Source organism: Heterocephalus glaber, unplaced genomic scaffold (assembly GCF_053883595.1).
Source record: "Heterocephalus glaber isolate CG9 unplaced genomic scaffold, H.glaber_assembly_v1.0 deba00001538, whole genome shotgun sequence".
Lineage (NCBI taxonomy): Eukaryota > Metazoa > Chordata > Mammalia > Rodentia > Bathyergidae > Heterocephalus > Heterocephalus glaber.
In genome coordinates this window covers 16,155,538-16,299,716 of record NW_028258333.1, presented here as the reverse complement: position 1 = coordinate 16,299,716, position 144,179 = coordinate 16,155,538, and the positions used below count along the sequence as shown (strand labels likewise).

Here is a 144,179-nt window from a genome sequence, read left to right as displayed (position 1 = left end):
GGGGTGTTGAAGTCCCCCACTACAATTGTATTAGTGCATATATGACTTTTCATGTCTGTTAGTATTTGTTTTATATAGTTGGGTGCACTAGTGTTTGGTGCCTAGATATTTATGATTGTCATCTCTTCCTCTTGGATTCTTCCCTTTACAAGGATGTAGTGCCCTCCTTCGTCTCTCTTCATCAGTGTTGGTTTGAAATCTACTTGACCTGCCAAGAGCATAGCTACTCCTGCTTTTCTTTCGGGTTCCTGTCACATGGAGTATTGTTTTCCACCCTTTAACTTTCAGTTTATGAGTTTCCTTTTGAATTAAGTGTGTTTCTTATATGCAGCATATTGTTGGATTTTGCTTCTTGATCCATTCTGCCAGTCTATTTCTTTTGATTGATGAATTGAGACCATTAACATTGATGGTAATAACTGAAAAGTATTGACTTGTCATTGACATGACTTTTTCTTTTTGTTGGGTTCTCCCCCTTTACATTTAATTTCTTCTCATGCCAGATTGGTTCATTATGCTTTGCTTCCTGGAGTTGTGATGCTCAATGTCTGTTCCTAGTATATCGTGTAAAATTCTTTGGAGTGCTGGTTTGGTATTCATGAAGTTCCTAAGGTGCTCTTTGTCATGAAAGTATCTTATTTCTCCATCCATTTTGAAAGATAATTTTGCAGGGTACATCAATCTGGGTTGGAGGCTGTTGTCTTTTAGGGCTTGGAATATGTCACTCCAAGCTCTTCTTACCTTGATGGTTTGTGTTGAGAAGTCTGCTGTGATTCTTATGGGCTTTCCTTTGTATGTGATTTGTTTCTTTTCTCTCACTGCTTGTAGATCTTTGTTCTTCTCTTGTGTTTCTGGAATCTTAACAGTTATATGCCTAGTGTAGATTTTTTTTGATCAAGGCTATTTGGAGTCCTATATGCCTCACTTATCTGTATGTCAAGCTCTTTTCCCCTGCTTGGGAAGTTTTCTGCCATTACTTCTGTGAAGAGAATTTTTTATGTCATCTCCACTCTCTCCTGTTTCTTCATTGAGCCCAATCAGTCTTATGTTATTCTTCTTTGCATCATCTACCAGCTCCTGGATTGATTTCTTATGTTCCCTTATAATTTTGAAGCAATTTTTCTTTTCCTGGTCATAAATTGCAATCTTATCTTCTATATCTGAAATTCTGTCCTCACATTGGCTCATTCTGCTGTATAGACTTTCAGTGGAGTTTTTCATGTCCTGGAAATCTATTTGCATCTGTTTTATGGATTCCATTTGTTTCTTATGTTGGGATTCCATCATGTTCCTGAGATCCTCTGTAGATTTATTAATCATGTCTTGCACTAGGGACACAATTTCTCCTGTTATCTGAGAAATTATTTCTGATTTCATTTTTTCCAGATCCCCTTTTGTTGCCAGTTCAGTGGGTCCAGGTGATTATCAGAGTGTTCCATCTCATTTCCCTTTGGGGTTCCTGTAGGTGATGTGGAAGTTTGGTTTTGAGACTTATTTATGTGTTTTCTCATTTCAACTGGGGTGGGGGGCTGTTAGTACCTGCACGGATTACCTCCTCTGAGCTGGGAGAGGTGGGACAGGGGCCCGGGCAGTGGTAGGGATGGTGACCCAAAAGCCCTTTCCTGTGGGCTGGGAGCAGTAGGAGGGATGGTGGCCTGGAAGCCCCTTCCTCTGGACCAGAAGCAGTTGGATAGTGGCTCAGAAGCCCCTACCTCTGGGTGGGGAGTGGTGGGAGGGATGGTGGCCCGGAAGCCCCTTCCTCTGGGCCAGGAGCAGCAGAACAGAAGGTGGCCCAAAAGCCCTTTCCTCTGGGCTGGGAGTAGCAGGAGGGATGGTGACCGGGAAGCCCCTTCCTCTGAACCAGGAGCAGTGGGACAGTGGCTCAGAAGCCCCTACCTCTGGGCTGGGAGTAGCAGGACTTTTTACCTTGGTCTGGTGGTCTGGTTTCCTCTGTGTCTTGGTAGTGTGGAACCAGTTAGCTGCCTGTCTGCAGCAGGATGTTTAGGCCTCTTCAGTGTGACTCAGGACCTCGGTAGGTCATGGGCAGACCTGCCAGTTGGCAGCGGGCTGATTTGCCGTGTCAACTTGCTTATGACTTTAATAAGGATCTTTTTCATTTATTTTTATCATTTACATTACATTACAATAATTCATGACGCTATTTTGAGACTCATGTAGACACTGCTGAAATTCATAAATGTAGAAACATATTACCAAGATTTTTTTCCCAAAGAATTCTGTTTTCATGAGGACATTTAGAAGAAAAGACTAGAGATATGCTATTTGAAGCAATAAACAGAAGTTGTAGTAGAGAAAGAGGCAATCCTACTCTGCCTATTATAAAACTATGAATATAGTCATGATAACATCATAATAGCTCTAAACATTTAAGAATTTGCATCATTTTCTCTAATTTCACTTTTTCCAATCCATTTCCTTGGAGGAGCAAACTGCAGAATGACTTGGAGGAATGGCAGGAACAAATTGCAAACCATGATCTAAAATCACAAGCAGGCTTGCCTCAATTCAGTTTTCCAATCCAAAAGATCATAGAGAGATTCAGATTTTAAAGAACTGGAAATGTGATGAGGTTGTTAACTTAAGATTTACTTTTTTTTCTCTTCTCAGTGTATTTTGACTGTTTTTAAATAAACTTAAATAAATCATCACAGTTACAGGACTGTCATATACTGCTTGAAAATATTGGTAGGAAAGAAAAAAATTTCCTCATTAATCTGAGATGAATTCTGCTAATCTGAAACAGTTTTAACTTTTATTTAATTATATTTATATACAGTTTAGTGCATGTCTTTTGTCATTTATGAATCTTTTATTTGCTTTTTATATGTGAAATTTCAACATATATATAATAATATAACTTAAAATTATTGCAATTCATCTATTAATAGATAATGTCCCCTCCCAGGGAGACAGTGTACGTAACACTTTTATTCTGAAATAATTTCTTTTTGGGGGTTGGTACTTAATTAAGTTTATTGCTACATTTTAGATATACATAATGATCATATTCATCATAGGGAATTTGTACCTGTACATGATATATCTTAATTCTTCTTTATTTATCTCAATCCCCTACCCTCCGTTAAACTTATTCCCCTCCTCATTTATAAAAACTTTGCTTCCATTATTTTCCTCTTCTCATTTTTTTCTTTTCCCTTTCCTCCTTTTCCCCTCCACTCTTTCTAGATTTTGTTTGCATTTCACCATTTTCGTCCTATTTCATAATATCTGGTATACATTTTGATCCTTATTTACACTTTCTGTTTCTTGCACCAGAGAAATAATTTCTTAATAAGAGGTCAGGCTTTTTGGCATGCATCACATGTATGGGATTATAAAAGGATATTATAGGTTTTATACACTACAAAATGTCAAAAATGTAAGGTTCAAACTTACACTGCTGCAGTACTTCCAGTGGTACTTCAAACTGCATCATGAGGTAGCTTTGAAATTAATATTTTTTGAACTATGAATATTATTTTAAACTTGATTAATTGCACCAATCTGTGCAAGCAGAAAATTACACAAATTGTAGAAAATGCATGACGTTAGTCATATCTATGAGCAAGCTTGTGTTTTCATGAGGTCCTCACACTTTGGTTGGCCAATTCTCTGTAATCAAATCAGCAGAAACTTCAGAGCCAACAATGCAGACAGAAATTATTTACACTGCTTAAACCCACAAGGTTCCTGAGAGCAGGAGCTCTTCCCGATGGGATACTCTGTATCCACTGACTGGCTCACACATCAGAGAGCTGAGACCCAAATGCATAAAGCTGTGAAAGAAGATGAGCCAAACTGAAGAAAGGCCCCTAACTCAGCAAAAAATTGACCAATGGCAGAGACCAGAAAGGAAAGTATTTTCACTGGTAGTAGTTGAGGTGTTGAAAATGAGGTAGCATCCACAGAATTACTGGTTATGAAAGTTGTTTTCACACTGTATTTTTACCTTTGTAACTGACACATAGTATCTCATTTTATCCATGGGATAAGAGAAACAAATAGTGATACATATTAAAAATATATTGTTTTGACATAGTTGAACCAATTATATAAACAGCATAAACTGCTGGAAAGAAAATGTAATCTCTGAAATGCAGTCATGAAGAAAATTGCTCCTAGATTAAATTAAGTATAAACTATATGATTAGATTTATCCTAAATTTATTTTCTCATGTTTCATGCTAGAGAAGAAATGCTATCAAAGTTAAACAAATCTTAATTTTACACTTTTCTTGTCATCCTTTCATTGTCTTTTTAAACACATTTTCTGCAAAAATGTACTGTCAACAAGAGATACTGTATTATTTAATTGTGAGAGAACTTTAGAATAAATGACATGCTTAGCAAATTTTTAAACTCATAACAATTTAAGGAAACAATACTCAGGTTAATGGCATGTATGGATTTTTTTGTACAAATAAGTGGATAATACAGTACACGGAAGTTATGTTAAAATTTCTAAATATATAATACTGAATAAATGTTTTTAAATAGCAATAATTACTATAGTTATAGCAACCAAAATTTGAGTAGTAAAGGCTATCATTTTTTATTGAATCAGATGGCTGTCATATGGTTATGGAACAATTGTATTGAAAGAGTTATTATATTGTCCCACAGGAAACTGACACTCATGTATGTTAAAAATAATCAAAAGCTAGCCCTTTCATATGTTTTAACATAAAAGGAGAAGTTGATTGAACACTTCACATGCAGGTGTATGGGTTGATGGTACCTGTGTAGGGCCTGGCATTTTTACTGTATGATTTTAAAAATATTTTATGTTCATATGTTATATAAATACATATATAAAACTGTGCAAATATATGTGTATATAGACATATAGGTAAGCGTTTCATTTTTATTAGTACATGTTTGTGGTACATAGTGATTGCATCCATCCTGAGGAGTTGGTACATGAACACAATATATTTTAAGTTTTTTACTTCCCTTTCCCTCCATCATTTCCCTTCCTTCCATCTTTATCTAGTGGCAAAAAGTTTAAATTTCTTAACATGGAATTTCAATGTTAAACGATTATACTTGCCATGTAATAAATATGACTTGTAACATGTACATTATTTGGGAAGCTGACTTTTGTTTGTCAGACAAAACATAGAGGCATGAAGGAAAGAAATGTATTCTACAGAGAAATAGCTAATAATAAGGAAAAGCTATACGTCCCCGTCCTGTCCATTTCAGAGAACAGAACTAGTACTATAAGCTAAGGTTAAGACCAGGTACTTTATGAAAAATCCATGTCTAAAATTATTCCATGTACCAATATGACAACACAATGCTCATCATTCTATACTAGTAATATGCAACCTATAAAAATATGTAATAAAATACATATTAAATAAAATGTTGCAACTGAAACAAAATATTACTAAAATAAAATGAATTTCTTCATTAGCAAAATATTGATTGACAAGTTAATTCCTCTTAATTCATGGGTTGAATATTGAAGTGCGTATCAAATTATTAAAAAGGAGAATAGATACCAATCTTAAGAATTAGACAAAGATGGACAAAACTTTTAGGTTCTAGTCTGCAAGAATCACACTACAAAACATTTTTTAAGAAGAAACTATTGTGTTTCTTCTGAGTTTTCAAGTCTCTTCTATTCCAATTATTTCATAGGATACTTGTATTGTCCAATAAAATTTATTTAACTTGAAATAAAATGTTAAAAATGTTTATCACTAGCACACATTTTAGGAAGTGATTACATTTAAAGATAAAATACTATATACATATATATAAATATGTACATAAAATAATAAATAAAATAAATAATATATTAATATGAAATATATATTTAAAAAGATGTATTACTTATATTTATATATTATAAGATATTTTATAAAATTATAAATATATAAATATTTAAATAAAATAAATAACATGTATATTTATATAAATACATATATAAAATATATAAATATATATATATATATATATAAACCCATGTGTGTGTGAGAGAGAGATAGATTAGTTGTGTGCTAAATACCTCTGCTTTAGGTTTACTCAGAAGCTTTTTAATTAGTACTTAAGCCATCTGGAAATAAACACTACCTGTTATGGAAATTAGAAATATAGTACCTATTTGTAATCATTTTGAATTCAAAGTGACTACATAACAGAGACAAACACTTTGAACCATTTGTATTGCAATATGTTCTCTGATGTCTTAAAGAAGAACAATCACTATGTAAAAATTACTGAGCCAGATCATGTCAAGTTCTTTAAGGAACAGATGTGCAGTTTTTATGATTCACCCAAGAGCAGCAAGCACATTATCATGTGTACAGTACATATGCTAAAACCATCATAAAGATGTCAAAATTTTGTTTCATTGCTGTGATCTTTTTTTTTTCCCAAAAAGTGTGGCAGAAATTTTCATGTCTTTATTCATGCAGCAATTTTGTATATTTCTTATTTATGTTAGAAAATTTTCTTATTGTGATTTATTTCTCTCCAAGGTTGAACTCATACATTTGCTTTCCTAGATGTTTTTATGGCTAGAATATTTTGCAGTGATTCCATTTTTCCAATTCTAAGTACTAGACACTCATCCAGTAAGAGCAGCATGGTGTCAAACACCACACACGTCTATGTCTGCAGACAGACCTGCCAGAATCACTTCGATGTCAAGGCCAGTAATGAAAAAAGATTCTGGAGCCCAGTACCATGTCAGCAATGTACACTGTGGCGATTTCGTTTAGCCCCACCAGTGGTGGAGTCCTCAGCAGAACATTACTGGGTTTGGAGGTAGGGCCATGTACTGTATCAGACTCCGTAGCTGACTTTAGAATCCACTTAAAGATTCAAATATCTTTTGGGGGGGGGGTACCGGAGATCAAACTCGGGTCCTTGCTCTTGGGCAGCAGGCGGGGAAACCACTGAGCTAAATCCCCGGCCCAAGATTCAAATATCTTTTAGTAAATTTTATTTTTATAACAATTAGATAATTTCTTTCATTTTTCTTCATTTTTTAATAAAAATTCTTAAGTTGTTAGAAATATACGTTAAGCACGGTTCCAGACAATGAGACTTCAAGAAAATGAAGAGCCTCACTTCCCTGTGTTAACAGACTGGAAGGATCCATCTTCTGGGAAGGGTGAAACTGTGACTGTCCCTGGGAAAGGGCAGTGTATGATTTTCACTATGGTTACTCGTGGAGCTTGTCTATATTTATAACTGCTGGAGATATGATTTGGCATAGGGGATGCAAGCCCCGGATTATAGGCAGATTGCTTTAGTTGTATGGTAGAATCAGAGAAAAATTATGAGTGTCCATCTGTTTTCTCAAATCTTGGGATTGATCAGATAAAAGGGAGTTATTTACAATTATGCTGGAAGAATTTCTGTTCACGTCAAAATAGAGAGTTGAAAGCCAAATTTTATATTCAAAGATAACAAAATTAATTGTTATTTGAATTGTTAGCTGTATCAGGCCTTTGATGTAAAACTCACGGAATATCTTGAAAATGAGAATGGAGCAATATGAAAAGTGTCAGTCATCTGGAGTACATCGAGTCCCCAGGGTCTACTGAATTTCTGAGGGTCATCTTTCTCCCTCTCTCTTGTGTGTCTGTTTCTACATTGCTTGGAAGTATACCTCAAGCAGTTTCATGTTGCACACCTTGATACTCCTCAGTTCTCACACTGGCTGTATCCTCTGGTTAGAGACCCAGCATGGTTTTTGTGGTTGAAAATGTATGTGGGGATGGATTGTGAGAATTTTAGAACTTCAAAAATATAATATAGGTTAAAAATGATGATGTATTCATGTCATCCAGATGGATGGTAGGCTGAGGGAAGAGGATTGCAATTTCCAGACGAGTCTGAGCAAATTAGCAATTTAGTGAGACTCTCAAAAAACAAATCCACAAAAGGGCCAGGTATATAGCTCAAAGCAAAGATTCTACCTTCAATCCCAAGTATCAAAATATAAAATCAATAAAATAATGTAAAATAAAATAAGAAAAATAAATATAATAAAAAGTGTCATTTTTGGACAGTCTATACTAATTTCTTTGAGTTTGTACTTTGAATTTTGGTTAATAGATCTTTTTATGAATGTCAAAACAGAACATAATACTAAATATGATATACACATATATAAGAGTTTTTCTGTTGTCAATGTACTTGTTAAGTGATGGGCAATATTCTTTCAACAAAAGGCCGAATAGCAACTATTTCAAGCTTTACAAACCTATTATTTCAATTATAACTACTAAGCTTTACTGTAGTAGTAAAAATGATACATATAGATAACATATAATAAATAGACCTATGCTCAATAAAGCTTTATTTACAAAAATGGCGTACTGAGTCTGACCAGCAGGCTATAGTTTTCTGAGCCTTAGAATGGATCAGAGATGGCAGTAATTACAAATGATGATCTCTGCTCTGGAGTAAATGGAAGTGCATAAAGTTAAAATGGCAACTATTTCTTGAGACTAAATTCAAATAAATAGAAATGAATTGATCATAGATTCACAAAAACAAGCTAACTACCAAGATTCTACTGTATGTATAATTTTGGAAGGGATTTATATGTGGAGAAAATGGTGAAGATAGTCAAATCTTGCCCTAACCCTACGGTCTCTTGACCAGTTTCTATGGGCAATTGTCAGAATAATTAAACACAAGGATAAAAATCTATTGAGAAAAACTAATTGTGAGAAACTCTAGCCAACAGAAATACATGAGAGCATAGCATGGTGCTGTCAGCGTATTTACCAAAAGTCAGGAAATTAAAATTAATATTTACCAAAGGCAGGTTGTTAAAATAAGTTGGAATCAAGTCAAATTCAAGAATCCTAAGCATTATCTGTGCTTATTGACTTAGTTCTAGAATGCAGAGATAAAATTGTTCTGCTCTGCAAGTCACAGATTCCACACACCTCTCTGGTTCATGGCTAGAGAGTTAGTGAAAGTTCTGTGATCTTTATCTTCCCACCAAAATAGTAAACCTAAACTTTTACTGAATTTATAATAAAATTGTAGGGATTAGTAAAAGATATCTCCTGCTATTTGCATTTTTTTGCCCCTGAAGAATAAAGATGTGGATAATTTTATTGGATTTTCATAGACACATACAACAGCTCCTCCAAATGTGTTTGGGCTTATTTTATTGTGTTTGATCATGTATAAATTGAGCTACACATGGTACATAGCTATTGGTCTAGATATTTTCTTTATTTTTACACACAAGTGATTAAAATATTATGAAGAATGAAAAGAAGAGAAAAGGAATAAATATGAGAAAATGAAAAAAAAGGAAACAATGTCTTTGTAAATAGGGAGGGGTGGAGAGGTTAAAGGGAATGAGGAAAAATAGGAACCAAGATATATCATGTACAGGTACAAATTTTCAATGATGAATGTCATCATACTATATATCTAAAATGTACCAATAAATGTAATGAATTTACAAATATTATGAAGAATTTTTCATATAACAAAAATCTTGATACATTCTTTTCTTGTTACATTTTTGCCACATAATAAAAAATATAAATTCATTGTGTCAGTTTTATATACAAAGTGTTAAAGTCTTTGGTGTGATGAAATGCCACAATCTTCTATTACTGTGATAACTTCAAACTAACAAAGTGAAACTAACAAGTTGTAAGAGCACTATATATTTTAGAAACATTTATATAAGGCACAAACTGATTATATATGTGTGTGTGTGTGTGTGTGTGTGTGTGTGTATTTCACTTTTTTGAGTGCCATATAGATTTTCAGATTCTGGAATGTGTTGGAATAATCCACTCCCAAAAGGGTAACTTTTTATAGACATCACCAGTAAAAGTCACCATCATAATATAAAGATCAGTGCTTTCCAGACCGCTCTGGATATTAAAACCAGTACAAATCACATCGAAATGTGCTGTTGAGGTCCATTGTTTGGGTAACTCAAAATTCTTTTAATTTTCAATGAGCTGTAAAGTAAAAGATGTCATTTCAACAAACTCAATTTATACATAAAGGAGACAGCTCCGTGAACTTGTATTAGTGACCCGGTATATACCAGGAAACTCCAAATTTCTGTTGCAAATTGTAATGCTGTATAGTATACAGCTTTCATGGAATTTACATTGTAAGACACAGAGCCACTAAAATAATTTCATTTGTAATGCACTATGGATTTTGTACTTCTTTATGTTTGTTTTTTCCCTTTGGAGATTAGAATAATGGGAGGTTTTTGTTTTCTTGTTTTGTTTCAATTTTTTACTCATTTGTTTTCTGGAAATCCTCAGAGTTCGCTACATAGTAATAATTTACAGTTTATGTCTTCAAATAAATAGTGTTCTAAGTGCCATAAAAATGGTTCATAAAGGATTAAGGGGAACACGAACATTTGGAAAAAGATAAAAATGAGTCATGGAAATATTGGGTAAAAAGTTTTTCGAGAAAGAAGCAATATTAATTAAAAAGCTTCTGAAGTAATATGGACTTTGCATATTTGAGATAAAGCAAAAAGCCAAATTATGTGGTATAATTAAAAATAAACAACAACATGGCATCACTTTAGGGAGCAGCACAGAAACTAGATTCTACAAGGTTGGTGAAAAATTTGGATGTATTGTTGAATAGAATGCAACAATATTAGACATTAATTAAATTATTTACAAGGTTAGATGTATATGTTAAGATATAGTTTGGCTTCTGTGTAGAGAATAGACTAGAAATAGTGTTGGCACCAGCCAGTGGACCCATTAGGGTACTGGTGTTACAGTGTAATAAAGAAGTAATGATAGCTTAATTCAAATTTGTGTAGAGGTGGTAGTGGGTTTGTGGGCTAGTGGTACTTCTGGTGGTAATAATATTGAACAGTGTAAGAATGAATGTAATCATGGTAGTTGTGTAGCAGTGGTGGTATTAGTAGTTACTGTGTGAAAAGATTTAATTTTCTTCTTTGAAAAATAGCATTACTCATCTCCTAAGGCTAGAAGGACTGACTTAGCTAAAACATTAAAAGAATTAAAAATATTCAAAAGCCTAGTAAATAAAAAGTAAATGCTGAATGAATACATTGTTTCATTTCTGTAGCCACAAATTTATCTGCTTGAACTTCCAACTGAGATATGCCCATTCATACCAAGTGAGTATCACTCCTTCACTAACAGTGAATCATATAGCTTCTGGTGAACAATGAACATACTTTTTTCTTTTTATGAAAGTCACATATTAAATAAGTAATTCACATTGCTGAGATATTCCAGTGTCTCATCTTTATCTAATTAGCATATGTCTTTCAAAGAGCATTAAAATTTTCTTATAAATTTTGAAGTTTTCTTCATCCTTCATTAAAAAGGTATCTTCCAGGGCCAGGGATTTAGCTCAGTGGTTTTGCTGCCAGCCTTGCAAGTGCAAGGACCCGAATTTGATCCCTGATACCAAAAAAAAATTTAAAAATGTATCTCCCTATGAATAAATACCTAAAAGATTGAAGTATTTTTTAATCACTAAAATTTGATTATTCATTATATTATAAAACTAAGTGAATAAAAGATCTTTTAAATATACCAATAGCTGTATGCCTAGTATAATGGAGGGTGTCTGCATTGTTTATATTCACATGGAGAAATATTATAATTTAGGAATCTTTGAAAATATGTACAACTAAATAGCCTCAAATTTGAAACTAAGAAAGTTAAATATCTATTAATAGACCATCTTCAGCTTGGAAGAACAAACAAAAGAACACTACCTCACAAGTACTATATTTTTCTTCTTTCTGAGATTTTTCAGAGCAATAATTTAATATTTAAGAAAGTGATTTTCCTTCTAATAATTTTTGCTTGACAGAAACAATAAAATAGAACATAGAAAACTTTATTGAACAAAAGCATTTCCATGATTTTAATCACAAGACAATCACTTAATGGAGTTTTGTTTCATGTATAATTTTTGATTAGGACTTACAGGATACTATGTGTATGTATTTTTATCAAGAGCAAATGTGCTAGTTTTCATTTTTTCTTGATGGAATGAAAATTGTTAGATTCCTTCATTTTGACAGTTAGCACATTATGGAATACAATGACAAAATAGACGTAAAAGTCAAGTTCATGTCAAATAAATTTAAAGTTGAAGTAATTAATCAATAATGAGGTAATGGAATTTTAGATGAGTTGTAGGAATGACATGGATTTTGTCATGTTAATGCCATCATGTATAACTTGGAACATTTAACATTTGCCTTATTCTGTATGTTAATGTCAGACTTCATATATCTATATAACAACACAGTAAGTCTTGTTACTTAGAAGATCTTAAATGCAGTGAAGTGAATTTTTTGAGACAGTGAATGATTGGTGAGCCTTAGTTAATCTCTGTGTATGATTTATACTCCTGCCTGACATTGTAGGACATTATGTCCCTAGGAATGTAACATAGAAGGGATATAATAATATTTCAACTTTTTAGTATTAACTTTTTAGTATAGTTCCTGATTTTATGTAGACATTTTAAAATATAATTTTTTAAGATATATGCTTTCAGGTATATTGTAGTACGTCAGAAATGAGATAGAACATGCTGATGTAAATAAAATAATTTTATCACTATGTTAAGGAAAATAAATTATAGTTATACAAACCTGACTTTAAACCCTTTTACAGCAATCTAGCCACTCCTGACATTGGTAAATTATGTTATTATATTCAGTCAAATGAGATGTCATGGGTTTTAAAAACAAAGGTAAATAATTTATTTAAAGACTAGGGAATCCTTAGACAGTATTATTTTCAAATGAAAATACAAAATTTTAGAAAAAGTATATTTATGTACACACATTAACATTATTCTTATATTACTTTTTTTTTTTTTTTTTTCGGTACTGGGGATTGAACTCGGGTCCTTGAGGAGGTGTCGGAACCACTGAGCTAAATCCCCAGGCTCTTATATTACTCTTTAAGAAGACAACCTAGATACTAATTCTTAAAATGTATATAGCCAAACATTATTGTAATCCAGCACCACACTGTATCTAAAACTGTGGCTTGATTTAGTACAGATGTCTTATGAGTTTTATATACTTTTTGACCTGTTAGTATGACTCTTCACCTGTATGCGTGATAATTAACTTTCCATGGATTTATAAGATACATAAATGAATCTGATGTTAGAATAAAAGAAGGCAGAGGGGAAGGGGAAAAGAATTGAGATGTCTTATGTACATGTACCAATTCCCTACAATGAATGTAATCATTATATACTGCAAACATGTACTGGAAAATAAAAAAGTTAAAAAAATATTTATGAATAGGCTAAATCCAGTTACTTTGCTCTCTCCTATACAAATTTGAGTCAGTTTTGTCCAGTGCATATTTAATTATTATGCATATCTAGGAAAATCTCTTGTAGTTTTCCCTATTTAAAGAGTTTAATTTTGGCCAGGGATTTAGCTCAGTGGTTCTGGCGCCTGCCTCGTAAGCACAAGGCCCCAGGTTCGATCCCTGGCACCAAAAACAAAAACAAACAAACAAACAATAAATAAATAAATAAAGAGTTTAATTTTGAGCCAAAAATGTACTACATGCTTTATATCTCTTTGTCACCTACTCAAAGGAGAATTTACAAAATAACACAATTATATTTTATGTTTGCTTGAATAAACACTCTAACTAGTCTTCACTTTTGTTTTCTAAGACATGAAACTAGCATTAAGAAATAGACACACTTTGTTGTCTCTTCTTGTTCATAAAGTGAAGTAAAAATTGCATATGTAGATACATATTTAATGTTTGATTACTTGTATTAATATTTTTAAAATTACGTAGATGGAAATTTTATAATTGAATTATATTATTAGCTCTATTTCTTAATTACATTCAGTATAAGCATAAATAAGTATAGTAATGCCTCGCTTTACAAACACTGCTGTTCTGAACACAGGTTCCCAAACAGAAGCGTTCTAGAGAAAAATCTAGAAGATAATTTTCCTTCTGTTCACAAACTCCGCATCAGGTGACAAACAAGAATGGAGCATCTTCACCAAACTCGTGGAACGAATTAAGTTAGTGAACTGACATATCACTTTATAAGTACACATAGTATCTAAAAGTTTGAGTCTTGTAATACTATAGTTACTGTTATTTCTAATTAAAAGAAAAAATATTTAATTTCAAGTTTTAATTTCTGTCATTAAAAGGTTTGGTCTTTTCATTCACAGATTTATTTATTCATTCATATACTCCTCATTCGTCTACTCATTCAGTACAAACTACATTCATAGCCACAGTTTAACACCATGCATGATAAGTAAGAAACAACACATTTAAAGCTTTGGCTAAATCACACAAAATGTTAGTAACTACATAATTTTGTTGTTGTTGTTGTTGTTTTTCCCTGCAAGAGATCTGGTAGACACAAGAGATAAAATAGATGGTTTTCTTGAAGGAATTTTCCAACAAACACTTCACAGAATGTGTGTGTAATGAGAATAGTACATAACAAAAATGTTTTACATGAGGCATAACATCCTGGTGGATAATATAATGCAGCTATACATTTTTCTAAAGAGTAATATTCAAGTGTCGGCTGGTTACCAGATTCAACAAGGCATTTTCTGTAGCAGGAATGACTTAAGAAATTGCTTGCATGGAAACTCTAAAGCACTCAAACAAGGGTACATCTCCTGAACAGGCAGTCTGTGAAAATTAGTTCTAAGAAACTGATAAATGACCACACTGGCATACAGAGTATATGTCATTTAGTATTTGGTCTCTGTCATCAACAAAGAGAATGTTCTACAGCAATATGACTGTCATGGACCTACTGCATGAGCACTTGTACCTTACCTCAGATTCCTGGCCTATCCTGTCTGAATAACCACACTGCAGAAAGAGTGTCACATCGATTTTTAATCCTAATATTCATCCATGACAAAATTTCATATTGTTATATACTTTATACCTGATGTTTGTGATATTATGTTCTTGTATGTATTTTCTTCCACTAAATATCTTAAATATTTTAAAGAAGGATGCCTTTCAAGGTTTACTATGTTGCATACATAGAAATAAAGTAATATTGTTTATGTATATTCTACGTATATAAAATAAGCTAATGTATGAATTTACAAACTGTTTAAACTATTCTTTTTTGGAAAATTTATTTAAAAGTTATGTTCATCTAACTATATAATGTTTTGAAAATATTTTTTAATCTAAAAATAATAACATTAACTACTTTTTAAATAAAATACATATTCCAAATTATGATCCAGGATTAATCATATATTCTCATAATAACTGGTATGGTCTCAATTTGATTGTGAGATAAAAAAACTGATAAATGTTTCTTGAAGACATAAGTGTATTTTGAAGCAGAAGTATTTGTTTAATATAAAGGCAAATTTGAAATAAAGTGCCTGCAAACTAAATTTGAGAATATAAAGCTTTTAAAATTCACTTTTAAACACACTAACTTATGAAAACTAGAATATTTTATATGGGTGTAAATACACAATAATTTCTACTCAAAACACCTTACCCTCTCTATTCTTTTTTTTTTTGGTACCGGCGATCGAACTCGGGTCTTTGCTCTTGCGCAGCAGGCGGGGAAACCACTGAGCTAAATCCCTGGCCTGTCTCTCTATTCTTTCTTCAACTGAATCCTACTTAATTATTTTTATGGCATTGCTGAATCCTACATTTGGTGTTTCATGTATTCATGTATTTGGTAACTTTTAAAATGGTTACCCATTTTTCCTGGGTACTCATTTGTATTTGTTAAATATTTCCTCATTCTTCCTCAATGTTCTAATTCACTACATGACTCTGTTTTTAGATTTACAATATTTCTATTAAATATATATTTACCTTTGTCTCTTTGTCTGAGACAAGGTCTCACTATATAATTTAGGATGGCTTTAGACTCACATTGGAGCCCTGGAACACCTGGAAATCATGACAATCCTCCTGCCTCAGCCTCCTGAGTGTTAGGATCACAGGACTTTGCACCTAAATTCAGCTATATGTCTTTCTTAAAAATCAAACAGCTTGATTTATTTTTTAACCACCGAAGCTTCTCCTTCTCTCATAATTGTTTTTATTTATCTTTATTTTTAAAATTACATAGAATGAGGTCGACATTTTGAGATCAGTTTTGCAATTTTGGTTGAGTTCTCCTGACATTTATTTTTGTAATTTTCTGGAATGCCCTATAAACGCAGTCACACAGCATGCAGCCTTGATGAGGCTGGATTCTTTCAGTACAATGCTTTTGAGATTAATTCACATTACTGCATGTAGCAGTGCTTTACTTTTTTTTTATGGCTAAGCAGAGTTCTCTTGTGTAGATATGCCATATTTTGCATAATCAATTCACCTAAGGCCAATACATTCATTAAAGGACATTTGAGTTGTTTCCATTGTTTGAAATTTATGAACAAAACTGCTATTAACATTTGTATACTCAGTTTTCAGTGATTCTAGTTTTTTTATCTTTTCACTGGGAACCCTACAAAGAGATGGCTGGGTTATGTGGTAAGAGAATGCTGAACTCTCCAAGAAACTGTAACATCACTTTCTGGAGTGACCCTACCACGATGCATTTTGATTTCTGAGAATTCCTATTGGTCTTTCTGCCAACATTTGGAATTGTCCTTATTTTTTCATGTTATCCCCCCAATATGTCAATAGTGGTGTCTTATAACTTAAGTTTACATTTTTATGATGAAAATATTGAGGTTTTTTATTTTCATTAGTTAGCTGTAGAGCTTTTTGGTAAAATGTATTTAAGCATTTTCATCTTTTAAAAATTGGCTTGTATGTGTTCTTATTTTTTATTTTGAGAAGTTTTTATGTAATTTTGATATACACTCCCTGCCATATTTGCAGTGGATTCTTTTTTTGTGTGTGTGCCGGGGATTGAACTCTGAACCTTGCGCTTGTGAGGCAGGTGGCGGAACCACAGAGCGAAATCCCTGGCCCATGCAGTTTATTCTAAATATGTACATCAACTTTCATTCTCTTAACATGCTATTTCCCAGAGGAAAACATATTTTTATTAAATGTTTATATTTATCAATATTATTGTTGCAACTAAGACTTTTTAAATTTACTAAATGTTAAAGACTTTTTTCCATATTTTCTTGTAAAAAGCCATAATTTTGCATTATATATATATATATATATATTTCATTTTCAGTTTGTTTTATAAAGTCTGATAAGTAGGTCCTGACTTTAACGTTTCATAATGGTGTCCAAAAATTCCACCATCATTTTTTTAGAAAGACTATATTTTCCCCATTGAATATCTTGTAACTTTGTGAAAAATGGATAGTCAAAAATATTTAGGACTATTTGTGGAGTCTATTGTGTTCCATGATGTATTTTTGTATATCTTTGTGTATTTTTATCATAAATTCTTCTTCAGTTTGGATTAAAATCACAGTACATCTATTAGTTTATTTAAGAAGAACTAACATCTTAGTAATACTGTGTTTTGGTCAGTAAACATATTATATCACAATTGCCATGGGGAAATTTTAAACTAGCAATTTTTTTTTCAGAACACCTATTATATATGGGCTCTGGTTTGTGATTTTTACACTTACTTATCAACTTAATGGGCCTGGTAGTTACCCTGGGAACTAGTAAAGCAAACTTCTGAATGTGTCTGTCCAGGTCATGGAAGTGTCAGTTAGACTCTATCATTGATCAATAGCACCTTCCTCTCTGGCACTGTACTTTTCTGTTTCTTTGCATCATGATATCATTCTGCCAGGATGTTCCTGCTTTGGATTATGTTTTGAATCACTGAAAACTTAGAGCCAAAACAAACTCTTGTTTTCAATTGTGGGTGCCAGGTACCGCAGCAGAGAAACTGGTGCTGTAACTATACCTGACCATGTGATTCAGAAAACTTTGGAACTGGTTTAGAGAAGAAATTTGAAAACATATGGAGATATGAGCTATCGAAGTTCTATAATGCTATAAGCAGAAATTGATAAGCTGCTCTGGTATGAAGAACAGAATGATGGTAGAAATTCAAGGGCCATGCATGTAACATTCTGGCTAAAAAGCCTACACTTTGATCATGTTCTGATATCTTATAGAAAGTTGAGTTTAAGGGCAGTGGTTTCACTTATATGGCAAAGGAAAATTCAAAGCAGCCTGAAGTTCAGGCTGTAGCATGTGTAGTACCAACTACTTTTACCCATATTTATAACAATCAGCACCAAAGAGCACAGCAGATATATTGCTAAAACCTTAAATTTTGGCCCCTACACAATTACTTATAAAGTAAGTGTAGTTGCTGAGAAAAACACCATTACATTGAAAGCAAGTATTTTTTTTCACTTTTATTACTACATGTTTTCAGTACATAATGATTACACATTTTTTTTTTTTGTACTGGGGATCGAACTCAGAACTTTCCACTTGTGAAGCAGGAGGCGGAATCACTGAGCTAAATCCCAGGCCCTTCAGTACATGATGATTGCATTCACTATAGGGAATAGGTACATGTATATAACATGCTTTTTTGTCCCCTTTCCCTTTACCCCACTTTTATATATTCAGCATCAGATTAATTTATTTATCTTATAAGATCTTATATTATACAGTTAAGTATAATATATACAAATTGAGAACAAGATTAATGGGGCTGAAAATTATGTAAAACATGTAAGGCAATTGTACTAAATTGAGGTGCACTTTTAGATACATGGTCTGTGCTGAATTACTTTGAAACAAGACAAGAAGGTAAACACCTTACGTGAATCTCAGAAAACAGTGAGACTGTACATATCATACTCTCAAATATGCAAAAGTTTGAATATTTTGAAAAAAGAAACCCTATGCCCATTGCTTAATAAGGGCTACCTTGGAAACAGTTGTGTGGGATTCATTTTACCATGCTCAGCCCTCCAGGTGGTATCAATCCAAAGCCGGTGGCTCCTGCTCCAGCTGGCAGTAACCTGTGGCTTCATCCATGTGATGATGGTTTATCAGGTATGCAGAATGTGTATTTCCACATCATGGAGACTTCAACCCAGATTTCAAGGAAGGGCGTGGAGATCAGGCAATGTGATCCTGAGAGGGAAAATTTGATAATCAGTTCTGGGGATTATTTTGTGATAATATTTAAACATATAATGACAACAGTATAGTTTGTGCCAAGATGGCATAAGAGGAAATATTTTAAATTTTTACCAAGCTGAACAGTCATATCATTTGTGCACAATAATTTAACATCTGTGTACCTCTACTTGAATTTTTTTTGTAAAATAATCGCAGAAAGCACATACTGGATTATATTTCACTGTAATATGTAAATAGCAAGACACCATAGATTTTAGAAATATTCTATACTTTTACTGTAGATTTATCATCCATCATTCAGTTAGAAGCTATAAGTAACAGCAATTCAACTCCACAAATGTCACACATGACTTTCGGCATATACTTTACACTTCTTCAGCTTTAGCATTGTTTCCTCAGTGAGTAATGGCCAATGCAAGAAAGACTGTCATCAATAAATTAGGACAGAGCACAATTGCTTTTCCAGCAAAGAGACCCCACATCCCACTACCGAGCTCTTGCAAAATGTCTACATTTCAGAAAAGATAGTAGTAGTACTCCTCAATGGTTCCTAAAAGGTTCAAGTAGTTCCCCTGCACAAGAAACAATACATGATTTAAAAATTAATTGATGAATGTTATAAAAAATCATCTATGAAAGACTGAATTGTTGCTTGTCAATGATTAGACTATTTACTGAGAAAATAATACCTACATAATTGAAAGAGGAATTGAACCCTCCACAGAAAGAATCATGGGCACCTATGATAAAAATTACAGGTTATTGTTCTTTCTGGAGGCACATTAGGCCGTGTAGAAGCCTCCTTTTCAAAAACAAGGACTGTTCACAATTAATGAACCAATGAACTATCAACCCCAAAATAATTATTATTTCTGTGGTGGAGTGAAACAACATTTTTGGTCTGTGTTTTATGGAATGTAGAAATAAAAGGATCTAGGTATTTATACAGATTGCAAAGTGTTTATTAGGATTACTGGTAAAATATTGATTTATAATGCCTGGAGATTTCAAAGAAATCAGGGAAGCTTTAGCACAATACTTAACTTTAAGCTGTATGTTCTTCCCAAGAAGTAAAGGGGCACAATGGGCTACACAAAAAGTATAAGATTTTGGGTAGAAATTAGTGATATGAGAAATGCAACCTGGAAAGATGCCATGTCAGCTGAAGTACGGTAGAAGGCATAGAAGAGATGAGCACTTCCAGGGGAAATATCAGTTTAGTTCTTTTCAGAGCCCCACTGATGCTATGCAAAGTAACCTTGTCTCTGCTGTAGACAATTTCAAAGGGATTGAAATGTGTTAGAAATGAGAATGAATGATTAATAGTCATTTGAAATGTAAACATGTACTTTTTAAATATCTCACCTCAGAAATTGATAAATGCATGAGATGATAGATTTATTAGTCAGCCAAGTTAATTTACTAATTTCATAATATAAATGTATCAAAATAACATAGTATAACATAAATGTATAATTGTACATTAATGAAACTAGGAAAATGATTTTTAATATGTAACTCTGCAGGTTAGTTTCAGGTGAGAAAGCAGAAATGGTCTCTTCAGATATCCATATGTAGATTGATAAACAAATGACAGATAGGAAGATAGGCAAATAGCTGCAGATAATATCAAGTTTCAGGTGAGCATCCATAAAAGCCGTATTCCATTGTTATTTTTCTATGCTGTTCCCTGTACTCTGCCTGTTTTTAGAATGAAGAAACTGTAGCATGAACGGGTTCAGCCACAGTCATAGGATATTTTTTTAAAGTCACTGGACAAATGAGTAGAACAAGAATTTGTGTGGTGGTGCAGCTCCAGAGACTATAGCCCCAAAGTCTGAGGAAAACTTTCTTGGGAAATAAAGTTGAATTGTTTATACATTTGTAGTCTGTATCCATCTTATCTTAGTTTCTTCAGCTATTTGATTAAATCTCTCAGTTTAACTTGCTTCCTGTGATTATCTCTTACCTGGCATTTGATACACAAGGGACTCCTTACTGTTTCCAACATTTTTTTATTAAGTTTATTGCTGCATGTTAGGAATACAATACAGTTACATTCATCATTGGGAACTTGCACCTTTATGTGATGCATCTTGGTTCTTATTTTTCCCCCTTCCCCTGCACTCCCTTCATCCCCTCCACACCTCCCTATTTACAGAGACTTTGTTTCCATTTTTTCCTTTTCTCATACTGTTAATGCTGCATTTCTCTACGTCTGTACCATTAATATTTGAAGAAGAATATTTTCATTGCTATGGGAATCTGTACTGTATATTATTGAATATTTAGTAGAATTTCTGGCCTCCACTTATGAAGTGCTATTAAAATCTACTATTCCTCTTGTTTCTGACAATCCAAAATATCTCCTGACATTGTCTAATGTCATTACCTTTAGAGAACTGTTTTAGTTAATTGTACACACTGGAAAATAATGTTTTAGATTGGACTATGTCTTTCCCTATATTTTTAAAATTGTTTTAAAAACTTAATTGCAAAATCTGTGATACTGACCTAAAAGGCTTTTTCAGACATTTGCCATTGTGTATCTTGTCAACTGTATTTCTCGCAAAGTTGCCTTCCACTCTAATCCTTTGTAAATCTGGAGAGAAAGATGGAAGTCAGAACACTGGTCTGCATTCACTTGGCTGTAGTCAGGTCTTCTCTTTGCAGTGATCTCTGTTGTGTAGCAGAGCAGTGCCCACAAGACAATGTGGAGCTCTGGCTTTTACAGCTGCCTGGGAAAGGAAGATGCCTTTCCCCCATTGGGCCAGGGCTCCTCGTGCACAGCAATGCATCAAGTTAGCTAATTTATTTAAATTGTAATTGCAAGTAGTTCAGAGTTTTGCCTTGTTGTTAGTGCTTCAGCCATTCAGATCAAGATGTATTTCTGTGATGTTTTTGGTGTGCCTGTCTCCTCACAGGGTCACAAACCTGTTGGTTTTAGATGGATGTTGTTGAGCAATTATGATACAGGCTGCCTCTAGTCTACCAGATATGTCTCTGCTCTCAGATAATGTTAACTTTATTGGTATTTAATAGAAGCTGTCCAATTACTCCTAGAAATTGTGGTATGAATTTACATTTTCAAGAGAAGTCTTTATTTTTTTCAGGTAGTCAACAAAAGGCGAAAATATTTTCAGATCATTTTAAACAACTCTCTCTTATTTGACAACAATGTGAATTTGTGTGTGTGTGTATGTGTGATGCTAGATATCAAGTAGAGGGATCTCATGTATGTTAGGTGAGTACTGTATCACTGAACTCAAAACCACCCCTAAATTATGGCATTTGTTATGGATATGAGGTTCCTCTTCATGTATTTATCAATATTTATAAAGATATCAAAATATCAACAATGATAAGGATAGATAATGTAGCACTAATGAAATAACTATGTGACATGTCCTGATGTTGAGGTATAATTTGAATATCACTATACACCAGTTTTTATTTTACACATTGATGAGTTTTCACAAAATTATACACTCCTTAACTATCATGACTATAATGACATATCATTTCTATCACCTGAAAATTTTATGTCTTTTTCTAATTAAAAATCTCTTCTTCCAAATAAATGTAAATGTTAATTTCAGTTTTAAATATACTCATATAGGCGCATGGATTTAGCTCAGTGGTTCCGGCACCTGCCTTGCAAGTGCAAGGACCTGAGTTCGATCCCCGGTATGAAAAAAAAAAAAAACAAAAAAAACTCACATACCTATATGAATGTGTAAATATCTGTACAAATAAAATCATGAATTGAAATTAAAATCATTGAAATATGGGTGCTTTATTTAAAAAAATTAAAACTGGAAAATTCATTGTATATTATCTAATGCTACATCTAAAACAGCAAAAGAATTCTTGAAATTTTGTCCATGGCTAGATATAATTCTGAGTCAATATCAGCATTGCTTTTTTAAGATTAAAAAGGTATAAAATATGATAAATACTTATATGAACCTTACACATTGTGTTTTACATTAGTATATTTTGGATTTAAAGACTTTTTTTGAAGATCCATAAACAACTGTGACTATAAATAGGAACAAGCTTTGAGGACACTTGCTATGAAATATTGATACCAATAGGAAAAATTTCCTAGTAATGGTCAAACCTAAAGACTAATAGGATTAACACATAATTGACACAGTTTTTCTCTCCTGAGGGTCCCAATTTTTTGGGAAATTTATTAAGTTTCCTGAACAATTCTTCTACTTTTGTTGAAAAGTTGTTCATTTTAATTTCTGGTGTTCCCAAAACTGAATAATTACATTTTATTCTGCTGAATTTAAAATGAAGATAATTTCACTGAAACCTCTCGCCAGATTTAAATAAACTCTCAAAATTTTAGAAGAAGTATTTGATATGTATGAGATACATACACATGCACAAATATAGATACATGCATACATATGTGAATGTATGACTGGTTTTATATACAGTGGTTCCTCATTTCACAAACTGAATTCATTCCATGATTCTGGGGAAGATGACCACATTCACGTTCTTGCTGGAAACATCACTGCACACAATTTCCTATTAATTTTGTAAATTTAATATTTAAATACAGATCTGTGGTTCTCACTAGCATTAAAAATTTTTGTTTCCACTCTACTCTGTATTTCCCCATCCTCAAAAGTTCCATTGGTTTGTAAGATGCCTCTTCTTGCTTTGTAGATCTATGTGTAATGTACACAATTGTAGTTTAAACATTTTGTCAATGTTTTCCAATATATCTATTACTCCCTTTCCATGATTTGGGTTTTTCAAATCACATTTCGCTTTTTAACTTTCCAAACTCTTATTTTTCAGAGTGTACCTAAGTGTTCAATTTAATTATGAATCGAGTTTTAAAATCTGTCAGCAATGTTCTGGACTATTTGAATGACAAAGAGCATCCTTCCTCATTAATCCTTCTAATGTTGATATATTTGGGAATTATTCCTTTTATATTTGTATATATTTGTAAAAGGTCTTGATTTTTGAAAGCTCCTATTGGAGATTGGATGGATTACATATCAATTCATGCAAACCTGTTAGTCTCATAATAGTAGTTGTTTCAATTATGTTTCTTTATTTATTCCAAACAAATAAAATTAATTAAAAGAAAAGATTTGGACATGTTCAGATTCTGACAACTTCACTGACATACATAAACTTCCTTAGAGCCAGAAGAAATATTATTGAGTTAGAAAGAAGAGTGAAGAGATTGGAAACAGTGCAAAATAAAGAAGAATATAAATTCATTATGTAGTAATTTGCAACAGATTTATTAAGGAAAAGTTGAAAATGATGAAATATCAGCCCAGTTTTTTCTAGGCTACTCAATGAAAACATACATAACAATATCTGTAAAATGCTCCAATAAATGCAGCCTTTTAAAACTTACAATCAGATCATCTCATTCTACTTATTAAAACCTTTCTCTGACTCACTTGTTTTGTAGTGGAATAAAGTTATGCAGCTTCTTCTTCAGAATCTAGGAAGAACCATGGTTGGATTTCTGCCTCTCATCTTATTCAATGTCATTATTCTTTTTATTTTTCATTTATTTAATATTTTGCTCACTAAGAGCTACAAACCACACCAACTTGCACTGTTTGCTTCAAAATAATAGAAATAGGAAGTTGAAAAACATAACATTGTCACTGAGGATAAAGGCTTTCATTTCTACTCCTTTTTAATCTAATTATCTAAGCCAAAAAGATTTGGACTAAATTTCTTTTTTTGTCTTCCAATTCCTAATTACAATTTTAACCTTAGAGCTATGCTACTGGCATTTCAGAGTAATTTGCTTCACATTTCCAAAAGGGAATGAACCAAGCCAATTTCATGAAAAATAATTTTGTTACAGTGTGATTTTTAACTAGGACTGATTTAGTTCCAATTTGCCAATTTTCAAAGGGCGTATATGATTTTAAGGAAGAAAATTGAGCAGTACTATTTTATATATACAATATTAAAGGAATAATATGTCACTTGGTAGTGACACTATTGTATTCTGATTTTTAAAATTACAAATAACAGGCTGGGGAATTAGCTCAGTGATTCTGCTGCCTGCCTGGCAAGCGCAAGGTCCTCAGTTCAATCCCCGGTACAAAAAAAAAAAAAAAAAATTATGAATAACAACTTTTAAATTAAAGATATACCTGCTTCCTGTGTAAATAATAGTGAAATTCTTGTTATCTTTGTATTTAAATTTCCTTTTAATGATTGGGTTTTGATGAGAGGTGGTCCATCCTTAAATGGCCATAGTGAACATAACCCCTAGATAAGAGCATTTGAAAGAAATAGTTTCCTGTCATAATGAGGAGTGAAGCCATGCACTTCCCACAGCTACTTTATTCTAATAGGCAGGACTGGGTAAAGAAAACATTGATAAACTTGGACTCTAAAAGCATCTGTTTAAACTTGGCTCAGCCAATTTGTAGCTACTCTTTGGGACAGTGCGTATTAATGTCTTGGGTATCTCTAGCCTCCAGATATTTTATCCACAAACTGAAAGAAAAAAAATATACATGCCTTAAGTGTTTCTGTAACATAAAAAGAATATCTTATGAAGCAGAGTGCAATTTAACTAGTAGTAGACAATATGTTAAAAAGACAGCATGTTTAAAAGAAGTATGTACACCAGGGGGCACTGATCTTGGCTCTTTCAGGTTGAAAATTTTTGAAATTTGAAAAATGTTTGACTATGTGGTTAGGACTATGATAAGGTCAAAGACATGTTGATAATCTAAGGTACATTTGGGGTAGGGAACACTGCCAATGTGGGACTGTTACGCGTTTTCTTGTTGTTTACTGAAAATTGGAGATAAGCGATGTGACGGTCCACTGGGACCAAAATGGGCATAGCTGGGGAAAATACAGCTCGCAGCTGGCTCTCTTCTTCCTGTGGAACTGTGAGCAACAATTCGTAAGTTTCAAGTCCTACCCCAGTCTGTGTACTTTTAGGTCAAATAACCCCTGAATCCCTGAAATTCATGCCATTTTAAGCTGTTAGGAAGCACTCAAATGCATTCAGAGTTCACCGACAGAAATAAATTAATTTTTGCCTTATGTATATAAAACAACTTTATTTGAGGTTTATTTTGGTGCAGCCAGCCAAAAATGGTCTAATATGCAATCCGGAAAACAGAAAAACACGCAGCATTCACAATTTCAATGGAAAATACAATAGCTAATGTCATTAAACTTTTTTATTTTTCCTGTTCTAGATTTGCCAATCTGACTAAAAAGTACCATAGAAGAATGTATTACTTGAAAAAAAAAGAAAACAAAGAATGTATTTCTCAAGCAAAAGACTTTTAAAATAAAAAACTTTTACGTTTTTTAAATTTTTTATTATTTTATGCAATTCATTCTCAAGTACACTCACCTGTGAGATAAACTAATGTTTTCTATTAGCACGCTCATTATTCCTGTTTAAATAAACCATCATCCCTCACTTATTCTATCTCAAAATTGTCCTAACCATATCAATGTGTAAGTTTTGTTTCTGTATAATACCCACTTAGTAACCAGAATCATCTATATAAAATATAATTTCTTTAACTAATAAAAATCTTCAAAATATTTTTGTTAGATCAAAAATATAAAGGAAACTTGCTACCATAAATGATCTCAAAAAGTTTCCAGACTGTTTCTCTTACATTACTTCACTCCATTTTATATAACTTTGTCAAATAATAAGAAAAGAAAACAACTTTCTCTTTGTGGGATACAGGGAGTTTAGTTTGTACACTAAGACTTTTACTTCATCTTGTCTCTCCATGGAAGCAATGTGTTTTGCTCTATACCTCACATAATAAGATATTTCTCATTCTTCAAAACAGAGCTTTCTCCAGTTACTTCTGAGTCTCTCTCAGATAAGTCTGTACTTTTCAGTTACAGCTTTGTTAACACTAAAACCATTTCACTTAGTTGATCATTAGATTGTAAGCTCTTTAAAACAAAGAAAATATTTTTTCGTGTTTTCTTTTTTTATTTTAGAGTCCTTACTAACTAAAGGAAATGTGGTAGATATGGTGGTTGAGCATCTGGAAGAAGCACAGTAAACTGTAAGAAATGCTACAGATCTAGTGAGTAACTATATAAATGATGGGGATTTTTCTTTAACCAATAGCATATATACAGAGTTTGCAGATATTTTAGCACAGAAATTGATTATATTTGTAATTTTATACAACTCTGAGACAATGTAGACTATGGTTTTGAATGCACAATTTAGTGTTTCAGTCATCTCCTAGAAGAAAATATACTTGATAAGGTAATATGACTACATCAATAAATTCTTGATTAAAGCTTTTATTAAAATTTCCTGTCCAAAGCAAACTTCATGGACTTTTACCATATAACAAAAAGACCTATGGATAGAATTCTCTTTAGTGGAATATTTTGTGTTATATTGATGTAGATAAATATTTAAAAAACTAAGATTAAGTAATTCAGTAAAAGGCAATACATGTCCTTTAGCCACACATATGTTAAAAAAAAAAAAACAGTAACCAACTGGTATATCAATATGACAGTAATTCTCATTCTTTCGATTTTCATACATTTGTTTTTAGAAAAAAATCAAATGATTTTAATATCAAATAAATATACAAAATTGTTAGTATAAAAATAAGTCATAAATACAAAAACAATAGGGAAATTATAAAAATGTATATTGGTATCATACTATGCAAGAGATGATATTTACAGATGCATAAACAAGATGCATTAGCATGGTGGGAAGCAATATAAAGATGAAGTAAACAATTGAAAAATGAATGAATGTAAAAGAGTAGAGTAGAAGGGAGTTTGGGGCAGAATCTAATTTCAATAATTACTTTTAGTAGGGCCAAGGATTTAGCTCAGTGGTTTCGCCTCCTACTGCGCAAGCACAAGGACCCGAGTTTGATCCCCGGTACAAAAAAAAAAATTATTTTGAGTAAAAAATACATTTGTATGTATGATTGCATGTGCAGAAATGATAGTAAAAGCTAATTATTTTAATTGATTTGTGAATTAGTCAAGCCAAAATGATCTCACTACAGAAGTTTTTAAATGAAATCAAGTAAGATTCTCAATTTTTCAAATTTTCACTGAAAGGAAAAACATGTTTAAAATGGACTTAAAAATTAAATCTTTCAAAACAAGCAAATAAAATGATAAATTTTAGAGTGTAATAAGAATTATTATTGAATAAAAATAATTTTTTTAAAAATTTAAAAAAGAAAAACACACTTTTTGTTCCGGAACTGAAATATTAAATGTAAGTAGGGTACCAACTTTTCTACATTGATACAATGATTCAGTTTTAATCAAATCATCACACAGGCATGGAGAAGAAGCACTTTAGGGATGAGAAGAATCTTGTGAATATTCCTGAAAGACGAATTGCTATCATGGTAGAAATCTGAAAAAAATAGGCAAATAAAAAACATTTAAGGGAAGTCAGTTTAAGAATTTCAAGAGAAGAATTATTAAAATGTCAGGAGAAGAGTTAAAATGAAATCACACAAGATGATCAATCCGAAAAAGACAATACACAAAGAAAAAGAAGAAAAACAAATTAGTACATCATTAGAAGAGAGTAGCATACCAAGTAGATATTGACCTAGCAATAACAATACTTGCAGAAGGTATAAATATACTCAATAAGAAGCAGACAAACATGAAATCACAATTTTAGAATAATTAGTATTACATCGAATCTAGCAATATATATATATACAAAGAATTATATATGTGTACAAGTACATACGATCCACTTTACCTTCAAAATTAACTCCATGTTTGGAATAAAAGAGGGCTTCTTAAACTCAATAAGTACAGTGAATCCTCAAGTTACCACTGGCCTGACATATGAACAACTTGGGTTAATTAAATTAATGGAAGATTTATCTGTCTCATTATGTATAGCATGTACCCAGGTAAACATCTAGATCTCAGCTGTATTGACTTACAAAAAACTTGAGTTACAATTAGCCCTTAGGAACCAATCAAGATCATAAATTAGGGTCCAGTGTTATAACTAAAATTAAAGAATATATAGAGCAAATTGAAATTATAGAACATCACACATAATGGTGAGAAGCATATATGCTTGTGAAAAGAATAAGAGTTTGCTTCATTAAGCTCATATGCAGATTAGGCTAGAAGACCCAGATAATGCAACAGAATAAACAAATGTAAAAAAGGATGTTAATAAGGAATTTCAGCAAAGTTACAAAATAATGTGTAACTGTGCAACAAGCAGTCACTAATACAACTTCAATGAAAACTGGAATTTAAAATTAACAAAACTATACTATATAGAGCAACAAACAAAATTCCAAAGAAAAAGTAAAGATCAATAATAATAGGAGAGATGTTCCATGTTTGTGGATATCAAGGTACAATAATGCTAAAAGGACAATTACTTCCAAATAAATCTGTAGATTTAAAACCATCACAATCAAAGCTACCTGTAAAATTTTGTGGATATTTCAAAGCTAATTGTAAAATTTGTATGGGAAGAAAAACATACCTAATGAAGTACATGCCAATGCTGCAAAAGAGAAAGTGAGAAAATACACACAGTATGATTTAAAACTGGCTATATATATATATATAATTATATTTACACCTGTCAAGAGAATATGGTATTTAATTAAAACATAAACACGAACATTAGTGGAAAAGAACAGAGAAAAATGGACATCAACAAATATAGACAAGTGATCATTGGCCAAGCAACATAGGAAAATTAATAGATTTGCTTTCCAAAAAAATGTGCTAGAAAAATAGCATCTTGAACGAATAATAATCAGAAGAAAAAATAATTAGAAATAAGCTATACTTTTCAGTAAAATACACACAAAATGGATCACAGAGCTACATATAAAAAATTCGGTAACAATAGATTTTCTGAAGAATTATTAGATAAAACCCCCAAAGCATAACCTAATATAAAAATTATTAGTTTGACTTCATTAAAATAAAAAAAATCCAATAAGAAAATTCTCTACAAAATATATTATAAAGGAAAACAATGTAACAATGGACTTTAATCATAATAACTCATATCAATGTTGGTTCATTAATTTTAACAAATGAACCAAGAAACACTAAGATGTTACTCATAAAGAAACTGTGAAAGGGTTTATCAGAACTAGTTTTGTATACAACTTTACTGTTTTATTTCTCTAAATCTAAAACTACTCTAAAATAAAATGTGCTGTACATAAAACCAACAATTTTAAAGAAATAATACCTAAGTGAATTAACAGAAAGCTTCTGATTAAGTATCATTAGCTTATTATTGTTAAGATTAAAATTCTTCTCAACAAGTACACATTCAGTGTTCCTGACAAAATTCTCCTAATGGTTCTTCAGAAACTGAAAACATATTCCTAAAAGACATACACTAATGAGTGAAACTCAGAATATTTATAAAATCCTGATAAAGAGCTAATTGTAGAGGCTGCTTCTGAATAACAAGCTTTGTGTGGTATTTCATTAATCAAGACTATGACAATGTAATATGAAGAGACCTACAGCAATTGAATACAAGGCAGGATCCTGACATAAACTCTTATACTTAAGATCTATTTATTGTCAACTATAGTGTCAAGGCATTTTCAATGGAGGGAAGTAGTATTCTCAACAAATGCTAGGAAAACTAGAAATACACACCAGACAGAATGAAATTGGATTTCTTCCATACCATATACACAAAATATTTACTTAACACGAATCATAGAATCAAATTTGTGGAGAAAAGCCATGAAACTTTTGGAAGATAATTCAGGAGTTACTAAATGACTTCGAAGGCAAAAATTTCTTAGATATGACCCTAAAAGTGATAATGCTGAACCATCTAATACTCTAAAACTAACATTTTCAACACTCATGTTCACATACAAGAACAAAACAAAAATTAAACACATGGAAAGTAATCTTGAAATAGAAATTAATATATAAAACCAGAATTTATCAAAAGAGTGAGGATTGCTGGGAGAAGACACTTTCTAGGACTCAGAAAATAAAGCGAAAAAAAAAAAAACCCTCTGAAAATATAGTGTAATAAATTATAATGTGACCAAGAGAAAAAAACATTGTTTTACTATTTTGTACCTAGTATCTTCCCCGTATTACTTATATCATATACCTTATGTTCTTTTTCTTTCCTTTGTTGTCCTTTTTATTAGTCAAATGACCTAACCCATGATATCTGAATTTTACCACTGTATTCATGTATACTAGATTGTTGCAATCTTTAATAGGTTCTACTAGACGAGGGGATAATTAACAAGAATCATTTTAGAAATGGCTGGGGATGTAGCTCAGTGGTCCCACACCCACTTGGTGAGTGCAAGGTCCTTGTAGGATCCCGGTATGGGGGAAAAAAAAAAAAAAGAGAATCATTTTAGAGAAGCCCCATTTTATTCCTTTTTTAGCTTATTGTGGGCTGGTAAACTTATTTCTCTGTGACACTTAGAGTCATACAGTTGATCAAATGCCTTAACAATAAATTTATTTGTTGCAATTAATATGATGAGCTACAAATAACAGGATGGCAATCACAATTTCTAATGTTTCAAAATAACTACTGGGCAATCTGATGGAAGTAATCATTTATTCTAAAAAAAGTATTAGATAAGAAGAGTCCAACATTATATCAAGGAAAACTATAATTTTAATACTTCACTATTTCAGAACACTATGAAAATAATATATTCATACTTTGGGTATATTTGGGTAAGAGTGACAACATAAAATTTCCCTGCAATCAAAACATATACTCAATTTTTGAGACAATTGTGGAGTTGAGGTCATTATCATTGAGAATTATTCCTCAAATCTGTTGCTTTATTCCCAATTGTGCATTATTTTTTTGTTGATTCCTCCATTTTTCTTTTTTGTTTTGTTTTGTTTTTCTGTTCACCTTTCTTGATGTATTCATGTCATCTGCATTTTGGGTTTGTTAGACTTGTCATCTGCCTCGGATATTTTAAGTATTTTCTGGACTGCTGGATTTTTTTTTATATATCTTTTAAATTCTTTTTCATAGCAGGTCCTCATTTCTCCATCTATTTTGAAAGAAAGTTTTGCCAGATATGTTAAATGGAGTTGGCACTTGTTTCTTATTTTGGCTGAAATCCTTCACTACAGGGTCTCCTGCCTTTTAAGTTTGTGTTGAGAAGTCTATGGTAATCTTAATAGGTTTATCTTTATTTGTGATTTTTAAAAAATTTTATTGGGCATTAATTTTTACTGCAATGTGTCTTGGGGAAAATTTTTATTCATTGTAGTTGGGTGGCGTTTTATAAGGCTCCCTTGTTTGTATATTGAACTCTTACCTTATTCTTGGGAATTTTTCTGTTATGATTTCTGTAAACAATTTTTTATATTATATGTGGTGTCCTCTAGTTTCTCTCTAACTCCAATTAACCTTAAGTCAATTTTTTTTAGTGTTGTCTCGTAGCTGTTGGATGAATTTTACTTTTCTTCTTTTTATTTTTTAGGTTTTTCTGATTAATTGATCATAACTTACCATTCAGAAACTCTGCCTTAACATTGGTCATTTCTGTATTTTTAAAAATACTATACAATTTTTATATCCAGTACAATATTTCTTTCTCATAATTTTTCACTGAATCTGTTTAGTAAATTTGTCATTCCTGATATGGACCATTTTGGTCGGCTCCTCCAGAATTTTGTTTATTTCTCCCATATCCACACTGTTAATTTTGTATGATACCATGAACTTCCAGGTCATGTTCTCTTTGAATTCACTAAGTTTCTTTGCCTCTTCTTTAGTTGATCTTGTGGTTACTTTCCTCTCCATAGGTCCCCCCTAGATCTGCCTTGGGAAAGTTGGAAGAACTTTGGAGCCTTCGGTGGTCTTGTATTCCTATGTTTCTGTGTGTATACTGAGGGTTGAGGTCAAGCAGAATAAGAAGAGATTGCGGTTAATATGTAGTTACTATGAAGATCTTTTCAGTTAGATTTTTCCTTCCAGTGATAGGTTCTTGACCTTATTTGTCTATAGATATTGTTCACCTTTTTATTTAATTTAAGTGGTTTGGATCTTGTCATTGTGTTGTGAGGAGATAATAACTATTGGCTATAAAAACACCTACAGATCTGATTATACATTACTTATGTGAACTAAATTTGCATTTATACTTTCACCCTTTATAAATAATCTTTATAGCCTGAACTATTTTGTTATAAGCAGTTAGTCTATGATGTGGAAGGAGAAGTGAAGGGAAGATAAGGAGGAATGGGTGAAAAACAAGTATAAGTAGGAGTGGTAGGTAGGAGAAGCAACAGTAGGTAAAAAGAAGCACATTGTGGATCAGATTCTGTTAGAAGACTTTCATGGTCTATAGACATGTTAATCCTAGGGGTTTTAAGGAGATATTTGTGGAGGCAGGGGTAAGATGTGAGAGGAGAGAGATGTAATTTTGGTATCAGGAAAGCTTCTGGGTTGTCAGAACCTATGTATGTGTGTCCCCAAGAGGTGCAGATGAGACAAAGAATGACAAAGAGCTTAGTAAGATGAGGAAGACCAAAAAGTACAGGGTAGGACAGAAGATTAACATGAGAGAAGATGGGAACGAATGAGAGAGTACTGAACATGTAGAAAGAAAGAAACTCAAAAGGAAAAATTTTAAAGTGATAACGAAAAGCAAAAGATAAGATAACAGCTACTACAGATGCTAGAATTAAAGAAAAGGAAGAGAGATGATCAGAGAGTGATAAAATAAACAAATATACCAAACAAAAAATTACAACAAAAATCTCTCAGGTACCCAGATCCAGCACTCTCATAGGGGAACTACATGCAATTCCTTCCTGACCATTTTGCCACAAAGCCTGAGTGCCCACACAAGTCCCTTCTTAACTTAGTTGGAGGCTATAAGGGCAGGTACACAGGGTGGACTACACAGACAAAGGTGCTGAAGAGTGGGTGCATGAGCCAGAATGAATCCTGGAAGAATATACTAAGGCACTGTTCTCTCATTTATTTATTCTCTCTTTGACCAGAGTCCAGAGATGTGGGTGGGGAACTTCACTTGCTGCTATGAACACTGGAGAAGACACAGAAGGAATGAAATTTTTCCTTGTGTTTGTGGGGGTTACAATGGGAAGGAGGTTATATATATGCAGAATATTCTCCCAAAGATTTGCCTCTGCTGTGCTAGATCTATCCCTTAGGCTGTTTGAGACATTCTCACCAGGTGACTGTGTAGGAGCAGGGGTGGGGGTGGTATAGAGAAGCAGCCAGTTCAGCTTCCTCTTTTCAGTTGACCAGATGTTTGGAATGATTTACATATATCATCTTTCTTTTTAATTTTCTGTCACCTCTTCTCGATCTTATTCCTTCTAAGTAACTGGGCATCCAACTAAATGGTTATTCATTTAGCGTAAACCACTGGTTCTCAACGTGAAAAAAGTCAATGTTGGATGTATTTTTTTTAAGTATCATGACTGAGGTGATGCTGTTGGCTTTTTAGTAGGTAGAGCCAATGGGTATTTCTAAGCATGCAACCATGTATCTGACAACATTCCACCAAAAGTAATTATCTGCCCAAAATATCAGTAGTGCTGGTATTGTAAAATACTCCTAGAAACACTTCCCTTTAGGAATCATTGACAATCAGATATTCTATTGAGAATTCTGTCTAAGTAAGTTGCTTTTTCCAACTGTCTTTCATAACTGAAGTAGGCAATGTTGCAACAATACAGTTTGAAAGATCCATTCATGAATAATTTGTACATTCATATACAAACCAGGGCTTGATTTATCACTACATTTTCAACATTTTTCAGCTCATGTAGTGAGGTGAGAGTTGGCAACCCAAAAACACAGAATCACCACATACAATTTACTTGGTCTTTGGACTTACTGAGGTACCATGTCCTATTTAGTTCTTTATCTTTATTATGGTATTTTACATTGAGATTTATGTCTTCATGGATTTCATAACAATACCATGAAGAATATGTAAAAACACAACATCTTTTTGCCTCCAATATTAAAAACAATTAGCCAATATGAGTTAATAGTATGAAAATATATTTCAAAATAGCTACTGTTACTTGCAGATAGGTTTGTCACTTTGTATTGAAATTCTTGTAGACTACACTTACAGCTTTCTATTTTCTAAATATTTTGGAAAATATTGGGTCTGGTACATTAGAGTCAGTGTGCTGAAAAGTATATACCACACATTGAACAATATGTAGAATCTTTTGACATGGGCTATAGTAAAAAGATGGACACAGATTTAGGACATAAAACACAATGCATTTTATTTTGATTTGTAATTCCAGTAGAGTCACTAGGCATTTTTTTCTGTTTATTACAGAGTTATGAAATGCAAAATATAGTAAATTCCTTTTGATTTTGGAGGAAATATCTTTAAACTGTAAAGACTATTGGAAACCCTCAGGAAAATCTCTGTGCCTATACTGTCTGCCAGCATTATTTTTATATTATGGTATGCATACACCTAATCAATACATCTTCAGAAATTGCTATTTCCTTTTTACCAGGTCATTCATCATTTATATATATATACATATATATATATATATGTATATATATATATAAATGTTCTGTAAAGTAAAACAATGCAATGTTCATGGACTAATACTAATCAGAATTAATTATAAGACAATAAATTAGTAAGCAGCCCAAGAGATTTTATAGTAGTTTTCAGAACATTTCTCATCCCAGTAATGTTTTAAATCTAATTCAACTGGTGGCTGATAAATATAGTTCCTGTCCTTATCGTTTTTAAGACATATTGTAACCACCTATTACGTTTTAAAAAAAACTACTAAAATGTGGCTTTGCTTTGTGAAATCTTTTATCAGTACTCCATCGATTATTAAAATAAATTAAAATTGTTCATTAATTTTCTGATATTCACAATTTTCCTATCTGTAGTTCATGTCCCACCATTCTATATACATATTCCATACTGATACAATATTGGCCTATTTTTATATTTATTGTGTACACTTGTTGATAAAGTTTGTACAGAAATGAAATAAAGTTTTGAATACTCTTGTCAAAAAGCTTGCCACCAAATTAAGTGAAACATCATTCTTAGAATATGAATTCTAAAATATTTTTGGTATAAAACCTTACTTCTTATCTGCAAAATCGCAATGCATCTTACTAAGAATAAAACAGGAAATACAACTGACAGGCTTTACTTACATGAACATCTTTACAACAGGCAATGCCTAAATTACATTATCTAGTTGCCCAACTTATGAAACTCTTAGTGTATGTAGGGATCGATACTAAATTAAGTATAGAAATTGAGAGTACAGTGCTTCGATGGCTTTAGAGTAATTTGATATTGTCACTGAAGCTAAGCATGTGACCAGTGACTAGTCCCACTGAAGTTTGAGGGGTTGTTATATGTGTTTGGTGTATACGGTGTGTGTTATTTGCAAATTACTGGGGTTAAGGAGATTAATTTTATAATTTGACAAGTACTGACAAAGCAAAACGTATATTTAAATTGTAAGTGCCATGAATATGAAGCATAAGATATATGGAAATATATAACTATCTGACTTTTTTACATAGTTATAACCTAAAATTTCAGGATGAAATTTACCCTTAGTATTATTATACTAAAAAGAAATACAAATTGTCTGAGTTATGGAGTTGGGGAAATGAGAAATGTAGAGACTTCCAAACAGAGGGCTAGTATATGTCAAAGCACTTCTGTAAATACTATGCCCTGAAGGGTCCTTAATAGTTAAGAGTAGCTTCTAATTGTTTTCTTCTCTAGTCTCTGAATTTAACATTTATAGAGTTCACAAGTGCATTGTAGTTTTTATTTTCTAAAGCTGTCAAGAAACTTACTTTTATAATCATACATAAACATAGTTTTAGATCTTATGCCTTCATTGACAATTTGGAATGTAAGAACCAGGGCAAACACCTTTTTCTGGTAATGAAAAAGCAGTGTTTCTATCTGGGATATGGCATCAATGGACCATTCTTTGGGGCAGAAGTAATTATAGAGTTGGAGAACAGATATTTATGAGGCCGTGACTGAGGGAATAGATTTAAAGGAAGTATGCTTGGGGCCGGAGATTTAGCTTAGTGGTGCCACACCACCTGCCTCCCAAGCACAAGGTCCTGAGTTCTATCAGGGGCACAGAAAAAAATAAGAAAAAAAATCATGCTTAATAAACTTTGCATAAACTTAAAACCTTTGCATAGGTTTTATTTGAAATTCTCAGAAAGCTTGTTCTTGAACTTCAAAAAAGAACAGCAAGAAAGAAAAGACCATATAATCTTATTGACAGGAAATTTCCTTAGTTCATTTACTATGATCCTCATCTTAGCCATATGAAATCACATAAATACAGAGAAAATTCTTTATGTGTAGTATTCTATTCATCTGCTTTTTGTTTTTCTAAGGGAAAATGTGTCATTTGTTTTTCACTCAGGGCTTTGTTATCATGATATAACCACAGTATTTATTTATGAATTTGATTTTTTAATTTTAAAAGGTATACTTCTTACAGTGAATTTAAGGTCAACTATTTTTAGATACTTTAGTCAGATGTGCTTATTAAAATGTTAATGACAGTCCATATGGAAATGGTATAAAGCATGGAAAATTCATGTATCAAACAACATTCAGTGGATTTTAAATACACTATCTAATGAAATACATCTTTTTATTTTTAATGGCTGAGTTGTATATTGATAATATAAAATTTGCATTGATAGGGATCAATACTAGGCTTTTGGTATAAAAATCAATGAATTAATATGAGAAAACACTTGCAATATTCTTTTCTTTTCTTTTTTTGTTTTTTGAGACAGGGTCATACTACTTAGTTCATGCTGGGTTTGAACTTACTATGTAGCCCAGGGTGGCCTGAAACTTGCTTCCTGAGTCCTGGGATTTCAGGTGTACATCAGTACACCAAGCTTACACTCATATGTTCTTAATCTCTGATCATTAATTGTTTTATAAATTATTTATTTTTTAATTGTGGATAATTGGAGAATCGCGATAACTTTAGCAGAAAGTAACAGCTTTTTAAAAATACACATTTAGTTTTTGTTGGTTTTTTTTTTCGCAAAGTTAATTTTGAAGACTCCCGATGGATAAGAACATTTTGTCTTAAGTAGCAAATCCAGTTGAATCTTTCTTGAGTCTAGATTTTCATTGCAGTGACTGGGGACATAGAAAAAAATAATGAATCCAGCATATGTGCATTTTGATGTTTCCTAAGAGATGGACAATTTAATTATGCTGATCTAATTATACCCAAATCTAGTTTGCCTGATTTGATTACAACATAATCTAGATTTTGTGTTAGGTTACTGCTGAATCGGGACTACTTTAATTTCTGCCAAATCTAGTTTGCTTGCTCTTTTCATGACCAAAATTATCTAGCTTATACTTACTACAAAATTAACATTTTGTTACACTGACTACTTATCTGCATAATTCCTCTAACTGAAAAGAAAAAAAATACATTTAAAAACTTAAGATATGACTAGAATGAGCAGAAAGAATACCCTATGTATAAAGTTCAGTATGAAAACTTCTACAACTATACACATGAAAAAAGTTTTACCTCTTTAAAAAATGTACCTCACATCCTAGTAACACTATTTATATTTGTATCATTCATGGACCCAGAGAGCTATTCCATTTGGTGAAAAGCTATATTGTTATTAGAAACAAGTGTTAGCAGATTGGGAAAGATCAACACAATGGTTTGTGAAGCAGGCATAATTTTTCCATATCAGAATTTATTGTTAGCCTGGGGATATAGCAGCATATTTAGCCCGTCTCAACTCACAGTTTCTTCATGTTATGTCTACTTTCTCTTCAGAGAAAATACAAACAGGAAAAAACATAACACTGTAAATTTTCTCCAAGAAACAATTGCTAAAATTTATTTTTAAAGGACCTGGACAAATCCCTACCAGATGTTTCACTTCATCTTTCAGAAAGGAGGAATAGGAATAGGCCTTGCAGCTTCAGTTGAAGGCACCAAGTCAGTATTGCCTGCTGTCTCAAGTGGCTATATCAACTTTTGGGAAGATGAAGGGACATTTGGTGAATAGAGATGTATAAATCATATTTTACAAAGGGTTTGAAATGAACTGCCATCAGTTAAAAAGACAACCTATTTTTGATTTGTTTTTCATTTTGTTTTTTACCTAGAAGTCAACAAAGGTTATATTCTCTTCTCAAATTCTTTGGAAACTTGTTCACAAAGATAGTAACTAACAAAAGCTAAAATAAAATGTGGCACTGTGTACTACAACTAAGGAAATAACATAATTGGTATTCTCTAAGAAAAAAGCACAATTAGTTAATAATTAAAACAAAATGTAAGGATGGGAAGAAGAAAGGAACAGAAAAATATGAATTGCCGTGTTATTAAAACTATGCAATATTAAGCAAAATTCCCAAGTTCACAATAAATTCCACGAAAAACTGCTCAGCAGTGCTTAAGAGTGGAGGTATGTTGGTGCGTTTAATCAGTATTTCACATGACAAGCACAGTCTTTATGGAATACAAACAAACGAAAAATAAATACCTGTATGGAATTTTTTCTCTACTACTATAAACCTGTATCTACATAGCAATTACAGATGTTAGACAGCTACATGATACTAGTTAAATAAACAAATTGGCAAATATATAAAAAGTATCAAGTAGCTAGGTAGAGTTAATTAAATTAGAAAATTTACAGAAAACAAGCTCTAAAGCATTTTAATCATTGGTGGTCTGTACAACTTTTCCTCTCTTTTTTAAAGGAGTATGTAGGGCCAGGGATTTAGCTTTTAGCTCAGTGGTTCCGGTGCCTGCCTCGCAAGCACAAGGGCTCGAGTTCGATCCCCAGTAACAACAACAACAACAAAAAAATGACGACACTATAAAGGAGTATTTAATTTTCAAAGCATTGTTAGAAGTGTGAAGAATAAAGTTGTTATATATATGTACAAATTCTACATAACTAATCTAATCATTTTGTAATGAGAACATATACTAATAAAAATACAAATTAATAAAAGGGATAAGCTTTCATTGAAATAATTTTTTATGTGACTATCTATAAAATATTAGGTGAATCAAATGACTCCTAAGGCCTTCCAAACACTTAAGTGTCAATAATTGCATGAGAAAATTAGATAAATGTAGTTTTGGTTTTACCTGTTTCATATTTTAGAAGTTCGATTAAAAATCAAAATTATCTTGGTTTGTACAAAACAAAAACACAGGCACTATATCGATCAGGACTCATTTGACCCCAGGGGAATAAAAAGACATGAACAACATGTAAAAAATAAATAATGGTTTTTGTGTTTAATGCTGACACACTTATGTCATTCACACACACCTCATAATTCCATTAATAATTCCTAAGAATCAGACACTCATTCATCCCCCTCACCAATCATGGCCAGTGTGTAAGAGGACAAATATCTCTGAGAAACTAATTCAATTTATCATAGGGTTCATCACGTAGTAAAATGGTTGGGAAAAAATCCAATTATTCACAAGAATTTTTTATATAAACCATTGCCCTTGACACAGAATAATTTTAGCTTAAAAATTAACCTGACAACCATAAAAGAACATTGTCTTCATGCATTCTAATCAAGTTTGAAAGTGAACAAACAAAAGTATTTTTAAGGACATTCCTTTTCAAGTCATTCGGTATGAAAATTCATTAACAAGCATTCACAATAAATGTAGAACACTGGAATCTGTTAGGGAAAAATGGAGTTATTTTTATACTGTGAGTTTTATTTGTCTGAAATTGAGCTTTATTGTTCAGGGGCTATATTTATACCTGAGTTAAGTACAAAGCCAAAGGTGGTTTGGGAATCGTTACTCTTACATAAAACTTATGAGTCTTTGCTAAATATAGTAAATGCTAATAGTTTATTTTAATTTTTGTAAGTAAAGTACTCTAATAAACACTGTGCTTGCCCTGTTTAACAGAATCATCACAGAGATTCTATGAGGCTATGGGTATCCACTGTGAAGATGTCTAAAACAGAGACAATGTAAACAAGCTAAAATTAATTTTTGATTCCAAATTTCTATCTTCTAAATATTACATCATGATGTAATAATGTTTTGATATTTCAAGTTTGTGGAAGAGCCACACTACTTGAATCTATGAGTCAAGTTTTACTAAAAGCCTAATGGATGAAAGAAAATTTCTCAAGAGAAATAAGTAGAAGCCAGAGAACATTTTAAACTTTCCAAATGGATGTGATTTTATCATTATGGTTCAAAGTAGCAATACAGAAATCATAAGGGAAAGTTATCCAGTGTGAGCACAAGTAGAACCCGTGTTCTGACAAACTTTGATACCATGAGGCTCATGCTGAACCAGCAGGCAATGATCTGATTTTCAAGCTATTTCATATCTGAATGCTTGTAAAAGATCATATATTGAAGACAACCTACAGCAGATATTTTACTGAGATGTGAACACTAAGAAGCAGAGTAAGGCTGACATTGGTTACGTTCTTCTCTTGCTTGGGAGAATCTCCCTTAGAAAGGATATGTATAAAGTTGGTTTAAGGTAAATGTGGCTTATGCACTGAGAAATCATTTTATTTAAACTTGTGCGCTAAATTGTGATACACATTTTTAACATCTAAAGATAATCCATACTTTTTAATGGAAATATTTGTGGAACAAAGACTTTTTAAAGAAAATATTGGTTCCTATGTTTCATTTGCCAATATAGAATTTCAAACATCTATCTAAAGTGACATTCAAAGACCAAGAACCTAATTTCTCTAAAAAACTAGTGAGTGGTATTTTCATTTCTATATCAGCAATCTTGCATTATATCTTTTGTTAAAAGGTTTTTAAAAACTGAAGAAAACATAAAAATAATTGAATAAATTGTTAGCTTTTCAGTGATGGAATTCTATTTTAGCAATGGTTACTAAAGTATAGTTAATATTGTTAGGAGTAGAGTAGAATATATACAAATACAAAAAGGATGAGACTTTGGGAAGATGTCTATTGTATCTTCATTTGCAGAATTTTTGCCTTTTCATGAGAAATAAATTTTCTTGAGAACTTCTAATGAATAGAAGCAAAGTAGTGTTTTTCTTATTCATAAAGCAGGTGACAGGGCTTCATCTGTAGATAACACTGATCTTTATTGTTTCAATCTTAGGTTATACTCTGTCAGTTGGGATCCAAGTCATAATTATTTAGCAAATCTTCAGTGTTACCAAGGAAATTTGTTAACAATGTATATGCACTACTATCATTAAAGCCAATCTTTGTTTTTCCATTTTAAAAGTTGTCAACATTTAGTCAGATTGTAATAGACAATATTTGATACCTTTTCTGTGACATAAGATTTTTGTTTAGTTTTTGTATGATTAGGTGGGTCCTTGAAGTGTTTTTCTTTCATAAAGCGGTTAAAGAGCAAGCTTGGTAGAAAGAACACGGATCATGACGAATTATATTACAACTGAAATTATTCTTACTTTTATATTTTGCTCATTTATTCAGTAAAGGGTCAATTCTATAGATAATTGAATGTACTATAAGTTCTTTCCAAAAATGTTATGCTAAGCACCATGTTCATATTTCCATAATCTTTCTATCATTACTTTTGCGAAAAACAATATCTAAATATCAAAACATGTCAAACCAAAAATAAATAAAAATTATAAATAATATAAGGAATCAAATATATCTAATTTTTTCAATTCATTATACCTTCCAAAACTGGAAGGTCCCACATTTCCTGAAGACCCAGTGTATTCCAGAAAATTGATTCCCAATTTAGTATTATAAATATATATTTTCAAATGGATCCTTCAGAGAAATGTGGATGGGAGGTTAGAACCTTATTTTATACATAAAAAGGAACTTTAAATTTGAGGTCCTGCCAGATGTCAAGACCAAAACCTGTAGTCTCAGCATTTGAAAGGCAGAGGCAGGAGGATCACTGTAAGTTTGAGGCCAGCTTATGCTACATAGTGAGTTCAAGGATAGCCCAAACTATATAGAGAGTCTCTAGTCCATAAACTCAAAAAAAGAAAAAGAAAATTGAGGTCCAAGTGCAAGGATTTTTCCCTTAGTTATTTTTCTAACAGTGCATCAAACTAAGTTTGATACTGCTAAATACATAAGTAAGCATATAAATTCTATGAGGGTGAGATTTTAGTTTGGAAATATTAAAAATTTAATTCATACTCAATTTCCTATTATTTCTAATTTTTCTCTGTGTTCAAAACTAGAAAAGAGTTCTCAAGAAAGAGTTAATACATTTTCTCCAATTGATCATACAAACTAACTTTTGAAGTTTGAAAGTCTAAGCCCCGGGAAAATTGGTAAATCCTGTAATTTGGGCTCAAAGTTTCCTCCTGCCTCAGCATACTTATTGATAGAGATTAAGGGATTTCAAGAACACATCACCATTCCCGGCTATCTTTATTTATTTACTTTTTAAATTAGAAAGCATTTGAAATAAGCATTATATTTCTGTTAGATCTTTAAATTGAGTTCCATATGAAGTAATGTAGAGTTGCTGGTATCCTGGAGGGTTACAACCTCTGATCCAGTATTGATTCTAAAATAATATCTCATTTGCTCTAGTTTTCCTTTTACCTTATTCCTTTAGGCTATCTTATGTTCTGGCCATTATCCCATTCTGATACACTAAATTCAATCGAATTTGTCAATCTCCCATGGCATTAAATTATTCTATTAAGTGACAAGCATTGTGGTTGGTGTGAAGATGCACCAACGAATACAGTGAACTCCCTGCTGTCAGCCTAAATCACTTTGGAAAAGACCCAAAATAAAACAGTCTGTCCTCTTGTGATAAGTGCAGCAAAGAAAAAAGAGAGAAAAGTGAAATAGAGTCATTTTATTTTCAATTTAGTGATAAAGATATCTTAGATTTACTGATATTTAAAATTCAAAAGAAGAATATAAGTAAAAGGATATTTGTTGAAAAACTACTTTTAAATAAAAATAAACAAAAACTCCTCAGCTGGTTCATGCTTTTTGTGTTTGACAAACAGAAAATCACCACTGGAGAACAGCATTTTTATCTTCCAACAAACCCTAATTCTTTGGAAGAGCCAGAATGTCTTTCAGTTACTTGTGACAGAAAACATTTTTACTGATGTTCCCAGCAACATGTATTGATGCAGAAATAATTCTCTGAGAGATTAATTTTATTTTCACAATTTAAAACTTATTTGAGGAACTGTATTCATTTTTAAATGTGTGACCCTGTATAAAATTATCAAGTCTTATAATTACCTATTTTGTTCATTTGGTCTCCTAAACTATCTATCTATTATCTATCTGTCATCTTCACATACCTTCAATTATGAAACATGTAGATTCTTCTTTATTTTGTGTTGGAAGATGACACCTACTGGTGATATTTGAAATTACTGCCAAATGAAATCAGAAAAAATAAAAAGAAATCCATACTTTATGATAAGTGTAAATAAATCTGGAAGCAATATATCCCTCAAGAAGATTTTAAAATAATTATGACAGGGAGGAGATCCAGGTGAATTCAGGTTAAATGTGAGAGTCCTTTGTTCTTTACATTTAATATTATTTTAATAATTTAAAATATTGCAATTTTTATAGTTTCTTCCTTCCTAGGCATGATAAAATAATTTTCTTTGGTTCATAGTTCTTTTTCCTTATTTTTGTTTTGGCAAAACCATGTTGATATTGATAACTCTTATAAGAAAGTACAGAATAGCACAAATAGAAACATGGAATATTTTACCAATGTATGTAATTTCTGATTTTCACCAGAAATGTATTCACCTGTGCCTTTTTTTCTGAATCAAAAAGGGTAAATATATCAATAAAATCACCCACAAGAGCAATGAAATTTTGGAACTAATAATACTAATGAAATAATAAAAAAACTTAAAGAACAAAAACTTTAATTGAAAAACTACAAGGAAAATGTGTCATGATGACATTTATAAGCTTTTAATGTGCCTTATGACATATTTATAAGCAGTTAGTTCTTATTAAATTTATTTGAAAAGAGAAGAGAGAGAATTAATATAGTTGCCCCAAATAAGAAGAATGAAGGAGTAAGTGAACAAATGACAATATCAGCACAAGCTCTGAGGTTTGTTTTGGTTGAAATATGTTTAATTAGGATTAAGCAGGAATTGAAGGTAAACAGAGAATCCGATTTAGTCAGTGGTGAAAAACTTGCAATCTGAGAAATTCTGTTTGCCATTGTCATTATGAGAACATTAGAGTTATACTTACAGAAAGTGAGATAACTCCAACATCCCTAAGAAATATCATCTTACAAGTTCAACTTTGTGTATTCAATTCTTGACTGACAGAAATATTATTATATAGTAAATGGATGTATTTGCTTCTTTTATATAACTTATATTTTCTTATTGATAATTATTTTAGTTTATAAATCATTTTCCTACTTTCATTCTTTTTTTCATTTGGTTTGTGAGGCTCTTTGGACATGTTTAAGAGAGTAAAGGTAAAGTTCTAATCTACTCTTCTAAGTCTTTCTTTGCTTCCTTGACTATTTTTTCCCTCTGTCCTTGGAATGGGTAATTCTTTCTGATTACATCTTATGGCTTAATAAGATTTTGTAGTTTGAAATTGGAAATCCACATATTATAATGTGATCATTCTGTAAATAATTTTTTGCTTAAATTCTTTTATTGGTACATTTTAGGTATACAATATGTTTACATTTATCATTGGGTGCTTGTACCTGTACATGATGTATCTCGGTTCTTATTTTTTCCCCATTACCTGTGGCCCTTCACCCCCTCCACCCTTTCCTATTTACAGCCCAAGTACTCATCAACTGGAAACTGCGTAGAGAAGATGTGATTTTTCTGTAATTAAAATTTTATTCTGCCTCAGTGTTTACTCTTGAGTATTGGAGGCTTAATATGTGTTCCATCCATGTTTTTCACTGTGGATTTCTTATATTCTAGGAACATTGTAAAAGTCCACTTTGATTTATTCTGCATTCACTTTGTTGTTGTAAGGGGTTGGACCTTTTCCACAGTTCTGAAGGAGTTGATTCTAAAGTTTCTGGTTATTTATATTTTATGATTTTTCTTGCCAGAGTAAAGTTTGGCAATTTTAGTTCAGTGTTGTATTTATGATTCTCCTGAAATCAAGCCTTTAAAAATATATTGAGTCAGTTTTTTCACCCAAATGATGTATACTTTTTATGTGCTAATATTATATTATTACTAGAATATTCCACTAGAAACTTAAATTTTAAAATGACTACTTGTATTATTAACCAATGTTTGTGATAACAGGTTGACAATTTATGGAAAGGTAAATAAGTTTAATTTGCGGTGACAATCACTTAAAATTAAAATATTGGCTTATTTGTATTAAATTACTTAATATTGGCTTACTTAAAAATCCCATTTTTCAGATTTTATGGACACGATTTGAAATCTAAACACTTGTGTTCCCTTATAAAATGTTATGGTGTAGAACAAGAATGTCTTACAGGTAGAGTGCGTAGAAGGTGACTGGGTCTTGGCGTGCACATCAGTGGAGTCATCTACTGGGGAGGCTAGCAGCTGATTGTGCTGGTGGAGGTGGAGCCTGGCTGGAAGAGGCAGATCCCTGGGACGAGTAACTGTCTTCCTCTGGGACTTGTCCTTTTCTCTATGATACCTGGCTGCCATGCCATGAGCAGCTTTCATTAGCTCTACCTCTCTTCCAAGCTTTCCTGCCCTATAAGCCAACTGTGCATAGCAATCCTGAGCCAAAATAAACTTCTCTGCTTTTATGTTCCTGTTATCAGTTATTGTGTCTCAGCAATGAGGAAAGTGTCTAAGTTATAAACTATAAAAGCATTTTCTTTTCTTTTTCTTTTTTTTTTTTTTTTTGGTACCAGGGATCGAACTCGGGTCCTTGCGCTTGCAAGGCAAGCGACAGAACCACTGAGCTAAATCCCCGGCCCCTAAAAGCATTTTTTTTACCTGTTTCTTATTGAAGGGAACATTAGTATGTCCTAATGACAAAAAAGTTCCTTTACGATATAAAACCATATATACAAAAGTATGTTAAGTCTTAGCCATTCAATAAAAAGTTTGATAGCAGTATGCCTTTAATGTGATCTTGTTACATAAATTTTCCCTTATAGTCAGTTTGAAATTTATTTAATCCATATTTATAATCAAAATTAACTGAGCCAACACTTCTAAAACATTATCAAGACAAAGAAAAATCTATGTAAGTATTTTTAAAAATTATGTCCAAAATCAATGTTTCAAAAATCAAATATACAAAATAAAGCAAGTCCTTATATGTGTTCTATGACTCTAAGAAACATATATTGTAAACCTAATGAGTGTGCATGAAAAGATTAAACTATCACACCACAAGATGGCATATTAAGGCTGTTAAACTGATTTTCCTTACAGCAGTTCTATTTCTCCTTCAAATACACACTGACTTCTTATAGAATTTTATTAATATAATGATAAAAACTTTAATATAATAATAATTTTAATAATGTATTATATTGGAAAACTATTCTATGAAAAACATTTTTCAATTAAGTTTATCTTTCCAGTTTTGCTTTTGTAAAATAGACTATTTTCCTTAAGTATGGAAGAATTATTTTATGTAACTTGAGTATCTGTATAAAGATATCTCTGAAATGCTATTTTTAAAATGTATTAAGTCAATATCAGTTGTATAAAGCAGATTTATCTTTAGTAGTGGAAAAAATTAATTTATGTCAATGCTCCAAAACTACAGGGCATTCAGAAATATTGACTAATAAAAGAAACAAAATAATAAAACAAAAACCAAAACTAACTGAAAACAGTTTTATTATTATGTCATTTCTTGTTTAAGGTGTTATTATTTAAATTCCCTTAGTTTCTATTTTCATGATCCTATCTCTTCTTGAATTTTATGTTGTCTAAAATCAATCCTATTATGCTCTGAAGTTTTGGTTTTCATTTTAAAAATATGATGCAAACATACCCTAATATTAATATTTACACTATATGAGAATCATAATAAAATTTTCAAATTATATTGTAGAACTAAGTGAATCAACAGTGAAGACAAAATATGGTTGCTAGATAAAGGTAATATTCAGTGAAAAGTCTTCTACCATAAAAAATTCTACCCATCCAGGAAACAGGAAGAGGCCCAATGATGCAATATGGTAAATTATGCATGTGGTTAGCATAGTTAGCAAGTTAGATGGAGACTGTTTAAGAAAGCAATTTATTGCACCAGTCTGCACTCCCACCAGCAGTGGAGCAGGGTTCCTCTTTCCCCACAGCCCCACCAGCATTTGTTGTTGGTTGACTTCATAAGAGCAGCCCTTCTTTCTGGATTGAGGTGGAATCTCAGTGTTGTTTTGATTTGCATCTCTCAAATGACCCGTGATGCTGAACATTTTTTCATATGTTCATTTGCTATTTCTACTTTGTCAGAGAAATGTCTGTTCACTTCAGATGGCCCTTTTTGGATTGAGTCATTAAATTTTGGATGCCTGATTTTTTTTAAGTTCTTTATATATTCTAGATAATAGACTTTTGTCTGAGAGACAGCTGGTGAAAATTTTTTCCCATATTGTGGCTTTTCTCTTCACACTGTTGGTGGTTCCTTGGTGCAACCACTGTGGAAATCAGTATGGAGGTAACTCAAGGAACTAGGAGTAAAGGTTCCATTTGATCCAGCTATTCCCTTGCTGGATATATTCCCCAAAGAATTAAAAGAATCATACCACAGTGCTTTATGTGCACCCATGTTCATAGCAGCACAATTTGTGATGGCTAAAACTTGGAAACAACCTAATTGTCCATCAACTGGAGACTGGATAAAAAAAAGTGGGTATTTTTAATAAAGTGGACTATTACTCAGCCATAAAGAATGAGAAACTAGAGACATTTATGCTAAATGGATGTACACTGAGGCGGTACTCTTCAGTGCAATAAGTAGGACACACATTTGTAAATACCGAATAGTTTTTCTAGAGTGAGAAACTGAAAGTGTAAATAAGGACTAAAATGTATAATAGATAATGTATAACAGCAAAGGGGTAGGGAAAGTGGAAGGGGTAGGGGAAAAGAAAGAAGGGAATGGAATTAATATGAGAAAAAGAAAAAAATGGAAAGAAAGTCTGTGTAGATAGGGAGGGGTGGAGGGGTTAAAGGGAGGGCAGGGGAAGGGGAAAAAACAAGACCCAAGAGAAATTATGTAAAGGTACAAATTTCCAATGTTGAATGTCATTATATTGTATACCTTAAATGTACCCCCCAAAAAGAAAGCAATTTATTCATAAAGTCAAACATCTCAATTATCCAAAGGGTATTAGAGAGCATACATAATATTTAAATGAGAAATTGTTATAGTTCAATTTAATACTGTGTGCTACTCAAACATGCTAATCAATCTTCAGACTCCTCAAGATGTGATGGATTATGGAGGTACTAAGCTCATCAATGAGTTAATCGACTGATGATCCAGAGTCGAATGGCATATTAGGATGTGGGACTTGGAGAAAATCGTCATGGTGTTGTGATCTTGGGGGTTTTATATAGTCCCTGGCAACTTCCTCTGGAGTTTTTCCCTGATGCATTTAGATGAACAGCTTTCCTCTACTGTACCTTCATCCCACAATGTTTCTACCATAGAGGCACCTAAACATGAACTGAATCCATAAACTAAAATAGATCATTTTTTTCTTTAAATCCTTTATTCCAGGTGCTCCCTCCAGTAGTGGAAAACCTTACTAACACACACACACAACATACACACACACACAAAATGAATGTCTGAGCCACATAGTGTGAAAGAGCAACACGTGCTTCATAAAAATCATTGATCTTGAAAAAAATCATTGATCTTTTTGACTATTTGTAATAAAACAAAAAAACAAATATTCATAAATGGGAAGTGAAGAAGGAAAGGTTATCTCAGTATTGAAGCAGTGTATATGATTATGGAAATTCTAAGCTAATCAGATCAAAACAAGTATTCATTGATTAATTAATTTACTTGAAACCTATATTATGTCATGCATAATATTTAATGTGTAAAAGAAATGTTTTAAACCTTGAGATTACAGTTTTGAAAGAAAAAGCAAAGCACTTAGTTTTACAGCACTCAACTAATACAGAGGATCCATTTTTAGCAACATTCCAGAACCCATCTCCTAATGGTTGATTTTGGAAAGAATATTAAAAGATATGAGTAAAATAAGAAAGGGAACTATTTGAATTTTAGCCTGTGGTTTGTTGAATCAGGCAGTGGGAATTAAAATTATAAAAACACTGAAGCTAAAAAAAGATGTTTTAAATATATTAGAAAGGCCAAAGTTGGTAACTAGGAGTGAAAAATGGAGAAATTATCAATAAATAACTCTTATAATATGTAATAATTTAGGAAAGACATTGGATATACAGAAGTGAGCAAGCACTTGCTCACTTGATAAGTGACCTCTTATCAATGGTACTTACAATTCAATGAAGAAGTTGCTGTAGGGAAAAATATAAATGAAGAGAGACAAAAAAGCCACCCATGATTGTAATGGTGGAGTAAGAAGGCAAAACTATATGAATGTCATTATATTGTATATCTAAAAATGTATCAATAAAATTAATTTTTAAAAGTTTCATGCAGGAGTCTGCTATTTCTATAACAATGCCATTAACCTAGAAAAAAGTGTTGTGAAGCACTTATTGGTGAGTCCTGATGAAAAAAGGGCAGAAATGAGTCCTGCTCCTGACATACATACATTCCTTGCTATGGAATTATTAAGAGAATCTGTCAATGGAAACAAAGTCTCAGAGAAAGAACATATAGTAGTAAATATTTTCAATACAGAATATAATGGAGTAAGAGATGTACACAATTGATGATAATGGGAAAATTATATTAGGCTGAGAAATATGAGAAAGTGTTCCTGGAGTATATATCAATGATTAAAGGACTTCAGAAATGAGAAAGATGAAATAAATGAGACACACCAGCTAAAATATTACATGGTTTGTTTTATTTTATGAGAAATTCAAAGTGTATGTAAAGAGTAAAATAAAGGATAGGTAATATAAAATAGACATATCTTCTGTAAAAGGAAAGTGGACCAAGAAATGTAGGGAGGAGGAGGAAAGGAGCCAAAAAAAGAGTTAAGATGTGTTATGTACTTGCACCACCTTCCCACAAGTAATATAATCATTTTGCACAATGTACCAATAAAAGAAATAATAATTAAAATATTAATTAATAACATTTGGGCAGAGTAATGGTGTGGAAGAGAATTATTCAAGCAGAGGAAGTAGCATAGACACAAGGAAAACTTAAAATTATTGCAAAAGTGTTGCTTTAGAGACAAGTAGTCTATGATTATCTTACAAATTTAGTCATTCAAATAGTATAGGCTCTCATTCATTTAATCAGTGATTATATATTTTTTTCTAGTTTGCATTGTACTGATAGTAACAAACAAATGTAGCTTGAGTGATAACAAAAGCAAGAGAGAAATAAAATCTTATTCTAAGATCATGGACATGGGAATTATTTTATTCACATTTAAGAAAAATTCAAAATTCTGATCCAAATAACAAAAGTCTTCCAGAAGAATGAAACATCATTCAACTTAATTCTGTGACTCAATGTAACCCATTCCCTTTCAGAGTAAATGTAGAATCAACTGGCTGATGGTACCTCAGAATTAAAAGTTTGTCAATTAAAGACACATACGGACTTAAGACATGCAAAGCCATCAAAAAAAATAGGACATACTATAGTACTGGAAGAGAAATATATCAATTTCATAACTTTAAAAAAGTACGATTTGCTTAGGTCATATTCAAGAAGTAGGATTTTTAATAAATGTAATTGGCTTGAACTATGATGGTAAATATCTTTTTATGCTAACAAATTGAGAGAAAATTATTCATCAGAAGAAAAGAAAGATGGTGAATATGAGAGAAAAATAACTATGTACGACAACTTCTTGCTAGGCTCAAAAAGCTGTAAAATAATATGATTAAAATAGATAAAGATTTTGAAAAAAGATATGGGTAGGACTGAGTACAGTGAATAAATGGGAATAAGCAATCATTTATATATACAAAATTTACCACGTGTATCACAGTTTCAATGAAACATAAAAATGAAATCTTATAACTCAAAGAAATGGTCATAAGATAAATGTTTAAATTGATGTGTTTAAAAGGGATTAATTTTCTCTCTGTCTTCAGAGGCAAAGGGCAGAAAATGATTTGATTTTGCATTTCCTTCTGTTTGAACATTGTATCATAGTCAAAATTACCAGATCTACTATAATTTCTTTCTTGTCTCTATATGTCATTTCCACAAAGAGGTTTTTCTTACAAACTTATCTGAAATAATCTTGACCTGCCCTAATTTTCTTCATAATGCATTTGTCACTTCCTGGAATTGCAGCATGTATGCTACTTTCTGCAGCTGCTAATCTAAATTAGTGTTCCAAAATTCTTGGAAACAGAGCAGAATGATTAGATAGCAGATACAATATCATCATAGCCAGTGCTACAATTATTATAAAAAGAGTGCTATTAATTCCGTACGACAATACTAAGATTAAAATTGTTTTCTTTCTGTTTCAGAAGGACAAAATGTCACAGCTCAATTATAAATAATAAAATCATACTATGAAATTCATCTGCTTCTGTCCTTGTGTATTTGTAATTTTGAAAGTATTCTGGTGATCAATGAAGACAGAGCCTGAATTCATCTTTGATTTTACACTGATTTCAAATAGCAAAGTTCTATAATCTATCTGAAGGTTGTAGCATGAATAACTGTTGACTGTTGACTGAAAACAGGTACATATATTTAGACCAAATGTCAGTGTATATGATCCATTGCTATTATACCCACTTGAAATTAGTGCAGATTGAATGAAAAGGAGGTTATTGTTTTGATTTGAGTTTCCACTGTTCAACAAAGTGTCTGTTCTTTACAAGGTAACATATATTTGTTACTAAATGATGCCTATGTTTAGTAATTATGGATATTTATAAGAACCCATAGTTTCTTTTTTCGGCATACTGCTGTTGAACTCAGAGTTTTCATTGAGTCCTGATACAGTATTGGGTTAACAAGCTTCTACAATGAGACTCTTTGCAGAATAAATTTAACTAGGATCTCAGGTTTCCAGCAAAAATACCTGGCAGCTAAACCATTAAGGTAATTACAGGGAATGAGAACTGAACTGAGGCAGATTGCTACAGTAAGAAGTCATAGATCTAACTTAATTGAATACTCCGAATAATAACCAAAAAAATGCAAGTGAGACACAGAGAGGAATTTTAAGTGAAGCCTGGAGCCATGCGTCATACCTCATTATAATAGAAAGAAGTAAGGGGAATGATTTAAAAGTGTTGGGCAGAACACATTTGTTAACATACATAAATAATATGAGTTTCAAAAAGTCTTAATCACAATGTCAAAATATTTAAATACAAATAGAGATATTAGTGTATCTTGGCCAATTTTTAAAAGGACAATTAGGGTAGATTCATTTTTCTACAAATAAATGAAGTGATACACAATAAGTAATTATTTTTCCTTAAACATATTGATTATTTTAGAAGATGAACCATAAATATGTGAAGAATATTGATACATTCTTGATACTTGATACATATGAGGAAGACAGAACAGAGAGTGTCTGCTTATTGTAAATCACTTTAGAGCTTATATCACTCGAGGAATTGCTTCACATTTCACATAATACAAGTATTTTACTGTATCTTCATTTATTGTCCTTTTAAAAATAAAATATATTTTATTATCATACTTTGAACACATTACACAGAAAAATTCTCTTGATTTTAAATCAACCTTGATTTTTATTAGGTCATAAAGAAAATTTGCTTTTATAAAAAATTTATTTTATTGGTACATTTAAGGTATGCAATATAATGACATTCATCATTGGAAATGTGCACATTTACACAATCAATCTTGGTTCTTATTTATTCGCCCTTTCCCAGCCCTTCCTTCAATCCCTCCAGCCTTCCCTAACTATAAAGACTTTGTTTTCATTTTTTCTTTTTCTCATATTAATTCCAATCCCTTCTCTCTTCCCCCTACCCCTCCCATTTCCCTTTCCCCTTTACCCCTTTTCTTCCAAGTTCACATTATCTTTTATACCTTTTGGTCCTTATTTACACTTTCAATTTTTCTCACCAAGAAAGTATTCGTTATTTACACATGTGTGCTCTATGTATTTCATTTAAGAGTATCGCCTCAATGTGCATCCATTCAGCTGTAAATGTCTCTAATTTCTCATTCTCTATAGCTGAGTAGTACTCCATTTTATAAAAGAAAAAAAAAACAAAACCATATTTTCTTTATCCAGTATCCAGTTGTTGGGCAATTGGGCTAATTCCAAATTTTAGTTATCATAGATTGTGCCTCTATGAACATAGATACATGTATATCACTGTGATATGATTCTTTTAATTCTTTGGGGAAGAGACCCAGCAGGGGAATACCTGGGTCAAATGGGCCTTCCAGTCCTAGTTCTTTGAGGTATCTCCATACTGATTTCCACAGTGGCTGCACCAGTCGATATTCCCACCAGTGGTGGAACAGTCTTCCTCTTTCCCCACCAGGCCGCCAACATATGTTATTGGTTGATTTCACGATAGCAGCCATTCTTTCTAGGGTGAGGTGGAATCTCAGTGTTGTTTTCATTTGCATCTCTCTAATGACCAGTGATGTTGGACATTTTTTCATGTTTATTTGCTTTTTCTACTTCTTTGTCTGAGAAATGTGTGTTCATTTCAGATGCCCATTTTGGATTGGGTCTCTAAATTTGAGAGTTCTGATTTTTTTAAGTTCTTTATAGATTCTAGGTAGTAGACCTTTGTCTGAGGAACAGCAGGTGAAAACTTTTTCCCACATTGTAGGTGATCTCTTCACACTGTTGGTGGTTTCTCTTGCTCTGCATAAGCTTTTTAATAAGAAGAGATCCCATTTGTTTATTGTTAGTGCAGGTTTGCAGGCAACTAAGGATTTGTTCATAAAGTCATTTCGTACACTAATATCTTCAAGAGTTTTACCTAATCACTCTTCCAGCCTGTTCAGAATTTCTGTTTTAATATTTAGATCTTTAATCCATTTTGATTTTACTTTACTGCATGGTGAGAGATATAGGACTAGTTTTAATCATTGGCAAGTTGAAACCCAATATTTCCAGCACCATTTATTAAAGATGCTATCTTTCTTCCAGTGAGGGTGTTTGGCTCCTTTGTCAAAGATGAGGTGGCTCAGTGTGTCTGGAGTTGTTTCTGCATCTTCTAATCTGTTCAACTGTCATCAGGTCTGTTTCTATGCCAGTGCCATGCTGCTTTTATCACAGTAGCTTTACAGTACAGTTTCAAGTTGGGGGTTGTGATATCCCCTGCAATGTCTCTGTTGCCTAGAATTGCTTTTGCTACTCTGTGTCACTTGTTCCAAATGAATTTTTGGAATGTTTTCTCAAGGTCCATGAAGTATGCTTCTGGAATTTCAATTGGGATTGCATTGAATCTATATAGCAGTTTTGGAAGTATGGCCATTTATACTATGTTGATTCTTCCTACCCAGGAGCAAGGGATGTCTTTCTGTTTTCTGATATCATCTTCAATCTCTCTTTTCAGAGTGCTATAGTTTTCAGAGAAGAGTTCTTTGATTTCTTTTGTTAGGTTGATTCCTAGGTATTTCAGTTTCTTGGATACTATTGTGAAAGAAATTGTTTGCCCTATTTCCTTCTCAGTGAGTCTGTTGTTCATGTAGAGGAAAGCTTTTGATTTTTGTATATTGACCTTGTATCCAGCTACTTTACTCAATTTGGTTATTAAGTCTAGAAGACTTTTGGTGGAGTTCTTTGGGTGTTCTATATAGAGTATCATGTCATATGCAAATAAAGACAACTTGATTTCTTTGTTTTCTATCTTTATTAATTTTATTTCTTTCTCTTCTCTAATTGCTATGGCTAATGTTTCCAAGACTATATTGAAAAGGAGTGGTGATAGTGGACATCCTTGTCTTGTTACTGATTTAACTGTGAAGGATTTCAATTTTTGATCATTTAGTATGATATTGGCTGTTGGTTTGCATAGATGGCTTTTATCTGATTAAGGTAGAGACTGTCTTTTCCCATTTTTGTAAGGTTTTTATCATAAATGCGTGTTGGATTTTTGTCAAATGCTTTTTCTGCTTCTATTGAGATGATCACATGGTTTTTGTCCTTGGCTCTATTGATATAGTGTATTACATTTATTGATTTGCATATATTAAACCATCCCTCCATTCTTGGGATGAATCTCACTTGGTTGGGGTGTATGATCTTCTTGATGATCTTCTGCATTCTATTTGCCAGTATCTTATTAAAGATTTTTGCATTTATGTTCATTAGTGAGATTGGCCTATATTTCTTTTGCAGTTACATCTTTCTCTGCTTTGGTTATCAAGGTGATGCTTGCTTCCAGGAAGGAATTTGGGAGTATTGCTTCCCTTTCAATTTCATTGAAGTGTTTGAACAGTAGTGGCAGCAGTTCTTCCCTAAATGTCTTGTAGAATTTGGCAGTGAAGCCATAAAGAGCCAGGCTTTACTTCGTTTCTAAGTATTTGATTATGTTTTCAATTTCATTGATTGATATTGGGTTGTTTAGAATTTTTAGGTCTTCATCATTAGCTTTGGTAATTCATGCATATGTAGGAATCTGTGTATTTCTTCTGTGTTTTCTAACTTATTGGAGTACAGGTTCTCAAAGTAGGTATTGATGATCCTCTGCATTTCTGCCAGGTCTGTTGTAATTTCATCCTTTTCATTCCTAGTTGGATGGATTTGGGCCTTTTCTTTCCTTTTTCTGATAAGGTTGGATAGGGATTTGTCAATTTTTTTTTTTATTCTTTCTAAGAACCAACTCTTGGCTTCATTGATTTTTTGTATCATTTTCATAGTCTCCATTGCATTGATTTCTGCTCTGATCTTTATAATTTCCTCCCTTGTATGAGCTTTGAGTTTGTCCTGCTCTTCTTTTTTGAGAAGCTTAAGGTTCAGCATCAGGTTGTTTAATTGGGTTCCCCTTCTTTTCCCAATGTGAGTATTTACTGCTATGAATTTCCCTCCTAAGGTTGCTTTCATTGTGTCCCATAGATTCTGATATGTTGTATTGTCATTGTCATTTAATTGTAGTAAACATCTGATTTCTTCGTTAATTTCCTCTGTGACCCATTTTTTATTCAGAAGTGTGTTGTTCAATTTCTACATGTTTATGAAATTCTTGCACTTTCTTTTGCTATTTATCTCCAATTTCATGGCACTGTGGTCTGATAATACACAAGGGATAACTTCAATTCCTTGGCACTTACTTAAACATGTTCTATGAGCAAGCATGTGGTCTATTTCAGAGAATGATCCTTGTGCAGCTGAAAAGAATGTGTATTTTGATTTTGTGCAGTGGTACACTCTGTAAATATGTTAAGTTCATTTGTTCATGAATTTGATTGAGTTCTATTATTTCCTTGCTTCTTTTTTGTCTACTTGATCTATCTATTTGTGATACTGGAGTATTGAGGTCCCCCAATACTATTGTATTAGTTCTTATTTGAAGTTTCATGTCCATTAGTATTTGTTTTATATAGTTGAGTGCCCTAATGTTTCATGCATATACATTTATGATTGTCATCTCTTCCTCTTGGATTGTTCCCTTTACAAGGATGTAGTGACCTTCTTTGTCTCAATCTGTGTTGGTTTGAAATCCACTTGATCTACAAAGAGGGTAGATACTCTTGATTTTTTTCAGGTTCCTGTCATATGGTATTGTTTTCCACCCTTTAACTTTCAGTCTATGAGTTTCTTTTTGAATTAAGTATGTTTCTTTATGCAGCATATTGTTGCATCTTGCTTCTTGACCCATTCTGCCAGTCTATTTCTTTTGATTGGTGAATTGAGACCACTATCACTGATGGTTATGACTATATGTATTGACTTATCATTGTCATTACTTTTTGTTTTTGTTAAATTCTCTCCTGTTTTGTTTAATTTCTCAATGTGCCTGATTGAGTCATTCTGCTGGGCTTCCAAATCCTCCTTCTTTGCCAGTTCAATGAGTTCAGACAGTTGAGTATCAGATTGTTCCTTCTATGGGCTGGGTATTTAGCTCAGTGGTTTTGCTGCCTGCTGCACAACCACAAGGACCTGAGTTCGTTCGATTCCCAGTATCAAAAAAAATAAAAAAGTTTGTTCAATCTCATTTTCTTTTGGGTTTGCTTTAGGTGATCTGGAAGTCTGGTTTTGAGACTTGTTTGTGTGTCTTCTCATTTCATCAGGGGTGGTGGTGGGGGATGTGTGCTGGTGGCACCTGCATGGCTCACCTCCTTGGCGCTTTGGACAGTGTTACAGCGGCCTGGAAGGTTCACCTCCTCTGTGCTAGAGGCAGCTCTGCTTCTCTGCACTTGAGCCTGTGGTACATCAGCCTGGAAGGTTCACTTCCTCTCCAGAAAATTTGCTATTAAGCTGTAAAATTCCTTTAATAATTTATTTCTCCCTGTTACTCATAGATTTGAAAAGTGAAAGATAATTAAATCCTTCTAAATATTTAAATATATATTTTTTGCATATCATGCATATTTAGGAGTGGAATTATAACTTTTACAGTGTAATATACACTATGAGTTATTTCATTATTGAGCACATGTAATCCAATAAAGAAAAAAATGAGGTACTTATGATGGCATTAGTTCACTCCACTAGATTCCAGTCAAAATTTTCAACCATCACTACCAGAGACCTTTTCAGTAAGTTCCAATCTCCTGCCCATGTACTAGTGTATGACACACTGTTGAAGAAAGACTTACAGACAGAATTACAGAAAAAAGTGGGGAGACAGGATAACCAATGCTGAGCAACTAGCAAAGACCCTCGTCAGTCCAAGCTAATGATTTTTATTGGTAATCGTATTGGAGTAAAGGGGAACTATGTGAGAGTTGTGCATTTGCTATAGGTAGTAATCCAGGTAAGACTTGTAAAGGAAAAGACAAAGCATTCTCAAATTACAAACAGAATAGACAAGATATAGAGTTCTGATTAGAACCTTGCCCTTCCAGTTAAGAAGGTTTTAGTTGTGGGAATGGAATTTGGGTGCAAATTACTCCAACCTCAGCTAATATTTTATTTCATATTGAGCTCTACAGCTTCACAGGCCATTTCTCTGGTCTCTGATTTGTCCATTAGTGGGAAGATCATGCTTTCCTTCTCACTTCCACAGTGCTTATGAGATGCTTCTATAATTCACATAAGCTTCAATCAGACTTGCCTCTTAAAATGAGCTGACTGCAGGATTAACCCTTTACAGCCTGTACTGCTTATAGATTGCTCTGAGGATAATCAATATGGCAGCTCCAATACATCACCATCACTGATTGTTACCTTTACAACAGTGTTCAAAAACCTGTCAGACAATATAAGCAAATGTGATTGGCTCCTACTGTAGGAAGAAGTAATTAATGGAATGCAACCTCTACTGTTTCATTATGTATTCCTTTTAATTTGTTTTCTAAAGTTTTCTAAAACTGAAAGGATGGACTACTGAAATGCAAAAGCAGAAACAAAATGTTAATTTCTACATCCAATTATGGCACCATTTCAGCTAGGAGGCCTTCCAGTTATCCAATTTATCTTCTGGTAAAATCATTTAATTTTCCATATCTCACCATATGAAAGCCCAAGGTATTAGTGAAGGTTACTAAATATATACAGGAAAATATTTTATATCACCTTTTATGTAATAGATAATTGAAAAAATTATTTTACTCAAGCCTCCCCCTTACCTTCTCAAATAAGATTTACAAGGGTGATCAAAATGAAAACACAGTTAATTAAAGTAAAGGACACATTATCTTTAATCCCCATTAAAAATCACCCACAATTCAAACACACATCCCATCATTTTTCTCACCTTCTGGAAAAGATCTAGATATCCTATTTTGTTAGTATTTTCATGATGTGCTATTAAAATTAATACGAAAGATGCTACTGAGTGCTCACTAATGGAAAGGCAGGCTTGTAAAAACTTTAGTGTGTCTTCATCCACCTTATGGGCTAGATCTGGCACCATGGATCTTCTGCCTCTTTTGCAAAACCAAAACTAATCATAAAAAAAGAAATGCTATAAATTGACTCAGGAGATCAAGGAAGCTATGGCATCTAAACTAAAGATGATGTAGATGCCACCATACATCTATTATAAATAGTCCAAATCTGTGACACTGACAATAAATGCCATAAAGAATGTAGAACACAAGGAACATACATTAATTGCTGATGAAAAGTGAAAATGGTTCAGTCACATTGGAAAACCATTTACCAGTTCTCAGAATCATAAATCCATCTTATTACATAATCCAGCAATTCCTATCCGTTGTACTAAAAGTAATTGAAAGCTGTCCCCACAAAATTCTGCATACAGATATATATGGCCATTTATGATTGTCCATAGTTAGAAGTAACAAATATATCTTTCAAATGGTGAATAAATAAATGAACTAGGGTATATCCAGACAATGAAATAATATTCAGGACTAAAATTATTGTGCTATGAAGCCAGGACAGTACATGGAAAAGCTTAAGTATATACTTCCAAGTGAAAAAATATCTGAAATGACAACTGTCTTAGCTGCTTTTCTTGTTACTGAGACAAAAGAGTTGATGCAGTGTACTTTGGCTCACATTGTTGGTCCACAGTTCATCAGCTCAAAGGCAAAAAGGCATGGTGGAAGGACCTGGGCAGAGGAAATCTGTGGAAGTCACTGCCTGCAGGAAGGAAGGAAAGAAGAAAGGACCCAGAGAGTAAAATATGTCCTATTGACCCTTTCTAACCACGTCCAACCCATATAATTCAATACACTTTAGAAAGCTCCACCTGTGAGAACATGAGGATCATAGGGGACATGTAGATCTAACCTATACAACTACATATTGTATGGTTTCTACTTTATGTCATCCTAGAAGTAGTAAAACTATAAAGACAGTAAAAATATCAATGGTGTCCAGGGACTAGGAGCATTAGAGTAAACTGTGGATTTTTGGATGTCCAGAATATATTAATGTAGGTTCATCATTGGTACCAAATGAACTATACTGACACACTGATAGTGGGTGGGGCAATTACGTGCGAGGTGAGGGGTGAATGGAGTATTTCTGTACTCTAATTTTTCTCTGAACTTTAATCTACTCTGAAATGAAATAATTTATATTTTAAAAAGTTCAAATAGAACTCATCATAAAATACATGTAAGTTTAGGAAACGTAAAATGTATTTTAAGATGTTGGCAATTACCAAGGGATTTGATTAATTGTTTATATTGTGAACAATTATAAGTGAATTAAGCACTATTGTTACTACAGTAATTTCAATTACTGAAGTGTAAGTGTAAATGAACTCTATTATATTTTATTTTTAGTTTAAATTAATAAATTAATAACATTTATTTTTTATTTCTGAAATGGTTTATGCTTTTGATCATTATACATTATATTAAGTATAAAATTTCCTTAAAATTAATAAATCTGAGTTTCACTATTAGAACATTGTGATGGATAAGACAATATCTGGCTCTTTTGACCTTTTACATTTATCCAAGTTCCAAGTAGATTCTCACATTTAGGTTTTTCTGTGTTATTTCTGTTCAAGTTGTCATAGCTGTCTCATGAATTGTATAGCATTGAAAAGCTCACTGCAGCCATACAAAATGTGTTTGCCTCGCTTCCCCTTTATGTAGTCAACAAGATTTTGATATTCAATTTAATTGTCTCCCCCACCACAAAGACAATTGCCTCTTGGAATGAATTTTTGTTTCTAGGAAATGAGCTGTCATTGCTCCGCAGCATTTTGGGATCAAAATATTGATAGTCATCAGTTTCAGGGTTTGACTTCAACTCCATGAGACTGTCCAAAATAAGAGAGAGAGGAAGATTTTCCTGTTTCAACACCAGGTTCTTCACTCTTTCCATGATAAACTGTGATCTTGTATTCATGACTCGTGATACAAGACCCATTGGTTTAGTGGTGGTGTTGCCATAGCTGGCAGGAGATGAAGCTATCTTGGCAAAAGCCTTCCACTGTTTGAGATATTGTAAAGAGTTAAAGTTGCATCATGCATCTCTTAAAGCTTTTCTGTATTGCTCCAAATCAGCCTCAGAAGGGGCTTGCTGTGTGCTTATGTGATAGATAAGAAACAGCCTCATTATATTTTCCAGAGTTCCTGCACCAGGATCTGATATATCTAGAAGAAACTATCTAGAGTAGTTTTGCTCATTATCTTTTCTTCATATTCAAAATATATATCCAGCTTCCTTGCCTTTATATGTTCTAAAAGGTCAGTGGCAACATTTGTATGGAGATTTATAAGTGCTTTGGGTTTTTTCCAATAAATTCTGACAGAGAACTCACAGCTGAACCTAACTTAGTAGTATTGTCAGAAAGCATACTTAGGGCTCCTTCATCTTCCCCTTCTAGCCCCATAATGCTTTTAATTCATTTGACCTCATCTTCTTGTGCTCTATAATATTCTAGTTCTTGCTGCACTGATTCTGCAATTTCTGGGAATGGACTTCCTTTATGTTTCTGCCAAAATTTATCAACTGGAGTTAAATCATAAGACTTCTTTTTTTTTTTCTCTTTGGTCTAGCACCATCTGAGGAGTTTTCCACTCCTGAAGATTCTTCCCAATTTACAGTGTTTAAGTGGAAATCCAGTACATCATGCACTGATGCTTGATATGTCCAAGTATGGTGTAAAGGAGTTGCCAAATCTATGTTTCTGTCAACGAGGACTAATAAAGGCCTTTGGCAGCTGACTGGCCAGCTCCCAGTGTGTCACCTGTCAAAAGACTATTGCTCGCATCTCTTAGATTTTCCTGAAGTTTCTTATCTAGTTTCACTGCCACTATTTCTGCTGCAGTTCCTCTTGAACATCTGATGATAGGAACAGCACCCAGTGTAGCAAAGAAGCAGAAGAGGCTGTCAACAATACGGTGTATAGCTTTTTTTATTTTGAAAGATTCATGAACAATTTCATGACTTCTTTATGTGTTTCATGCTAGTTTTTACTTTTGTTCAAAAGAAATGATCTGGGAAGTATTTTATTTAATTAAAATTATTATACAACAGTACTTTATTTTGAGTCTTTTTTAAATTTAAGATGTTATTTAAAACTTCCAGATGCTTTCACATATTTTTTTTCCTCAAACATCTGGAAAGCACAAATAGCCTAAAGATATTATAATTAAAAGAAAAAGAAGAGATTTAAAGTAAAATAAGTTTTTATTCATATATTCTGTCAATATCAGCTAATTTGAGTAGAATATTTATTTTCATAAATACAGAAGTCTATTTTATTATTTATTATAAATATTGGTTGTTTTGTTTGATTTAATATCACAAATACTTAAAAGTTTGAAATGCTTCTTTACTTAGAATATCATGTAATAATGTTAAAGTTTGCTTGCACCTTTCATCCAATTACAATTGTCTTTGAGAAGAAGCATAGAACTAAGTGGTTCTAAAAATATCATTACTCCCCGTATTTCACTAATTAAGGAAATGAGAATCAGGTTTAAATGAATTATATATGAATAGAAAATAATTTATATATACAAGTTTCATATTTACAAATTCATCCATTTACTTGTTCATCTGTCTATTCATACATTCATCCATCGCTTTTCATTATTTTTTTCCAAATAAAGTCCAAATTTCATTCCCCCAGTAAGGTCATGTTTTAAAATCCATAGGAAGTTTAAATATGCTTACATAACTCTGTATTTTTCATATAACACATCAGTTATCGTTAATATTTTGTTAAAATAGTTAAGGATCCTAAAATATAAAGTGTCCTCTTTTGCTAATCTAAGGCTATGTAAATTAGATATAGTTTTAAAATGATACATGATATTGCAAAATGCAAACGGTGACTACAAAAACAAAATATGAAGAAGATTGAGTAAATGCGTAGGTTTTTGTAGCCAATCAATGTATTTTGTTATCAGCTTAATGTAATGCTAAAAGTGCAACACATCTATCTAAGGCTAATCTTCACCACAAAAACACTATAGTAGATACACAAAAGATATGAAACCATAACACTAGAAACAATCACCAATTGCAAAGGACAAAGAGAGAGATAAAAAATCTAAAAAATCAACCAGAAATCAATTAACGATGATTGGCTTGTCATTATCTATCAATAAGTACATTGAGGATAAGTGGATTAAATTCCTAAATCAATTCATAGAATGAATGAGAACAAAAAGACCCATCTCTGTACATCCTGCAAGAGATACATTTTGTGTACAAGAAACATCTTGACTGAAAGTGAAGTGTTGTAAAAAGACGTTCCATGTGAATGTAAACCGCAGGACAGAGAATGGATTACATTTATATCAGATAAAATGAAGTATACATGAAAAACTGTAAAAATGAGAAAAAGGTCATTGTATAGAGATAAAATAATAGAAGAATATAATCATTGTAAATATACATTCAACCAACAATGGAGCACACATATATATATAGATGTACATTTGTGGATACATATATAACATTCATAGATATAAAGAGAAATATGAACTGTAACAAAATAATTACAAGGAAATTCAATATTCCACTTTCATTAATGGACAGAAAAGTCAGCAACTTAATATCATCAGAATTCATTCATAAGGCCACCTATTCCTGGCTACAAATCTACTTATATTACAAAATAGATCACACTGCTGTTCTTTAAGGAATAGAGGAATGAGAGACCTAAAGGGCTTGGACTTGCACCATTTTGTGTTAAGTCTAGAAGTATTGTCTTCAAATACTTCTGTTACACTGCAACATATCTAGGAGGCTATCATAGTTAGCTATTCTTTCATGTGAACTAAATATTATATTTTTATTTTCATCACTTGTTGGAAAATACTACTAAAATAGTTCCATTTACCTGTTACAGAAAGTAATAGCAAAAACTTCCATTCTTGAGAATAGAAGCTTAATATGAAAATAACAACAGAAAAGAAAGAAGTATACAAGAAGAATACAAAAATTTATTTAAACTCAGAGTATTGGCAGAATTAGTGTTGGTGTTTGGTTTGGTTTAAGTAAAGTGGACACATGAAAAGTCAAGATAGGTGTGCATAAATTTCCTTTTATCAAAATTATTCAGAGATATATGCTCTACTAAGCTATATAGCATGGGCAAAATTACCACAGAAAATATCAAGAGTTCTATATGTAAATTCTATGCATCTCTCTGCCCTTTAGATGGAAAACACTGCATGTCTTCTTCTCTAATTATTTATTCTTGCCTTTTCCATTTGCATCCCAACATTCAATAGCTCATATTATGTAGGGATAAGCTCCTAGAATTGCTATTGTTTAGAATTTGGTTTAAAACGTAGAACATATTATATTACTGGTAATCATATTATCCATTTCATGTCCCTGAAAATAGTGAAAAGATAATGACAACATGAGGTGAGGTTGCAATTAATATAATGAAATAAAAAGAAGGTTGTATTGAAGTAGCCTACTGTAAATGATGTAGCATCATATAATAATATAATGTAATTATATAATATATAATAATATAGTAAAGATGACTATAAAGTATTACTATAAACTATTACTTATTTTTACTCAGCAATTAAGGGTTTTTTACAAAATTGTTTGAAAAAGAAAGGTTAATAATGGATATCACCATAAACAGGTGAATAATGTACTGAAATAAACTATGACATTTCCATTTAGATATTTTTTAGTCTTCTTGATATATAATTTACTTCTCATTAAATTCACCAATTAAAACATGAAATTTGATTGTTTTAGTATTTTTAAATGTATGGAATAATCAGAACATCAATTTTAGGACATTCCCATCAAACTGAAAATATTCTGTATACTCCTCAGGAGTAAGTTTCATTTCCCTCCATTTCTCTAAGCTACCATGAATAATATGTTATATATTACCACTCAAGGGAAATTTGCTAACTCTGAACATTTAATATAGATATAGTTATTTAATTCATGACATACTGTGCTTTATTTCTTTCCCATAGAATTATATTTTTACATTTAATCATGTGAAGTTTGTATAAATGTCTGATTTCTTTTTATCGCAGATCAATATCTTGTTTTCTGAATATCCTATATATTACTTATCCATCCTCCAGATGGCAGTCATTTGGATTGTTTTGACTTTTTATTATTATGAATAATGTTGCTATAAACATTTTATACATATTTTATGTGGGTGTATATTTTTCTTTTTCTTGATATACTCCTAGGAGTAGATTTTCTGGATTATATGCTAACTTATACATTAAAGTTTTCAAAGGCCTGCAAAGCTATTTTCAAAATGAGTTACACTATTTGACATTTGGTCCAAGAAATATTAGACTACAGTTATTTTTACAACATTGTCAACCTTTATTATTTTCTGTATTTTCCATTATATCCATTCTACTATTTTGTAGTTCCATCTCTGTGGTGTAAATTTGCACTGTTTTGAGCATTATTTAAGGTGCTTATTGCAGATTTTCATGTATTTGTGAATAAAATGGGTATTCAAATTATTTGTTCATTGTTAGATTGGATTATTTATAAATTTATTATTGAATTTGAAGAGTATTTTGTATATTTTAGATAGATATGCATCAAATATATAATTTACAAATATTTCTCTCATTCTTTGAACTATTTTCATATGCTGTGAATCACAAGTATTTTTATAAATGCTATTGTATATTGTCTTTTAGTTATTTTATAATTTTGATGTCATACCTAAAAAAAATTTCCCCTAATGAGATGTCACAAAGATTTACTTTTACATTTTCTTCTAAGAGTTCCACAGTTTTATTTTTCTCATTTATGTACTTGAGTTAATTTTGGTATATAGAAAGAGGTACTTTTTTCATATGTACATCTATTTAATAAATAATTCATACAGGACTATTTAATGAAGACATCATTCTTTCTTCAAGATATGGTCCTGATAGCTTTATAGAAGTTTATTTCGTTATATCTATGAAGATTAGTTTCCTGGTTCTCTACTCTGTTTTATTAATCTAAGTATTGATTTTTACACTAGTAGCATGTTGTTTTAGTTACTATATCTATGTTTTATCCCATTAGATTAGTTATTATTGGTTCTTGCTCAGGATTGCTTTGGTTATTTTGTGTCCTTGGGGTTCCTTAGGAGTTTTTTGTCTTTTTCTAATTTCTTGAAGAATCTCATTGGTATTTTGACGGAAATTGAATTAAATCTGTACATAGCTTTGGGTTACATAAATATTTTAACACTGACAATTATTTCATTCTATGAATATGGACAATCTTTCCATTTTTTTATTCTCCATGATTTACTTTAATTATACTTTATACTGTTAATTCTAATGATTTTTTATCCCTGTGGTTAAAATTATTTCTAGATTTTTTTGTTGGATGTTGTAATTGGGAGTTTTTAAATTTAATTTTTAGATATTTCATTTTGGATTTATTAACATGACAATATATTTTGTATATTGAATTAATTTGGTGACTTTATTGAATTTATCAGTTCTAACATTTTTGGCGGAGTCTTTAGGGATTTTAAAATATAATGTCATATCTTTTCCATAGAGAGAATTTGATTTCCTCTTTTCCAATTTGGATGTGCTTTATTTCTGTTTCTTGGCTACTTTCTCTGGATAAGACTTTCATGAGGATTTTGAAGAGGCATAAGTGGAAATATTTTAGATTTACAGAAAACACTTTCACATTTTCTCAATTTAACATGATATTGACTCTTAGTCTGTCATTTGTAGACTTTATTACCTTTATTGTGTTCAGGTATGTTCTTTTTATAGCTGATTAGTTAAGGGTCTTTACTATAAAGTGTTGTTGAAAATTATTGAATGCTCTTTTCACATATGTTGAAATATTCCGGCTTTTTGTGTTTCAGTCTTTTGATGTGCTCTAATACATTTGTTCATTTGCATATGTTGAACTATTTTTATTCTCAAACATAAAACACATTTGATCATGGTGAATACATTTCTGGATATGCTAGATCACATAGTTTGCTAGTATTTTGTTGTGAATGTTGCAACTATGCTTATCAGGGTATTGGTCTATAGTTTTCTTTTTTGTTGTGTTTCCCTCTGATTTTAGTATCAATGAATGAGTTCGGCAAGTTTCCTTCATTGATTGACTGGGTGATTGATTACAATATCTTGAGAATAATTGGTGTTAGATCTGTAAACATTTCAAACAATTCAGTAGTAAAACCATCAGGTCCTTGGCTTTTCTTTGTTGCAATACTTTACTAGTGATTCAGGATTTTTAGCTCAATATCGAACTGTTCAGACGTTCTCTGAGTTCAAGTTTAGTTCTGGTAAATTGCATGTCTACAGACTTTTCCATTTTGTATAATTTTCAGTTTTCTACCATGTACTTGTTCAAAATACACCTTTCTTCTATATTTCTTTTATATTTTTATATTTTATATATTTCTTCTTTTGTATTTCTGTAGTATGTGTTGAAATGTTTTATATGAACCTTGATTTTCTTTTTTCAAGTATTATCTTTTTTCTTTATTAAGATGGATAAAAATCAGTAAAATATTTTCAATGAGCCAAACTACTGTTTTATTGATATTTTGTATTTCTAAGCTTCTACTTAATTTTTCCTGCTGTAAAATTTGCTATTTCTTTTTCTTTTAAAAAATTAGGGGTTTAGTTTGTACTTGAATACCAAGTCTTTGTGTTGTGTTGTTAGGTTCTTTGTATAAAATGTATACATTTTTGACATAAGTTTTTATTCCTGCAAAATTCTTTCATTACTGGGTTTGCTATATTTCAAAAATTTTTTCTGTATAGTTTTTAAATTTTCATTTTTTCAATAAATTTCTAATTTTCTTTTGTTTTTCATCAACTCCTCTTAATTAATGGCCATATGATTTAGTGTCTGTGCATTTCTATAATTTTTAAAGTTATTGTTGGTCTCTAATTTTTATTTCACTGTTTTCCAAGAGAAAACATGATATAGTTTTGACTTTATTTTTATTCATTGTGACTTGTTCTGTGGCCTAATATATAGTCTGTCCTGAAAAATATTCTATGAGGTGACTAGAAAATAATATGAATTGTGACTTTCATGGATGAAATAGTTTATAAATATTATGAGCATCTGATATATAATGTAGTTTAACTTCAATGTTTTTGTTGATTTTTGCATGGATGAACTGTCCATTAATGAATATGGGTTGTTAAAAGCCCCTGATAATTATTGTGTTGATATCTAACTATTTAATTTCAGTAATGTTAACTTTACCTGAATGGATGTTCTATTGTTGGGTTCACATGTTTATAATGGTTATTTGCTCATTTTGAATTGATCTGTTTGTCAATTTAATGATCTTCTCTGTCTCTTTTATTTTGTTTACTTAAAATCTATTAAATATGCTGTAGAAATAGCTATGGCTGTTAATTTTTCAATTGCATGGAGTATCTATTTGTATCTTGTCACTTTTAAAATATATTCCTTGCTTAGTCAAGTCAGCTTTAAACAGCACATCTTTTTTAAAGTAGTTTTATTATTTAAAAAAAAAAACTAAGTGGCTTTGTATCTTTTATTTGGGTATTTCATTCATTTACATTGAAGTTCCTCAATAAAAATTATTTCTGTCATTTTGTTAATTTTGGAGGGTATCTTTTATTTCTTTTAATTTTTATATCTCAGTGTTGATTCATGGTTTGTTGGATTTCTGGAGTGATATGATTGATTTTTTCATCCTTTCATCAGGATGCCTGTTTTATAAGTGAGCTTTATTCTTTTGCATGTTTTTGTCATGGTATTTACTGCCTTTACACTTCCAGAAGTAGAATACTTTTAATAATTTCTTGTAGAGCTGCTCTGGCAGTGATGTATTCCTTCAGATTTTGCCCATCTAGGGAAGACATTATTTCTTTATTCCTGAAGGATAAATTTGCCATAATCTTTCTTAGCTTATTATTTTATTTTTTTATTTCAGAAGTCTTAATATATTATCCTAACCTCAGAGCTCATAAAATTTCTGCTGAGAAATCAGCTGTTGTTTAATGGGAGTTGTGATAAATGGATCCTGAGATTGTTCTCCTCTTATTCTCTAAATTCTTTAATTTTCTTAAGCTTTATTATGGTTTACTATAGGATGCCTTGGAGTTAATTGTTTTTAGATCAATACTATTTGAGACTCTTTGAATCTCCTGACATGAATGTCTATTTCTAAAAATTTGGGAACCCTTCAGTCATTATAATTGCATATGTTTTCTACAAGATTTTTTTCTCTTCTCATTCTAGAATATCACAAAGCAAATATTTGCTCAATTAATAATGCCTCATAAGTTTAGTAGGGTTTATTTATTTATTTCTAAATTATTTTCATTTTTTAGAAATTGGTCTCATTGAGTTATTTCAGAACATCTGTCTTCATGTTCAATTCTTTCTTCTGCCTGATCAATTTGTTTTGTTTTTCTAATTTCATTAAATTGTCAATTTATATTCTTTTACCTCTCACTGGTAGGGTTGGTGATATGTAGTGGCTTTTCCCCATGACAGTATGTGCTTGAACAGTGACTCTGTTTTCAAGATTATAATGTGGTCTAACAAGTTGTACTCTACAGGTTGCATGGTAGAGCATGAATTCCTTTTCTCAAGCTAACTCACCACATGAACTCCAGGAAGCCCCCAATTGTGCCCAATTGTGAGGCTCAGTGAGTTCCCCTGTAGCCAGCATTGTGGAAATTTGTGGCAACAATGACTTCAACTGGGCCATTTTTGTTTAACCTTTCCCCTGTAGTGGGGAGTCATCCCAGCTGAGGATCCCAGGTTGTAGATAATGGAGCACATGATACTGTGCTTTTATTCCAAGTCTTTATATCTTAAAAGCTTCCTGTCCTTCCATTTCCAGAATGCACTGTTACCCTGTGCCACTTACCTGGAAATTCAATATTCATTTGTTGCTTTGATTTTTCTTTGTGAAGGACGAAGGCGGCAGGTATATAAAGTTGGCCATCTCATGGATTCTTCTACAATACTTCCTTCCTGGACTTTACCTTAGGAAATACAAGTTTTTCAATTGTACATTTTAAAACCCACTTCGCCTGTTTTCTGCTATCATAGTAGAGTAAACCTTGGAAACACTCGCTATATTTCCATGATTGCTAAATGTTGCCTGCAACAAAACTCAGTGGTTGTTTAAAAAATATTTTCTATGGGGCCAGGGATTTAGCTCAGTGGTTCCAGTGCCTGCCTCACAAGTGCAAGGACCTGAGTTCGATCCCTGGTACCAAAAAAAAAAATGTTTTCTATACTACCATAATAGATTTGCACATCATTTATTCTCTGCCTTTTGATGATGATAACATTTTTTCAGACTCATTATTCAGCAGAACCTCCTCAAGAAACAAATTGACAGTGGTCTCCTGCTGGGAAAATTTTCAGCAAGGGTTTTTTAGTTGAAGACTTTCACATTGTATGTGAGGGTTTCTGAGTCATTAATCTTTTAAACACTACAGATATTCCTTGTTTAATGACTTACCTGATTAACAGCTGTTCCAACTTATGACTGAGGTGTGCTGTTAGGACATAGGGCACACCACTGACACTTATGGCCTGTCTTCTCTTTTTTTAGTTCTATCCATCTTGTTTATAGAGCCTCGTTTTCTTTTTTTGTATAGTATACCTTGATATACCGTGCTATAGTGTTATATATTACAGCATTGCATGTAAAAGTTACGCAAATAAAGGAAAGTCCTTAACCTGGAGTTTCTGTTGATCATTTCCTTATTCTGAACATTGTAATGCACACACTATATACAATTCCTCACTTAGTGACCAATTCATTTAACGACCTAGTCCCAGGAGCAGACCTGGGTCATTAAAAAGAGTGTCAAAGGCCGGGGATTTAGCTCAGTGGTTCTGCCACCTGCCTCGCAAGTAAAAGGTCCAGAGTTCGATCCCTGGTACCAAAAACCCCCCCAAAAAACAAAAAACAACAACAACAAAAAAGAGAGTGTCAGTAATTTCAATGCTTAAAAAACAAAAACTTTCTGATATATATCAAGCAAGTTACAATACAATGAGTTTACTATATTAAAATATAAATTTTTTTAAAGTTTTAGCCTGGATTTTTTTCAGTGATTATTCCACTGATCTACTGTTGTACGTGTGCATAAACACACAGATACATGTACACTTTTCTTTCCATTACAATTAACTAGGGTCCATAGTAAAGACAAATTAATAAATTCTCTCACAGGAAGATTTCTAGTAAAGAGATATAATACAAGAAACATTTCTTGTTTTTCTGTTTTTTTGTCTTTGGAAAAATGAATCATTTTCCTATGGAGGAGGGCAATTTTGTACTAGGTTAAAGAGTACTACTTATCTCTTTTATGTTTAACAGTGAATAAAGTAGATTCACTCTGTCAATAGCTGCCCTCACAAATTCAGGGAATTATTGATTTCACCATTAAGGAGATCATGGCTGCAAGTGGAATCTTAACTTCATTAAGCTTAAGTAAACATATCGTCATTACCTCAGACCCATCTGGGTTTTTTCCACAGAGTGATCAAGAATGTCAAATGAGATGTAATAGAAATTGCTTTTTAGTACAGTACAATAGCAAAGGGTTTGGAGTCCAATGCTTAGATAAAATTTAATTTGCTGTGAACTCGTTATGGAATTTAGGTATATTTTTAGTGCCTTTGGAATTCAGCTTTATCTTCCATAAAATAAGAGTAGTTTTTGTTCCTGATTCATAGAGTTGTGATTAGATATGATGGGATAGTATATGTTATAACACCTGGTATAAAATAAATATTAACTTATTATTTTTATCCACAATCAGAGATTAAGAATTTTGGGTATACTTAGGAAAGAAATGGTAGAATATAAAATTCAGTTTTTCTTTGATGATAGATCATTAAATGTCTAATTAAGTACAGTTATTTATGTAAGTATATAAGAATGGCTATTTTTATGAGAAAAGTGGTCTGCAAATAATGTAGTTTGGGGATTTATGGCAAAATACTGATAGAATACTATAATAAATAAACAGAGGTACAATAATTCATTCACCTCAAATGTGAGCTAAAGTTTAACTTTTTAAGTTAAATTACCTGAAGTACCAATCATGCATGGTAAGATTTTCTTGAAAAATGAATGAATTTTTAGATAGGCCATAGTTGAATATCTTCATAACATTCCAAGGAACCCATAGGAAGAAAATGTTGTATGAGGATAATACATAACCCCTTATTTGTGTTGAAAACTACACCGATGCTATGGTTTGTGTTTAGATGTCCCCCCAAAGCCTCGTGCAGATGAGGTGGGACTTTCTTTTTCGGAGGTAGTTGAATCTGTAATGTGTGATGCTGGGGTTATGGGCATGTTATTACTGAACCACTACATGTGAGTGATTAGTTTGGCACTGACCTGATCCCGGTAGTCTGAAGAAGATAAAAAGGGCAGAAAGATGCTGTTAAACTCTCTTGTTGCCTTCGCTACCTTGTGTGCATCATGTTGTTTCTTTTCAGGGATGTCTGTTTGCCATCACTGTCTTAGAGCCAGCCAACTATGGACTGAAACCTCTACGAACTGTAAGTCAAATAAAGCCCCTCACCCTTTTAACTTTGGCTGTCCTATATTTTGCCTCAGCAACAAGAGAAGGGTAACTAACATAACTGAGATTCCAATGCACTTCAGTCAGTATGCCAGAGAGAGAGAAAGAGAGAGGAAGAAGGAGGAGGAGAGGAAATAAAAAGGACACACACTAGGCTAGACTATCTTGTACTACATTTTTGTTCACTATGTGTACAAGCTTACTAGGGCTGCCATAACAGTACCATGAATTGCATGCCTTAAGAAAGAAAAATTCCTGCCTCACAGATCCAAGAAGTTATAAATTGGTATATTGGAAATTATTGTTTATCTCAGGCAGAGAGCTGTTTATTTCACAAGCACTACTCTTATTTGCTGGGCTATACCTGCCCATTATTGGCTTTTAACTGCAGTAAATCCATGCTTCATGAATCTATAAGTTTGCATGTTCTCCATTATTTTATTCATCACCTGCAGAGCTATGAAGTGAATTAGAAATTTTCTCCTTTGGAGTCAGAGATACATGAAGTGTAATCAACATACATGGTAAATGTTTAAATTTAGAAAAATATTATGGTAAAAGACAAATTATCATTATTCCTCCTTAAAATACTCCCAAGATCAAGTTGTGGCTAAGGGAGGATGAGCAAATGTATTTGTGATTTTGAGAGGCGTGGTAGCACAATTTTGGTCCTGTAAATTAAAGGATTGCTGCCTTCATATTGGTATCAGCCGATGGATCAGTTAGAAAATGGAATTTAGGCAATTCTGAGCTTACAGGAGGCTACTGTATATTTGTCCACCTCTGCATATACAGAGTGAAAGAGCATAAGCAAAACTTACTCAGGGTCATGTTGTTAGGGAGGCCTTTATATTTTCTAACATGGTTCTTTGAAACAAAGGGAAATGTATCCATTTTCTGTCTTGGAATATCTTCATAGTCCAACATTTTACTTTAGCTTTAAATGGTTTTGCTGATAATACTCGAACTATGCAGAAATGTGAGATATTCTTGGAAAATTGTCTCATGATAGTTGTTTTTATAGGAGCTAATTTTAGCATTGAAAGTTTTACACCAAGTTATGTAAGACAGTTTTGTACTTTTATGCATGTGTGATAGACTTTGTACAATTTATGAGTCACACTATATATTTCTTATACGTACTTCTCAGAATTTCAGTTACCTATTTCTGAATACCTGACATAAATATCTACTTATTACCATACCGATATTTCAACAGGCCTGCAAATCAAATTTATTTCCTTTTCACATAAAATATTCCTTGTCTTCTAGTCCTCTGTCTCTTAATGAAACCTAATTCCATTTCTCAGGTTTAAGAGCTGAAATATTGTGAATCCAAAGTTTCCTATTTTACCTGTTCTCAAGTTCACTTCATGTCATCAACTTGATGTAATCTTCATTTCTTTCCTTCTGTTCCAATACTAATTTAAATCCGATTTTCTAATGTTTTAAAGTGTCTCACTAGATTGTTTGATTCTGATGTGTCTTCATTGAGTGTTTATTAAATTGAGTCCTCATGACATTAATGATATTAAATAATATAAAATATTGCAGTTTATACAGTAAAGTTTCATGTGCAATGGGTGGATAAATAACATATCACTATACGAACCAAATAATAATATGAAACTTCAACAGTTGTAGTTTCATGAAAACATACTGTCATAAGAGAATGCACTAGGATGGTATGAGTTATCAGGCTGAAAGGAGGGCAAGGAAAAGAGACTTTTTGATTGATTTGATTTTATCTAAAAACTATCACATGGTTGGACACATCAATAGCAGGACTACTTCAGGTGAAGGAAGTTGTACAAGTCTATGATAGGAGGAAATCTGATCCATAGAGAAATTCAATGAAGACAAACATAACTTTTACAAGAATTGCATACTAAATTCCTACTATGATAATTTCCTAGGTACAGTGTTTAGAATACTGGGCAGGGGGGAGACCATGAGATAGATTTTACATTTAATAAGATTGTACATGGCAAATTTGGACATCAGAAAATTTAAGTAGGTGGTTATGCAATAATCTGGATTATCATACATTGATACTGACAATATAAATTGCAATGGCTGGAGGTAATTAGATTAGTGAAGTATGAAATATCTAAGAATGAAAAAAATTAATTTTTTATGGAATTATAGGAACACAGATAATGAAGACAGAAGCTTAAATTTCTGGTGGACTGGACAGATTATGTCAGTAACACGCTTAGAAAATAATTTTTCTTGGAATCCCTGGTATGTGGATCTACTTGTAAGACTTTTGAATGAATCTTCTTTTACAAAACTAACCACTTTGTAGGAACTAAAATTGTAGTTTGATTTACTATACTATAATTGTACTAGACAAGATTCCTTCAAAGAAATATCTCAAACTCAAGAAAGGAAAAACAAAATGTATTTTTATGTATTTCTTTATCATCTTAATACTATTTTGTAAATTTTCTCTTAATGTTCATAATTCTCCAGGAAAACATAATACCAAAGATAATACTATATATTTGTTTATACATTTATAGATATTTGTGATTATACATAACATCATAACTTTTTCATATTATCCTGGAGATCACTTTATTAGGAATGATAGATAATTAACAACTGAGAATGCACATTTTACAATAGAATCTAAATTAAAATGTGAGATTTTCCTCACAATATTTAACTGTACCTTAGATTCATTTCAAATTATTTGTATAATATTCAGATAAATTTTTATGAAACTACAAATAAACAATAACTTACATATTAAAATATTTAAAACTAGAATAAATGAAAGAATAAATCAGAACTGAATCATTATTAATATTGAAATTAAATGGATGTTCAGCAGGCTATGACTCTATCATTTCCCTTTCCCCAGTGATTGTAAAATTGTAGTTAATTGGCTAATATGTTAATGGAATATCAATTGTGAAAATATGTATTTTCCTTTTTTTTTGAAGTTAAGAGAGTTTTATTGGGAATAAGAAAAAGAAGGAAAACGCCTAGATGTCCAGGAGGGGTCCTGAATGGGTGGCCACACTGCGTATGTGTGTTTAATTATTAGGAGATATTTGTGATAAAATGGAAGAAAGTTTTTTATGTAGATATAATGTAATTGAACTATCAATTTTCAAAATAATGCCTTAGTTAAGGGCATTTATTACTTTATATTCATAGTATTTTCAGTTAGAAAATTAATAGTAGTACTCAGCTCAAAGAGTATACTATATATTGATTCACTGTTACTACTGACATTAAATCAACAAAAATCCTAAAATACCATTGATGTAATTTTCAAGTATAGATTTCTATTTTTTAAAAAAACTTAATTTGGAAGTATATGAACAATTATTTTTTACATTTATTTTAAAAAGTCAGATTTAAGTTGTTTTACAATAAAGAAACAAAACATCAATTTCGCATAAACTAACTGTTACAAAAGGTATTAAACTCACAGCTAAACCTTTTTATTATTATTATTATTTTGTAGTAGGGATTGAACTTGGGACCTTGCACTTGCGAGGCAGGCACAGGAACCACTGAGCAGACTTTTAACAGAACTATTTTATTTTATAAAAGTTAATTGCAAAATAATAGATGTTTTACATAGCACAGTGAGGGATTTTTTTCAACGCACATTTTATACTGTTTTCATTAGTTGTCAAATTTAAATTGGACTTCCATCAACTTAGTTTTCACTCTAGATATTAATGTAGCACAACTCAAGATGGTTTCATTTATAACAGCATCAGTGAAACCTGTATCGCTTTCTTGTACATGGCTTGTAACACACAATCAATCTGCACACTGAACAAAATTCACACTCTGACTCCATAACATTATACATAAACCTGGGAACTTACTTTGTACATTACAGACCATAGTTTTATAACATTATTCTTGAAATAATTTTCCAATAATAGCAAAATCATATCAAATGCACAAAGATTAGTCTGTGTTACCTAAAGAAAGTGTTCGAGACTAGTGCAAAGAACAAGAGAAAATGTGAGAGACAAACTTCTTTATCAATAAAAATTGAAAAAGCAAACTCCATGTATAAATTTGGACAACATGCTAGAATTAACTTATATATATATAAAAACGTTGAACCCTGTCAAATCAGTAATGTGTGTTCTGTAATGACCTTCATTAACCATGGCATTCATAGTCCTTCATTTTTATTTTATTAGTATATGTTTGCAGTACATGCCTGTTATAGTCATATTAGGAAGTTAATTCATGTACATAACACAGCTTGATTCCTTTTTAAGCACCTTTCTTGCCGCTATGTCCTTCTCTAGTTCTTCCACCCTTTTAATTCTTGTGGATATTATTAATCTTAGTTCATGTTTATGGCATATAATGTCCACATTCATACCTAGTTCGTCTAAGAACTCATTAGAGAAGCTTATAAAAGGTGAATGTAGAGGTTACATAAGGCAAATTTCTGAATTATCTATTTTTAAAAAGAAAAAAGACAATGTTATGGCATGCATTAAAGTACTGAAAAAAACCCAGAAATTATATTCCATGACACCTTTCTAAAATTAAATGTGAGCAAAGATGTTCTGTCAATCTTCTTTATCTTTTTTGGGTAGACATAGGTAGTGAAACCCATTTCACTTCAACAAATAAAGTGTTTTTCTAAGTCATTCACGAAGCCATATATGAGCACACACACACACACGTACATACATGTACACACACACATACACACACACATCCGACATTTCTGCAAGATGACAAATAATTTAATATATTAGAATGGCACTGATTTTATTTTATTTTGCTTTTTGGTCTAGGTTCTGAGGTTCATGCTAACACTATGACACTTCCTCCTACTCTCCATATAAACAGAAAGTATAAAAATCTTAACAGCTTTTCCCCTTTTTGAAATATGAAATAGAACATCTTGATGCCCACAGTTTCTATTCAGTTCAGTTCTAAGCTACACAAGCAAGAGTTTGATGTCAGGGCCACGGATTTAGCTCAATGGTGCCTCTCCTGCCTGGAAAGTGCTTGGTCCTGAGTTCAACCCCTTGGTACTGAAAAAAATAATAATTTGATACCTCTCTCCTTATAGTACAAAGTTGAACAGGTGATATACTGTTTATTTGATTTAGCTAAATGTTTACACCATGAAAAATGGGTGAGATAACCACGCTTGCATCTCTGTCACTATTTGTTAATCACTTTATGCTACTATATTTTTAAAGTAGGGACTGTAATAAGTTTGTTTATTCATCTACAAGCAGATGAAATTGATTCTTGTGAAAAAAAGAGAGGAAGAATAAAATGATCAGTCAGCCCAGGGATTTAGCTCAGTGGTTTCGCCGCCTGCTGCACAAACAGAAGGACCCGAGTTCAATCCCGGTACCAAAAAATAAAAATGAAAAGATCAGTCAATAAAATATTGAAAATGTATAGTAAAGAAAAAGCAGCCTATAGGGAGCTGAGTTGTTCTAATAACATTTTATGCTAATATCATTATTACTGACCAATATAAATAACTCAGAATGTTTTTAAAAACACTAGTACTATACAATAAAGAAAGAAGAATAAAGGTACATTAGGTAAGCTTTCATTTGTTTTGCTTCTAATTTTTGTGACTCTCACCTGATGAAGATTATTTGTAAAGATATTTAATCCATGTCAATTATTTTTGCAACTCTTGGCTTGATACATAAGTGAATGTAAGTTATATTATTCATATATGTATGTAGAGAAATTGATCTGTATATTCGTAATTTTTTGAGTAGGGGTGTGTGTGTGTGTGTGTGTGTGTGTGTGTGTGTGTGTGGTGGGAGAGAAGTTTTATTGATTGTCATGTCCTAGAAGGGGTGTTTGCAGTTACCATTTTACTTACCTACATAGAAATTTTATTTACTAAGTTCCAGTTGAGAATGAATTTCAAATGGCTAAACAACTCCTTTGAAGATTCTTCATCTATGCTTGAATCAATTCAAGTATCTTAGCCTTTCTGTTTTAGGACTCATTTCATGGAAGACAAATTTTCATGAACCCCCAGTATAGCGGTGTTGATGGTTTTGAGATGATTCAAATGATCATGAAACCTAGATCCCTAGTGTGCAGATGAGCAGTTCACAGGACTTGTCTCCTAAGAGAATCTCAAACTCCCACTGGTCTGAGAGGAGGCTGAGCTCACCCAGTAATGAGAGAGATGGCTACCTGGTTATGTACAGGTTGTGTGCTCTTCAACTCCTGCTCCAGGTCTAACAAGCCGTGGACCATTACTGTTCAGTCTCCAGGGTTGGGGATACCTGTGCTACACCACCCAACATGTGGTTAGTTCTTTCTGTACAAACTTTGTACTTAAGGTTCAAAGACCTCAAAAAAAAGTTTGTTTCTGTATAGGTTTTATACTGCAGTATGGTCTTACAAAAATATCATAATAATTGTTATTATTTGGAATTTAAATTTTTAAAAAATGCAAACATGCTTTACTAAGTTATCATGATGTAGGTGTGAAAGTCTTCAAATTACTGCTGAAAATTCTGTTTTTATTATATTTGCTCACAATTACATCATTTTGTTGTTCAAAAACAGTTCACTCCACATCATTATTGGACCAAGGATCCTGCATTTCTTTGTCTTGGTCTATATTTATATCTAAGTGATTTTTACCTTAACTTATCAATAAATTCTGTAAGCTAGATTTCACTTTAATATATAAAATAATAAATTACAGTAATATCGTACATGTCAGTTTCATAATAGATTATAAGAAATTTTTGATGAAAGTTAAAAAAATCTCTTGATATCACAGATATTATTCTATTAAATATTGTAACTAATGAAGATAATATAACTCTCAGTCTCACCTGCAGACCCGACTTTTCTTTTAAAAATTAAACTAGTTGTCAATAAAAAAATTAGATGATTAAGACTACATTCAGAATTAAAAGACAATATAAGGATAAAAATCGTAACTCTTGATTACTATTCCTACTTATCTCTATGTCCTCCCAATAATATTATTTAAATTTCTCAATACTAGATGTGGTTCAAGATGTGCTTAACAAAATTGTGCATACAGTCCAAGATAGCTAATTTAAATTAGAACTTCAAATCTATGTATTTTTATACATGATTTGATTAGAATTGGAATGCATGTCTAAGATATCTAAAACATACAGGTTGAATTTATTCTACTTATATCTCTTTTTGTATATATTATTTTAATATATTGATTAAAATTATATATGTCATGTAATTGAATATATGCATACATATTGTATTCACCTGAAGATAATATGATTTTCATTGTTTCCTTTATTTCTAAGGAAATGATTTATCATTTCTTAGTATTCTATTTAAGAAGAAAGGAAAATACACATATTTGACTCAGGACTAATATATATACTTTGTAAATCATATGTGAGATATCTAAAGGAAAGTGGAAGTATCTGTTTTTGAATTGCGGATAGTAAGTAGAATTTGATAAACTTCCAAAGTGTCTATTTCAGAGGAAATGTCTATTTTTGAAGTGGGGATAGTAAATGGAATTTGGTAAACTGTGCTTAGTTTAACAAAAATTATTCTTTGATCCTAAAATCTTAACTATCAGCAGAGCAAACTTGTATAAAGAGGTTTGAGAAGATTCTTAACCTAGTTCTTGAATTTAAAATACAATGAAATATGTTTCCCTTCACCTGTTTATTTTCACAGAGTGCAACTTCAGATATACTTAATTTATTCAGTACATATTCAGTTTGGCTGGATATTATCCATGTTCACTGTTAACTATTTTGAATGTCACTAGAAATTCATCACACACTATCACTGTCAATATTATTTTAATATTCAATGTTCCATAGTTTGTATAATTATGTTTTTACTTTTAAATAAGAAATTTGTCAAAATGTATTCATAGTGCCTTTGTCTTGTATTGTCTGCAACAGATTTCTGCTTGTAAGTATTCTCTTTTCATTTTAAAATTTATTTTTCCTTTATGGTATACTATTACCGTTGTTCTTACAATATTTCTTTTTTATGATGACAAAAAATTCATAAATCTTATTTTCATTGTACTGTTTTATTCTTATTTAATAAATGAGAGAATACAAAAATGAAAAGAAACTAAAAAACTGCAAGATTGGGTGAATAAATACAGTATAGCTGTGTATTTGATGGGGAGTATGCAGTTGTATGTCATAATTTTCTTTTAAATTTAAATTACATGGCAGGCAGAGTTGTCTCTGGCATGTTGTTAGGATAAAAATGTACTTGTTATACACACACATCCAGATATTTTCATAGAAAGGGAAAGAGGAAAAGTTATTAAAAACTATAGAAAACAGACCGTGCCTATGGCTGAGCATTGAGGTTTCACATTGTATGTACATCATCTCAGGTTCCAATTCCAGGAGTGGTTTTGGCCAGATGATCAATGATTTACATATTGTAGCTGATTTATATGCTTTAGTCTGAATGAATTCAAAGTAACTACTATATCCCATGAAATATACCTTCAAATTTAATTGTAATAAGAGTAACTGAACAATATTCTTTAAATGTATTTGACTTTATGTTGTATTTGCAATTAGGGATATTTATTTTGTCATTCAAAATATAAAAATAAGCAATGATTGTGATGAAAATACATGTCACATTCAAAGATTCACAAATAAAATCATAAATTGTTTAATAAAATATTTTAGTACAAAACCATTTCAATGATTGATGTACCTTATTAAAGTACATCTGCTAAAATCCGAGTCATATAGAGACAGACCATACAGACAAGATATAATCTAAAACACATACAGTGGGGAAGGGTTATATACCAAGAACTCAGAACAAATATAGAAAAAATGAAGAAAGCAAGAATTAAAGAATCAACTCTTTATGAGTCAATTAAATGACTGATCATTGTACAAAAAGTAGAGAGGTCAGGGAAGCAGAGAAGAAGACAAGGAAGGGGTGAGAGGAAGAAAAGAAAGGAAAGAAGAAACCAAAGGAAGAAGAAAATATTTCCTTGAAATTAATTTTGCTTGCTCAGAAACTATTATATCATACATAAAATTTGTAAACACTGAGATGAATTTATTTCCCAGTTGGAATAGAAATGATTCTTATGTCAATTTTAAATTGAAATTTTTTTTCCATTCTTTAAACGGTTGGTTTCCTGAATGTTTGCAATTTGAATAAAAAGTAGGATGATTTTCAAAGAGGAATTAAGTTTTTTAAATTCAGGGAGTTTTTAAAATTAAAAGGGAGTAAGAGAGCAACTTTCTGTTTGCACAACGTATTGCCTGCTGTTTTCCATAAACAGTAACTGTTCTTTCTTTGAACCTTTGCCCCATAAAAATAGAGAGAAAAAAAAATCAAATGAATTCAATTTAAACATTTGGAGTTTTCTTGGTAGAGCTGTTGTATTTTATCAAAATGTCAAGCACTTACATGCAGATGGTTTATGTTTGCTGCTATTTTAAGAGCAACATTCCATGAATTGTAGCTGGTATTGATGAAAGTGAGGTGCATTACCACCTCCTAAGAGCTGGAATAGCTTCCCCAGACGAGGACAAAGGCAGGAAAAGCACCTGCTCTGAGCTACAGGACGTTGCCTAGAAATGCAAGCTATGTTTGTTTCCTTACCTGTGTCTTACAAACAGCTTAACGAAAGACCTCAGAGCGAACAAATTTTCTTAGATATCAACTTAAACAAAAATGGATAATGTATCTAAAAAAGTAGTTAAGATGTGCTTAATTATTCATGTATGTAGAAGGAAATTTGAAAATTATTTATAATCACTTGTTTATTGTTCATTTTTCTAATTGTTTTATATTTTATGATTATTTTACATAAATTATGACATGAAATTAAGTTAGTTTATTTCAAAAGTTCTCAGTATAGAGAAATATAGTTATTAAGGTTCTTTCTTTCAAATTTTTATATAATGCCATGTTACACAAATTCTGATCCTTACATTTGTCTGCTACCAAATTTATGGCAATGTATTCCTTTTTAGAGAGATGGTTAAAATATATAGAAACAAATATTTTGTTAAAATTTTAAAATGCACCTCTGATTGATCTTAGGAGGCATGGAGTAGACAAACAGAGATTCTAGGGAGACAAAGTATTTTTTCATTTGCATCCTAACTTCAGGGTTTACTGGTTTTGCTCTTTTTCCACGTTATTATCTCTGAACTACATTGCATTTAAAAATGAATAACAACAGTGCCTAGAATCTAGGATGTTTAGAGTATCTACATGCTTATAGCAACACACTTGAATTAATAATATATACAGTGAAAGTACATTATTTGTATATTCTGTATTTAAAAATATCTGTACTAGCTAAAATTTACTTCTAACCTCAAAAATCAATAAACTGTGCACTTTTGCCCTACTTTATGTGTATACCCAGTGGTGAACATTTTGGGCCAGTTGCACAAAAATTACTCGCTGAGTTTGGATAAGACAAAATTCTTATTTAATTTTATTTCTTTCAGTCATATATTTTGTAAGACATTTTGGATCTTTGTGCTTTATGTGTGCGATTTCACTGTTCAATATGACCCCAAGTATGATGTTGAGGTGCTTTCTACTACTTCTAGGCAGAAGACAAATGCGTCATATCTTGTGGATAAAATTTAGTGCTTGCATTATTGACACTTGAGTTATATTGCTCTTGACCATGAGATCAATATTTATAAATCAACAATACTTATGTTAAAATATATTATTGTATTACTTTATCTTATTTATACAAGTTAGAAAAGTTCTAAAATTTTACATTAAAAGAGTTTATCAGCATTTATATTCTTGCAAAATAATATCAAGTAACTTACCAGATGTTAAACCAAGCAATTTTGATTGACAGAATAAATAATGATTCTATTGAGACAATAGTTTCAGATCTCTGATTGGTAATTAAAACAATTACATATTAACTTAATAATGATGGAAAACATAAATAATGTAATTGAATGTGCCCATGTACCTTCATAGGTTTTTCTTTTTACAGTCTCATTAAAATACGTATATATATATATATATATATATATATATATATATATATATATGCAGTTTCATCATTGTAACTAATGTTTTACTAAATACAATCAAAATTAATTTGAATTAGTGTATTTTGATTCTTTTTACTTTAAAATGGTTTTCCAGTTGTAATCTGGCCAAATCTAAATGTCTATTCTACTCATACTAATACGACTGATATTCATATAGTCTAAAAAGTTTCAATTTACAGATTATCATTTCTGTTGCTCATCACAAATCTGTGTTATTCAGGGGAAGGATTACTTTTTCTTTCAGTTTTCAGTGAATGAGATCCCTTTTGTGAGAATTTTAACATATGTAGGGAGAAGGAAAATAATAGAAGACCTTGAGCATATAACCTGGGGGATTGTTGCTATGGAGACTACACAGACAATATGAAGTAAGGATTTTTTTAAAAGGTAAAAATTCAAGAAGAATAGCTTGAGAAATATATGTGACAATGTAGATAGTAGATAACAATCTGATTTAACCAATCAAGAAGTCACATAAATTCAATGCACTCTTTTATATGGCCTTTCAAGCTTTCCGTCTTTTTTTTTTTACTAATTTCTCTTAAGTTGTCCAACCGTTCTTTCAGAATGCTTCCCTCTACTTTACCCTTCTACTATTTTACCTTCTGTTTATAGAGTATTTCCTACTACTACAGGCAGGTTCAGTCTGTAGACAGCAAGTGAACACATCTGTGTTATAAGAAAGAAAGTTTTAAAAAGTTGTTGTACTTATAAACATTAGCAATATTAACTACTACAAAGAGAGTATAGTGCAGAAAATGTCTCAACATTCTGCTGAAAAACATAAAAATACCATCATCTTTCTGTGTGTGTGACTTTTTAGTCCAACTTTCTACTATTTATAACCTGTTGTTGTATTTAAAAATTATTCTTTATGACAATTTTTCAAAGCATTTACTATTATTTCATATAAAATTATCTTCACAGATAATCTTTGTGAAATATTTTTTCACTTTTGAGACAGTACAAAGCACATCACACATGGTAAGCAACATACTACTAAAAAAGTATTGTCTTCTATGTTAAGAAGTAAAACTTTATTATTCACAGTTCTCAACTCTGAGAAGCCCAAGGTCAAAGTATTGGGTGATTTGCTTCCTCTTAATGGTTGTGCCTTCATTAAATTTGGAAAGAAATCATCTGTCTCTTGTTTCTTCTTAGGTGTGCATTAATTCACTTCTGAGCCTTCAATTCTCATGATTAAATTAACTTCCAAAGATTCTAACTCTGAATTATGATTAGGACTTGTAAATATGAATTTTTTTGAAGCTACAATATTCACTTCACAGCTTTTTTAGGGGACACACGTTCAATCCACTCTTTTATCTACTTCCGTTTTGAAAGATGAGCATCATAGTAGTTCTGAAAGAAGAAATTTTGGGGAAAATAGAAACATTCAATTTAAATCATATATTAGGATATTTTCACTTAAAGCTTCTAAAGTTTATGTCAGGAAAAAGAAACAAAACAACAAAAGAATCCATGCAGTTTAATAAAAAATAGAATGATACCAATTTAAAAGATTAGTGTGGCTGTTTTAATAAACTTTCAAATATAGCATCAAAAACACTAAGTCAGGATGTCAGACACTGGAAAAGAAATTTTAAAAAATGAAATTTAAAGATTATAAATATGAATGTAAACATTATATAGTTGATTAGTGTGTTTGGTTTCTCATCAATAGAATCAAAGGCCGAAAACCCACAACTTCAAAGAGGAAATTGTTTATTTGGCTTATGTTTTCGAAGGATTCGGTCAATGGTAAAAATATCATAGCTGAAGACATAGTGGAGAAAATCTGTTCATTTTGTCTCACTGGGAAGCAGATCACAGGGAAGAGCATCCGTAAGAGATAAACCCTCCAGGAGCATTCCATCTGTGACCCACCTGCAATTGATCCCCACCTCCCAATAGCACATTTAGCTGTAAACATGAATAGATTACCCAGTGATGACCATGCTGGCCCTATGGTCCTGTGGTCCAATCACCTTTCCAGGGGTCTGTCAAAAGAAGTATCTCACTAGATTCATACTATTCTCCTATTTTCTGTTTTCTAGTCAGAACTGTAATGGTGTGTGCCTGTTTTGTCCACTTCCATTTTGAAATATGTGAATGGTAGTAGAACTTTTGAAAGAAACAAATACAATATTCCATAGATTAAGTTCTAATACTATTTGAACTAATGGTAAGGGATCTGTTATGTTGTTTAATCAAGCTTCACTACTAAATTAATACAGAAGGGATATAATCTTATCTGATCTTTTATAAGTCTCTCATTTCAACATTCTTGAAAGCCAAATTTTATATTCATTTTCTTAGTTCCAGTAAATCAAACTGAAGTATTAAAACTTATTCCTGACTAACATGTTTGGTATTGAATATGCTCTTGGAACCAATAGCACAGATAATTTGCATTTATAAATTAGTATTGCTAAAAGAGTTTTTAAAATTCCCTAAGAGTAAATTATCCTTTTGGATTTTGCCTAATTCAATTTTTGTACAATATCTAACTATCTATACAATATCTTTATGTATGACTTTTTATGGTTTTCAAATGCTTAGAAATAAAACCTGTAGGTAGTGATTTATGTAATGTTGTCATTGCATAAATTAATTTTTTCAATTGGTGTAACAGCAGGTATCCATTATAAATATTCCACACTATATATAGGCTTATGTTTATGGGTTATGTTTACAGAGAACATAAATATATTTACAGAGAAAGTAAATATATACTTTAGTTCTTGTGTTAATGTTGACATCTAACTGTAATAAGCTTTTTTATATATTAGAGACAATATAGTTAATTTAATATGCTTGAATTTTTGAGGTTAATTTGCATTAAAACATTGATGATTATTAGTATGCATACATGGTGTTGTATTTTTATTCTATTTAAAGCTCAGTTGATTTGTGGTGGCCTTAGACAGACCATTTCCTTGCAATTCTTGTGTATGTATTTTCCTGACCAGGTTCTATAAAATAAAATAAAACTGACTTGGCACTTAGTATTTGTCATTCATTCAGCCAAACTTTATACTTTGATTTTCACAACTTTATAGAAGTTGTACTTTTGTGATCCTTTAACAGAAGAGGCAATGAAAAGTAATATAGAGGGAAATCTTTTTGATTTTATCACTTATCTAGCTGATGATTGTAATTTAATATATGCTGAAATACATTAAGAGTTTTAATTGGTCGATGATATATTTTTGAACATGAAAATAAAAATGTAATAACATCTCATACTGCAGAGGCATATTTTATTAATTGATGGCAAAATGCAGTCCTAGTGTAAATTATTACTTAGTACTTTTGGAAAGACTAGTGTATACATGACCAAGATACATAATTCTTATTCTCGGTAATAGCAAGTCAATACATAGCCTGTGAGAAATCCAGAAATAAAAATAGAATTTAAAACTAAAGTTTAAATATATGTACATGTACTTACATAATATAAGAACAGGTTGAGCATCCTTGTTCTGAAAATAAAAAATAAAAAATCCTCCAAGATCTAAAACTTTTTGACAGCTGATATGAGGTAACAAGTGGATAATTCTATACCTTGACCTATGTGAAAAGTCTCAGTTACACGTGAGTGATCTGAAAATACTGTATAAAATTACCTTGAAGTAAGGTGTACAAGGTATACATGAAACATAAGTCAATTATGTGTTCAGATTTGGTCCCATCCTGGGATACGCAAATAGTCCAAAAAAATAAAAATAAAATATGAACCACTTATGATTTCAAGCACTTTAGATAAGGGATATTCACTCTGTAATTATGAAATGCTGCATGAAACAAGTGGGAACATCTAATTTTGTCTGAAACTTCAGAGCAATTTTGACATTTATATTGAAATTTATACATTAACTAATTATTAAGAGACAGGACAGGAGAACAATTTGTGTTAGCTCTTTCTTGTACTGGAATCTGCGTTCTATCTTGGCAAGAATTTTGTTTTAATCTCCCCAATACTTTAATGTGATATCTGTTTAGTGATTGGTAAAATACATTATGATAAATATGATATGATTCCTAGTGATATTTTCAGCTGTACCATCATTTTAGAAACATGTATCAAGAACCATAAAAATATTAATTATTCTGTAAGCCAATGACTGTAGAGCCAATTCTCTTTCTTTAGAAAATGATCCAAATTCCTTCATATATTTTATTCATTATTGTATTCCTCAGCTACTCACTGTCCTGTAAACCACCTAAATTCAAGCAATAGTGAAACACCTGTCTTATATACTTTTCTCATTGTTAAAACACACTATGTGACACTCAAAGTAAACGGAGGAAATGCTTATTTGACTCAGAGTTTGTAGAGTTTCAGTTCACAGTTGGCTGACTCCAAGGAAGAGTGGCATGGGAGAGGGACATTGTAGCAGAGAAAGAGTTCATGGCAGGCAGAAGGTACCAAAGCAGCAAAGTAGAAAGCAGTGAGAAAAACATCCTTCTTTGTGTCCTTTATATTCTATCCAGGTTGCACACCATTATCCACACCCAAAAATATCCCAAACAAATTAATGGACTAATTTAGTAATCACACACCCTTGATCCTAGCATCACACACTCTAGATCCAGCCACCTCAGAAAAGCCTCACCTATGAATGCATGAGGTTTTGTGGGGGCATGTAGACACAGGTCATAAAAGGTAGCCTTGAATCCAATTAAGTTATCAATCAAGATTAATCCTCACATTTCATCTGCTGTCATTTTGATACCCAAACTACACCCAAGCACATGAATTAATCTCCAAGTAAATACAAGGTTATAATTCTACATGGTGTAATATAATTGTGCCACATACATTTTATACATCTTAAACACACTAAAGCCCTTTCCAAATCCTCAACACTTCAAGCATTTCTCAAAATCACAAGTCACAATGACCTTCAATAAAGATGTCTGACTCTGAGCTGTAAAACGCCACAGCAAGTTGGATCATTTTAAAGACAATAGTAAGCAGTCCCATTTCAAAGGAAAAGTAGATGAAAATAGAAATGAATATGACCAAAATCTAGGAGGACAAGCGCTATGCCCTGAAGCTCCATGTCCCAGCATTCAGAGCACATGATGCTGAAATAGGATTTCTAGATGGCTTGGGTAGCACCACTCCTATTGTCCTTGTGGTTGCAGTGCTTGCAGCTTCTCCCTTGATCTGGTTCCACTAGCAGCCTGTGGCATTCCTCAGCAGACCTTTCAAATTCCTGGTATCTCCAATCTTCTGGAGCCTCAACTATCTCATCCCCTTTATTCCAACAGCTTCATATATCCACCTCTAAGTCATATATTACCTTGTATTCTAGGCCTTCCTCTGAAATTTGGGTTGGAGTTTCCTTGACCAAACAGCTGTTGCTTTTGTCCCATTAGTAAATCCAGGATCATATGAAGAACGTGACTCTGCAATCAATTTAAGCAATACCCAGACCCTTCTGCAGGAGACTTTGAGAGACTTGATGGCTCAGCATGTTCAACTAAATCCTGTGGAAGAAATGCCCTAAGCAGCCTTTCATGAGAAAGGGACCTAAGATCTCTGTTCTCAAATGAAATACTACAATTATACACATTTTCCCTGGAATGTGTGGTGTTCTACTAATTTCTGTGAGTTGTTCAGACATCTTTCTTCTTGTCCTGTCTCAAAATACATGATTTCTTGTTAATGATGTGATCTCTGCAGCAACCACATCTCCTATTGTCTCCAGTTTAAATGTGGTAGCTTTTCTGCCAAAATTTAAGTTTTTCAAACACATGCTTTTTGCTCCTGTGTCTCACTATAAACTGACTAAAAAGAGCTAACAGTACCCTCTCTCCTTCTGAACATTGGGCTGCCTTAACTTTTTCTCCATGAAATTAATTATGCACTGCCTACTCAGCTTTCTGCAGAGTCTCAGTGCATAGATCACATGTAGATACATCTTTTTTCAGAGTGCAATGTAACACACATGACCCATAGGTCAATTCCCAATAGAGTCCTCTTTCCCAAATAAAACTTCATAAACCTGGCCCTTACTATCCATATTCCTATCAGCATTCCAGTATTCTGAGCTTGGATCAGAAATAAACATCAGAATCTGTTTACAGTCTACAGCCATACCACCCTAAATGTGCTTGATCTCGTCTGGTCTCAGAAGCTAAGCAGGATTGGGCCTGTTTAGTACGTGGATGAGAGAATCTATTTACAGTATTCTAGGACTTCTCTAGCACTCCTCTCCAAATCTTTCCAAATTTCTCCCACAAAAAAGTTCAGATAATTCTTCATTATATTGCCAGATATAGCAGAGCAGTGACCCCGCTTATCTGTCACCAATTTCCTGCTGCTGGGACCAAGTTATCATACATAACTTAGAAAACTAAAATATATTGGGTTTAGTTTCAGGGATTTCAGTTCACGGGCACTTGGCTCCAAGGCAAGGACCTCATGGTGGAAGTGCATAACAAAGCTGCTTATGTCCTGGTGGCTGGTAAGTAGAGCAGGGGAACAGTGCTAGAATGGAAGAAACCACAGCCCTATTGTATCAAGAATCAAAGGGCCATCACCTACCAGAACAACCCAGAAAGGTGCTTTTGTAATTCCCTGAGCAAAGGAGTCATGATGACAATCAAGATTAACAGCCATTCCTACCATTTTAACATTTTTAGAAGTAAGTCCAAAGGATCTACAGTTCTGTTAAATAGTTCAATTAATCTGCACTTAAACCTTTCTAGTAGCTGATATTTAATTGTCTAATACTTCAAAAGTAGTAAAACTTATGAGGGTCTCTCTCTTTGATATTTTAATTTATACATCAGTAGAAATCTCCCCCATTTACAATTGTGCTACATCCTGATAAACCCATTATATTGAAAATGTTGTCTCTGAATCACATTTACTATACCTAATCTTTCAAACTGAGCACTCTGTAGAGACTTTTAATGATCAGTGTCTGACTGAATGCTACTGTTCACTGTCACAGAGAGAGTATTATGTCTCATATGGGTAGCCAAGGAAAAAAAAATTAAAAATGTTATGCAAAGTTTTTACTGAAGGCCGAAAACTTTGGCAACAATAAAAAAAAAAAAAATCAGGTCAGATGATGTAACTCAGTGGTAGAGTGAGTGCTGAGTATGCATGAGAAAGTGGGTTTGATTCCTAGGACCAAATATCAAACAAAGAAAGAAACCATCACAACCATCATGAATAGGGACCATCTATGTTGGAAATTATAAAATGAAGACTAACAGATTGGCAGAGGCTGGAAAGAAACTTTACTATATGATATTTAAACAAATACATCCAAAATATTAATCCACACAGCAAGTTAAACAAGTTAATGATTCTCAGTCTGATGATACAAGCAGTTTACATTTTCTAGGTTATATCCATTGGAAGGATTAATGTAGGGTAATATAAGCAAGAAGTAATGTGAATATTGGATTCAATGGTGCATACCTATAATCCTCCCACTTTAGGAGTCTGAGGTAGGAGGATCACAAGTTCAAGTCCAGCCTAGGCAACTTAATGATTTAGTAGAGCTGGTCTCAAAATTGAAAAAAAAATAATTTAAAAAATTAAAAAGGGAGGGGCATGTTTCTCTGACTTTCTGAGTCCCTGCAAGTATCTTAATTTGCATTCGGTTATTCAAGTAGCTTGCTTTGCTTTTCTCTGGCAACAGCAGAAACAGACTTAATCTTAACTAGGTTATGGAGCAACCCTAGAGGAACTATTGCAATCTATGCATGGGAAGGTCTATCCCAGTGATGGCCAACCTTTGAAAGATGAGAGCCTAAACTGCAACCTCAAACCGACTTATTTATTGCAAAGTGACAATGTTGCAATTAAACCCAAATACTGAGGTTTTACTCACACATTAGCATCTTTTGTTTTAAAAGAAAAACAATAATACCTATGCCATGGTTTGCCATGACTGGTGTCCTGTGATATTACAAAATAAGCTGTTTTCTATGCTCATCCATACTTTCTGTAAAATCACAAAATTTAAGCTGGTGTTGTGCACATCTGTAGTCCCAGCCACATGTGAGGCTGAGGTAGGAGGATCATTTGACACCAAGAGCCTGAGACCAGCCTGGGTCAAAATGGTAAGACCCTATCTAGAAAAAATAAATAAATTTTAGTGATTGGAGTATATCATCATATCTTGTCAGAATTTGCTTAGCTACTGTTATGGCTTGTGTCTAGATGTCCCCTCAAAGCCTCATGCAGTCAAAGGCACGCAGAGCAGTTTTCAGAGGTGGCTGGATCTACAGTGTGTGATGCTGGGATCAAAGGTATGTGATTAATAGATCAGTCAACTGACTGGTTTGGCATAGTTCTGGCTAGGATTAAGGGCATAAGTGCTATACTCACCCTAGGGCGGGTATCCTGTATGCAATATCAAGAACAGCAAGAGGCTTAATGTGCTCTGCTTTGCGTGCTTGCAGTGTACTAGTTCTGCTCTGTGTTACTCCTCTGCCATGCCTCCCTGACTTGGAGCCAAATAATAGCAAAGTAAATGCACTTAGTATTTTTATATCCATTAATAAATGATTGCTACTGTGTAGCCATAAAGATAAGACAAAGGATAAGAGAAAGGGGCCCTTTGTGTCTAGAACTCCCAGATTGTCTTCTCTTGCACACAAATAAGACATTGGAATGGTTGACCATGAAAATCTCACTTGGTTTGGCACCACCTTTAAACTGTCTTATTGAAAGACTTACTTGGCTTTGAGCTAGAGTAAATGAAGAACTAAAAATAGCACTTTTCTGATTGGTTTCATGCATAGTGCTCAAGAGCTGCTGTCATCCTGGATCCTGTATTCTGAGCATGTGCCCTGGATCTCCATGATGTTGACAGACATCACCCAGTTGTTTGACTAGTCTGTCCCAGTCCTAATCCTCTACCTCACTTATAGAGAGAAATAATATCATACAAGAAAGTACCATGGGGAAATGAAGGCAAAAATTTGGACTGATGTGTCTATATACCAAAGGAAGCCCATGGACTGCCATCATTCTCCACAATTAAGAGAGGCATGGACTAGACTTTCCTTCAGAGATTTCAGAAATTACCAAAATTGGCTTCTTGAATTCAGACTTCTAACCTTTAGAGCTGTGAGAAAATAAGCTGTTATTGTAAGCCATTCATCATTTGGCATCTTGTTACAGATGTCCTGAGAAACTAATGTTATTTGCTGGAACTAAAATTTGTCATGATTATTTTTATTCATCAGAATAATTTAATGGCATCAATCCTTAGACTAATCCTTACCTTTATACGCTGTATTAGTCTTGAAGATTTTTCATTTAAAATGTACTTAAATATATAATCCCCATCACTTACCCTTTGAGATTTGGAAGCTTTCAGCTATATTAATCTAGAATGTCTCTACTCTCTCTGACTCTCTTGTTTTCCTTTCATTTCTGGATACAAATTTACCCTCCTTCCTCTGCTCTACAACCTTCTCTCTCAATTGTAATATTTTGCAAATACTACCAATGGTAATTAACATGACCTACCATACTTTAGTTTTCCAATATTTATTGCTAAAGTTTTAGTTTGAAAGGTGAATATCATGCTTGCAATATTGTCAGGCAACAAAAATATTAAATATTTTGTCAAATCATTGTACTGAAACATATTTTCCAAGACAAATGTTCATTTTTCCATGTTCTTTCTCACTAAGAAAAAATTTAATTATTTATTTAACCCAAAATAATTTTGCCCATAGCATATCAATCCTACTAGTTATACAACTTAATAACTAATAAAGTAAATATAGACATTTATATGTATATGTTGATAAAAGGAGCATGATACCCAGGAAATCTACTAATGCCTACCAAAATATTTCCACTTAAGGATACATTTAGTTGATGTTTCAAATGGCTTATGAAGCTTTGGAAAATTTAAAGAAAAAGCAAAACCCTATGCCACCAAAATGAAACTCCCTGGTCACCCAAAGTAAGTGGACAAAAATTTTGACATCTAAAAATTAATAGAAAATTTAGTCATTTTGTGAATTAATAATGAACTTTACTGATAGGTTTTCCAATAGCCAAAAACACTTGCTAGTATAGAAAATATTTAGGATATCTGTGATATTATTTTATTTCCTCCTTATAGGAACATTTTCCTAAGAGGAAACAATAAAAATAGGATTAGTGTCATTCTTAATATTACAGATTTGTGCAGTTATTTTATGAAATAAGACAAAGTATATTGTCATAGATTAAGATATGCTCATTTCATATTTGTAATTATATGCAGAGACAGAGAGACAGACAGAGAGATAGATAGAGAGAGAGAGAGAGAGAGTGAGAGAGAAACTGTATGAGTTATGTCTTATTCCTGCTCTCTGTATATGTATGTTTGTGTTCTTCTCAATTTCTTGGACTAAGGGGAAAATGGACAATTGTTAACTGTTATTCAGGAGAAAGATTAAGTTTAATAGCATATAGTTCCAGATGTCTTGTCCCTAGGGCTGCTGGATCTGACTGCAGCACATATGGAGCACAGTTAGGGAGGGCCCCATGCATCATTTAGACTGGCTCATGTTTGAAAATACCAGACTGAACTTCTGAATGATCATATTGAGCAGCATTTCTCTAATTTTCTGACATCTGCTCAAAGAAATTTGGAGAGCCCTCCCACATGTGAGAACCAGCAGATAGTGCTTCAAATCCAGCAGGCATTTCCAGCTAGATCTCCAACAATGCTCCCTAACAAAAACGTCAGTGGCACTCCAGCTCTCTTTCACTCATACAGGAAATTCTAAGTTCTCTTTCATTTAAAGGAAATGTAAAATTAGCTAGCAAGGAAGAAATGTTACAAAAAGAGTTGAAAATAAGAAAGCATTTTGTAATAAGAATCAGAAGCATAAAAGAGTTTAGATGTTAAAAATTCTGTTGAGGTTTAGCAAGAAAAAAACCTTTTTATGTGTTTTTTTGAGCTTTAGTTACTAGCAAAGTGTTTTAAGCACATACAACATAAAATATACTCATTTAAAAGTATTAGAATCATCTTGCTTAACATAGTAAAATAAGAAAGATATGAGTGGCACAGATTACATTTGCATAACCTTGATGTGATATATCCCATTTAGCGAAGACGTGACCTGAATTTTTTTCCTTTTTTATGGACTGATAATTTCACTCTTTGATATTTGGCAGGAAAATAAAATCCTATTTCTGATTAAAGAAAATCATTTCAAACTTTATTCATTTTCCTAACATTTTGAAGTGTCTAATTATAAAGTAGAAAAATCCTTAAACTTCAAAAGCTTGAAATATATCTATGTAGATTTTTTAAAGTAGTCACAGAACTCCTATCCCAAATAGGAATAATTTGCTTTACCCAAAAAAATAAAAACAGCAGACTTATTATGGTTCTTCCAAATTACTTCTTAAATTTATAGATCTTAGTATTTTATTTCACTCCAAGGGCTTCCTCCAAGCAGATTTGGTTTCGAAATTGAGAAAAAACCCAAATCATCAGTAATGAAAATATTTCACATTTCATTAAAAGAGATTAACTCTACTAAAACTGTTTGTAGCAACATTTTCTCCTGTTTAAAATAGGTTATCTGTGGCATATAATAGCAAATAATAAAAAGATAGTTGATTTTCCTATTGCTTTCATATTTTTAAATTGAAGCAATACTAATAGATAATGTCTATATAAAATTCAGTATTTCAATAGAGTATTTGCTTGTATGTAGAACAACTTTCCATATTATATAAACATAAGAAGTTTAGCCCTGAATGTAACATTACAAGTTTATACATTGTAACATTTTTTGTAAAAATCAAAGAAAAAAAATGTTAACACATGTAAACATACAAAATGTAAATAATTTTGCATATTTCAATTGAATGTGCATGCTTACAAATTCATATAACACATGCTGAATTAGGTTTTAAATTTTATTTTACTTTTACTTGACTTTTTAATTTTTTTGATAAAGAAATCACCTTTTCTAGACTATTGTCTTTATGTAGAGAAAACACTCCCATATGCACAAAATGTTCTACGTAATTCCTATCTCATCCATAAATCAAATTCTAAAATCCACAATAATGACTTCATATCTACACTCTCAATTCTCCATGTATTTCCTGCATTTTTAAATTGTTGCAAAATTCACTGAAAAATTGCCATTTTATTTTATAAAACACAGGGATTCACAAATGCAATGCTTTACCCTGAGCTATGGTAGAAGAACTTTTTAAAATTTTATTTTGTCACAAAGCTTTGCTAAGTTCCCCAAACATGCCTTGAACTTCTGATTCTCCTGCCTTAGTTTCTAAGGGAACTGGGATCACAAGTAAGCACAGCCACACCTGACCACTTTAAATATTATTAAATGTACATTTCAGTAATGTTAAGAGAATTTGAAGCATTGTACAGTACATTTTCAGAAGTCTTTCTTGCATCTTGAAAAATGGAAACTAAGGGCCGGGGATTTAGCTCAGTAGCACTGCCTCTGCCTGGAAAAAGGGAAACTATTTATTAAGCAACTCTTAATTTATTCCTCCCTTTGCCTCTGGTGATCATTCTATCCTGTTTCTAGAACCTATTTTTCTAGATACCTCCTAATGTAAACTCACATTATTTATTTTTTATGAATGCCTTTTTTCAGCTATAATAATGATTGCAAATTTTTCTATGTTCTAGCATGTTTCACAATCTTTTTCAGACTAAATAATAAAACATTATATGTATAATATATAATATATGTAATAATTATATGTTATATAATAATATGCTATATATATTACATTTTCTTTCTTCATTTATCCATTAATGGGCATTGAACACTCTAAATTTTGCCTGCTATGAGCATTGTTACTATGAATATGAGTATAAAATTGCAAATTTGAGTTCCTGTTTTCATCTATTTTAGATATTACACAGTGCAGAATTACTGAAAGATTTACACTTTTTAAGTTTGTTTAAGGAACTGACATTCTATTTCAATAGTTTGCACAATATTTCACATTTGGCCAGAGTATACAAGGGTCCGAATTTCTCCACACTCCTGCATATTGGCTAAATTTTTTTGTTTTTAAGTAACTTAATGGGTGTGAGATGATATCCCATTGTGATTTTGATTCACATTTCCTTAATAATTAATAAGAATTTTCCAATTACTTATTGACTCCAAAACATTTGTTACATTTAGAAATATGGAATTTGAATTCAGATATATATCTGCAATTAATCTTCTTGTATATGGAAATGTAAAAAAAGTGCACATTAACTATTTGTTTATTTTCTAATGTTTTCAGTATTTCTTTGTAGGTAATCTTGAGTTTTGTTTTTATTGAAAACGTTGCAACATTAGCTTTGGTTTATATATTCAAATACAAATTTCAAATCAATTATACTTATATGTGTTTACGTGAATACCAGTTTACATTGTATTGTACTGAAATCATCATAAATCATTGAAATATACTTCTTTACATCTAAATTCTAAAGCATAAAGACAAAAATAAACATAGATAAAATTTGAAAAATAAGACATATCAGTTTAAAAATATACCGATTTGTGTTGTGTGTGTTGTTGCATTTATGTACATTTCTGTTTATGTGTGAGAAACTATATATGGAATAAATCTATTATATGATTTCCTCCACAATGGTAGGCTTTAACTAATAAAGAAGGCATTTTTATATTTTTAATTAAAAAAAAAATATATATATATATAATATGATGGTGGAAGCAAATAACACTGAAGAATTCACCTAATGGGGATCAGAAGTTTCTTCTTAGTCACTAATATATCCCCATGAGTACAATTAAATCTAAAACAAACCACAAAAATGGCTGATAGGTAAAGACTTATTCAGTAAAATAATGAGAAAGCTGACCCTCTTAGAAATGGTATAGCAACTAGCCTGCATAAAGCCCTGTCTCAGTTTTAACAGATAGTGTGTGATAAAATACATCTGCAGTATTTCTAACTGCAAGTTAATAGAAAACTATATCTGTTACAATCGCATATCAAATTTAATAATCTAACTATCTTAGTATCATGCTAAATGATAGTTTCTTTGATGAATTTAAATTTAACATGATTTCAAATATTAAGATTGATGATACTACATTACATGAAAATATTGGCATAGGAATAACATCATCAAATGATTTTGACTTAATTGTTCTTAATACTTTTTCTGAAAATTATTATAGATACAAAGAATTATTATTATAAAACAATTTTATACTACGACATACCATTAGTGTTAAGGAATAAATATCTTCAATAAGTGTATGAAAATTAAATATCTGTCAGGCTCATTCTTCATCTATTTATCTATCTTTGCTGTTGGTATTTTCTCAGTTCTTCCAAACAAGAATGAGAATTATCTTCTCAATCAACTAAAACTCAGTGAATTAGATTATATGCAATTATGTTTTCCTGAAATATTATGATTTATTTATTTATAATAAAATATCAAACCTACTTTATGTGTCAATAAAAATTTTACAGCTAGTGTTCATGAATACAATTGAGTTTGATTTTTAAAAACATGTAGAGGAGAAGTCATGTTTTATCAACTCAAAAAAAAAAAGCAGCATTGGAGAATTCTACATATAAAAAAACTATTGGTTAATATGAGTTAATATGAACCCTTTCCAAGATATCTTATAAAGGGGCCAGAGATTTAGCTCAGTGGTTTAGCAGCCTGTTGCACAAGTGCAAGGGCCCGAGTTTGATCCCCGGTACCAAAAAAAAAAAAAAAAGATATCATATAAAGATAACATTAATAGTTTTCATGAATTAATCTCTTTATAGTGGAGTTGTTCCCACATATTAGTTTCATAAGTATGCAGTGGAGTAATTATAAATTTGTATTCTGTATTCATGTTTTTCTGATTTGGATATGGCTTACAATCCCAGTTAAAGCTCTTCTCACTGAAGTTTATTTGTTGAACACGTCTTTTTGAATGTTTTTCTAAGAAATCTCTCTGCTTCACTTAATAGTATGTACCATTTCAACTTCCTCTTTTCTCCTTTTTCTTCCTCTTTTCTCCTCTTTTCTTCCTCTTTTCTTCCTCAAAAATGCCATAGATCAACTTTTAACCTTACTGTCACAAAAAATATTTAACAGCTGGGCTGGGGATTTAGCTCAGTGGTTTCACCATACACACACACACACACACACACACACACACACACATATATTTTAACAGCACTTACAGCATTCATAATGCAAAAACCAAGAGCTATTTCTATGTCCTCAACCTCTTGCCTTTACTTGAAATGGTTGATTACATCATCCTTCCTGGGGGAAAGTTCTTTCAATAAAATTTTAGAATATTAATTACTTTTCTTTTTTTTTTTCTGTGCTGGGAATTGAACTCAGGGTTTTGGCACTGAGGTAAGACCCCAGTTATCCACTTTAATTTTTTGGAGATATCATTTCTCTTAAGTCACTAGGTTGTCTAGGATATACTGAAACTTGAATTTCTCTTGCCTCAGCCTCCAATAGTGCTGCGATTAGAGTGATGCACCATCATTTCACATTTCTGATTTTTAACCTATTTCACTATTCATAATTCTCTGAAATCATTACTGCATGCTATTAATTCTCATATGTTTAAATACTGATGCTTTGGGCAAAGTCCTTGCTCTTCTTGTATTCTTTTACAATGTTCTATCTCTGCTTTCATTCATAGTACTATGTGCTCATGATTGAGAGCCTCTGGCAGGAAATCAAGGCAGATATTTACCACTTTCTAATTCAGTTTTCACATGCATTTAGTAGCATTAAGTATAATATACTGACAATAAGTTTTTGACATTAATAATTTGTCACCCTTAAGTAAATATGACAAATGTTTGTCACACCTTCTTCAACCCCTCTGATCTGATCCTTACTTTACAGTTTTGCTCTGCTCCAAAAACCTACTTTTTGTACCTCAATCAGATGGCACATTTCAGAATATGGCACACCTAGTGATCAGGTCAGATTCATCTAGTTGTTTCAGTTCTGTTCAGAATAATGTCCAGAATCATTCCAACAAGACCATGTTCAATCTTGACCTCTCCTCCCAGTCATGAAATCCAACTCTACTCCTACTTATCACTGTATAATTTTTATTTATATGTGTGTGATTAGTAGTCCCTGACAAGTTTTTTTTTGGAGGGGTGTTACTCTTTAACATGACTTTGAAAGTGTTAATCTTCAAATAAATAATCAGTATGGAGAAATATTTAAAATCCATACTAAACTGAGTAGCAGGGAATGGTTAAGTGTGATTTTTACAGTCTGGTTTCTGAATAAAAGTACCTGAGACTGTCTAATTAACAATGGAAAACAAGTTATTTTGTCTAAAATTTCTTCAAGTTGCAAGGTCCAAGATCAAGCTAACACTTCTGATGAGGAACTTTTTGTAGCCCTATCTCATGGAGAAAGGGTAGAAGTGCAAAAGAGCATAATTTAAAAGCAGCAAGAAGAACAGAGGGGCCAAATCACCTTATATAAGGAATTCACTTGCATGATAACCAACTCACTCCTGTAACAACAGTGCTGCTCTCATTGTGTGGAAAAAGCCCACATGAGCAAATCATCCCCTCTTACAGCCCCTCTTACTATGCCTGTTGTCAACACTGGCACATTGGATTTTGACTACTTCACATATGATATTTAGGGGACACATTCATATCAGACCAGTGATGGTGACATCATCATTCCTTGAATAATTTTAATTTCTTTAATTAAAAATGGTGAAAATGAAATGAAGAATGAATTTTCATTAAAAAACCTGATGAATGTTAATATATACACATAATCATACAAGCATATACAAATGAACACAAAATTTAAAAAGCATTCATCATTTTCTGTTTTTCCAAGAGTGCATATGTATTTAATTTCTCCAAATGAGGTTTTGTAGTGGTTGCAATATATTTGGTTTTTCCATTTTATTTCTCTAGTGCATCCTAATCTCTATGAGTTGTTCTTTATGAGCAATATAAAAGGGCATCCTTGATCATAGAGTAGTGAGGAGATCTGGATATATTCCTCCACCAAAGGATAATTGGTACCTTCCACAGAGTTTTGCCTTTAGGTTCTGGGAATTGCTCTATAGTCTCATCTATCATGCTTAGTCATAGATACCATTCACAGCTATTAATATGTCTGAGTCACTATATAAGGTATTGTACTATGATATTGCTACAACAATCTCATGTCTTTGTAAATAATTCCTTTATTAAATTGCCATCAAATCACAAAATTTAATGATTCTGGGCCAGAACTCCCTAGACTGAATCACTGCTGCTAAAATAATAAAATGCATTCATTCATTATAGATATTTGGTAAAATTTTATTTTACACTTTTGTGAATTTCTATAGGTAGTATTTATGGTATCTTCCTCTATAAAACTATCATACACAGACCAATATTCTGCTTTTAAGAAAGTATCATCATTTAGTCCTAAGAAGTCATATCATGGTAGAATTAGAGTTTATTCATCAAAGTTGAGTGTGGACATTTAATTACATCTGGATAAAAGATAGTTAAGAGAGGTAGAACTTTATGGATTTTCCTCTGCTTTTTTTTTTTTTTTTTTTTTTTTTGCTACTGGGGATCGAACTCAGGACCTTTCACTTGCGAGGCAGGTGGCAGAACCACTGAGCTAAATAAATCCTGGCCCACCTCTGCTTATTTTTGACATTACTAAGAGTACCATAGTCACCATAAAAACAACACATCAATCCATGTGATAGCCTTAGAGGAATGGACAAAAAATATTGTGTTCATCAACCAAAGTGTTATGGCTTCTGTCTAGATGTACCCCCAAAGTCTCACAGGCTCATAGGTGAGACTTTTGTGAGGTGGCTGGATCTAGGGTTTGTGATGCTGGGATTAGGGTGGGAATGGATAAGATCATCCCCACTTTGGTTGTAAGGTAGCACCAAACAATATGGTTCTAGCACTTATGGAATATATAGGAAAAGGAAGGAGTTAGGCTTGCAGCTTGCTGCCTACTTCTTCTTGCCTGCTGCTTCTTGCCTGCTCTTTCATGAACTGTTTCTCCTCTACCATACCCCTCGGTCATGCTACCTGGCCTTGGAGCCAGCCAACAATGGACTAAAAGATCTACAAAATGTGAGCTGAAATGAACCATTCCTCCTTTAACTTGTGGCTGTTAATTATTTTTCTCTCAGCAATTAGAAAGTTAAGTAGCATACAAAGCAAGCCCTAATAATAGCCTCTCCTACTTTTGCTTCCAAAGAACTAAAACATTCTAGGTGGTCAGTGGTGACATTTGATATATTCATAATAAACTATTTTGAAGCTTCTGATAATTCTGGATTGAGGAATACACATTGCCCTATTTGTAACTTTTGGAATGGAAGTGTCTATCCTGTGCCACTGAATGTTGGAAGTCTTTGACTTCCTCTCATTTGTAATGGGGCTTTTTGCTAAGGATTTGCCTTAAATCTCAGAGAAAACTTTGGACTTGGACTTCTCAGCAGTGCTGAAACTGTTAGGACTTTGGCAACACTTAGAGATGGACTAAATGCCTTTTGCATAAAGGAATGTACATGAGCCATTGGGACCCAGTGGTGGAACACTATGGCTTGGGTCTAGGTTTCTCCCCCAAAGCCTCATGCAGTCATAGGTGGCTTTTTCAGAAGTGGCTGAGTCTAGAGAGTGTGATTCTGGGATTAAGGGCATGTGATTACTAAACCAATCCACTGATTGTTTTGACACTGCCCTATTCCCAGTAGTCTGGCTAAAATAAAAGGGGCAGAAAAGTGCTATGAAGATTCCCTTGTTGCTTTTGCTACCATGTGAGTGCCATAAACTGTTTCTCTTCTGTGATGCCCCTCTGCCATGTGCCACCCTGTCTTGGAGACAGCCAACTATGGACTAAAGCCTCGACAAACTGTGAGCTAAATAAACATTTCCTCCTTTAACTTTGAATGTGGGGTATTTTGTTTTAGCAATGAGAGAAAAGTAACTAACACAACATGGGAGCATATAAAACCCATGCTTTCTAGCAATGATTGAATTATACAGATATTTTTATTGAAATGTCCATATAAATTTTCTTCTGTAATCTATGATGTAGTAAATTTTGTTACCCAATCCATGCCCATAATATTATGCACTTGATTCCTTTAAATCTTTTATCTTTAGCTTCTATTTAATAATATTTCAGAATTTTTGAAAATATATTTAAGAAGTTAGATTCGTTTATAAATTTTCATCTTTCCTCTGGCTTTTCTCTGACTTGGGTATTAATGTTGTATGATTTGCACAAATATTTTTCAGAAATACCTTTTTATTCTAAAAAAAGTCTTTATGATATATATATCATAATATATATAATAATCATATATAAATATATATGGGGGATCTACTGGGGATCAAACTCAGGACCTTGTGCTTGTAAGGCAGTCACAGTGCCACTGAGCTAAATCCTTGGCCCATATTTTTTTTTCCTGGTCCCTATTTTAATTAATGCTTCCTTGATACTTTGAAGAGTATATTTATAAAATTTTGATTCTTTCTTTTTCTATTATTTTCTTGTTTCTCTTTTATAATGAAGTGTTTTCAATGAATCAAATATCAATGATTAATATGTATATATATAATATTTCTCGAGAAGAAATATTAAGATTATATAATTTTAGATATTTGTGCATTTCAGAACTTATTAACATATACAAGTATCTGGCTTCTTATTCTAATACCTATTATAACTGTAATTACATATCCCTTTCATTTCCAGAACACTTTTTAATCATCTTTTACATGAAAAAGAATTTTACATTTTTTTACCTCATGCTTGCAAGGCAGGTGGCAGAACCACTGTTCTAAATCCCTGGCACAACTTTTCTTTTTTAAACAAACTTATCTTATTATTCTGTTCTAGGAATAAATTAAACTGTTTCACCACATATACCTTATTAGTGTACCAGAAAGGTTTGAAAAATTTATTTTACTAAATTCTATACAAATTATTCAGAGAAAATGCTTACACCTATTGAGCAATTAATAGAATTTGTATTTTTTTTCTTTTTCTTTTCTTTTTTTAAAATTTTATTTTACTTTTTTGGTAACCTGGATCGGGCTCTGGAACTTCTGCTTGCAAAGCAGGCGGCAGAACCACTGAGTTAAATCCCCAGCCTAGGATTTGTATTGTTAATAATAAATACTATTTCAAAATACTTTTTTCAAAAATATTTTAAGCAATCATTTTATATTGCTAAAAATATACACAAGTGTGTATATATATGTATAAATACATAAATATACGTTATTCAAGTTATCTAAAATATTATTAAAACATTATGTTCCATTTTATGTTTAGTATTTTATTTACACACAGTAATTGTACATATTTCATGGATTCTGTGTAATATTTTTATATTTCCATACTTGCATATGGCATGCACTGATCATATCTAGTCTCCATCTAGCATCCTTCCCAGTCCTTAGTACTTACCCTTCTATCTTTGGATAATTTTGTACTTTTATTATATTTTCTTTTTAGTTTTCATATATGAGAGAGAATATGGGATTTAATTTTGTTGCTATATTTTTGCATCTGGCCTATCTCACTTAATATGTTGACCTCCAGTTCCATCCATCTCACTGCCCATGAGAGAATTTCATTATTCTTTATGGTTGAATAATATTCTACAGGTATATGTACCACATTGTCTTTATAGTTATCTGTTGAAAGGAGTCCAGGTTGATGCTATATCTTAATTTTTGTGAATAGGGAAATGATCAAAACTGACATATAGGTATCACTTTGGTATGCTGATTTTGTTTTCTTTGTATATATACCCAGAAGTTCTTCATATGTTAGATATATTTTTAGATTTTGAGGAGCCTCCTGCTGTTTCCATAGTGGCTGTACTAAGTTACATTCCTGTAACAGGAAGTACCTTTTCCTCTCTTCCTCACATCTTCATCAGCATTTATTTTTGTTTTATTCACTGAGCAAGATGGTATCTCATATTTTTGAGAATATTGTGAGGTTTTTAAGAACACTAATATTATCTGTTGCTTTCTTAAGTGTTATCTTACTGAAATTTATTTACTTTAATGTTATTTTTAATTGATTAAAAACTTTAATAATTACTCATATGGTTAAATTTTTTCTAAGCAATTTTACTAACTTGTAATAAGTATTTTTTCTAAATTTTTATATTTCTAACAATTTTACTCACTCTTTTATAGACAATCCCCAAATCCTGTCTATTATTTTTCCACTTTTCAGATTTGTGAATTTAATTAACTATCCACTACTGGTAAGATTACTAGTAGTTAACAAATATTTTTCTTATATTATAATTAAACCATCGATGGCCCTTTATGTATACCAAAAATTAGGAATGACTTATAGTTCATGTCTTTTTTTATCACCATTTGTTATTAAATTTCTAGTGTTAATCAGAACTCAATAGAAAAACAAAATGTCCTAATATTCTTTTCTTAAAGCCTACCTTAACTTTATCAGCTACTAATATGTTCCATAATATCTGGACCCATTTGCACTTTTCTTCCACATAATCTGTTCTTCATTCCTTGACATTAGTACAAGGCACATTCTATTGTTCCTAAAATAGAGATACATTTTCTTTGGAGTTTTTTGGTCTATTTGTTTTTTGTTTACAGTTTTTAAAGTTTATACTTTTCATATTTTATGCTCCAACTACACTGCAAACTCTCCATTTTTATATCATCTGTGACCTTCACTCTTTTCTTATTCTGATTCACTATCTATATTGCTTACTTCTAACTCTGGAGTAACGATATCTGATACAAGTTAGAAGGTAATTAAAGACTAGAATGTAACGTGACACCTGGGTTTCTTTTCATAGCACCTGCGTGCACATCCCAGCCTATATATTAGGAATAAATAACTATTTTGGTGACCTAGAAGTAATTCAAAATAATGTAAAAATCATACTTTTAGGTGGCTATTTCATTAAAAACAGAAATACAACAAAAAACAAACAAAAAAGCAAACAAACAAAAGATTAACATAGTTTCTCTGCAACACTGAAACATGAAGCACTACGTTAAACTAGAAAGATGCAATAGATCAGAAAGGGGACAGCCAGCAATATTGAAAAAGACCAGAGAATATCTTCCCATCCAGGAACTAAGAAAAATACATTAAGACAAATGAGGGCCAGGGAATTACCTCAGTGCACCGCACCTGCCTTGCAAGCACGAGGTCCTGAGTTCAATCACTGGTACCGAAAAAAGAAAAAAGGAAAAGGAAAAACAAATAATCAACAGTGTTAAGATTTCCCATTCGATGAAGAAAAAGTTTGACAATATAGATTCTTTGGATTGATAATAAATAATTTTAGTGATACTTTGGGTATTATACTCCACTGTAACATTTTTAAATTGAAAAAGAGATGGATTATGTAGATTTGTTTTATTAGAAACATAACATAGGTCAATATTTGAAGGGATATTATGTGTTAATAGTAAAGAAGTTATGCTTTGTTTTTTGTTTGTTTGTTTTGGTATTGAGGATGGAACTCAGGACCTTGCACTTGCAAGGCAGACAGCAGCACCACTGAGCTAAATCCACAGCCCAAGAGGTTGTTTTTATTTGTCAGTGTCCATGAGTGTGCATGTTAAGAAAATAAAGAGAATAGAAAAATAAGTCCTGAGGAGAAAAATTGGTAACAATTTTAGGAATGCGCTTCTTGAGTATGTGATAATTAGTGGTGTCAAGAACCGCAGTTGGCCCGAAGAAAGAGAACACAGCAGTACACAGCTTATATCCATCTTTACACAGTGACATTCCATGTAAAGCAGTGTTGATGAAGGTAAACCAGAACTTTTTTAAAAAAAATGCATTTTTCATAAAATTGAAGTAAACCTGTAAAATGAACAAACTGAATTTCCAAGGAGCAATAGTAAAAATTTTGAACCCCAATGACATAATTAATGATTATTGCCACAATTTTAATTGGTTCACATAGAAATCTAATCTCATTTCCTTCAGAGATACTCTTAAGTCTAGGTAAAATATTCAATTGGAATTTTGAGCTCCATAAGATTAAAGCTTGTCAATATGTTTTTGTAAGTAGCTTTTCCAAAAATTTGTGTCTACACAAAACTTCAGAATGACTTTATGTGAAAATGATACACTTCTATACTCTAACATATGTAGATATAATCAAGTTAAGATGAGGTCATGCTTGATTATGGTAGGCTCTAAACACAGTGACTGATATCTTTAAAAGAAGAGGGCTGTTTGGGTACAAAGCACACTCAGAAGGGTATGGTCATATGAAGATGGAGGTATAAATTGGAGTAAGGCAGCATCAATTCAGAGAAAGGTATTGAATGCTATTAAAAATCAGTGACTTGACCGAGGCAAGGAAGGATTCTTCCCTAGAGCTTTTAGAGGGAGCATGGACATATTACATCTTGTTTTAAAAATCCAATTCTTTAGAATAGTAAGACAATGACTTTTTGTTATTCTAAGTCACCTTGTGTGTGAACCTGTTACAGTATTGCAGGGATATGACTGGATCAGTCAAATATATGGACAAACAAGAAGCTGAAGGTTGCTCAACAGGCTTGTCAGAGAATAGTTATGCTCTTTCATGGAGTCTAAGTTGTTCAAAAGAAAGAGTGTACTTAAGGGAAACATTCATGTTGAGAGGAAATAGCGTTCATGTATTCTATATTGAAATTATATAAAATCCTAATTTTGAAATTAGGAGAGTAGAACAGCTGGTGTAATGGTGACAGGATCCTTGGAATCTGTGCTTTAAAAATGTTGTAATGATATTCTAATGAAATGTTAGAAGATATAATGATGTGAGTGTTTGGGGAAGGATGGAATGAAAACTTATATACCTTTGGAAGGCCAAGTTAGAAGACATGGACAATTGAACCAGGCAAAGAAGTGAAATATAAGGTGCTGAGCATTTCAATGAGTATTGGTTGCTGTAAAAGTGAGGTCACATGAGCCATAAAGAATGAGAGGTGATAGGTAGTATAACTTAGTTTGGGGCACTTCAAATAAAAGTCATATTGGGCCAAAATATCAGCAAGAAATGGTATAGTAACATTTTCTGCATTGAAGTTCTGTGGTGAAATGTGTGACACTAGCAATTGTACATAGATCTGATAATTTAATAGACTAAATGTATCATTTGTTTAACCAAAGAAAACCATCAAGTTGTCAGGAAATTGATGATACAGTATCATCTTTTAAAACTTTAAGTGCTAAGTATATATTTTCAGGGGTCATTACTTAGTCTGCTACTATTAAACATTTTTAAAATTAATGATTGGGGTGATGAACCACAGTGTATCTTTATTAAATTTGCTGATGACACCAATTTCATAGGACAATTAACACATTTAAAAGCTGGATTAAAATTCAAAATGACCTTGATGAGTTGGAGAGGAGCCTGGATATAAACAAGATGAAGCTGATTAAGTTCATGTACTATAATTCACTTAGCCTCTTTCACATTCACAGTGGCCAAACCCTTATGCAACACTGATCAGGACTTTTAATCAAAATAGCTTGAACAATCTGTCTTCATTGCACTACTTTCACAGCCAAAGTGAAGTCAAGATTTTTGTGCATCCAACTGGCACAAGACTTAGGTTATTACTTTAATCAAAGTGATAACAGCTGCCAACATCTTTCAAGGTATGGAAAATAAGGTTTAAAATACTTGGAAATACACCTACCAGTAATCATATGGGAAGTCGAGTCTTTCTGAACTGAGAACAACAACTGCAGAAATCTGTATGTTGGAGAAGCCAAAAGTGCCTTGTAATTTAAAATTTCCTCTCAAAAAAGAGAAAGTGATAAGTGCATGTGTATATTAAACTTTGGAAAAAAATTTTGTAATATATTAGTTACTTAATGTTTGGGAAGAAATTTCATAGCTGAATTATGTCTTTAAGATTTTTTTAATGTTGAGTTATCTATGAGTGAAATATATGACCTGTGAGTAAATTTGCTTAAGACATAAGTATGAAGATTTAAGAAAATAAGAATTGACTTCAGAATAATAATATTACTTTAATTATTATTAAATTTTATTTATTTAATTATTACTTTTCTTCAGTTAAGGGTTTAAGAATTAAGGTCTAGATATATAATGAGAATTTCACATAAGTTTTAAATTACAAGGATAAGAGTTTTCACATATATAAAAGGATACCTCCAAGACACATTTACTTTGGTTGATAGATCAATAGTAAGAAAGATGATAACACATGTATTCTCTGCAGAGGTGGTTTGAGGTCTTCTTTCTTTGATCTAAAAAAACATTATTTAGTAAGGTTGAACAAATTTTGAACTCAAGTAAATTTTAGGGAGTTATCATGTACTAGCCTCATCAAAATAATATATTAACATTTTAATTCAAAGTACAATATTTACAATTGATGAGCTAATACTGACACAGTATATTATCTGAAATCTATAGTTTTCATATGCTTCACAATGTATATGAGTATGTACTTCTGGAAAACGCTTAATGTTTTCATTCATATAGTTCACATAGTATTTTGTAGTGTAGTTTCACTGGCCTGACCTAAAATACTTATTGCTCTACACATTTATTCTTCCTTCCTTCTCCTTAACTGCTAATAACCCAATCTTTCTGGTATATTTAGTTCTGACTTTTCCAGAGCATTTCATACTTGGAATCATACAATAAGTATTTTACACAGACTACCTTCTTGAACTTACCAACACATGTTTAAAATTCCTCCGTATCTTTCCATGACTTGAAAATTGACTTCCAAAGTGATTATGTCATGTTAAGCCTTAGCCAGAAAATTATAACTGATTCCTCTTTCATACATCTGGGAATTGTGACCTACCTTTAAAATCTTTCTATTACATAGAATGTCAACCCACAAAATGTCATCTTTATCTCCAGTGTATTGAGTGAATAAAAACAGAGAACTTACAATCAAAAGTAATTAGGATTTAGTGTGTGTATTTGAGATATTCTATATTTCATGAATGACATTGATCTGATATTTCATGGTGGACTATTCCAAGTTGTATTAAAATGAGAATACATTTATAAATTTTAAAATCTAAGAAAAATTTGAAATATACTGGATTAACTTTTTGAGACATACCAAATATCCTAAAACTATAAAATACCTTTGAGTTTAAAGGGGAATTACAAAAGTCTCTCTTGGTCTCTCTCTATTTTTTGCTCTCTTTGTCCCACTTTGTGTCCCTGTCTGTTTTTTTTTTATTATTATTAAATTCTTTTATTGGTACATTGTAGGCATACAACACAATTACATTTGTCATTGGGAATTGTACCTTTACAAAACGCATCTTGGTTCTTATTTTTTCCCCATTCCTAGCCCTCCCTTCACCCCCTCCACCCTTCCCTATTTACAAAGACTTTATTTCCATTTTTTCCATTTCTCATCATTTTTCCTTTCCCTTCTTTCCTTTCCCCTGCCCCTCCCACTACCCCTATCCCTTTGGAACTTTTCTTCTTATTTTGCATTATCGATTATTCATTCTAATCATTGGTACATTTTAGGTATACAATATAATGACATGCATCATTGGAAATTTGCACCTTTACATAGTCTCTCTTGGTTCTAATTTTTCTCTGTTCCCCAGCCCTCCCTTCAACCCTTCCATTCCTCCCTATTTAAAAAGTTTTTGTTCCTATTTTTCCATTTACTCATATTAATCCCATTCCCTTCTATCCTTTCCCCTAGCTCTCCCACTTCCTTCCCCTTTGCCCCTTTTCTTCATATTTCACATTACCTATTATACATTTTAGTCCTTATTTACACTTTCATTTTCTCACACCAGAGAAGCTATTTCATATTTATACATGTGTGCCCTATTTATTTCACTTAAGAGTATCACCTCAAAGTGCATCCATACCAGCAGTGTGAAGAGACAACACACAATGTGGGAAAAAAACTTCACCTGCTCTTCCTCAAACAAAGGTCTACTATCTCAAATCTATAAAGAACTTAAAAAGATCAGACCTCCCAAATTTAAAGAGCCAATCTGAAAATGGGCATCTGAAATGAACAGACATTTCTCAGACAAAGAAGTAGAAATAGCAAATAAATGCATGAAAAACTGTTCAACATCACTGGTCATTCAAGAGATGCAGATGAAAACAATGCTGAGAAACCACCTCACTCCAGAAAGAATGGCTGCTATCATGAAATCAACCAATAACAAATGCTGGCAGGGCTGTGGGGAAAGAGGAACCCTGCTCCACTGCTGGTGGGAGTGTAGACTGGTGCAAACACTGTGGAAATCAGTGTGGAGATACCTCAAAGAACTAGGAGTGGAAGTCTCATTTGACCCTGCTATTCCACTGCTGGGGATCTTCCCCAAAGAATTAAAAGAATGGTACCACAGTGATATATGTGTGCCCGTGTTCATAGCAGCACAGTTTGTAATAGCTAAAACTTGGAAACAGCCCAAATGCCCATCAACTGGAGACTGGATAAAGAAAATGTGTTTTTTTAAAATAAAATGGAGTACTACTCAGCCATAAAAAATGAGAAATCCCTCTCTGTTTTTTCTTTCTCTGTCTCTCTCATTGATGAAATACATAATAATGACTAAGTGGCACTACTGAATAAGGATAACATTATTGCATGTGGAACAAAATTGCCAAAATGAAAGGTCTTTAAAATTTTAACATCAAAGATTCATTCTATTGAGTGTCATGCAGTAATATTACTGTATTTCCTTATTCTTAATAGTAAGACATGCTGACTTCCTAAAAGTGAGACAATTCTTTTTACATTTTAGGTGATAAATCAGAACTGTCCAAAATATCAAATTTTGCTCAAACTGTTAGATATTGTCACAAAATGAGAAAATACCTATTCCCCTAAGGCAAATGTAAATGCACTGTCAGTTTTTTGTGTTTGTTTGCTCCAATGCTGTATGATTCACAGTCTCTTAGGAAGCAGAACTGCTTCACTTCTCAAAAGATTTACTTTGGACTAATAAATATTTTATAAAAGTTAAGTTGAAATGATTCTTGATGAACAAGGTAAGATGTTATTTTGGGGGGTTGAAAATTTTTAATGATTTTTAGATATTAATTAAGATTACTTAATTAGAATACATAAAGTTATAAATGTTTATCAATTAAATAAATAAATGATTTTATTATATTTAAATTGCTATTGACATTAAATAGTTGCCCACTTAAGAAATAGTTGAGAAAGATAAAACCATTTTACTCTAAATTAAATTGTGATATTAAATACATCCATGATTGTAAGTATGAAATGAATAATAATTTTCTGCATTACTAGTTAACTAAACTACGTATTTGCTCAATAAATTACCAAAAGTAAGAGTAAATCATCCAAGACAGTAAAATACATAAACATGGCCCTCAATCTGTAAACTTCAAGAAACAAACAAATTTCAGGATAATTAAATTTGTGGTAAGATATTTGACAGTAAATATCTCAAAAATGAGAAAAATTGAATAGAATTTAAGAGAAAAATATAAGCACTTTAAATACAGCATAGAGAACTAGTCCCAAAAGTTTAAACTTCATTCATACAGGAAGAGATGGACATATTTATTAAGAACTTGCCATTTAATTTTATCCTCACATGTAAACTTCTTTGTGTATGCTCTTTTACCATTTTAACAAATTGAAAATACCAAAATTAATTGATTTAAATAGCTCACACAGTCTTTCAAGTGGAAAAGGTTGTATTTCAAACACTTTTCTCCAAGGTTCATGTCAGCACTTACTGTCTGCTTTATCATAATAGACGTGTGTCAGTTCTGCAAGCAAAGCTATACTGATGTACACTAATGTGGCTAACAAAGACTTTCACTCAATTTTACCCCTAATAAAGATATACATGAAGAATTTCTTTCAAAAGAAGAATATCTGTTGAATTGACAGGAAATTTTCTGACTTTTCTTTTCCTCTTTATGATCTTGCATATGATTTATGCATTTTATAAATAGGAAAGATTCATATAACCTACCAACGTTGTTACTATATATATATATATATATATATATATATATATATATAATAAATTAAATCAGTATGTCCAAGAATTGTTTGTTTTCCCATGTTTATTTATTATTCTCAATATCCAAGGTATGGAATCACTCAGTGCCTATAGGTGAATGAATGGGTACAGAAAATGTGACATAAAGAAACACACAATGACAAACTATTCAGCCTTTAAAAAGGAAGTGAAATTGTAAAATTTTTCTTTTGTGTTTGATTTCCACTTTTATTCCATTAGGCTCTGACTACACTTTGTGGGACTTTAAGTGTGTAGTGCTTTGAGACATACGTAGGAGACGTTCACATTCCAAAAAGATAAAATTGGTAGCATAAAATGCATCTCAGGCCCCCAGCAAGTCAGAAAATCAGGACAGTTTTTTATTCTTTTCATTCCGGGGAGGACCCATTGGCCACCTAGAATCTGGACTTACATCTCTGGCCTCTCAGATCCTTGCATCCATGACTCTACCCTTATTACTATTTTCCGCTCATTCTGTACTTTGTTCCTACGAACTCTCAATGAAAAAGTCTGCCCATAGAACAATCTGATAATTCTTGCTGGTTTTCCATGTGATTGCACAGGACACCAAGCTCCCGGACACAGGTCTCCTCACATAGCCTTTCACAGATAACCCAACATCTAGTCTTGGCTTCCATTGAGCTATTGACTGGAGTAATAAGTCACATGCCTATTATCTTTTGCAAATGTCGAATTGTGGCTAAGCCATATGACTAATGTTCTTTCCAGAGTGACTTGTCCCTGTTTTCACTACTCTTACTTGAATAGTACAAAATTTTTCCAGTCATCAGTGCTGGTTAGTTTTACTTAACAATTTCATCTTTATTTAACTCAATTAACTTCATATTTTATTATAATCAGTAAGGAGAAATTATCTATCTTGTCACATAGTTTCTTGAAAATATTCTTGCTAAATATCCAAGTTTGTTGCTTAAAACTTCTACATTTCTCTCAAAAGTAGAATATAGTTCAAGTGAGTAATCTCCCACTTTATAACAGGTATTGCCTTTGCTCTGCTGTCTGATAACAGTTTCCTCTTCTCTGTTTCAAGCCTCACCAGGCACATCCTCTTAGGATTCTTCTCTCTGGACATCCGTGTGTCCAACTTTTTTCATCTTTTAATTAAACAAGACACAGGTTCAGGGCTCACTCGACCAAGTTGAACTCATTTTAACATAATTATATGCACAAAGAACGTATTTCTGAATAGAGTCATATTTGTGGGTAATGATAGTTAGAATTTGAGACACAAAATCAAACTTAGCACATCGTCCTGTGACAAATCCTTATAAGTGTGTATTTTTGAAGCACTTTCTTACATTTTATCATCATAAGCTTTTCTAGGAGCATTTTGCCTTTTTACTGCCCTGGTTCAAGAATCAACCATTTTTCCAGTAGTCCAATTACTTTCACTGCAAATGGCATTAGAAACCAAGATCTGGGTATTAAATTTTCTGATTTTTGCTACTGGAGTTCCATATATTTGAAGTTTTCTCAGTTGACACAGTAATAAAATATTGTGTGTATACTAGATTTTGAAATATTTCTATATGAAAACGTATGCATCTATATTAAGTTAATCTAGCATTATTCCATATATCCATCCCTCTGCATACCATGTATAAGGTTCAACTTTGAACCTTATTCTCAGGTACCTTTTGTCTTTTAATTCTATTTTTAAGGAAATGTACTTATACCATGATATAATTATCTTCAAATATTCTGCAGTCTTTTTTACTGGCACTGTCCACATCCATTGACAATAAATTTTTTTTAACCAGATGTGTTCTGCTGTTGAAAGTTTTCAAGTACATTTTGGTGGTTTTGCTGAGATCTGATACATCAATTGAAGAAAATACTAATGAATTCTGAAAATTCATGTAATAAAAATACCACAATAGATGGACGATAAGACTATGGCAGATTAATTAAAAATTTGACAGCTTTGTAATCAACTAAGCTTATAATATCACAAAAAATCATACACATGTATTAAAACTCCACTAGCATTTTCACCCAGGAGCAGCCAGTTCATAATTTGCCGACTGCCCAGGGCTTTATGCTTCCTCCTACGGGGATGTCAAAAGAAGCATGAGCTGTATCATAATAAAAATCTGATAGAGCCTACCATTCTATCAATCAAGTGTTATTTGGTGCTATTTATACATTTATTGTTTGGATAGAGGAAATAGCTTTTCATCTATAGTATTTGTACTTATGTAATCACAGTATTACTACAAAGGTTGACATCATTGAGGAAATAGGCCAGGTTTCCAGTCACAAAGTAGTTACTAGTACTCTTAAAAACCATTCACTTGGCAGATTTTTTTCTTCTTTATTTCATTGCTTTGATGCAATATTAAGGCTTTCTTTTTTAACTATGAGAGTTTTTATCCCTTTTTCTTAACTTATTTCAAAGTTTTTAATTTCTGCAAAAATTGTGTGTAAAGCACTATAACTTCTTTAAATGGACTCATCTTCCCTTTGTAGGCCGATGCTGTTTAAGCTACCTTGTATCACAGTCACATGCACTGTGACAGAATGCTCAATGTCCAATCAATCCACATTGATTTATTCTGCTATATCTTAGACTTTGGCCCAGTTCCGGTATGAGCAGATGATTTCTCTTATGTTGATCTGCACTTGACATTGTACCTCTTTTCCATTCAGTGAATGAAAATAAATCATACTTTTGGCAAAATAAGACTTGCATTTGTCTCTGCTCCTTCCAGCATGGCTAATCCAATTGGTTTCAGGATTGCCTTTCTTCCTTCTAGGAGAATTTGAAAAATATAATTGGATATTTATCTTAGTCACAAAATAATATATGAAATATAGGTTGTCAGTTTTTAATCTGAAGCCTCTGTGTATTTTCTTTTGTGGTATTATTTTTTTTGAGGCTTTAAATTATATATTCTATGTACACACCTGCTTGTTTAAATATTTTAACAAAAGGATGAACATTAAAATGTGGATCAGAAAGATTTTTTTTTAACAAAATTTTCTTTAAGTCATGGAAAAACTATATAAAATTTTTTTCTTAAATTGATTTTATTGTACATTTAAGGTATACGATATAATGACATTCATCTTTGGAAATTTGCACCTTTACATAATCCATCTTGGATCTTATTTTTTCCCCATTACCCTGCCCTCCCTTCAACCCCTCCACCCCTCCCTATCTACAAAGACTTTGTTTCCATTTTTTCTTTTTCTCATATTAATTCCATTCCCTTCTTTCTTTTCCCCTACCCCTCCCACTTCCCCTTTCCACCCTTTCTTCCTGTTTCACATTATCTATTATGCCTTTCAGTCCTTATTTACATTTTCAGTTTCTCACACTAGAGAAAATATTCCATATTTACACATGTGTCCTATTTATTTCACTTAAGAGTATCACCTCAATGTACATCCATTTAGCTGTAAATGTTTCCAAAATTTAAAGCATTTATATCATTTTTATTTTAGTTATGGATAGCATGTTTACCACAAAAGTAAATATAATAAATATAGCATAGTAAATACATACCACAAATATAAAAATAACATAATATGAAAATGAACTAAATGGAATTGTGTAGGAGGCCACTAATTGTGATTTGGCTTTGATTAGTGACTCTGAAAATGGTTCTTGAAATAGAATCCTGGAGCCCAGTGTGGTGACATAAAAATATGGTGGAATCTTTAAGAAGCGAGGCTTAGCAGAACATCACAGAGTCATTGAAGGTGTTATTGTCAAAAGGATATGATGTGAATCTTGTGGCACTCTGGTCAGATCTTGAGTCAGGATTCTCATTAAAAATATAAGAACACTCCTTCCAACATATCTAGCTTTCTTTCTTTCCATGTAACCTCTCTATATTTTCACACATTCCTGACATTTCAGTGCTAAGATCCTTCATTATGTTATGATCCATCTGGAGGATTAATGGAGCACACTGCTGGGTGTATGTAGGTGAGTTATGGTGGCATGGCCCTGGCTTTGACATTTGGTCTATCTTCGGATCCCCAGCTGCCTTGAATGAAGTAGCTTTGTTCCACAATATCCTTTTGCCATGACGTTCCTACTTTGGAGCCAGCCATTCCTAAACTGAAAACCTTTGAAAGGTGAGGTGCATTAAACTTCTTCTCCTTTAAATTGTTAATATTGCATAATGTGTCTGGTACTGGTTTGAAAGAGGAATTTGGAAAGATTTGGAGATACATGGTAGAGAAGTCTTAGAAAGCTGTATGCAAACCCTGATAGATAATTTTGTTTGAATTTTGTTTGGATTCCAGAAGACCAAAATCCTAATAGGAATGTGGATGGTGAAGGCAAGACTCCAGGAGGTTTCAGTTAGAAACAAGGACTCCACTGGAAAATAGACTAGGGCTATGTGTTTCATCCAGATGGGAAAAAAAAAAAAAAGAAACCCATGTTTTACCCATGTACAGAGACTTTGTAGGAGACTGAAACTAAGGATCTTGGACTATTTGATCTCATAGAGAATCAGTGGACCCTGACATTCAGGCTATTGCATATGTACTACTGGTTGCATTTAACCATTTTTATAATGACAAAGCAGAAGAGAAAAAAACTGAAATACTTTAATTTTACCCCAGAAGAAACCATGTTTGGAGTTAGCCCCAAAGAGTAGTGGTTGCTGAAGAGATTAATGCCACTAAAAGAGGCCACTTGCTTTCCATAATAATAAGAAAAAAGATGACTTGAGACCACCTCTGAAATCAATAAGAGACTATCAAAGGTTCATGGGTGAAAATGTTTAAACTTGTCTTTTAAATTAAGATTTCCTGGAGTCCATGCTCATAAAGGAAAGAGCCCTTGGAAATGACCTCCAAAAAGATTGTTTCCCTGGGATACCTTGACCTATTTCATCCTTCTAGATACTTGGGGACCACTGCATCCTTGTTCTAAGAAGGCATGACTAGTGATCTACTGATAGCAGACCTTGGTGTCACCTGCATGATGTTAATTTCACTGTCACAGTGCAAGTATTGTGGACTCAGAGAGATTTCTACCCATATTTCAAGTTCAGGCCTGAGAGGACAGGCATGGGGCCTGGAGAAGGCAATACTTGATGCTGTGGGGATGAATTAAAAGGTGCACTAGAGATGCTAGAATGTCAGAAATGCTAAGAACATGGAATGTCTACTGAGAAATGCTCAGTGAGAAATGGTTCATGGTTGGAGCCTGCCCAGGAGAGAAGCCATGTGGGCTGCAACCTGCCATTGAGGCTGTAGGGATGGGGCCCCCAAGCCATTTGGAACTGACATTTTACAACCAACTGTGGGACTTACTGTGTGTTCTGCAGGGTTTCATTCTTTTTTGGATCAAATTTATTATCCATCTATTCCTCCATTTTGGAATAACAATGTTTCCCTTGTGCCACTGTATTTTTGCATTATGCAACTTGTTTTGAATTTTTGCAAAGTTTCACAGCTAAGAATTGTTCTTGACTCTCAGAAGAGAGTCATTTGAAATTCTGAAAAATAATGGAACTATTGACTGTTGTGTGAATGGATTGCTGCATTTCCAGTGGTGTGCAGGATACTTGAATTTTAGTTAAATTATGAACTTGCTATTGTCTTTATTTTGAGATTAAGTCTGGCTTAAGAAGATACATTTTGGTAGCAATTTGACAAGTTATAAATTTGTCAAGTATGGTGTAATTCAAGCCAGATTGGCTTTGTAATGCACCCAAGAGGCTAAAGGTACTTGTGTAGACCGTGGTCGAATGTCCTTTGATAGGCGTATGTTTTCTAGTGATTTCTGTTCCTCTAGGGGACCCTTACCAATACACTTATTGAGAAAGCGGGGTTGAGTTTTTTCAATATTCATTCGCTGAAATTGTAAAGATCACAGGTGCACTGAAGGGTCTAAAGAAAGATTCTTTTATGTTGAAATTATGTAACCCAAATAAAATGTGTCAGAACAAAATGTGAAATTTCTACTTAAAACTACATGACTCAATGTAATTGTAATGATGAATACATTCAACAACCCAATATGGAAATGTTCATAGGTTTACATTCTAGCCCTTAATTTAGGCTTAACTAAAATTCCAGGGAATTGTTATGTCTATAATTTATATTTTATGATACATGAGAAATATTTGATTTGAGTATTGAGGCATTTACTAATACCTAAAATAAGCATAATATACTGTATAATTAAAACATGTTTTTCATTTGTTCTCATATTCTATGAACTGCTTAAATTATTGCTCTGGTAACTTTTCACATTTAAAAAAAGCAACAGCAAGTGATATATTTCAAGTATGTGTAGATAGTACAATATTTCTCTGGCTGCTAATGCCCTGAAGACTGCACAATCCCTGGAGATGTTCAGCATGATCCAATACTGCAGCCTTCTGCCCAGAGTGCCTCACTGCAGTAACAGTCCTGCCAAATGTTTTGTGTTGTCACTTACACCTAGTAATGCTGTAGAAGAGTTCTCCTACAATAGACCACAGAAATGCACACATGTGCATATTATAGACTTTGATTACAGGACACTGATGCTTTCAACACCAAATTATTTGGTGAATAAAAACACTGAAAAGTATCAATAAATAGGTGATTAAATGTTTTTAAAATATGCATTTTAAGGGCCTATTTTATACTCCATAAGCTCATTCATATGTACCCATCCTGATCATTTCTTTCACAATCACTTACAGAATATTATCATGACCAGGAAAGAATCTTTGTGAATTTATGCAGAAGGAATTTATGCAGATGGAATCTCTGGTACCCAAACAAGTTTTAGCTTGCTTATAGTTCCTGGTGAAACTACTGTTAAAGCAGCACAAATAAGAATTTAGGATTCAAAGATTAAACATTTCCTCCTATATTAATATGTCGAACATGTGGCTCAGAAAACAGAGAGATGAAACATAATACCTACAAAAGGAAATTAGCTGGGGCTTCTTTATCTTTATTAATGACAGTACACATTCTGAATCCACTTTATTTCCCTCCTCATACTAAAACAAATTGTGAACAGCAGAGCTCTTTTTCCACTTTCTTCTTTAAACTATGCAGATGTGTTTAGTAAATGAACTTAATTTCCAAAGATTATAAGGAGAAATATTTATTACATTTTGTAGACAGAATTCTCAGAATGATGTCCAATAGCCTTGCCCCTGTTTTGTTGCCAGTTTATTCAAATGTGAGAAGAATTTCTGAATATTATGGGTTCCATTTCTGTGACTATGGCATAATACGTGATCAAAAGAGATTAGCAGTTGAGCATAATCTCATCATAAGCCCTTTCAAGCAGTTTTTCTCTGGATGGTAGTAGAGAAAGTCTGATAATTTCAGAACCTGAGAATGATTCAAGGTACCACTGCTGGCTTCTTGCAAATGGAAAAGGACCACATAAATCCTATCAATGCTTCACTCAACTGGACTAAATTTTAGAAAGTTTTTTCCTGACTAAAGACTCCTGATCGCCCTTTTACTGGGGCATACATTTTAAGTTGCAATTGTAAACTCTTTCTTTGCCACATTGAGAGAAGAATCCTTGATAACCCAGAAAGATCTTATTAAATCTTGGGAGACATCACTTTGAGATGTAATCATCAAAAGCCAAGGGGACAGCACGTTTTCTGCCAGTTGTCTGTGGAAGGAAGCCTAGAAGCCAGACTTGAATGAGCAGAAATTGCCAGGAAGAAGCTTTGCTCATAACGACCCACTTGCCATTCTCCTCTAGTCCTTTCTCATTACTTCACCTTCATATTTAAAAATATTTCTGCCCCCTTTTCAATATAATTAAGCTCAGTTTCTCAGCTATATTGCAATAATGTCTTTCCTGTAGTACTGAACAAATTTTCTCTTGAATGTTTCTCAGTCAGGTGCAATTTTTATTTCATAGCATGCAAGCATTGTAGAACAACATCTAGTAGCTGAGAAGAATACCGGAGAACAACTGACCAGGGACAGGGACATGAGACTTTCAGGGGCAAGGAACTAAATACACCAACAACCTACCTGAGGTTCAAAGTACTTCTTTCTTAAACCATCCAGGTAAGAGGTCAACTCAGTGAACACCTTGATTTTAGCTTTTTGAGACATCAAAATATACCTAGTTTAAACTATCTGGGCTTTTGACATACAGAATTAATTTGAGCCACTGCAGTTCTGGAAAATTGTTGTCTAGCTATACAAAAATGATTATATAATAGCTGAAATTAAGCAAATTTTTAAATTTCTGGCTCACATTTACAAAAATTTAATACAAATTAAAGCTTTATAGAACACAGTTTTAATTTTATTGAAAGCAATGTGGCTTACTTTATAACTATTCTAAATTGCACAAGCAAATGTTGCTTTAGTTTGAGTTTAATATTAATATATAAAATAACTTGAATATTTAAATTTTAGTCATCTTTTTATGATTCATTGTGTTTATTGGAACATTTTAGGTGTACAATATGATGACAGTCATCATAGGGAATTTTTACCTTTACATGATGTATCTTTATTCTTTTTTTTTTTTACCATTTCCCTGCCCTCCCTTCAACCCCTTCACCCCTCCCTATTTACAAAGACTTTGTTTCCATTTATTCCTTTTCTCATATTTATTCCTTTCCTTTTTTTCCTTTCCCCTACCCCTCCCACTTCCCCTTCCCCTTTGCACCTCTTCTTCCTATTTCACATTATCTATTACAAATTTTGATGCTTATTTACACATTCAACACATAATTGAAATTGCCCCACTTTGGTAGATATGTATGCTGGCAAGGTTTCTTAATTGTTAATATTGCATGTAATTGACAAATATTTCAAATTCCATTTAGACGAGAAATATTTTAAAAACCTTTAAAGTTTATTGTTTAGGATAAGGTGCCACAGATCAACTACAAAAAGTCAATTCTGAGAATATTTCCAAATGCATCCAAATGTACATGCTTTGCTATAATACACTATAAGTCAGGAGGGTTTTGGATAATAAATATAATAATATATCTAATATAATAAATATAAAACTTTTCAATTATTCACATCTCAATCCTTTTTGTCAAAAACAAGATATTCTTTAACTAGAGGTCATTCTTATATTTAGGATGTATTTTGGCCTAAAATGAATGTAATTCATAGGCAATCAATTAGAATATATTAACAAAATGATTTTTATCATTATTACATTTAAAGTTGAAATTTTGTGACTTCATTCATGAAACAGAGCACAATCATTCAAATTATGTACTGAGTCGTAATCTAACTCATTCTTCCAAAAAAGCTGAGTGTTTCTTTGCTCTGAGTGTTATTAGCAATTAATTCTGGGAACAATGAAATCTAATATATATATTTACACAAGACAGCTGAAGTTCTGAACTTCTCTACACTTCACACACTAGGATTATGTAATAAAAACCACTATTTACTCATGTCAAGTGTTCAGATATGCATGGTCAGAACTTGATCATTGAGTTTATCACTAATTGCATGAAACATGGAGCTGAGAAAAGATTTCCAGGTTTTCAGTCTCTGTTTCATTTATTCATCAGCAAAACCTTCTCAAAGCATGAAATTTTCAGACTATGCCTAGTTATTTTCTTAAAGCTTCACTACAGGCTTAATTCTTAGTTTCAGACTGGATAAAAGCATTGTTATAAGACTAAAATTAGAAGACTTCCTTATATCAGTCGTATATGAAGAAATATATATCATATATAAAAAATACATTTTCTATATATTAAAACTTACAAATACTATCTATGGATAAGAGTCTCCATTATTAAAGTAATAGGTTTACTTTTTTAAACAGTCAGAAACACATTAACTAAGGTTGCAAATCAATGATGATTGAATTTTGCTTGTCTTAGTAAAGAATATCTCATCATTATTTTTACCAGCCTGATGCTTCTTGAGTACCCTCATACTTCTATCACTACAGTAAGCACTTACACTTGTCACCTTAAAAATACCTATTGTCCTCTTTCACGTGACGGAGAAAAGAGCGTTTTAGTACAGTGTTTATAGTTTTGTGTTAATTGATTTTTACTAAGAAAAATAATAAGTAATACAGAGATTAACAGTATCATAAAATGTAGTAAAAAGCAATGAAAATTTGATGAAATTTGAAAAAAATTATCTAGAAAGTCAACATAAGTTGAGTGACTTAAAATATGTACCACAAGAAAAATTTAATGTCTGTACAATTAATGCCATTTGTTATTATCCTTGCAATTATTAGTATTATTATTATTATAAATACTAGGTAAACTTACCTCATCATTGGACTTAGACTTGTGATTTTTATTGGGATTTCATGCATTCATTTACTCAATAAAGTGTGAGACCCAGGTCAGCTACAAGAAAAACAATCCACTAGGTGTTATTGTGGAGAGCAAGACAGAAGTAATCCCAACTTTTGTGACCTTTGAGTCTAATCAGAGAAATTGACAAAACAAAGCATTATTCAGATAAAGTATGATGTGAGTCTGACACTTCCTCTAAAGAAGTAGACAATGGAAATCTAAGAATATGCTGACTAAAAAGCAATATGTAGCACTGACATTGGACTCAATTAAAAGTGTCCCTGGGAAAAGGAAGATCATAAATGAAAGGCCTGGAGCAGAAAGAAAGAAGCCTGGTATGGAGAGGGTAAAATATGCCAGCGTGAAAGCAGCCTTTTTTAGAATCCTGAAAATGAACCAAAACGCTGAGAAGTAGAGATGAGATCTTAAAGACCAGGTTAATGATTTTAGACATAAGGGTTTAAAGCACAGGAAATTACTGCAGTGTTTCAAGCTTGAAAGTGACATGATCTCTGAGGCTTTTAAGAAGAACTCTTTGAGTTTGTATTGAAATTCAATTGCTTTGGGGTAGAATAATTGTGTGCATCCTAGGAAGATATCTTCCTGTATTCTAGAAAGATAGTATGGTTACATAGGCAGGAATTGTTGCTTCCTTAGTGAAGAAAGTATCAATGATGAAGGGAAGACTAAATTGACAGAATATTTCCCATGAAACATAAACTGGGATGTTTAATGGTTACATATGCCATCCGAGAAAAATCTAACACTTATGATGCCAACCTAATGACATGATAGATTAGCTGATTGATTATACCATTTATGGAGTTCAGGAAAACTACAGAAACTCTAATTTGAATATCATGAAATATGAATAAAAATGTTCTCAGTATCGTATGCAGATGTATGCTAAGTATTACTGTGGGATATTTTTGTTAACTCAGGGAATCAATCAGAAGGCATATACTAGAAATGAGTTTCATCATGACTTGTGGAAAAAATGCATGCAAAATCATAAAAAAAATCAAATTAAATAGGCAGGCAGTATAGTGTACAATAAGGGAAGAAAAATGTCATGTGATATTCAGCATATAAAAACTGGGTAATAGAAATGATTCCATAGCAATCTGAGATTTACAGTCCAGGCAGTTCATTTGAAAACAGAGGTGAAATTAGGAAAGTAAAATGAGAAAAAAATATGTGCAGAAACAAGGAGAGGCTATATGAATAAATATTACAAGTATTCAAATACAATGAGGGAAATGTTATGCAATAAATTTTGCCTAATAGATGCTGTTCAGGACTTCATGAAAAAGTGTAAAATGTTGTGAGTTAGTGCACGCCAAATTCACTTGATCCATGAGTTATCAGCCAATGGGGAAGTTCAGGTGTTATAAGGGCAATTTCTCTTAGAAGTTTGCATTTAAAGAATGATGATTGTGTGAATCAGTTTTCTATCATTGTGACAAAATACCTAAGAAAATCAATTTTAAAAAGGAAAGTTTTATTTTGACTTACACTGTCAGAGATTTTAGTCCATGGTCTCCCGACTATAGTATCTGGGGCATGATGTAAAGTAGCACATCAGGAGCTCATGGAGGCAGAGGCTGCTAACTTCACAGTTGCCAGGAAGCAGAAAGGGAGGGAGAGGGAGTGGTTGGGGACACGTAGGTATACACTTCCAGGAAAGGGTCACAGTCACCTAGTTCCTCCAGAGAGCCCAGAATTCCTAAAGATCCAACCACCTCCAATAATGCTCTCACACATGAACCAACCGTAGATGAATCTATTGGTGAGCTTTCAGCCCTCATGGTCCAAACATTACCCAAAGCCTCCCATCTGATCACAGTAGCAGTGGGGATCAGTCTTTCAACACAGAATCCTTTGGGAGACATTCCGAGTTCAGACCATACAAATGGCAAAGACAACAGTACAGATGACAAGAAAGGAGATGTTTGGCTAAGGCATTTCAAGTCAAAGAGGGTATCATTGTTTGCAAATAGATCATTCACCTGCAATAAAATTTTTCTAAATTTTCTAGTTTTCAGAAGGCATTCTGTAATGTTTCATGACAAAAGTATGACCTTCAATTTTGTGTATTGTTGATCCTCTAAATATTTGTGGAAAATCCCAAGTAATTTTTAAGGTTCTGCAAATGTCGCCTGGCCATCTGTTCACCAGACTTTCTCTCTCTCATGATAAAATTTGTCATTTGAACCAAGTATGGATATGTGTAGATCGAAGTTACTCAAAATTTAAAGTTTTGGGTTTTAAAAGAAATTAAATAAAGATCTTCATTAGCAGATGCAAAGGATAGTTTCGAAAAAAGAAAAATTTTCTGAGATATTTATATTCATTATGGTTCACTAGAGGAAAAGATTTAATATAAAACCCACACACATCCACACACACATGCACACACACACACACTCACACTCACACACACCTGCAGAGTCAGGGTAGAATAATACAAAAGGGCCATCCACATGCTGGGAGCAAGCAGGAGGATCCAGTCCAAAGTCAAAGGCTGGAAGCTCACTGCAAGCGCAGTGTGGGTCTTTAGCAGAAAGCCAAAATCTCTGTGACTGAAAGGCTGCGGAGTCTGTGGCTGCAGCCTGGAGACAAACACCCAAAGGTGACAGTGAAGACGAGCTCCTCTGAAGAGACAAAAGCTCAGCCTTTCTTCTCTCCCATTTTATTCCACCTCAGTTACAGCCCTATTGGTTGGTCAGGGTGGGTCTTCTCTCTTCAGTAAGTCTGTCATCCAGGCGCACCCAGAACTGTGCTAAACCAATCCACTAGGCATGTTTTATTCAAGTGGACAGCACAAGTAACTCCCACACATATTGGGTGACACAGGCCCTGAAATTCCCCATTGGCATCCTCCAGAACTGTTCTTTACCTGCCCAATTCTGTTTATTTCTTCACCTACCATCTTGTTGCAAATGTCAAATTGTTTCTCCCACTGATAGTTTCATAGATTGTTGCCCTTACTCTATAATACAGCTTCTCCAATAACAGGCTTTGCACAAGAAAGAAAAACAAAAACACACACTTTTTGGTTTTCATTTCTTCTTGAACAGTCAACTTTATCACACTTAAGGAATCTTGTGAAAACACAAACCACATCACAAGCAGATAGATTTTCACATTATTATCCTAAGAAGCTTAGCCTCTCATGCGCCGTGTTCTCCATTCACGTTGCAGTCTAAGATTTTTGATAAACATAGACCCATTTACCAGTTTGGGGACTTAAAAGGCTTTATTTTATTAGATTCTCAATCATTCATAATTAATTTGTCCATATGAAAAAGTCAACTGCTAGCAGTTTTTAAAAAAGCAATTTTTCTTTTTCATTCTCTACATAACGTGGTACACTAGGAATATACTCCAGTCTTGAAAAATCATCAACCACTTTACATTTAAATTAGTTATACAGGCCAAAATTATATTAAAGAATAGAGTAAATGGTTGGTTCACTTTAAAACATATGGAAACTTTAAAAACAATGATAGAAAAAAGTCTATGAGTCGATCCTAAGAATGTAAACCAGAGGGCTAAGGTGGGCAGCCGTGTGGTGGTAGAGTATGTGGTTAACAAAAATGAGGCCTTGGATTCAGGAACCAGACTTCCCAAAAATACAAATCAGAAAACCTTGAAAAATGATAAAGAAACAACGTTACTTCTAAAGAAAAAAATAAGAAGAAAAACTAAGCAAATGACTTACGAATACCCTAATCTTTGCCCTCTAATAGAATTATTGCTATTTCCCTTACAGTGTAAACAAACCTCAGAATTCATTTGCATCATATAGGTTGATCTGTGTACGTGCTTGTGTTTTAACTTCTGGCTACATATTTCACATGGACCAACAGGCACTCTAAGGATTTTATCCAGAGATGATGCCTCTCTTGGGATCCAACAACATGTTAATGAAAAAAGAGAAACAGATTATCTCCCTGGACACCAAATAAAATGGGAGGAATCTGGACAATTAAACTCAAATAAATATGTCATTTAGAAAGAAGAAGAAACTGGAGACCAGAAGAATCTTTGGTACACATGCATTTTTTTACACACGTGTGTCCAATTTATTTCACTTAAGAGTATAGTCTCAAGGTGCATCTAATTACATAGAAATGGCTCAAGTTTATCCTTCTTTGTACTCCATTGAATAAAAAAGCTACATCTTCTTAATCCATTCATTGGTTGATGGGCATTAGAGTTACCTATTACAAACTGTGCTGCTATAAACATGGGTGTGCACACATTGCTATGGTATAATGCTTTTAATGTTTTTTTTTTTTCTTTTCTTTTCTTTTTCCCTGGTATCGGGGATCTAACTCAAGACCTTGCACTTGCCAGACAGGTGTTATGCCACTGAGCTACATCCCCATCCCCTTTTAATGTTTTTTTGGAAGATACCAAGAAGGGGAATAACTGAGTCAAATGGAACCTCTAGTTTTAGTTTTTTCCATCTCCACATAATTTCCACAGTGGTTGCACCAGTGGCTCCCACCAGCAGTGTAGCACGGTTCCTTTTTCCCCATAGCCCTGCCAGCAGTTGTTATTGATTGATTTCTTGATGATAACCTTTCTTTTTCAAGTGAGAGGGAATCTCAGCATTGTTTTAATTTGCATTTCACGAATGACCAGTGGTGTTGAACATGTTTTCATATATTTACTTGTTGTTTGTACTTCTGCATTTGAGAAGTGTGTTTTCATTTCAGATGCCCATTTTTAGATTGGGCCTTTAAATTTGGAGGAGTCTTATTTTTTTGAGTTCTTTATATTTTCTAGATAATAGTCCTTTTTCTTGGGAACAGCTGGCAAAAAAAACCTTTCCATTTTGGGAGTTATCTCTTCACTCTATTGGTGATATCTTTTGCTGTGTAAAAGCTTTTTAATAAGATGAGATCCCAATTGTTTATTCTTTGTAATATTTCCTGTGCAGTCAGGGTTTTGTTCATAAAGTCTTTGGCTACACCTTTGTCTTCAAGAGTTCTGCCGATTCTCTCTTCCAGCAGATTTAGTGTTTCTGTTTTCTTAGCGTTAGGAAAGTTCTTTTTTTTTTTAAGTCAAAAACCATCTAGGCAAGGATCCTCAATCCACTGTGCTCTATGATCCCGATCTCTACATGTAAGCAGGGGTACCTGAAAGGGACAATGAACGTGAGATGATCCAGTCATCTACTTCCAGCTTATTGACCATTGTTTCCAAATGTTGTGGAGATGTAGACATATGTAGATATTTTATATCCAGATTCTTGGATCTAATGGTAACGTATTTCTCTACATATATGACAGGCTTTTTATTCCAGTCTCCTCAGATTTAGGTGCCAATAAACTTACATTAATCTTTTTTTTTCAGATAAGCATCTGAATATTTTTCCATAGCATATTTTTATGTTTTTTCCTTCTCAACTAATTCATAGGGACCGTGAGACTATCTGATTTTGAGGTCAAGGTATACCTTTTATATTGTTCCCAGAAACACTTTTCTTCCAATTAAGGAAAAGAAAAAGATACTGATCTGCACCATAACAAAAAACAGAATGTTAAAACCCTTGATTTGATCTTTTTAAAAGACCTGAGTTTAATCCTCCCTAGTTAGCAAAGTATCAAATCAATGTGATTTTTTTTTTTTTGTAGTTGAAAAATCTTTCAGTCTCTGAACTTTGTGACTCTATTATACTTTATTGAAGGCTACCCATAGTATTTTTGTTTCTGAGGGCATTTTCTTTAGCAATACTTTGCTAGGTAAAGCAAACAGCACGTTATTACTACATTCACAGAGGAATAAACAAAAAATAAATAACATATAATCCCATTGAATAATCAGATTTTAACAGAATAAAATGTGTTTTCCAATACATAGCTCCATGTTTATTTGTTTATTATGGCCCTGAAATTACACACACACACACACACACACACACACACTCACATTGTATTGAGAATATTAGCAATTATTTTGTCTTTTCTGTAGTGACCATCTTACAATGAATTTCTTTCTTTTCAATCTCCATTGATGATCTCATTGCACTTCAGCTGTTTGCCTTGATGTATTTTTATTTCCCCCAAATATCATCCTTTACTTAGAAAATATTTATATTCCAAATATATTCAGAACTTATATAGTTTTAAAATTAGATATGATAATAGAAAAATGAGCACCAAGTGGATAATAATAAATTGTAATACTATGAAAAAGATCTCAATTTTGTTAGAAGTCAAATCTGTGAAAAATTATTCAACCATCAAATTAGAAAAAAAAAGCCACATCAAAAACTACACAAGTATTTTAATTTGGATGAGTGTAAAATTGAACAATTATTTTAGAATTAAGATTGGAATTTTACAGTAATGTTTAAGATGTGCACAGAAATCTGACTTCTATCATAATGACTCATAATAAACTATCTTTGATAACAAGACAATGGAATTATTTCATATTCATACAATGAACTACCATAAAACAAAAAATGGCTCTCTAGAAATTAACAAATTTTCTAGAAATTAATGAATGATTTTTACAAACCAGTTATTAGCTGAAATATGATACCAAATAAAAATATAGTGTGATTAAATAAGCAGACCAAAGGATTCTTAGTTGAAGGATCATTACATAAGTAATAGAATTTTAAGGAAAATTAAAGAATGGGCCAGGGATTTAGCTCAGTGGTTCCAGCATCTGCCTTGCAAGCGCAAGGTCCCAAGTTTTATCCCCGGTACCAAAAAAAAAGAAAGAAAGAAAATTAAAGAATAATTATCAAAATGGTTGCATAAGGTAGAATTATAACCAGGTCACTTCCAGAAGAGTTTCATATTTATAGCTGTATAAAGGTTTATTTTAACCTATTTGAATCAGCATATATATTTGTATGCATTATTTTTACATTGAATTATTATTATGTGTATGTGGCTCATAGTATTTACATTCCTTGTGTGGAGTTAGCATACGTACCTAACATGCATAACACAGCTTAATTATTCTTTTTAAAATTCCCTATTCTTCCTTTGAGGTAGGAGAAACCATATGATACTTTAACTTGTGTGTCTGATTTATTTCACTTAACATCATTTTTTCTTAAGGCAAACTGGAATTCTGATAAAATAAGTAGAGATAAAATAATTTTAAGGTACAGTAATTGGTTCTACAAAAATAAACTTATTACTTGTGACTCAAGTGCTTGAGAAATTACATTTTTGTAAAATACAGAATAAAATCTTTCAATTAGCATTCAAGCATCTGGCTGAATTTTCCCACTGTGATATTGACTAGTGACTTCCACTTGAGCAAGTTTTATTTTACCTATGATCTTGTATTATCATATCAAAAAAACAAATAATGAAGGAAACTATACCATTTGATTGTTGTGAAGAATTAATATGTGATATGGAAATTGTTTTGTACCATGTGCTATTAAATTATTATTATTTTATTCAGACCACATTATTAATTCACAACCAAATTGACTACTCTTGAACTTTCCTGCTTCACAGTGTAACCCAAAATTTCTCTTCACGCTCTGCTTTCAGGTTCCTCAAGGACTGTACAATATAGTTGTATTTTCAAAATCATAAATCATCTCTGTCAAGCCTACCATATCTACACAAACATTCCATCATGGAGATATTAATTTTAATTTGTTTGGAAATAAATAATATCCACAATCATAAATGAGTCAAAACAATCATCCATGAATTATCTGTCTATTTGTTCTCGTAGTCTTAACATTCATAATTTTAAATTCACTTGATATAAATAGATGGTTAAGAGAAAGAGAAACATATTTAAAATATATTTACATTTATTTTACATTAGATTTTTGCCCTTTAATTTACTTCACTTTACTTTAATTTAATATATTTTCTGCTGTGAAACCAGAATGGTAACTAGGTGGTTCAGAACCACATAAACAGGCAAACTATACAAAATCATTCCAGATCATTTAGTTAAGACCTGAAATTTCCACCAGGTGGCGCTCCGTCCTCTCAAATGTTACAGTTTCCTAGAAAGTACTTAAACGTGAAAATTTATTGTTTAAAAATGTTTTAAGAAGTTAAAATAATCAAATATAATTTATTTCACCTTTGAACAATCAAAATTAGTTATTTTCTCCTAAATTATCTGTTATTAACTAAGTTTATCAATGTGTTAGCAATTTTGTTCTTTTGACCTTGGTCATATTTCAAATTTAAAATAAGAAATATTTTTAAAATACATTTTGATCTACTACTACATATGATTTCCAAAATATAAATAGCATAGTTCAATAGTATGTTTTCCTTAATGATATATCCATTTGAAAATACTAGCTATGTACATGAAAGTCAGCCAGAGAAAGGCTTATTAGGTACATGGATTTATATATATTTAAAGTTTATTCTACTGCCAAGAACTCACACTATACTAGAAAAAATAAATGAAAGAGCATATTTATAATATAATTTGGTAAGACAATATGATAATGCTTTTTGAACAGAAAGGAAAAACTAACTTTAGTGTAAATGATTAGGAGGGAGATTTTTTTTTCATAGACAAAAAACTGGCTTAGTTGGGTATGGAGAAGGTAAACTCAGCATTTTTCCATGTATGAAACGGAAAAATACTATTTAGGGCAATGATACAAGTGTATAGGAAGCTGAAGATGTTAGACAATTCTTGAGTTGCTTGGAAAATAGCAATTGGCAAGTAAACCCAGAATAAATGAATCTGCAATGTGAAGACGAAGATCATAATGAGTAATGATTCCGAGGCCTTGAAACCGATGACAGGGTCTAAAGCAGGTGTTCACGAGGTGAAAGGCTTTCCACTGCCACACCCTCTTGCCTGCCATGACATCTCCGTGTTGGAGCCAGCGACTGTGGAAACTAGGAGTCAGAATAGACCTCTGCTCCCTGCAGTTGTCAGCAAGTCTTTTGAGGGAAAGCCGACCGGCGCAGCGTTTCTGTAACCTGGAGAAGACGCACAGGTGACAGGCTGGTTGGGATAGAAGAGGAGATGGCAGCCGCAGAGATTTTTCAAAGGTCATTCTAGTTGTTATGCTTAACAGGTAGCTGCGAACATGAATAAGACTGAAACTTTATAGATCTGTGGGATAGGAGGAAAATTTAACTGAAATCTGAAAAGCAACCTTTATGAAATGAAGAAAGTAAGAAGCACCCTGGAGAAAACTGACATTGAATAGAAAGCAAAGACGTGTACATGTACATACATACAAGAATGCATGTTAATGATATCTAATGTAGATCAGTGTCTTACCACGTGCAAGGGATTTGATAAGATGTTTTAAATTAACACTTTAGGCCACTTGTGGTGGCACATGCTTGTAATTACTGCACTGGAGAAGCTGAGGCAGGAGGATTGCAGTATGTTGGAGGGTAGCATTGGTATATAGTGTGTTCAAGGCTAGCATGACATACATATCAAGACCCTGTCACAAAAAAGAAAAGAAAATAATGATTGCTCATTTTCTTTATACTTGAAATAACTCCAATGAGCCAGGTCCTTGCTATTATAATTTTACAGCTTAAAAAATAAATACAGAGACGTTACAAAGTAACTTCATTAACCAAGGAGGGAAACCTTAGGGTCCTCTCAGTCTTGCTAAACTTTAGACAGACTTCTTCTTTCTCAAGGCTCTGACTGCAACTTAATTAGAAAAGTTTTTAAAAAGTATAATTACAAATCCTCTGTCCATGTGATATAAATGCAAATCTTTTTAAAAGCCTCTCCCCAACTTAACAAACTGGGAATGTTTTTCCTCTTTAACCTGAAGATAATGTATTGAAAATCTAAATATTAAGGAAGCTAGCACTCCTATCTTCCAGAAGCCTAAACTTAGTAGACACTTTACTCTTCTGATGAAATTTTACTTTTGTGTTGGAAACATCAGTCAGCATGCAGTCTGTGATGGTCCCACCAATCCAGCATTTAGGTTCATCCCACACTTTCTATTGAGTCCAGCCTCTTGAATAAATTTCCCCTTGAGTATTGACATTGCCTAGTGACATTTTCGCTTTGATCTCATCAATGTTGTAAGTTGTATTGCATAGCAGTGATCTAGGTTAAGGCTAATGTAAAGAAAACATATTCTAGTAATAATTAGCTGATATTTGATCACAGTCTTTCTTATGCTGCATTTATTTTTTTTCTTGTTAAATTCTTTTATTGGTACATTTATAGAAAAACAATTATCAAAAAATTATGAAAATGCTATCCCTTCTTCACATGGCCTTCTATATTCTTCGTGGTATACAACTCATGGCTGGGAGAAAGATGAGAAAATGTCCCTCAAAATGCACAAGATTTCAGGATACAGTAACTTGAAAACAGGAGCTATTGCCAAACTACATTTTTAACTTTCTCTTTCCAGTATAATATTAGTGAGCACTGATAAAACAATGCACTTCTTCTTAGCAGTTATTAAAAATAATAACAGTAAATCTTTTTCCCAAGGTATCACTTTACAACTCTAAACCTCTCATCCTAAAGAATTGCTGAATTAACTCAAGACATTTTTTTTTGTTTTTCCTTTATGTGTCTGCAATGACCAAATCAAATAGAAGTGAATATGTGGGTCAGAGTAAAACGTTTACTATTTTTTTTCAGTTTCCTAAAATGCTGATCCAAAAATAATAAAAATCATACATAAATTCATGTTCATACATGAGGCATGTGTGCATATCTATGCACATGTGCTTATATACATCTGCAGATCTGTATTTACATAATTTACTATACGATAAGATATACATTTGTTGTGAAGAAAATATATCATAACAGACAAAGGTTGGCTAAATGGCCCTTGATATTATCATCCTAGCATGAAACATACTCATGACGCTTCATTTATTATTCCTGGCTTTAATTCATTCACTGTGCAGAGAAAATATTAACACTATGTGACAATAAAGTGTCAACACCTTTTACATTTTTACATTCCTAATCCTTCACTAATATCTGTTTCACATCTGTTTTCCCCTTACATTTATTTCCCTGAAATATGATATAATATAATGTGTATGAAAAAACTCAATCTCTACTATTTCAAATTACTTGAATTTTTCTTCATAAAGTTTAGTGACATTGGTGAAGTTTACGTCCCAGCGACATAATTAATGCTGAGGAGAAGTCACCTGAGTCTTTGGTAAGTGGAAAGCTCATGTGGAAGAAGAATGTGATGTCCATCCGGAGGAGTGACGACCCACAGCAGGCACTTGAGAGCCCCTGGTAGGAATCAATATGGTTTACAAGCACAGTGGGAATTGGTGACTGCCCCAGTAAGTGGATAAGCAAAGAAATCTGGCTGCAGTATTTTTTAATTAAAAAAAAATCTATAGAGGAAAATCATTCTTACTTGAATTATCTAGATTCACAAAACATTCATTCTATCTTCCAGGTTCTTTAATAATATAACTTTCTTTAATAGACACAGTATGACATCATAATAATCTTTCTTCCGATAAGAATTAGTCTGTCTACTAGGACATAGTATTGATTTACTCTTTAGGTGCATATCAAAAACTCAACCCTTAAAAAAAGAACTCAACCCTTACTGTTAAATAGGTGATATATTGCAGAATCTAAACATTAATATATGACAGACATGTAGAAAAAATCAATATATCACATGCATTATGGAATTATATCAATATCTGAGTGTATGACAATTCTAATTAATGTAATAGCTTTACTTTCTGCATTTCATGAACACTGCTGCAAGTATTACAAGGAAACAGGCTACAAGAATACAGGCAGAGGAAAACTGTATTTGAACTAAAAGAAGGATTCAAGGCAGTTAATGAAAAATATCTTGTAGTTTAATAAATGTAGCTGACTCATATATTGTGAAACAATAATTTTCTCCAGGTTAGTAGCATGTTTAACCTTTAGAATAAAGTAAGCTCCCAGATCTCTTTTTAATAACAAAGAGCCTGTCCCAAACTTGGAACATTCATAATCATAGTCTAACCGTACATTCTTTTTTCTTTGTACATTTAGCTCTACCTATAAATTAAATGGTTATTAAAATTACCCAAATTCTTCTGAGTTTAGTTTGACTCATGAATATTAGAGATAGTCCACAATGTGGCTCCTCCTGACCTGCAAATCTTCAGTTTTCCTCATTATCTCCTCAGATATTGGTTTCCTCAGCATTTGTGCACCATGGTTGTTGTATAAAATCCTTGTCAGAGTTGGAGGCACAATGCTAAACAAAGTAGCAGATGTTTGATTCTAGGAATTAAGGAAAATGTCTCAGTAACTAAATTTCTAAATGGGGAGCACTGGTTAATAAACTGACCCCTTCTTATGTTCTATATCACAGTGGAATGGGACTGGGTTCAAGAAGAGAAATCTGAGCTTCTGATTCAATTAGGAAAGTTCCCTAAGAAGAATACATTAGTGAAATGCATTCTAAAAGTGCTCAATAAAAAGTAAGACATTTCTTTCTATATAATCATTCTAGCTACACATAATATTTATCTCTAGCTATGCTCTGTAACTAATACCCTGGGGGTGAGCCATTTGGAATCTATGAGTATTTGAGTTATTAGAGAAAGGTGCTTCCTCGCTCAGGAGTGTGACCACATCAGCCCCAGAGTTGCCTGCAGCTCATAGGGTCACACATGAGCCTTGAGATAGGAGCACTCACAGCCTAGGAGATTAGAGCGGATTCATCCACGTATAAACATGGGACTGAAACTGAACCGTATCCTTTGTACTTTAAATTCATGCAGTGAATTACTGAGGTGGAAATATCTTACAGCCCAGTATTAATTTTAGTGCTCTGAAAAAAAGGTTACCGAGCCTCCAATACTGTCCTGACCTTATTACAGATTTGCTTTTCACATTATATTTTTAATCTTAATTAGTATTTCAACTTTACATACTTAAGGGATACAGTATGACAATTACATACATGGATACTATTTGAATTGATCAAATCACAGTAGTTATTATTTCTGCCTCTTTAAATCATCACATAAAATTTCATTAGGATGCGATTTTTGTAAGCATTTAAGAAATACAGTATGATATTTCACAAAGAATAAAAAGGAGATGATAATATTTAATGACACTAATCTGAAACTACATTTTACATGCATGTTCTGAACAATTTGGGGCCTTCTTGAACCTGTATTTTAACCTTTCCATGCTCAGATTTCCGTGGTTTACTTAATGTCACATATACAGTTCACAAATAAATACACAATTAGGTTTCTACATATCATCAATCCTCTGAATACCTGTATTTCACACCCATGGGTTCCATCAACCATGGAGAAAAATATTTGAAGAAAAAGAAAAAAAACCTATGTGAATAATGCACTAACACAGCGTTCTTTTCATTATCCCTCAGGCAATACAGTATAACTATCAATGTAGTTGTTACACTGCATTAGATATTATACAACAGGTGAAAATTATTTAAATTAAGGGAGGTTATGTACAGAGTGTACTCAAATATTATATTATTCTATATAAGGACTTGAATGCCTATGGATTTTAGTTTCATCCGAGGTCCTGGATCCAGAATCTCACAGATACAAGGCTGCTCCATGCTTCATAGACATGGAGACATATGCGTAATTAAGGAATTATAAATAAAGATTAATTAAAAAGAATTGGTGCTACCAATATAATATTTATATGAGAAGGGCCATTTCAGACTTTGTGAGTGAGCAAGAAACAATAGCTCATTCTTATTATGCACAACTATCCAGGGAATGTTGCAAGAAGTTTGGATTATCCATCTACAGAAAGAGACTTACAGGGTGTGGGTGAAGCACTGAGCACTGACCAGCAGGGTGACCAGGCCCGCACATAGCAACCAAGGAATCCTATGTATGAAACACATGCAGGCATAGATACACACACGGATGAGATCAGGGAGCAGTGATCTCTCAGCTCATCACAGAGTTCTTTTAAAACAGGAATTGTTGGCCTGTATCACAATTTAGTTTGATGCTGCTAAGACATGAGAACTGCATGAGTTCACCTCTGTCATCACAGCTTTTACTTGAAATGAAATTATCTTTGTAAGAGAAGGATATATCTATTGAAAGAGGCAAAAGTATATTTATGTGCATTTAAATATAATTAAATTTCAAAACATAGCAAACCTCTACAATTATTTTAGCCACATATAACAATATATATTTATTCCTGGGAAATGGCCTCATTCTTGTTCTTCATTGCAATTTGATTTGATTTGAATTTCTAACCGTATTAGGTTTTTCAAAAGTTTTGAATGGCACAACTGCATTATCAATTCAGACAAAGACTTAAAAAAATCATAAACAATTACAAATATATTAGCAAAAATGCATCCTAACAATAGGCTGAAGGTTAACAAAGTAATTCAGAACAATATCAGGAATACATTCAAATCATTTTTCAGTGTGATATGTACTTAAATGATTGGAATGAAATTCACCTGAGTATAGGTTTGATGGTAGAGCCACACAGCCAGCTATATTTCTTTAGGAATTCAAATTTATAGATAACTGCTCAACTGTAGGGAGGAAAAACGATTAAAAATTTGAGTATTTGTATTTTCCTATTCCCGTGATCCTATTTTCTGGAAAACAATCAGAATAGAGGCAGGAGCGATACTAATAATAGAGTTGGTACTCAATGTTTAGTGCAAGAAGATTTCAAAGGAAGTGTAGTCCTAATTTGAATCAACATCTAATTAGTTCATTTAATTACTCCATGCCAGGAGCAATTGATTTTAGACCTAGAAACAGAAACACGACTACTATGGGGAAAAAGTAATTTTGATTCTTTAAATTGGATGCTGAGCAAAGGTTGCATCTAAAAGTGTCCAACATGTGTCATTTTTTTATCTACAATTTGAACTATTATTTTAACAATTCCCTGTTGTTATCATGGTGTTAAGTACCAGTGTAATTTAAACATTGATTATAAAATTCCATATTACTGAACCAAAGTTCCACATCATTCATACAAAAATATCATATATATATATATATATATATACACATATAATTTAAAGATTTAAAAGAATTTGAGTCTTACCTAAGTGTAGGTATTTTTATAAAATATGCAGAGTGATGTTTGATTTCCAATAGAGGAAAAAATTGTTTTTTACTACATGTCCTTGGTTTTGAATCTATAAGAGAGAGAAAATTTTTTCTCTGCCTTAATCCTCAGTTGTCTACAGATATCAATAGAATGTCTGCTTAAATGAAAAATCATGCTTCTCCAGCTTCATCCTGTCCTTAGAGCAGCTCATATTAGAATGAAGCACCTCGTGTTCCATAAAAGGGGTCAGGGAGGTGACCTCCTTATTTAACTATCAGAACAGGAGGTTGAGTGTGGTTTGTTTAGCTTTGGGGCAGAGCAGGACGATCTTCTTAAAATATGAAACCTGAACAGGGCATCCAGGGCCTGAACAAAGTGAAATGCAACTGTTCCAGCTTCCACAGATGATATCACCTGACACTTTATGTATCATGCTACTAAAATATTTAATTGAGGCAGAAGCATATTTAATTTTAATTCATTGCCTAATTCAAATAGAGAATATTTGCTGCTAAAATATTCCATTATTTTAAACTGTACATGCTAACCCCTATCATGTGTTTGGATATGCTTTTGCATTCAATTCCTCGTGTGCATTAATCACCATTTCCTTTCCCTTAGAACCATGGATGGTGGAATAGGAATGTGCTCTTTCTCTCATTGCTATTTCAACGGCAGAAAAATGTAACAGAAATTACCATAGCTCGCTTTGAAACATCGTCTAGCATTCCCCCCAGGCTGTTTTACATTTCATTGAATATTGTATGATGTTTAATGTTAAGGTACTTCTGGTGGTTACCAAATTATGCAGGTTCATTGTAAAATTTTGGAGTGGACAAAAAAATACAGGGAGAAAGTCATCACTAACATACTGTATATTAAAAGCAACTGTGTGTAACTATACTATATTAGCTATCATATTTTAGGATTACACATGTGTACTGAAATTAATAGGTTAAATATTTAATAAGATCGCAGCATATTCCTATATCATTATAATTTTAAATGAGAATTTTGAGTCCTGTGTATTATGTACATATATGGATATGTCAAGATTCTCTTAATCAATCCCTTTTAAGAAAATCAAATTATGCATTCTGCCTTTAATATGATTACTATATTAGGAAAATTCTGAATAGTAGAAATCTGGCAGTGACAACAGAACAGTCTAACCTTGTGTGTTACATGAAGCAGAGGTAGGAGTTGTGATAAAATTTACCTAAAAGGAACTTTCTGTCATTTCCCTTTCCCCAGCTCCTGGCCAGAGCTCATTTTTGGCTGTAGTAGAGAATGAAAGGAAACCCAATGGAAAAAGAGATGAACCACCGAGGAAACATGGACTTATATCTATCAGAGGAGAGGTGACCATGATCAAGTCATCGGTTTCCCTAACTTCATGGAAGTTTAGATGGTAGCTTCGCACACACTTCTGAGAGATACACTCCAGTGGGATGTGGTCTGAACAACTTGATCTTTAACTTGGCTAATATCTTGAGGATGGGCCTCAGCATCAGCCACCACTATTCTTTCAGGATTTGGTGTTGTAAATTCATCTAGTCCTTCAGTTTAATCACTGCATGAAAGAACCAGTGCCCTTTTAGGCATCCTCAGAATCATAGGAATGATCACAAAGGTTTGTCTTTTACACAGAAACACTGTCTGATTTTCCCAGACAGCCAATTCATACCTTTGGCTCCTATGGTAGTGCCAAAATTATTGTCAAGGGAATTGGGCTTCCACCCTTTGCAAATGGCCTGGTGTATTCTTTCTGCTCTTGAAGGTGCCCTTCCTCTCCTCAAAATAAAGGCTGAATATGAAATCACCTATATAATTTTTGTCTCAACACTATGTTCTTTCTTCACATTCTTCCTTCACAATTCTTTTCCACCACATTTTGGGCAGTTGCCTGAACATCTTAAATGGTGACAACCACCTAAAAATTTAGGCAGCACTGTTACCAATGCTGGCATGCTGATCAAGGAGCTGCAATAGCCACCTGCTGTCTCAATTCCAAACACTCAAATCTTCTTTCCCCCTGGTAACTGCTCATGCAGCCACAGGTTATGCACAAGATACTAGGACTGTGTTGATCCCAATTCTGTAATGTGAACTTGAGACTTTGTTTAAAGCTTTCTTTTTGTCCCAGGTCTGGAATCACTTTGGCCAGTCCATTTCCCCCTATAACCTTAGTCGGCTTTTTCAACTTGCCCTTTTTCAAGTCATCACAGCTATCATGTACAAGTGGCATTTGATCACTGTGAATGAAGCCAGTCCTCAGAGTGGTAGAAAGAGCAACAGTCTGATCTGCAGCCAATGCTCCCCACATTCTACCTGACCACTATTTATGAACCACTCTTAGAGACTGGAGTTTTGACATAAGCTATAAGATTGTACCTCTCACTTGCTCATGAAACTCCAGCCTCCCCATTTCAAAATTTTGTTAAATCTATTTTCATACACAGCCTTGCTTCTAACTTTGGTTTCATGGACAAACTGTTTGAAGGCAGGCATGCAACTTGGTTACACTGAGGCTTACAACACAGGTGGAGGTGACTGGGGCTCCCCAGAAGAGCACCGTCATTGCTACATCACCACCTGGCTGCCCAGAATTTGGTCAAGGGCTGACAGCTTCCCAGTCTGTGGTACATGCCCCAACACAATGACTTCATTATCGTATAGAATCAAGTTCTTGATGTCTTCTTAAATAATTGGTTCTTTCTCCATGTCATTTGTACCCTGAGTAACAATAACTATGTTGGGATGAGAACTACAGATCCTTGTCTCATTAGGTTGTCACAAAAGTATTTCTCCCAGTCATTATCTAGTAGACATTTAGAAATAATATCCAATCAGTCCCATAGAAGAGACAGATTTTTGAAGGGCTAAATATTCACAGTGGCACATGTCCTCTTGTGGCTCTGAGCAGTGATGACGACGTGAACAATCTCTATGATCCAGTATAGGGTGGAATTAGTACCTACAGTCATAACAGCACCCCAGAAATCAACAGCAATTTACAACTGCCATGGACAAAGAACGACACTGGCACTAATGACTATAACAACTCAAACTACAGCTCTAACAGCAGCATTTACACCTTGGAATCCACCAAAATTTAACACGATGATGGCTTTGATGATCCCTAAGACTTTGGCTGCATGTACACTTCATAGGGTATGACAAACTCTTTTGTTCTTAGCTCTCCTGTTGCTTTTTAACTATGCCGGGGGAAGAAGAGAGAAACCATATTCTCTTTTTAAATTCACAAATGATATTTGACAGCACAGATATCACCCTTCTTTTGGGAAGTACTTTCTTCATTGGTCTTTATTTTTACTTCATTCTCCCAATTTTCTTTTTATTTCTTTAGTATTTCTTCATGTATTTTTCTGATCATCTGGCAGATCCCTAAGTGGAATTCTCAGCAACGCTGGATGCTTGACTCTCCCTTCACTCACAGTCTTTGATATGTAAACCTTTAAATGATAATGGATTCCAATATATTCCCTCATCCAGAAACTCACTCTGATGTCCAGATTCACATACCCAACTGCAAATGACTTAATGTGGATACCAATCATCAAATTTATGTGATGAAATCTTAACTCTCCAAGTGATGACATTAGGGATTAGCTATTAGGAGGTGATTGCATCATGAAGCCACAGCCCTTGCGAATAAAGTTGGTGTTATTATAAAAGAGAGCCTAGAGAGATTCTCTACTAATTCATAAGCAAATACAGAAAGAAGACAGAAGTCTATGAGGTATTGGGCCTAATCAGATACCAAAGTTGCCAGTGGCTTTCTTTTATATTTTCCAATCCTTAGAACTGTTACTAATACATTTCTACTCTTTCCAAGTCATCCACCCTATGGTATTTGTTATAGCACCTTGAGCAAACTAAGCCACCAAGGTTCTTCATAACATTTTAATTTTAATATATAATAGGCATAGCTATCATAGCATGCCTAAACAGAGCTCAGGACATTTCCTCCCGTAAACATTCCTGAGTACATTCTCTCCTGATATGGCAATTCCATTATTGCAATGCCTTGAATCCTAAACTTCTGGAGTTATTTCTATTTCTCTCACTGCACATGTACTTTTAAAAATACCCAAATTCTGATCTATCTTGTTTGCTTTTAACTCACTGTGTTTTATTTTAACTCAATGTGTTTTATTGAGCATGAAGTTCTTTACCTTCGCTCTGTCTCCTGCCTGGAAAATTGTGCCCCAGGTACTTCATGGCTTGCTACATCATCTCTTTTTGGCCTTAGTTCAAATGTAACCCTCACAATATCCCTTTTTAAAATCATTACCACTATTTTACTCAATATTTATCACCACTCTTAGGAAATAAAAACTCATGTGTTGGGTTGTATTGAGTTTTATTATATTATGTAACATGCTCTTTCATGGAATTCTGTTGGTTGTACCTGCTGGACAAGTTTCTGGTCTGTGTTGGGCATTGAATAAACACATACTGTTTATGAGTAAATAAATGGATATTGACAAGTAATTTTAATGAGTTATTAAGCAGTAAAGTAAAAAAAGCATCATTGTTGAACATGAAAGCTACTTAAATTTATAATTTGTGTATGTTGCTTTTTATTATTTTAATGAAATATCTAAAACTCATGCATGAATTATTTTTATCAAATGTTCTCTTGATGCTTTGATTCTTAGTCTGAATTTAAACTTGTATAGCTAATATAATAATTGACACCTAAATTGAATATATTGTATCAAATTAAATTACACATTTACCCATTCGTAATCAGTACTTTTATTTCAATATGCACAAGTTGACTTAAATATTTCAGAAACTATAAACCTCCTTCCTTAGCAAAATACATGAAAAAATAATCACTACTGAAAGATTTTTACCTCATAAAGGCTAAGATAAGTCAAA

General features: G+C 32.6%; 1 pseudogene; it reads right to left on the bottom strand.

Annotated features, from left to right (window-relative positions):
- Positions 1–61,831: 61,831 nt before the first annotated feature.
- Positions 61,832–129,422, bottom strand: LOC101725902 (sec1 family domain-containing protein 1 pseudogene; annotated as a pseudogene).
- Positions 129,423–144,179: the final 14,757 nt, after the last annotated feature.